This window comes from Coffea eugenioides, chromosome 11 (genome assembly GCF_003713205.1).
Source record: "Coffea eugenioides isolate CCC68of chromosome 11, Ceug_1.0, whole genome shotgun sequence".
Classification (NCBI taxonomy): Eukaryota; Viridiplantae; Streptophyta; class Magnoliopsida; order Gentianales; family Rubiaceae; genus Coffea; species Coffea eugenioides.
The window spans coordinates 38,458,946-38,600,035 of NC_040045.1; the positions used below are offsets into that span (position 1 = coordinate 38,458,946).

The 141,090-nt window shown below is 35.0% G+C and overlaps 16 protein-coding genes and 1 non-coding gene across 20 annotated transcripts; 13 read left to right on the forward strand and 4 right to left on the reverse strand.

The window, feature by feature from the left end:
* Positions 1 to 1,615: 1,615 nt before the first annotated feature.
* LOC113753035 (10 kDa chaperonin, mitochondrial-like) lies at positions 1,616 to 2,794 on the reverse strand. The gene is made up of 3 exons (XM_027297110.1): positions 2,547 to 2,794; positions 1,972 to 2,111; positions 1,616 to 1,857 (listed from the first exon to the last, which is right to left on the reverse strand). The coding sequence occupies exons 1-3, from the start codon at positions 2,649 to 2,651 to the stop codon at positions 1,809 to 1,811; spliced, it is 294 nt and encodes a 97-aa protein (XP_027152911.1). The 5' UTR covers positions 2,652 to 2,794; the 3' UTR covers positions 1,616 to 1,808.
* Positions 2,795 to 6,636: 3,842 nt separating this feature from the next.
* Positions 6,637 to 6,718, forward strand: TRNAS-AGA. The gene has a single exon. It is a non-coding gene; the product is annotated as a tRNA-Ser (tRNA).
* Positions 6,719 to 14,416: 7,698 nt separating this feature from the next.
* LOC113753467 (probable sulfate transporter 3.3) lies at positions 14,417 to 20,839 on the forward strand. Its single transcript, XM_027297625.1, has 13 exons — positions 14,417 to 14,732; positions 14,821 to 14,869; positions 14,986 to 15,193; positions 15,324 to 15,495; positions 16,158 to 16,223; positions 18,374 to 18,487; positions 18,569 to 18,685; positions 19,186 to 19,312; positions 19,419 to 19,705; positions 19,883 to 20,073; positions 20,184 to 20,272; positions 20,386 to 20,462; positions 20,562 to 20,839. Exons 1-13 carry the CDS (start codon positions 14,439 to 14,441, stop codon positions 20,718 to 20,720), a joined length of 1,950 nt encoding a protein of 649 aa, XP_027153426.1. The 5' UTR covers positions 14,417 to 14,438; the 3' UTR covers positions 20,721 to 20,839.
* Positions 20,840 to 22,357: 1,518 nt separating this feature from the next.
* On the forward strand, positions 22,358 to 27,088 carry LOC113754383 (SEC12-like protein 2). Its single transcript, XM_027298784.1, has 10 exons — positions 22,358 to 22,706; positions 22,902 to 22,996; positions 23,335 to 23,485; positions 24,192 to 24,283; positions 24,427 to 24,523; positions 25,386 to 25,461; positions 25,556 to 25,676; positions 26,140 to 26,256; positions 26,342 to 26,409; positions 26,648 to 27,088. Exons 1-10 carry the CDS (start codon positions 22,452 to 22,454, stop codon positions 26,755 to 26,757), a joined length of 1,182 nt encoding a protein of 393 aa, XP_027154585.1. The 5' UTR covers positions 22,358 to 22,451; the 3' UTR covers positions 26,758 to 27,088.
* A 1,554-nt stretch (positions 27,089 to 28,642) lies between these two features.
* LOC113752524 lies at positions 28,643 to 29,344 on the reverse strand. The gene has a single exon (XM_027296637.1). It carries the CDS (start codon positions 29,342 to 29,344, stop codon positions 28,643 to 28,645), a length of 702 nt encoding a protein of 233 aa, XP_027152438.1.
* Positions 29,345 to 31,973: 2,629 nt separating this feature from the next.
* LOC113753612 lies at positions 31,974 to 49,546 on the reverse strand. Its single transcript, XM_027297808.1, has 26 exons — positions 49,110 to 49,546; positions 48,605 to 48,717; positions 48,366 to 48,492; positions 47,494 to 47,592; positions 47,349 to 47,417; positions 47,055 to 47,189; positions 46,918 to 46,986; positions 46,134 to 46,189; positions 45,853 to 46,012; positions 44,762 to 44,926; positions 44,064 to 44,148; positions 41,404 to 41,637; positions 41,202 to 41,296; positions 41,038 to 41,080; positions 40,124 to 40,281; positions 39,020 to 39,130; positions 38,585 to 38,653; positions 38,323 to 38,466; positions 35,736 to 35,810; positions 35,481 to 35,657; positions 35,294 to 35,379; positions 34,523 to 34,577; positions 32,847 to 32,972; positions 32,620 to 32,724; positions 32,398 to 32,514; positions 31,974 to 32,305 (listed from the first exon to the last, which is right to left on the reverse strand). The coding sequence occupies exons 1-26, from the start codon at positions 49,224 to 49,226 to the stop codon at positions 32,240 to 32,242; spliced, it is 2,856 nt and encodes a 951-aa protein (XP_027153609.1). The 5' UTR covers positions 49,227 to 49,546; the 3' UTR covers positions 31,974 to 32,239.
* Positions 49,547 to 54,729: 5,183 nt separating this feature from the next.
* On the forward strand, positions 54,730 to 58,193 carry LOC113753472 (nudix hydrolase 25-like). The gene is made up of 6 exons (XM_027297632.1): positions 54,730 to 55,046; positions 56,321 to 56,371; positions 56,692 to 56,784; positions 57,255 to 57,352; positions 57,734 to 57,845; positions 57,939 to 58,193. Exons 1-6 carry the CDS (start codon positions 54,981 to 54,983, stop codon positions 58,041 to 58,043), a joined length of 525 nt encoding a protein of 174 aa, XP_027153433.1. The 5' UTR covers positions 54,730 to 54,980; the 3' UTR covers positions 58,044 to 58,193.
* A 3,576-nt stretch (positions 58,194 to 61,769) lies between these two features.
* LOC113753458 (RNA polymerase I termination factor-like) lies at positions 61,770 to 65,224 on the forward strand. Its single transcript, XM_027297612.1, has 2 exons — positions 61,770 to 61,864; positions 63,063 to 65,224. The coding sequence occupies exon 2, from the start codon at positions 63,125 to 63,127 to the stop codon at positions 65,024 to 65,026; it is 1,902 nt and encodes a 633-aa protein (XP_027153413.1). The 5' UTR covers positions 61,770 to 61,864; positions 63,063 to 63,124; the 3' UTR covers positions 65,027 to 65,224.
* A 1,408-nt stretch (positions 65,225 to 66,632) lies between these two features.
* On the forward strand, positions 66,633 to 72,590 carry LOC113751368 (trichohyalin-like). The gene is made up of 3 exons (XM_027295354.1): positions 66,633 to 66,953; positions 69,534 to 71,773; positions 72,267 to 72,590. Exons 1-2 carry the CDS (start codon positions 66,663 to 66,665, stop codon positions 71,751 to 71,753), a joined length of 2,511 nt encoding a protein of 836 aa, XP_027151155.1. The 5' UTR covers positions 66,633 to 66,662; the 3' UTR covers positions 71,754 to 71,773; positions 72,267 to 72,590.
* Positions 72,591 to 74,239: 1,649 nt separating this feature from the next.
* On the forward strand, positions 74,240 to 77,605 carry LOC113751126. The gene is made up of 2 exons (XM_027294998.1): positions 74,240 to 74,504; positions 75,201 to 77,605. Exons 1-2 carry the CDS (start codon positions 74,274 to 74,276, stop codon positions 77,376 to 77,378), a joined length of 2,409 nt encoding a protein of 802 aa, XP_027150799.1. The 5' UTR covers positions 74,240 to 74,273; the 3' UTR covers positions 77,379 to 77,605.
* A 4,865-nt stretch (positions 77,606 to 82,470) lies between these two features.
* LOC113753331 (mitogen-activated protein kinase 9) lies at positions 82,471 to 87,924 on the forward strand. Its single transcript, XM_027297456.1, has 11 exons — positions 82,471 to 82,726; positions 83,592 to 83,985; positions 84,075 to 84,202; positions 84,410 to 84,469; positions 84,916 to 85,065; positions 85,174 to 85,329; positions 85,437 to 85,574; positions 85,657 to 85,730; positions 86,809 to 86,910; positions 87,008 to 87,266; positions 87,682 to 87,924. Exons 1-11 carry the CDS (start codon positions 82,724 to 82,726, stop codon positions 87,751 to 87,753), a joined length of 1,536 nt encoding a protein of 511 aa, XP_027153257.1. The 5' UTR covers positions 82,471 to 82,723; the 3' UTR covers positions 87,754 to 87,924.
* A 283-nt stretch (positions 87,925 to 88,207) lies between these two features.
* LOC113753859 lies at positions 88,208 to 90,790 on the reverse strand. Its single transcript, XM_027298123.1, has 5 exons — positions 90,671 to 90,790; positions 90,356 to 90,512; positions 90,013 to 90,094; positions 89,797 to 89,913; positions 88,208 to 88,804 (listed from the first exon to the last, which is right to left on the reverse strand). The coding sequence occupies exons 2-5, from the start codon at positions 90,502 to 90,504 to the stop codon at positions 88,754 to 88,756; spliced, it is 399 nt and encodes a 132-aa protein (XP_027153924.1). The 5' UTR covers positions 90,505 to 90,512; positions 90,671 to 90,790; the 3' UTR covers positions 88,208 to 88,753.
* A 1,028-nt stretch (positions 90,791 to 91,818) lies between these two features.
* On the forward strand, positions 91,819 to 93,573 carry LOC113751625 (serine carboxypeptidase-like 50). The gene has a single exon (XM_027295695.1). It carries the CDS (start codon positions 91,916 to 91,918, stop codon positions 93,263 to 93,265), a length of 1,350 nt encoding a protein of 449 aa, XP_027151496.1. The 5' UTR covers positions 91,819 to 91,915; the 3' UTR covers positions 93,266 to 93,573.
* Positions 93,574 to 95,850: 2,277 nt separating this feature from the next.
* On the forward strand, positions 95,851 to 97,180 carry LOC113752525 (serine carboxypeptidase-like 50). Its single transcript, XM_027296638.1, has one exon. It carries the CDS (start codon positions 95,851 to 95,853, stop codon positions 97,165 to 97,167), a length of 1,317 nt encoding a protein of 438 aa, XP_027152439.1. The 3' UTR covers positions 97,168 to 97,180.
* An 8,373-nt stretch (positions 97,181 to 105,553) lies between these two features.
* Positions 105,554 to 107,437, forward strand: LOC113753578 (serine carboxypeptidase-like 50). Its single transcript, XM_027297766.1, has one exon. It carries the CDS (start codon positions 105,768 to 105,770, stop codon positions 107,082 to 107,084), a length of 1,317 nt encoding a protein of 438 aa, XP_027153567.1. The 5' UTR covers positions 105,554 to 105,767; the 3' UTR covers positions 107,085 to 107,437.
* Positions 107,438 to 109,032: 1,595 nt separating this feature from the next.
* LOC113753789 (ATP-dependent DNA helicase homolog RECG, chloroplastic) lies at positions 109,033 to 126,793 on the forward strand. Of its 4 annotated transcripts, none has more exons than XM_027298031.1 (18): positions 109,033 to 109,181; positions 110,523 to 110,615; positions 112,378 to 112,460; positions 112,543 to 112,678; positions 113,197 to 113,730; positions 113,830 to 113,942; positions 115,389 to 115,623; positions 116,715 to 116,878; positions 118,887 to 118,968; positions 119,637 to 119,726; positions 120,753 to 120,986; positions 121,607 to 121,678; positions 122,118 to 122,270; positions 122,353 to 122,496; positions 122,924 to 123,082; positions 124,132 to 124,215; positions 125,036 to 125,608; positions 126,310 to 126,793. In XM_027298031.1, the coding sequence occupies exons 2-18, from the start codon at positions 110,577 to 110,579 to the stop codon at positions 126,400 to 126,402; spliced, it is 2,988 nt and encodes a 995-aa protein (XP_027153832.1). In that variant the 5' UTR covers positions 109,033 to 109,181; positions 110,523 to 110,576; the 3' UTR covers positions 126,403 to 126,793. The 4 variants fall into 4 exon arrangements, with proteins under 4 accessions (XP_027153832.1, XP_027153835.1, XP_027153834.1 ...); XM_027298034.1 differs by having other exon boundaries at positions 110,564 to 110,615; XM_027298033.1 differs by having other exon boundaries at positions 109,167 to 109,241; positions 110,564 to 110,615.
* Positions 126,794 to 135,193: 8,400 nt separating this feature from the next.
* On the forward strand, positions 135,194 to 138,153 carry LOC113752527 (homeobox-leucine zipper protein HOX3). Its single transcript, XM_027296639.1, has 4 exons — positions 135,194 to 135,281; positions 135,733 to 135,926; positions 136,082 to 136,161; positions 137,814 to 138,153. Exons 1-4 carry the CDS (start codon positions 135,194 to 135,196, stop codon positions 138,151 to 138,153), a joined length of 702 nt encoding a protein of 233 aa, XP_027152440.1.
* Positions 138,154 to 141,090: the final 2,937 nt, after the last annotated feature.

Here is a 141,090-nt window from a genome sequence, read left to right on the forward strand (position 1 = left end):
ATGCGGATTATACAACAAGTGGTCAGACGTGTGCCCAGATCAACAAACAATTTCCATTTCCATTTCTTCTTACATACATTTCGCCTCATGTCACGCAGTGTCTAAATGCCCCCTTTAACAATCAGGAAGAAAATGGTTTGACATGTTAAACAAACCAACAAAGAAAATGGAGGAATCGTGCCAAACAGGCGGCAGAAATAGGTCTGTAAACAGGGAAATTATGGAGGCATTGACATTCTGGATCTAAACAGATTTCTGCCCCCCACTTGCCCCCAGAACTAGAAGGACAAAACATTTTCTCCCCAGAGTACCTACATTCAATCCAAACATGTTTTCTAATCTTTCAACCAAAACCCAAAGTGATATTTTTTCACAAAAATGGCCATCCAAGCACAACATAAAGTTAAACTAACAATCTTTACATTTTGCATCTTAAGATCCAACTGCAGTAGCCAAATCTGAGATGGCAGGACTCCCAAATTTTAAAATCAATCACCAAAGTGTGAAATTTTCAACAACAGAACTGATTCCAGTGTCACAAATTTATAGCAGGTTCTCAAATTCAGGAATAGTGCAAGATGGAGGAACTATTAGCTAACTACTGAGTTCCATAACCACAACCAAAACCTAATACTAGTGCAAGTAGAAGATATGCCCATGTACTTCATCAAGAAAACATAGTGGTAGAGAATGATCTTCCTCTGACTTTTTTTTTCCCATATTTTTACTCCACTGCTTTTTCTGGCAGTGGCAATTATCCATTTAAAGTCACTCAAGCTTCTCCATGTCACTAGCAATTGAGAAAATCATTACTTCTCCATGTCACTCCTCCACACATTCAAACCTGGTTTCACCAAATCAATTAGCAAGAAGAGAGGCAACATCACCCTTGACAAGATGTTCCAGGATTCATTTTCCCAACCCTCATGTCAACTTCACTACTCCTTGGCCTAATTTACATCCACTATAATTTGGTTTCAAGTTGTGCTGTTCCATATAACCATTAAAGAACACAAGTAAGGGCAAAAAAATGGGCAAGTACCATCTGTCCACAACGTTTAACTTTCACGGCTCAATTCATACACTAGAAGAGTTTGTAAGAGGGCGCATTTTTCTTTTTTTGATTGGTAAGGAGGAACTTTCTCTGCCATCCAAAATCATCCTATATTTCTCATATTGTTATTCTGTTGCTTCCTACAAAAAATGTTCTTCAGTGACGTTATTACTGGCCTATCAATCAACGCACAAGAGGAAACAGACGAATTACAAAACTCAATCTTCATTAATATGACCACGACCTTAGTTGCTCATCATAGGTCAAACATTAAATTTTGTCCCAGATACCACCCCTCCCGTTGTACTATTTTTTCAATAAAAGCTAAATAACAGCAAATTTTGTTTAGATATACCAGTTCAGTAAGAACAAACATTCTACAAAACAAGCCAAATATACACCTCTGACTTCAACCATTATCAAGTACTCAATCACTAGCATAATGTAAACAGCTAATGCGGAATCTTTCATTAATGCACCCAATATATAGCATAATGCACAAAAAAGAGAGACAAACTTTGATATAAACTTAAAAAAAAAAGTAAGCAAAGATCAAACTCATAAAGAAAAGCAAGCATAGAGCAGTGGAATCAAAGGTCCTCCAATTAATCACTGGATCAATGATCAAAGTAACATGGTAGTTTCCACCAATCACATGACTAGAGTTACACTTGAAAAAAGTAATCTCAGACACACAATCTTCTTAGCTCATTAAGTAACCTCAATCAATCCAGATTTATTAATCCTTCACTAATCAATCATGAAGTATCCCCAAGATATCCTCATCCCTATACAAATGATACCTGCACACACCACACAAAACCAGAAAAAAAAGATATATAAACAGGTGAACAAAACTCAAAATTTCTTTCATTCAAATGAAAGAAGAAAAAATAACACAAAAAAATGGGACTCACTCTTTTTCACCCAATTTGACCTGAGTGCCACCATATTCAGGCAAAAGCACTGTATCACCTTCTTTAACAGCTACTGGAATTGTATTTCCTGCCTTATCCTTCAACCCTGGCCCCACTGCCACCACTTTTCCTGAGTTAAGCTGTAACAAATTCCAAACACAACCCATCCAAAAAAAACCCGGAAAAATCAGCAATTTTCCCCGTACTGATAAAAAATAACAACAATATCTAAAATATGACCAAAAAATGCATACTGGAATGACAAGTCACCTTAACCAAAACCAGTTTAAGAAAAAGGAAAAAAATCAGCTGTTTGACAACAAAAGGGAAAGAATTACCACTGCATCGAACCCATCAAAAACCCAAACAGAATCATCAAAATATTGACAGAGAAACTACTCTACAATGAAAGCAAACGTTTTTTTTTGTAAAATTGAATACCCCTTATCAAAAAAAAATTTCAACAAACATTTAACAAAATAAACAACAAGCTTTCCATTGAAACCAAAAAAAAAAAAGAATCATCAAGCAAATGACAGAAAAAATCAAATTCATACGGTGCTGTTTTTGCTCACCTTGGCGGATTTTTCTGGGAGAAGAATACCAGCAGTGGTTTTGGAGGGTTGGACAAGCTTCTCAATCAGAACTCTGTTGAGAGTTGGGATTAAACGCCTGGCCATTTTTGGCTTACAAAAAAAAATGCTGCAGAAATTTTGGTTTTTGGATATATGGGAATGGGTAGAAGATCACAGAAGTGAGGAGGGCTTTGATAAAGAAACGGGTAGAAGGATTTCAGTGAGTAGTAGAAGGTTCTAGGCTTCTTGGAGAGGGGTTTAGGGTTTTATATGGGTTTATGGGTTTTTGCCATTGCAGCTGCTGTGAAGTACCGAATTATGAGTGCGGATGACTCTTGGTTGGTTGGGCTCATATACATTTGAGTTGGGCTTCACGACGATGGCCTTCATCCAAGAGTAGGTGAATATTTTGTTTAATTATTTCTTTGAGAAAACTTTATTATAATTCCTATGATGCTCTAATTATTGGGAATTTGATGAAACGTTGGCCATTAATGTATTTGTGATGTAGGGTTTTGGTAATTCTTTTGATGTTGGAAGGTTTTTGGAGTTTCATAGTGCTATTTTTGTTTGATTTTTCACAATTGTTGTATGTGTTATTTTTTTATTTGTATTTGTTGCATATTTGATGTATTTTCTACTATTAGTACAGATTTGTAGCGTGAAACTATTTTGTTGTAAAAAAAATGTACTATTTTGTTGTAAAAAAAATGTATATGTGTTGTGACATTCGTGAGAATTTATTTAATCAATAAATTACATGTTTTTCTGATTTTACTATTTACTACACCAATTGCTATTTTGCTGATATTTTTATTTTTTTTTGGCTTCTTGAAGAATTAAGAGAAATAAAACATTTCAAAGTAAACCAAGTTTAATAAAAACTTTTAAACTTTGGAAATGACAATACATCGTTGGGTTGGAGGAGGGATGGATTGAATGATTTGAAAGAAAGAAGTGTAAATAAGAGATATTGAATTCGAACCCTCCCACTTATACTTAAAAAAATACATCATTGGCATTGGATTGCTTTCTTAAACAAGTAGATCAGTTTAGTGAGGCGGTGTAGCCGTGTAGGTGACCTTTGTGGGCCAATTTTAGATTGTGAGAACACGAATCTTTGGGTCATTGGTAAACCCAAATGAAGCAACATAGTCCAAGAACTTATTTTTGCCAATCCTTTGCGAACTCTTCTATGTCAGTCGACTTCAGAGTTAATCTTCTTTTCTTAAATATTTTTTCCTTTTTTCGGAGCAAATTTTTTGCCCTTTTGATCTCTCTGTGGGACATTTCCATTTTTACAATCTTTTTGTTTGGAGCACAAAACTAATGAATTTGAGTGTGTATTTATGTATTAAATTGTGTACACTGCACGTGTGCCCTTCAAGCACTCTTTAGGAAAATCCTTGAAAATTTAGTATGCTAAGCACTTCTCTTAATGAAAATTAATCAAGTAGCATTATTTGATAGGAGTTTATTTAAAATATTATTTAGAATAATTATTATAGCATTTTTTGTGAAATAATGTATGTAAAATAAAAATGTGGCTGGAAAGATAAAAAATTAATTAAAAATCATGTTTCTCATACAAGCAAAATAATATTTGGGATAATTTTACTATCTAAACACACATGCTTCATTTATTACACTTTTTATTTTTACTTTGATGGTTAGGTGATGGCTAGTCAAGTTATGCGCACTAAAACTAATCATCCTCACGTACAATAATTATTCTACAACACCTTGCACTTTCTCCATAGTGAACAAAATACGTGTCTATCATATCAACATCCATTGTTTCTTTTTAAAAAAAATGAAGAAAATTAACTTCCATCAAACTATAAGCTGAATATGACTAGCATCCTTTGGAGTTTTGGCCATGAATCATTTGTCATTTCTAGCTAAGAAATCACATCATTTAATCAACACTTTATGGTTTTGTTGTTATTCTCTCAAGCCCACACACATATTTTCAATGTGTTTATTCGATGGTTGTGGTTTGTAAGTTGTTATGCATATTTGATGAGTATACTTTAAACACTTTGAAAGAGTAGCCGTTCATTTGTCACAAGAAAATTTGCACTTTAACAAAAGCAAGCAATAAGATAAGAAACTTTAAACTTTAGTTACTAGTCATTTTTATCAGATCAAAATTGACAACCACTTAAAACATTATCTTAACAACCACATTAACACTCTTAAGAAAAAGGGTGATTTAACACCAAGACATGGAGAGCCACAATATTTGACCTCCCACCACTTCCTTACAGATACTAGGGAAAAATGGTCTGATCAAATCCTATCTGCTTTTGAAATCTGGTTGACATTCTTTGGACCACTTGCTCATGCAATCATCTTTTTTGTCCTCAATTACCTCTTCATGCCATGCTACGAGCATATGGCTTGTATTTGAAAACCAAAGGTAGTTCAAGAAACGCAACTAAAAAGTTGGAAACTTGGACCGTCACAAGCATATTCTTAGAAGAATAGGGTGCAGAAAAACTTGGTGTCTTCTAAACGGACTTCCCAATTCTTGAGGTTGGCATAAATAGGAGATTGATGTATACCGAACAAAGAATTGTTCCATGACCTCGGCCAACTTTAATTTATGCGGAAAAAAGAGTAGTTCATCCGCATAAAATTTTGATGCAAATATTGGTCCAGAAAATGACTAAATTAAGAAACATGAATCATTAATTGATATTTTGATTCGTAAAAACAATCAAGGCATCAAAACCAATAACATTAAAGAAAGGTAATTTCGTCCTTCATTTCCATACGCAATGATTATTCTTTCACACAAGTTCTTGGGAAGATTCTAGTGCTCATGAACTACATACTTTTGCTAGTTATGAAGATGCCTGGATGTATCAGCATTTCCCTTAGTTCTAAATTGCATGAACGACATCTTTGGAGTGCAACTAAGTCAACTAGATGCCTTTCCCCGTCCAAGGAATTCATCATTCTGGTTTGAAATTTCAAGTAGCAAGTGAGTCCAATGCCTAGCTAGTGATGTCCGAACCCTAAGACTAAATCCGATTTGTGCCACATTTTTTGTCAGGCCACTAAAAGAAAGAAATATGGTAGCGATAATGCATGCATTTCATGTATTCTTCCTAACCATTGCAACCATGCACGTTATTCTTTTTCAATTCTAGAAGTTACTTGAGGAATTGGTTGACCATTTGATCAAACTTCTATCTGACTTCTCAAGTGTGAGAGATGACTGGTGATCCTATACTTTTAATAATAGGTTTAGGGTTTCAAAAGGTCGACCGTATCATGTGAGAACTAATTACAACAAACTCATCACCACAGATTATCGAACCCGACCCTTAAAACTGGATATGTATCATTTGCATGTAATTAAACTCCTAATCTATTGGAGGTTTTATAGAAGCTTGCAAATTTAGCATGTTCAACTCGAGACTATGATCCTTAATTTACCATGCACTAATTATCACCCCTACTAGCTTTTCCTGCTCTCTAATTTTGGTTTATTACTGCTAGGTTACTAGCACAAGCGATGCGCGCATGCATAGAACCCTTTTTTTTTTTTTCTTTTTTTTAATGAATACTTTTTCTACATTATTATGAGGGTGAAAAATACTAAAATTGTTGTTGTCATTAATTTTTTTTTTTTAAAAAAAGTTTCAGCCACTTGCAATAACATCCACCACCCCCAAAAAAAAAAAAAGTTTCCGGCCACTGAAATCTTTGTCCATCAGCTTGAGATAAGTACTGATCTACAAATTTAGAGGTCCTTTCATATTTTAGCTGATAAATGCACATGTGAAGTAATGTTCAACATTGCTTTACTGCCGTTAAATCAACATTGTCTTTTTTTAAAAAAAAAAAAAAAAAATCTTTTTAGCTTTATCTTCAACTTTAGTGCTCTCATATTTGTTGGTCAGATGTGACTAGAGTGGATGTGCAGATTCATCTCTTTTTTCTTTTGAAGATACGAAGATGCAAATAGATCCCTCCACTCTTGGCACTTGCCATAATTTATATTCTTATGGGCCCTTAGTGATCAAAATCGAGAGATATACCAGATAGGCAAGTTAGTTGAGAGCGAACAGTCATCCAAGTGGGCGTGCCGGAGTGGTTATCGGGCATGACTAGAAATCATGTGGGCTCTGCCCGCGCAGGTTCGAATCCTGCCGCCCACGGGTTAAAGGATTGCTGTTCTACATTTTAAGTGTTAATAGCTTTTTTGAAAGCTATAAATTCTAAAGAAAGTTTCTCTTATTTTTCTGATTTTGAACAAATTTTGTAGCAAATTACGGATATAAACATTTGAAGGAGAATCATTGCGAAAAGTTAAGGAGGGGCCGCAAAACCGTTTAAAATTACTCTGACATTTTTAATTGGAAGTAAGTGTTGCAATCATGCATTTTATTAGGAAAAAAAAAAAGATGATTGTTGCATGATTCTCTACTCTCAAGAGAATTGAAAGAAGGAGAGGGTTGGGTTGGATAACAAGGTGTGAGGGATTTTAAGTAATAGTAATGAATTAGGGTTGCCAATAAGTCGAGTCGAATCGAATTTTGACGTAATCGAATCAAGTTTCAACCCAATTTTATTGAGCTCGAACTCAAGCCTACTCGAATTTAAAAATTAAGAAATAAATATTTTTATTTAAAAATAAATAAAATAATAATTTTTCTTAATAAATAATAAAATATATAATTTCATTATTAAAATACTATATATATATATATATATATATATATATATATATAATTGAACAGTTCGTGAACTAACGAGTTGAGTTTCTCTGTGCTCGAGTTTGACTTGACTGGCTCGAGTTCAAGTTGAACTCGATGTTGACCGATTTCAAGTCGAGTTTTGATTGATATAAGCGTTAACAAGCAATTTGAATTCATGTCCTCTCACTTATAAAAAAAAAAAAATGCAAAGAAACCTTCAATTGAGTACCACTTGAATGTGTATTGAAATCAATATGCTCCTTTTTTTTTTCTTTTTTTTTTGTCGAAACGATAGGATTCCTATAACCTAAACTAGCCTATTCTAGGGGGGAGGGGGAGGGGACTCGATGTGAGTAGAAACTCCATCGAAGATGGCCAAAGAAGACCGTCACAAATTGTGACAAATTTTTGAGGGAGGCAGGGTTCGAACCCAGAACCTCTTTGCATCACCAAACCTTAGAAGGCTTGGGATGACCACTGAACCAAAGGCCCAATGGCGAAATCAATATGCTCCTTGACGGGGCATGATCAATAGAATGATGAATGAAACGCATTGATGATCATTAATGGCCTAGGCAAGCCACATGAGGGCTCTCCGAACGAGGATGGGCAGTGGCGATTGAGCAGGTAAGTTGGATCAGGGCCTCTCTAGTCTATCAACTTCTTGTGTAATTTGAAACTTTCGATGTAGGTGTAAATTTTGTCCACTCAAATAACTAGTTTACCGGTCACCACCACATCTAAGTCGTACAAATTTAAGTAGAAGCAGCAAGAATAACATTGAATTGGACAGAATCAATTGAAGAGGATCATAATCTAGGTAAGTTTATTTAATCTAAATAATGTGATTATTGTATTTTCTTCAAACTTTGATGTACGCTTACAGACATAGGCCTCGTTTGGAAGGTGAGTTTTTTGGGTGTTTATCTAAAATTTTACTGTAAATTACTGTAGAAGTTATAAGAAAAATTTTTAGGATGAAAAATTTTTTTCTTTCTTTTTCTTTCTTTCTTTCTTTCTTTCTTTTTTCTTTTCTTTCCTCTCTTCTTCTTCTCCCCCGGCACCTCTGCCTCGACTAGCAAAAACCAATAGCCATGGGAAAATTTTTTTTTCCCTTTTTCTCTCCCGCTCTTCTCCCTCTCCCTCTCCTCCCCTATCCCCGTCGCCCTCAGCAGCCATGAGAACTTGCAGCCATGGATTTTTTCTTTTGCCTTTTCTCTCCCCACTCTCCTCCACCTTTCCCGCCACCCTCCCCCTTCCCCTAGTTGCGATCTGGTGGCCCAGCAACTATGGAAAATTTTTTTTTTTCCTTTCTCTCCCCCTCTTCTCCCTCTCCCTCTCCCTCTCTCCCTCTCCTTACCCCTCCCCCTCGCACTCCGACACCAGAGTAATGGAAGCCATGGATTTTTATTATTATTTTTTTTTTTTCTCTCCCCTCTCCTCCCCTTCCCTGCCACCCTCCCCTCCAGAGTAATGGGAGGGGAGGAGAGGAGGAGAGGGGGTGAGGGAAAGGGAGAGAAAAAAAAAAGAGGAAAGCCGGTGCCGGAATAGGTGACCGGCACCGGGAGCGGTAGTGGAGGTAGTGGCTGGCGACGGAGGACGTGGTGGGTTGGGTGAGAGAGGAAAAAGAAGAAAAGTTGAAGGGAAATGTGTTGTGTATTAGATATTTTGAAGTGTGTAAATTAAAAACTTTGATAAGTTTTTTGGGATTTCCTGTAGCAAAAGTTGTTAAAAAACTAGTATCATACAAACTTGCAAAAAACCTGAGGTTCCAAATAGGCCCATAATTGTACTATATATATCTAATTAGTATACATAAACTAAATTTATGCATGCTATAACATGTTATTAATCTACACAACTCTTTCATAAAACATACAACAATCACGCTACTGTATCAAAACATCAACACTACATGCTCTAAATCCATTTGTTTCCCTTAGGGTTGTTGGTTCATGTATTTCATTTCTTGTAACAAGTGAAAATAGAAGCCCTTTTACTTGTTATGTACTGCCAGGGTGGGGGAAAACCCCTAGAAGCATTTTGGTCTTCACATCTATGGAGGTTGAATATCCAAAGGGTCCTTGCCTTGGAACCGAAAGCAAAAAATGCACCATCTAGCTGTGTGGTGAATGCACATAAGAACCAAGCTGGTGGGCCATTTTAAGAAGCTGAGTGGCTAGAATAGTGCAACTAGTTTTGAAGATATGCATTCTCAGAAATCAGAATCATAATCCTTTCTCTTCTTTTGCATTCTGCTTTTCTATCCCTTCTTTTTGTCTTACATTGGATTCTTTCTTCTTCTGAACTCGAACAAAGTAATCATTGTATTGGCTTTGATCTTCTTTGCTCCCTCTACTTTCCACGGTCCTTGACTTTTTCAACAGTTGTGTTCAATACCATGTCCTCAATATATAGACTTTTTAGGTTAATCAAAAATACTTTACAGGGAATTGAAGGTAATGTAAAGTACCAAGTGGAAAACCTTTTATCCACCTACTTTACGTAATAGTTAATCCTACATTAGAGAACCTTGTTCCCCTCTAGAACTACAAGAGATGGTTAATGTGCAAAAGTTTACTACTTGATCTCCAATAAGCCAACTACTATTGATGTTTTTTCCCCACCTTTTGGTTCAAGTAACTAAGTATCATTGATGAAAGTCCTTCTTGTTCTTCTTTTCTTTTTCTTTTTTTTTTTACTCTCTCTCTCTCTCTCAAAATGTTCAATTTTTTTTTCTTGAATGAAATACTCTGAAAATGTTCAGATGCAGCACTGCCTCTTGCAACTTTGAGAGATTTAAAAGACCCAACATTATATCATTTTTATGTGTTTGGATTAAAGGAGATAGGTTAAGAGGTTAAGATTTTTGTATGATTACATCAAGGAGGTAGGCTAGTCAAAGTCCGGATATGATAAAAAGAAATACTATTACCAACATTATTGGTAATCAAATTGTTTGGGAAAAGAATCTCATGAGAATGAGAGCTTAATTACCTAAATCCGTGTACTTTAAGCAACTCTTCACTTGTAAACATAGTCTCAATCTTCATGACCACCTTCTCTATACATTGGACATCTATCATTCGTAGGTGTTAACTGAGTCATTTCTCAGAAGGATTATCATGAATTGAGAAAGTAACACATTGGCAAGGAATATATGCGGACAACATACGACAATATGTGCTTGACCCCGTTACATCTATCATTAAAAATTAGAAAACCCAAATCATTTTTTTTTTCTTTCAGACAATTCCAGAAAAAGTAGGGATAGTTACAGGCTAACATATCAACTTTCCATCTGTTTCCGGCCAAAGCCATTAGCCGCAGACACATATTCATCATGCAGGAAACGGCAGAATTCATTCGGGAATTCATGCATAATTGTACGACTGCAATACTGCCAAATTTGGAAACAAATAAAATTTGGGGCACTCCAAATAATAACAGGACATCATGGGTCCAAGTCATGTGGTATTCTGGATTAAACTAGGCTTTTTTTTTTTTCTGCAGTACCCAGTTGGCCATTTTGCTCAATTATTTTTTCCTTAAAGGTTGAGGCACATTTAAGACATCATCTAGTTTTCTCTTAATATTACTTAGCGCCTCTAAAGTTTCTAATATCACCCCTAAAGTTCCTTATCAGCTTGACAAAACTAGATGTCTGTTTCAATGAAAACAGATAATCACGAGATGAAGTATACAAAAAGTAGGATATGTGTTGAAGGAGTATACATAAGTTGATCTCTTGAAAAATTCCTACACAATGAATTATGTATTTGCGTCTTCCTTTTTATTTGCTTGAAATGAGCTTTTCTCGATTCATATTTTTGTATGCTAAAATTTATTTCGAAGTATTTCTTTTACTTGGTTTATTTCAAGGAGAGTTGTTTTTTGAGGAAAACTTTTGGAACTAAATACGCTAGCTCTTCGAATTTTTTAGAGGCAATATACGTATTTGTTCATCTTTTAAGAAAACCTTTCTTCAATTACCTTTTGGAGTATATATTCAACAACAAGAACATATGGCAGATGGCATATACGGCTATACATCAAGTACAAAACTGCTGTCTAATGCATAGTTATGCACGCGTATATGTACCTATATATACACATAATTGTTTTTCTGGGGATACTTTGATTGTTGATAACTATCCGACAAAATATGCATATATCAAGATGCAAAATAGTTTCTCTTAAGAAGGAGTACAAGGTTTTTCACTACCTATTTATTTCTTAAAGTTATAAAGCAAAAGTATCTTTTCAATTTCTTAAAAATCTATTTGATGGACAATTTCAGTTAAGCGCCTATACAATAAAAAAAAAAAAAAGGTACATTGGCATATATACTTGAATTTAGGGCAGGTATATATATATATTTATATATATATTCTCAAATTGTATCAAGTACATAATTTTAATGCTATGTTTTACATTTACTTTGTGTTCAAAGTGATTTACATATTGAAAAAAAAAAAGAACAGTACATTTTGTATTTGAAACAATTAAACTGACAACCGTCTCAATAAATGAATATTTGTATCCTTTCAATTCTTAATTCTATAACCATATCCGTATGTTTGTATTTGCTTGAGTCTAAGGTTAGAATGAAATAATTTCTATATGTAGCTAGGCGTGTGGATATAGCATTACTTTTCAAGAAGGCTAAATTGGTCACTAGTGTTGGCACTTCGGTCGTTCGCGCGTATGGCGCCTAACATACCAACTATTAGTTTTCCATACAAACGGGATTAGGTAAATAGACATGATTTTTTTTCCCTTTTTTCCTGAAAGGCTGAAGCACATTTAAGACATCCCCTGAAGTTTTTCTTAATATCACTTAACACCCTCTAAAGTTTATAAAATCTCACTTACCTTCCTTATCGGCAGAGGTGTTAAAATGAGTGATTTGACCATATTTGGACGAGTTAAAATAGGTAATGGATATAAGTGAGTCAACTCATTTATACCCATTTAATTAGATAAGTATAAATAGGTAAGTCAAAAAATGAGTTGAATAACCGAATTACTCATTTACAATCCATTTATTCTAACTTTTTACAACTCATATAAATTCATTTTGTAAACTAAATTATCAATTTATACCACTCTTTGCAGTTTGCACCCATAATTAATTTTAAATATTTACTTATAATGCCTAATAAGTCGAATTATCATTTTTTTCTCATCCGTGCACTATATCGTAAAATTACACGCTATTTAATGATTGAATAATAAGAATATTTTTGCTGTGCAATAGGGAAAGGATTTGGAACCATGAAAAAGAGAGATTAAACAATGATTGACCAACTTATGAACTTGAAACTAAATACCAAGAAAATACAAATGAAAAAAAAGGATAGAAAAATCTCCAAGTGTATAGTCATTCTTTATCTTTAAGTTGAAAACTAGTTAACAAATTCTCCCATCTTTTCATTAGGTTCTCTACTATTTGATGCTACATTTGGTCAAAGGTAGCGAAGAAATTAGGATTGCTGAAGACAATTCTAAATAGATGTGATTGTGAAGACAATTATAAATGGATTAATTGAGTTTGGTAGGTTACCCAATAAAACTCATTTAGATAACCTATTTATACACACACACACACACATATATATATATATATATTTATATATATATATATATTTATTTATTTATATATATATAAACTTAAGATACCCACATCCAACTATTCATGGACCGATATGAGTAAATTTAACTAAATGAGTTTGTTTGACAGCTATACTTATCAACTTGGCAAACTAAATGTTTGTGTCAACAGTCATAAATTGATAACATTATCCTTGCATTCTTAATTATTATTAAACAAAAATTCTCAAACAAAAAAAGAATTTTTAACCCAAAAAAAACCAAATGGCCATCCAATAGTAGTCCATATTTGTATGAATCCATGTTGTGGTGGGGGTGGTAAAGGAGACGGTTAAGTTAAATTTAGTAGCATCAACCACTTAAAAAGATTTTGGTAAGTAATTTATACCTTAGAAAATTTTGCAGGACCAATTTAAGGAAGTCAAGCAATGTTTTTAGGAAATATGTTTTAATATATGATGTAATTCAAGTTTACTCAAAATTAAAATAATCTTTTTTATACGTGTGGTTTGCATGTAAAGCCTACTTATAATTTTTTTTTTTTATAAATAAGCCAATATTAAAAAGATTAATCAAAAAATGATCTCATGATAAAATATCAACAATTTGCCTATGTTTTTTTTTGTGTAAATAACATAGGCAATTTCTAGATATTTTCAACTTTACTTTTAGCCTTATTTTGATTTTTTATTATTGATGTAAGTTTGGTAAATAGGATAACATAAGGATAGTATTGGAAGTAAATTTTTATCTCTCTTGCTTTCCCCCCAATGGGGTTAAAATGTTGCAAAAATGTCAATTTAGGGGAAGTAAGTGAGATTTTAGAAACTTTAAGAGTGCAAAGTGGTGTTATAAGAAACCTTGAGGGAGGTTTCTCAAATTATCCCAATTCATGACCAGCATGGAGAAGTGAACCTATCCATCAATGAAGAAAGATTGAGAATGTATTCTTTATGCATTCTTTATCGAGTTTCTTAATATCTCTGCTGCTTGACTGTCACGTTGTTCCATTATTCATCTTTAACGAAAACTAAAAGATTGACAAAATTAGAGGAGTTCTACCCCAGTCATCTTTTATATTACATTCATTCAACTATTAAAACTTGTAAGGAAATTTTGCAGTCTAAAAAGTGGCATGGAAAAGAAAAAGACAACATTCTAATGAATTTTAGATATACAAATGTTGCATACAAGGGAAAGCAATTCAACCCACCTATGCAAAAATAATAATTCTCAAGAATTCGTGCACGCTTTGCATAAATTTACCAACTTCTTTATGGTACTGGCGCGTTGGATTACTACAAATAAACCTGTTTATCTTTCCAAGACTGTGTTCAGTTTACATACTGCCATGATATGGGCTATGCCTCATCCATATCTCCCTCTCCTTTACTCGAATGGTCGAGTGCTGATTTTTGTACAGAAGCAGTCTTTTTGAAAGTTGATTGACCATGGGTTCCACCCCCCAACCCCTCCTACCCACTGGACCTAAGTATATAGGGACATCTCCAGAGTCCATACAAGTCACAACTTACCACAGAAAACTAGCAGTTGCTTCCTTGCCCCAATGAGTAGTAACTTTGATTCTCGTCAAGAATGTTTGGAGATAGCTATGGAGGTACACCAAGTTGTTCCACCGCCTCACATGAGCACTTTCAATAAACTCAAGAATAGATTCAAAGAAACGTTCTTTCCTGATGACCCTTTACGCCAATTCAAGGGTAAATCCACCAAAACTAAATGGATTCTTGGAGCTCAGTACATTTTTCCCATACTTCAGTGGGGTCCTAATTATGATCTCAAGTTGCTCAAGTCTGATATTGTTTCTGGTCTCACCATTGCTAGTCTTGCCATTCCTCAGGTTCTGCTTTTCTCTTGTCTTCTACCAGAAATTGTCCCTTTTTCTGTTCTGTTAAATTGTAAATTAATATTTTGGTTTTGTTATTCAGGGCATTAGCTATGCTAAGTTGGCAAGCTTGCCACCAATTGTTGGACTATGTGAGTACACTATTCATATTGTTATTTGTTGCTTATGCAACTTCTGCAAATTTGAACTACCTCGGTTGGTTTTGCTGTCACCTTTCTCATACAACTTGAATTTATCAAAATTGTAGATTCAAGTTTTGTTCCACCACTCATATATGCTGTTCTTGGAAGCTCAAGAGATCTTGCAGTTGGTCCAGTTTCAATTGCTTCTCTCATTATGGGATCAATGCTGAGACAAGAAGTTTCTCCAGCCACAGACCCTCTCTTGTTTCTTCAGCTTGCCTTTTCTTCAACTTTCTTTGCTGGTCTTTTCCAAGCCTCTTTAGGCTTCCTAAGGTGTTTCTTCATAAATGCATGAGGCTTCATTTCTTGTCTTTTTGCCCTTTTTTCCATTTTTTCTTTTGGAGGAAATTTAATCTACCTTTTCAAGATAGAAAAACTATATGTATCTGTTTGGTATCTGCAGACTCGGTTTCATCATTGACTTTCTGTCAAAAGCAACACTGATTGGGTTCATGGCTGGAGCTGCAATCATAGTTTCTCTTCAACAACTTAAAAGCCTTCTTGGCATAACAAATTTCACCAACCAAATGGGCATAGTTCCTGTCTTGAGTTCTGTTTTCCACAGGACAAATGAGGTTAGTGTCACATTTACAACTAAAATTCAGAGAAACAAAATCTAGCTAGAGGTAAAAACTGACTTTTGCTATAAGGGATAATTTACAAAGGTAATGATGTATACAAACCTTCTTTGTTTTCTGAACCCTCCTATTATGTTTTCAGGCCAAATGACAAAAATCTACAATATAGACAAAATACATAAAATAACACGATGTGTAAAATTCTTTAACTTTTTGTAAATTATCTAATCAAAATATAATCTCCAATTTGTACCTTTTTTGTACTGTTCTAACAGCTCCGGATTCTAATTCAACTTATATTATTGTTAACTAGTCAATGGAGGTTAATTATTCTTGTGGAAATCAAGAATTTATATCCAGCAAACAGAATTTTGCATGTGGAGACATTTGGTCTTATGCAGAAATTATTCCGACATAATTGCTGAAGCAGATCATTGCTACACTTTTCTCACTTTTTGAAATTGTCCATTATAGAACAAAGTGACTTACTTCGGATTTTTTTTTTTTTAACCACTAAATAGAAAAGAACAAATATGAAATGCCACCAAACCAACAAAATAATAAAAAAAGAAAGAATATTTTTGTAATACTTCTTTATATAAAGTAATATAAAAAATATACTACTGTTGTGTTAATAAGCATTGTTTTCATTTGGGCAGTGGTCATGGCAAACAATACTAATGGGCTTCAGTTTCCTGGCGTTCCTTCTTCTCACACGACATATTGTACGTGATTCTCCTAATTCTTTTAAATTTTTATGTTTCTTCTTGAAATTGCTTTGTTTCTTCATTCGTTTTCACTGTAACATTTAGGGAGGACCAACTCTGTAATTACCACAACTCTGAAGGATACGCTGTGCTTTAACTGTTGTACCTTCGCTTCAAATCAAATCAATTACCCCACAAAAGAAGAAAAATTAGGAATTACTTCATCAAAATTTTTCCAAGTAATTCTTCAAGTAATGGCTAATAAGTATTAGGTGGGTTCATTTAAAAGTTTGCTTAGATAATAAGCCAAAAATAAAAATAGAAAAAAGGGTTATCGAGAGTTGAATTATAGACAAATAAGAGTAACTTTTCGTTTACAGTTGTGACGTGTTTATCGAAAAAAAAGTGCTTTTAACCATTAAAAATATTCATGGGGTGTTTGATAACAATTTCCCGTAATTTAAGTAGCCCGATTTTTTATAATTTAAAAATACTTTTATCAAATATACTTGTGTCAGAAATATTTTTTTATAAGCAATCACGACCCCAAACTGGGTCCATTGCGAAAATTGTTGGTATCTTACAACCTTCGACAAGCGTCCCACGGAATAGCAGATTTTGACAATTTGATTATGAAATTTATCTGTCGCAGGACGGACCAAAATGATTACTTTGATGGAAAAATCGGACCTATAGATTTTCTAGGACGTCCTGTCTTTGTTTCATCATTCTTTTTTGACCATATTTTTGGTGCCAACTTTTTGCCTAGAAACTAGAAAGTTCAGTATTATTTACTTCGTTAATTGAACTTATCTGTTTAAATACTAATACTTAATTAGAATATCTGTTCCTCTAGTTTAAAATGATTGGGTTTCATTACGTAATCATTATCGTGATTAAAGAAGTAAACTTGGTGGTTAGGCGATTTATGGGAGTATAATATTTGCCAATGGCCTTAAGATATTTAAGAAGTGTCATTAAAGAATATTGGTTAGTTCCAACTTTTAACAATCACGATGAGGGCCCCAAATAAGAGTTGATTTTGACAATTTGATTACGAGAATCTCCCTTCATCTTTTTATTTTTACCTATTTTCGGATGACAATCCTAAACTCTATGGCACACTCAAATATAAAAAAAGTATGAAGTGTAATCGGTTGATTATTTTAATTGATTATAAATTCTGATTTTGAATAATCAGTTTTTGTGATGTTCTCGACTGCTTTTGTATTCTGATTATAGATTTTTTAATGACAAAAAAAATTAAAATCTATAATTACCTAGAGAGTAGTTTTTACTGACTGTGATTATTCTCTATAATCAGTTTTTATAATCAAAATTTGTAAAATTTAAAACAACCGAGAACAAGGCCTTATTCTTTCTGCTTAAGTGGGACTTATAGTGTGTGATTAAAATAATGCAAGTTTGTAAAGGGGATAACTAGCTTTATAGATTAAATCTTGTCCAAGCAAAGATAGGAGATTCGAGCCTTTGGGATGATGTCCAAATTTGGTGAAATGGAAATGCTTTTTCCTTGTTCTCTCAAAGTAAAAGGAGAGGACCTTTCCCTTGCATTAGCAGGTCCATTTATTCCTTTTTGGATGAAACATTAGTAAGGTTGTTAAATTTACAAATGATTATGGCCGGACTTGAATTGTTTTGAAATTTGACCCCTATTCTAGATTTGCTTTATCTCCATTCCCAGTTCAAATATATGAATGGAAAGTTAGTCATGGTTAAGGTTAATTGGCTGGCCAACTTCATAGTTAAAAGTAGGAAGAAAATTAGTCAAACATGCTAATTTGCAAATTCCTAGATCAAAACAAATTAAGACCCTTCAATTTGTGATCTGGAAAAGAATAAAATTTGACATGTAAAATTCGACATTCAGTTTCAGGTTGTTTTTTTCTTGATCACTTGGGATGAGATGAAGAATTAAGGTTACAGTATCTTAAAGCTAATAGCCAGTGCGGTAACAGAAAATAAGAAAGTGAAGAGAGCCAAACGCTTGCAATGACTTCATTTACTAAGTAAGAGGGCTAAAATTTCACCAAGGAGATGTGGCTAGCTTAATCGACTTCCTGCAATGGAATGCTTATTTGGAGCATATAACCATTGTGTTCAAATTCAACAACTAAAAAGCTTTTCTGTGAATATGTGCTCTGCAGGGTATTAAAAAACCAAAGCTATTTTGGGTGTCAGCTGGAGCTCCTCTTGTCTCAGTAATTCTTGCAACTCTAGTGGTTTTTGCATCAAAAGCTCAACACCATGGCATCAGTGTAGTAAGTTTCTGCAATTCCTTGTTGTCTATACCTGTTCTGATTCCACATTTTACCTGATCCTTTTCATGGTTATTGTCTTAGATTGGGAAGTTACAAGAAGGATTAAATCCTCCTTCATGGAATATGTTGCATTTTCATGGAAGCCACTTGGGACTAGTAATGAAAACTGGACTCATCACCGGAATCATTTCGCTTACTGTAAGTTCTGCTTAATTATTACAGACTTTTCTTGGATATGCTGCTTTCTCAAAGATGAATGTGTATCAGATATACACGAAAATCCAGTATAAACTTGATCTGAGCATTAGTCCTTTTAGCGAAGTTCAGAGATCTTGCTATTCTTCATAAGATACACAGGCACTAGGTGAAAAGGACTAATTATGGCACAGTTAGTAAAGAATCAAGTAAAGAATGTAGCAGACGTCAATTAGATTGAATTCATCAAGTGCAATTGACTTCAATCTAGCTGAGGAATACCAATGATCAGTAGTATCAGTGGCTTAATTGCTAGCTTTGGATTTTGAAGGCTGCATTTTGGAGGCAATGCATAAGATGTCCTTTTACTCTGTCTATCTCACTAATTTAAGTAATTCAAAAGCTTCTTTTGTAGCAGTTCCTGGCCTACACAGCTCTCAGAAGCTACATTTGTAGACTTTTCTTTCATTCATCATATAGTTACAATAGTTTTGCTTAAACAGGAAGGAATTGCTGTTGGAAGGACTTTTGCAGCTCTAAAGAACTATCAGGTGGATGGGAACAAGGAGATGATTGCCATTGGAGTCATGAATATAGTTGGCTCATCCACTTCATGCTACGTTACAACTGGTACATTTGCCCTCCAAATTCTAAAACTAACATCTCCAGTCTTATCCCAACAAACAATTGAACCCTAGTCAGTAGAAATGCAACCGATTGCATCTTCCTATTGCAGGTGCTTTCTCTAGGTCAGCTGTGAATCATAATGCTGGATGCAAAACTGCAGCTTCAAACATTATAATGGCTGTAACTCTTATGGTCACACTCCTCTTCCTCATGCCACTCTTCCAATACACCCCAAATGTTATATTAGGAGCCATCATTGTCACAGCTGTTGTCGGCCTTATTGATATCCCTGCTGCTTATCAAACTTGGAAGGTTGACAAATTCGATTTCATCGTACTGCTTTGTGCCTTCTTGGGAGTTCTTTTCATCTCTGTGCAGGGCGGGCTTGCAATTGCAGTAAGTTAAACAATGTCAAAGCTTTCCTTCTGTTCATGTGCATATTTGAGGTCCAAAAGCTGACTTACCTCAGAGAATTGAAAGTTTCTGTAAAGTAAAATTTCTAGGAGTAAACTGCAGTCTTCCAGAATTTTTCTCTATCATTGCTATTGCTAAATTGCTTATGATTATTATCAGGTGGGAATATCCATTTTCAGGGTCCTCCTCCAAATTACCAGGCCAAAGACTGTGATGCTGGGAAATATACCAGGCACAGATATTTACCGCAATCTTCATCAATACAAAGATGCTGTCAGAATTCCTGGCTTTCTCATTCTAAGCATTGAAGCACCAATTAACTTCGCCAATACAACTTATCTCAAGGAACGGTTAGTCGCTGCTTCATAACTTGTAAAAGATGTGTACACTTGGGAGAATTCTGTGATCCTCTTCATATGTTCAGTAATAGCTAACCTGCTCTAGTTAATCACGTTAAAAGGATTACAAGATGGACAGAAGATTATGAAGGAGAAGTAGAGAAAACCAAGAAGCAATCTGGACTGAGATTTTTAGTCATTGATTTATCTGGTAAGCACCACTGAGATGTACTAGGAAATCAGAGAATCTGAGTACCAGTACTTGTACTGTATCATAAGATCTACGTATTCTGTTGATGATGACATGTTTGAATTGATGTGCAGCTGTTAGTGCCATTGATACAAGTGGAATCTCATTCTTCAAGGAATTGAGAATGGTACTAGAAAAGAAAGGCATAGAGGCAAGTCAACAACAGCTTCAATGCTAGCCCTTTTCAATCCCTTTTCAATCATGCAGCTACCTATTGATTCTAACAAGAAAAAAAAATTATATGTCTCAGCTGGTATTGGTTAATCCTCTTGGAGAAGTAATGGAGAAATTGCAACGAGCAGAAGATGGACATGAACTTGCAAAACCAGACAGCCTTTTCTTGACAGTCGGAGAAGCTGTAGCTTCGCTTTCATCAGCATTTAAGTGCCAATCATCAAATTATGTATGATGAGTGGTCTTTTGCCCTGCAATAAGTTTCAAGCTCATAGCAGAGAAAAGCGAAAAAAAAAATGTTGTATAAACTTGGTGAACCATCTCTTCTAATAGTTCAATACAAGCAATTTTGCTCAAGACAAATGAATCCATCGTCAGCATTTGCACTACACACTGCACATGCTTTTCGCAACCTTGCAGAGAAGCATTTTTTTTTTTTTTTTTTTTCCAGAAACGATAACTGTGGTATAACCTAATCTATCCTATATTAAAGGGAGGGGGCAGACTTAAGGAGGCCTAGGGGTAATCTAGAGGAGACTAAACCACTATGAGACCAAACGGATTCACCACGCACCGCCTGAATTTTTTTAAACAAAGCCACTTTTAACGTGACAATTGGTGAGAGGTAATGTTTGAACCCTTGCCTCTCACCCCACCAAAATCTTTGCCTCCCATCCCATCAAACTTGAATGTTTTCGTGGTAGTCACCAGCTCAAAGGCTGGTAATTTTGTAGAGAAGCATTCAATCAAGCTTATTTCCAACAATAATCTTAGGTCCCAAAGAAAAAATCTTCAATGATGGTGGAAAATGTATATACGAAAGGAAATCAAGGACAACATAGATTTCTGTGATTTATCAACCAAGAAAGCATCAAATGCATGAGTTGATGAACAATAGTTGCATCATGCATGCTTTTCCTTTGCCTGTGTCTTAAGCTTAAATAACTGAAACAATAAATAAACATGTCTCCAAAATTCAGCTCATAGAGACATTAATCGTGCAATTTGAATGTAGTCCGCAATGTCAAGCACAAAACATCATCAGAGAATAGCAAGAAATAAATGGAATTGTTTAAAAGAATTCAATAATCATTTAACTTAATATAGTTTTTGCTATTTGATGCTAAGGGCACCAATAAGTACATTAAAAAAAAAGAAAATGGATCGATTAGTAATGTTTTATCTTTTTGTCAAAAAATAACAGTTAACTTACTTCTTATTTGGGCGCCAAATAGACAAACTCATTGCTAATGTCTGAACACATTTTGACTACTATAAGAATCAAAGTTCTAATTTTAGCAAAATCTAAAAAAAATTAAATCTAGCCTATTTAAATTAGAATTCTCTTTTTTTTTTCGACACAGGGATGTCCGGGTCAATCCTTATTCAAGATTATTTTAAATCTCTACTCTCACTTAATTAGTACTTTCACACTTCTGTTTGGATTAGTTTTTTTTAGAGTGTTTTTGAAATATTCTACTATAAAAGTTTTTGAAAAATAGCACTCCATTTGAATTACCTATATGTAGGAGTGTTTTTGACATATTTTATTGTAGCAACGCAGGTGAAAAACTTTTACCGTAAATGAAGTTGTTTTTTAGGTTATTTTTTGTGTTTTTGATATTGTTTTTGATATTTTTGAATTCAAAAAATGATCAATCCAAACACTGATGATCAGATAAGATCTTTCACATTTTCCTTTTTCCTATTCTGCTAAAACTATTTTTGAGTTTTTTCAACATGGTTTTTTCCTTTTTCCCTTTTTTTGTTTAAAAAATAAAATTACAGATGGGTCTCTTTGCCAATGCTTTAAAATGCTTGGCGGCTACTAGCTATTTTACCAAACCTTAGGGGCTCCAAAAATGAAAATTACCCATAAATATTCTGCAACATGCCAACGCCACCAAGCTAAGATTAGCTGAAAAAAATTCGTTGACCAGAGATTCAGATCGGAAAAAAATTTCGAATGGGAGAAATTTCCAATTCCCAGAAGTATGGAGTTCCCCTTTATGGGGCCGGCTGGGTTCCACCGAGTGCTATTAGATCCATTTTCTCCAAAGAAGACGCCGACTCCGGCGACGACTCAAAGGCGCCTCCGCCTGCCGCCGAAGAAAACCATGTTGTCCTTGCCGGAGGAGGTGGAGAAGGAAGCAGCGGTATACCTAATGCTCTCCTAGTTGCAAAGTTCGATTTTGAAGCCAATTCTCTCTCCGATCGACCTGTAAGATCACTTAGTAGGATTTTAGTTTTTTCGTCAGTGTGAAATTTGTCCAATTTTATATATTTGGTGTAAATTTGGTAAATTTGATTAAAAAAAAAGTTTAATTATTTGTTCAATTTAGAGGTTTTAAAGTAAGAAGTCTTTTTTGATCAAATTCTTATGAGTTTTTATTTTTTAATGTTTTACTATTGATAGGTTGCGAGATTGTCAACTGGAGAAGATTTACCTTATAGGATTGCTGTTCACCCAGGAGGGGAAGGTGTGATATGTTCATTGCCCAAAAGTTGCAGGTAAATTTTACTATCATTTTGCATGTATTGGCTGAAATCGTTCCAGTGAAATTCACTGACTTGGCGATAATACACTGTAGCATGCTTATCCATGTTGGCCTTTGATTACTTATTCCTCAAACTTGCAAACTTGATATTCAGTTGTGGTGGAAAAGTCACTTTTGATGCAGCGGTGTAACAATGGAGTAAATTTTGTATTTAGTTTACTTTGTGGGATGAAAGTTGTACTTCTTCTTGGTGCATTCAGATTCTTATTTATAACTTTCAAATGATTGAATTATTATTGTGCTTTTGAGAATTTGCTTAAAGATTTTTTTTTTTTGTTGCTTTTAATATAGGTTGTATGAATGGGCTGCAGTTGAGAAGGCAGATGACTCTACTTTAGATCTTAGATCGTCTGAGAGAGCTCTTGAGCATTTGGAAGATGTTGGTCAACAATTATCTCTGGCATTTAATAATGAGGGTACATTACTCGCCACTGGTGGTGAGGTAGTTAGCATTTTTTGGACTCTTTTTGTGGAAAATTAATGGAAACGGATGATGCATTAGGAGAAAGAAAGTGCATTATATGTCGTATTTCATTGACACATGCTTTTAATGATGCATAGTCCAATGCTTGTTTAGTATTTTATGCTTTTGATAACCAACGGTTGTTCTTTTTAAACCAATTTCCAGTAGAATGAAATTGCATCTTAGGATAAGTAATCGATCTTTTAGTTGTCTTTGATCATCTTTTAGGAAAATATTCAGTCTTCAGTGGTAAACGTTCTGGCAAGTTGGAGGTCCAGAATTTTCCTCGATTAGAAAGTCTGGATTGGCATTAGCAATACTTGTTCTATTCCTCCAAGATTAACTGACAATGCATTGTCAGAAATGAAATTCTGGCAACTATTGAAGTACTAATCATGTTCTGGGCCCATAGCGATATGTCTCTTGTTTGATTGGGTATATCATGTATGGTTAGTCCTGTAAAGGAACATGATTTTCTTTTAAGCACATTTTACTCAAGTCTATTGAACTCTATTTCCTTCTGTACTCTCTGGCTTTTTAAAAAAAAAAAAAAAATGCTGAATGAGCTGTTGAGAGTAAGATGATGAGTTTGTTGAATTAGACAACTTGTGAAAGGACCGTACACTTTGTGCAGTAACAGAATTATTATTTTGCCTTTCTAATATCCAAATGGGATGCATTGCAGGATGGTAAATTACGCATTTTCCAGTGGCCAGCCATGGAACTTACACTCAACGAAGCCAACGCGCATGCTTCTGTAAAGGACTTACATTTCAGGTTCGTATCAATTGTTGCACCTTAGTTTCACCCATGTGTAATGAAAGCTTGCTAAAAATTAATTTTTTGGCATGAGCACGGGAGAAGGCTTTCATTAATTCATCAAAAGAACCTTGACAGATGTCTTGGTTACTTTTATGCAGCCCGGATGGGAAGCTTCTGGTATCTGTTGGAAGTGGACCTGCTAGGGTTTGGGATGTCACTAACTCAATTGCTATAGCCGCTTTACAAAAGGAAAATGTAAGATTAATCTATCTTTCCATTATTTTTCTTTTATGTAATTAAATTGCTCTATCCAAAGGAAAAGTTGGAAAAGGTTAAACAAATATCAGCTTAAGTTCTGCATGTGACTTCTTAATCATGTAAAGTACCATTCATAGTAAAAGCAAAGTTAACAAAATTGATTTCCCTAATAAATGTTTTAGTTGATTTGCCAAACATGAGACAAGCCTTCTTTATGGGCCCAAGGCCAAATTCGAAAATATATGAATCAGAATTTTAAGCCTCCTGATTTAAACTATTGTTCCTAGTCTGATTTGAAGAAGGAATGAAATATGTAAATGGGCCTTGTTGTACAATATGGTTACGATAGCCACTAGAATGAGTTGCTGGTAAACTGTGACCCCCAAAAAAAATTAAAAATAATAAATATGACAGGTGTGGGCCAAAAATTGAGGACCTCCCCATGCATTGAGATGGATGCACATAATTCATTTTTCAAAAGGGGTAAAGATATATTATTTGACTTTTTGTTGTGTCAATTTCTTGTAGTTATGTGTTTGTTGTCATCATTACTGTGGAATTTTTTTTCTTCTTTTTTTTTTTTGTACTCCCCACTCGTTGGTCCCCAATTGTAGGTGAAGTAGAACTATAGTTGGTGGATTATTTTCTTTAAGCTCTTTGACTGGGTGTTTAAAGTACGTGCTTTATTTAAAAGTGCGTTAGAGCAGAGAGGATGGACATCTTCACTTTTTAAAATACTGCATGTAGTGATCTGCATCCGATGGAGCTAAAACTTTCGAGTTTTCATTGGCCTAGGACCCTGTTATACCATTTCTACTAGCGGACTCTGTTTTGATGAGATCATTTCGTAACATTCCAGGATGAGCAGTTTTGCTTTTGCAAGTTTTCTCCAGGCAGAGATGGTAATCAAGTTTTATACATCATAGCAATGAAAGGTATTCCTTGATTTTTGTAATTGTGCTTTTAATTTCAACAAGGGTTCCAACAAAGCAAATGGATATCCATAATGCATTTTATTGAATTCTCCAGATCGGGGTGCTTGTATTTTGAAGTGGAACACTACTACATGGAGGAAGATGAGCTCAAAACGCATTGTCCGGGATGCAGTTTCTGCTTTCGATGTTTCCATTGATGGCAAACTCCTAGCAGTGTAAGCACTCTGTATTTGTTTTTACTGCTTGCTTAACCATAAAAATTTGTTCCAAACTCAAGATATGGTGATTTGTTTGGATGAAAAGATTTGCAGCTCATCTTGTGGTTTTATCACCTGAAATATCAACTGTGTCTTCAAATATAATAACTCACGAATTTCAATTTGAATGGGTAGATTTGCATCATCACTTCCTCCTCTTGTGATGATGGAAGGTAATAGTAGATGCTTCAGTATTACATTCTTATAATGATCAGTTTCCAGTCTACTCTTTAAGATGTCTGGCAATAAGAGTTACCTTTTCGCGATTAGGCAAGGCTTGCGATTACTTGCCCTTGATGCATAAGTTTACTTACTTCAGGACTTATTATGATGAAAGTAGTAGAAATTTAGTCATTTTCTTGTGTTCCTCCAAATGTAATTTCATTGTTTTACTTGTCTCTGACACAAATTCAATATTTAGAGGAACAATCGAAGGAAACATTTGGGTTCTAAGTTCCAACAGCATGAGTGTGCAAACTGTGGTAAAGAAGGCACATCTAGGCCTTGTAACAGCATTGAGGTTCTCAAAGGATTCAAGGTTGAATCTCTTATATATGTTATTCTTCTAGTGACATCCTTTACTCTTTTAACAAAAACAACTAATTTTTTTCTTTTTTGAACAGATATTTGCTCTCTGCATCCATGGATTCAAGTGCTAGGGTGACGCAAATAAAGGATGAGGAGAAAAATGGTATATATGCATGTATAAGTAACATTAGTGTGTGTGTACTCATCTGTGTATAGTGGAGGGCCAAGTCATCCCATCAACAGAATCATATCAGTGCTAGTCTCACATGAGAGTTCTGCTACCTAACATTTAAATAAAATGCTGTAATCTTCATGATCAATGTCATGTCTCTATGTCTATGTGCTAGCATGATGACTTCTTGGACTTTATCCTCATTTTCTTGTTTTTCTTTTCCTGGCAGGTTTGAGGTTGTGGATCATTTTGTTAATGATATTGCTTGCAATAGCGGCATATTTTGTTAAAAACAAAGAATTGCTGCCCCAGCAACTTGATTTTGTGAAGAGATTATGACTGTTGGTGTACTAGAGAGTTGAAGTCTGTACATGGATGAAATTTTGTATGACTAGATTACTGTTGGAAGGTAATGCTTACAGAGAGGGTATGAGATGTTACATTACCTATGATAGTCCGCAACGGCTTACTGTTAAACAGCGGCTTGCAACAGCCCTCGGCGGCTGGGATTGACTTTTGAAAGAATGTCTTGTGTACAAATTCAACCAACCTAAATTGAAATTGTTATTACGAAGTAATTAGTATATCTTTTTGATGTGGTTTATAGTTTGCTATGTAATACTGCCTTGTTTGGGAAAATAAAGTGAGGAATGATTATTTATTGATTCTATTTTTTTTTCCTGGTTGAGAATTCTCTCTTGGACTCTGCCTTTTTACTGTCTCAAGTTCCTCAAGTTAATCCTTTTAAGGAGAACTTTAAATCCATACAATCGCTTGGATTATCCATCAATTACAAATTCATCACAGCAGCTACTACTGATGCCTGAGAACAACAATGAGTTTTCTATTCCAAAACTGAAGAAAAGGAACAAAAACTTCAGTTATTCAATCAAAATGAATGAAAACAGAGACTAAATTAAATGATCAGACGACTAAAATTCCAGCAACTTCATGCCCATCTCATAAGCTAGAAAAGCTTCAACAGTTCTACCACATTTCACCTTATAACGGGAAAGAACATTATCCTCCCACACTTCCCTTGGCTCCCACCAACTCATGGAATCAGGCTTCTTCCATGGAAGATCTCCATCCAAAACCTGATCGGCAAACTCCATGACCTGGTACTCAGCAACTTCTTTTGGACTCGAAATCTTCAACTTCGGTTGATCCTCCAAGTTTTTGGCAACTGCCTCCATTCCAACACCAGCAACCACCTTTCGATTATGCCACAAAAGATCCCTCAAGGCCTTTGGGATACTCTTTGCAGGTCCATGCCAGCGTATATGGTACACTAAGCAGAAGTTGCCAACATAGAGCTGCAAGAGCTCAAAAGGGACTTTTCTTTTTCTTGGAGTCCCCATTGCGATAATGGTGGCCGGATTCAGCCACAAGCCCTATAAGTTTGGTTTTTGCTTGTAGAAAATACTTCTGATTTCGCTCACCCCATTACTTGACGATCAAGTGATCATCTTGCTCTGAACGTTGTACTGCTAACATTGTTTCGACAGGAACGGTGTCGTGAATTCTAACTGTGGAGATGATTTTGTCGTCTCTGCTGATTTGAATCCTGATCTCAGTCTCCATGGCTTTCTTGCTTAATTGCAACAAATTGTGGCAAAACCAAGGCTAAGAAAAAGGCTATAAGCTTGACTGGATCATGTGGAAGTAAAAGAGGGAAATGGAAGTGATTAGGAAACGTTTTCATGTAAATCTCAATCCTGATTTGACTGATCTTGCGCCTAGTTTACAGAATGCTATGCTGGAAATTTGATCAATCAGTACTAGGATTCCATGCAAGTCATAGGAATGATGTGTTGAAATTTGATTAGTATCTTATGGATCAATTCGAGATATTCAAGCATTGATTATTGCAAAGGAAATTAGTCTCTCTCTCTCTCATTTGGATAAAATAAAACTGCTCAAAACACAACTTAATTAAGCAAGAACTAAAAATTATAGAACTAACTTCTATGCTTTATCAAGAATACCAAAAAACATGGTAAAACTGCTGCCTATCCGCACACAAAAGAAGGAACTAACAACACAGACAGGGAGAGACTCATAGTCAGTTTTTACCTCTCACTGTATCCAGGAGATAGATTATATCACTACAATTATTGTATCAATCAACCAAGTGCAAAGAACGCGAAAATCAAATTTCCCAAAAAAATTTAAAAAAAAAAAAGAAAAGAACGAAAAGAGCTAACAGACTAAAAAAAAAAAACTATTTTTTGAGTAACTTCTTGCCCATCTCATAAGCCAGAAAAGCTTCAACTGTTCCATATTTGATCTTATCATCCGATAAACCACCAATTATTCCATCCTTCCACCAACTCATAGAACTAGGCTTCTTCCAATCTCCACCCAAAACCCTCTTCGCCAGCTTCTCCAAACTACACTTCTTGCCTGAAAACCCGGCCATTGTCCTCAATTCCCTCGGCTGCGAAATCTTCAACCCTAGTTGACTCTCGAGCTTCTTAGCAACTTCTTCCATGCCAACTCCGACAACAACAAAACGAGCGTCCGACAAAAGATCTTTCAAAGCCTTAGGCACGTCTTTTTTGGACAAGAAACTATGGTAGCTATCTACAGCTTCATATATAAGACATTGATTGCCAATACATAATTGCAGTATCTCGATGGGATGATCCTCTTTTTTAGGATAGTCGAAGGACTTATTGGTGCCATTCTTGTAATGTAGACTGCAATCTACTGAGAGTCCAATAATGTTGCATGCATCACCATTGTTCTTGATTTTACGTACCCATTGCTTGATTACCAAAACGTCATCCTCTCTTTGGCATTCCGAATCCACCGACGTAGTTTGGACGGTGATTATGGGGTTAGTTTTGTCATCGATTGTGATTGTGCTGAAGTTTTGGTCTTCTTGATTTCTTTCAATTTTGATATCTATTTGTGTTTCCATGAATGGCTGGAGAATAGAGAAACTCAACAGGAAGGCCGGAGGAAACCAATGAAACTCATCTGAGGGAAAGTTATTAAATAGTGTAGTGATTTAATTAGGTAGTACTTGCGATTCAGAATCATATTGAGATTAGGAAGTTACTTACCAACAACATTACAATCTCCTTCTCAAGTAATACTAAAGGAAATTATCAAAATATATTTCTATAATAGCAGAATAATATGGAGTATCAATTTTCTTTTTTTCTTTTTTTTTAAACTCTTCCATCTCTTCTCGTATCCTTTCGATCTCTCATTGTTGGACCGTAAACTTAACTTGGGAGTCTCAAGTGTGAACTGTGACGTATATAAAAGAACTTTTCTTTATTGATTATTTTATCTTAGAAAGATGTTTTCAATCGTCAAAATGAATAATAGTATTTTTTAACCCAAAAAATATTGAGTATTTTAGAGATTCATCTATATCGAATAGTAGACTAGTAATAGCTATTCTTTATTGATTATTTTGTCTTAGAAAGATGTTTTCAATAGTCAATATAGATTCTAGTATTTTTAACCCCAAAAAAATTTGAGTCTATTAGAGATTCATCCATATCAAATAGTAGACTAGGAAGAGCTCTTCTTTATTGATTGTTTTGTCTTATAAAGATGTTTTCAATACTCAATATAAATTCTAGTACTTTGAACCCTATTAGAGATTTATCTATATCATTCAATTATTAGACTACTAAGAGCTTTTCTTCATTGATTATTTTTGTCTTCGAAAGATGTTTTCACTAGTCAACATGAATTCCAATTTCCACCCAAAATCTTTCTTGCCAACCTCCGAATGATTACTTGCAATAGAATTCTTCCCTCATTAGAATTGAAAGATGAATTAAATTATTTGATACTCAAATCAAGTTCGACTTAGTAAAAGTTTATTTGTATTTGATTTGCTAACTAGTCAAACAATATTAAATAACATTTTATTTTTGATAACTTTCAAACTCGATAAAAACTCGTTCAGACTTGATTCGGCAAATAAACAAATTAACTTGTTTTAACAAATTTCAAATTTGTCCGTTCAGACTTTGATTCGACAAATAAATAAGTCAACTTGATTCAACAAATTTCAAATTCGTTAACGTAATCAAGCAAATTTGAACATTAGGGTATTCGACTTAATTAAATTTATTTACACCCCTACCCCCTATCGTCTCAAATCCCTTTAACCCTAGTTGGTTCTCATGCTTCTAAACAACTTTTTGCATGGGCAAAATATAACTTTCCGTCAATCAGAAATTTGAGTACTGCAAGGTAAACACCCCTATTTACATCAGCTAACACTAGCACGTACTATATATACATTCTATAACATAGCACCGCTACAAATTCAACCAAGCAATATCAATTCTATAATCAAAACTAGTCCAAACAAATATGATCAAAGCCCCATTCTAAAACCAGGTCCCAATTTTCTTTAGTTCTGGCGATTTTTGGCCAAGAAGCAACAATCAACTTAACAACATCAATAATACCAGCAACCACTTGCACTCTTGATGCACTAGCTTGCTAAAACATAACCTTGTTCCCTGCTTGCCATAAGTGATAAGACTCAAGCAGCAAGGGACAATCTTCTAAGTTATGACAAAAGGATGTGGATCTACAATGTCTACTCCACTATTGTATTTCGTCCTGCCATCTAGCTAAAACCACCTCTATATGACATAAGCATAGCTGCTGAATTTTACACCAAACACTGCAAGAAAATTTCCAACTGGAGAAAAGATGTTCCGATGTTTCATCACAGGCACCACACAAAACACACAAAGAAGAAATGCTTCCTAACCATTTATGCCATCCCAATTCCAGTTACGTCCAATCGAAAACCTGACAAAAGCTCTTTTAAAGCCCTAGGAACATTCTTTTTTGCTTCATCCCAACATGGTTCACAAAAAAATTCATTCATTCACGAAACAGTTGCAATCTTTTCTTTCGATAGCAGGATCTTTTGAGACGTCAAAGTACACATGATGCTGCTTTTATAGTGTTGTCTGCAATCTACTGAAAGCCCATTACATTGCATGCATCTCTCTTATTCTTGATTCTACGTACCAGTTGTCTAATTATCAAGGGCTGGCTCCTTACGGGTTCCTCTGGCATGGCCAAGGTGGTTTTGAATGGTGATTGTAGTGGGATGATTTTGTCATCTATAGTAACTATGCTGAAATTTTGGTTTTTTTTTTTGCCCTTTTTCGTATCTGTTGATCTCAATCTCTTTATTCATAGCTCCAAGCTAAGAGAAAATCATTAGGAACGAGAGAGATTTGACAAGTTATATTTGGTTATGGACGTGAGCTTAATTATGTTCCATTAACTGCCACAAAGATTGAAATTGTTTTTTTTTCCCCCAAAATTAAACGTGTTCAAACAATGATTTTTTTCCCTTTCCATAAAAGAACCACATTATTTCCTTGTTCTCCTTTGCATGTCTACACCTCCCTTACAAAACCAGATTATGAGGGGCATTCGGATCCTCTCTACAATCATAGAAGTAATTGTAGAGTGCAGTTGATGCTAGTGATTGTAAGGTGCAGTTGATGCTGACAAATGAGATATTATAAAATTAAATGGAGAAGATTAAATACAATACATAAAATTTAGTGTCTAAAAATTTATTGGGTTGTTTGTTAAAAATCTTTAAAAAAAAAAAACTGGATTTACAGATACAGATAAGGTAGTTTGCTAAACCATAATGAACTCAGTACCATCTGAATCAGTAAGCCAAAGGCTGTATCGCAGTTGCTGCCTCTTCAAATAATTTTCGAAAGTAGCCGGAGATTTTAGGAGTCTGTCAGTCTCGAAGTAGTTACTGTCAGAAAAGGCACTCTCTGTAATCAATTCGACAAGAGACCTACTGACGTTTCCTTTGGTAGAGGGAATAACCTACAAAAGCGGACAATAGAAATGTCCACAGCACCTGCAATAACATGATATTGAATACGTTAACAAACGGAGAAGGGATTTCTCTCATTCTTAAGAAATGAAAGTTCACTCATGATATGAATCTACAGTGTTGATTGTATGCCATCGTTCAAGTCTTCTGATCCTTGACTGCATATCTTCTATTACGCCTTCTAATGGAGAAACTTCTCTGCTTGGCGAAGACTCAGAAACTGAATTGCAACCCTATTTCATCCAGTACGAACGCGTAACATTATTAATTGCAAAGGAATTGTTAACTGAACCAGATTTGCATGGCAATACACGTTAGCCAACTTTTAAATGAAGCACCTGGGACTGTATAAATTCCAGAAGTTCTTGCAGCTTTGCCGCCTGCTGAGAGTGTATCCCACTTGAACCTCCCGGTAATCTTTCCAGAATTATTTCAAGATAACTCTGAGAAGGAACATAGAAGGATGATCATTACTGCAGACAGTGTGATGCATATGTTCTATATAATTCATATGTATAATGTTATTGAATCACACTAAGACGAGAGGGAAGTTGAAGAAGCAAACCTTTGTGGTATATGAACCATCCAGCTTTAGGGTAGAACCAGCAGCAGCAACAATATCTCTATTGACACCTTTTACTTGTATATAAGGACTCGGGACATCTTGTAGATGATCAACCTCAATAAGGATCTAGATAACAAATTGTTACTTTCAAAAGTTGTTCCACACCAACAAACTCAAAGGTAGGAAAACATCAATCCAAGACAGAAACAGAGAATACAGAATTAGATAGCAGATAGTTAACGAAAGATACAAAATGAAATCAGCATCAAATTTTGTTCAATTCCACTCAAATTCCTTAGTTTCAAAATAATGAGATTTGGAATATAGTTGCCGAAATACTGAAGATGTTAAGCATCGAAAACTCCATTAGAGCCTTTGCTCGTCATTAGCATTGGAAATGATCTCCCATACTGAGGTAAGTCAAGTTGCAGTACAGACCCCCCTCGATAGGAGCTACTCCTAGTTTCATCCTGTGTTTTACTTCCCACACGTGTTGCCTCTAAAGTTTTGGATACCTCATAATTCCATCGCCCAAGTTTAATTCAGAATTCCTCATGCTTGTCAATTCACATTATTTGAGGACATAAATCAGCAAATTAAAACTGAAAATCTTTAGATATAATACAAAATTAAATCATAAGGGAACAAAGTCTATTAAAAGTTGACGGCTATTTCAGCCTGCCATAGATTTTCCCAAGTACAGACTATCACCCAAATTCTGGACATTTCAGGCTTTAACCAAGTGATACAAATATCTATTACTGGGCAAAAGATTTCCTAGGTACAAACTGAACGCTATTGACAACTAACAACCACCATAAAAGTTCCTAATTGCATGCGAACCATACCATGTTAATTCTTTATTTCTATATTTAAACTCTATAGTTGGCGAATGACGAAAACCACCCACTAGTACAACCCAAGACTTCTACACTTAACAGCTCAAAGCACATTGACACATTCTAGTGGACCTTAATGGGATTCTTCCTCTGTCAAGTAGGAACTTAAAAATGAAGTGCTTGCTCACAATCCAACCTTGAAAAATAATCCTGGTAATAACTTCCAAGAAATTTGCGCTAGTTTAAAAATGTCCTTCCTTTCAACGTATAAGGAAGTCAGAAGTTTTGCCCAAGCTGAGCTCACTAGATCATCAACCATAGTATTCATCGGATTTCTTTTCGTGTTGATCTAGCCATCAATTGTGAGTATTTTAAAATTCATTCACATGCCTTTCTAACCATTTAGTGTGTCAGGATACCTAGCCTGGCCTGACCAAATGGGGAGAAGCTCACACCAATTAGTACTAGGGATTAATATCCAAGAGCTGCATCACTTTCTGTGCAGAATAAAATTGAAGTATAGACTATGAATTTTGCTTGTCATGTCTCACAAGACAAAGGAAGCAAAACCTCCTAGAAGTGACAATTAAGTCTTTATTCAGTAGGATAGGATGTAAACATCAATCTTATGATCAAGATATAGATCCTATGTAACAGCCCATGTCAAATAAAATTAATCTGCATGGCAGATAAGTAAAACCAGGGACACAAGGAAAAAAGTAACAGAAGATCTTCCATGCTTACTGAATATTTAATCAGAAACTTAAGTATTTTGAAATATTATCTAAACCTGAAATTAGGTTTGAGCTAAATAATGCTCTCAAGGGAGAGATATACCTTTCCATCTTGGTATATGTATGCAGTTGCTTCAATAAATGCAACAGCCTGATATCTGAATGAAATGGAATCAAACAGAAAATGACAATCAGAATAAACCAAATTTATGAGACAAGAAGTACAGAGAGCTATACTGACTGTTGATTTAAGGCCACAATTAAGTTGATCTTGAATTTTGTTATCATCACACAGATCTATATTGAGTTTAAACTCAAACTTAGAAAGTGGAGAAACAGCCAGGCTAGACCCCATGGAAGTGTTAATTTTATGCAGGCAACTACTTAGATCCAGTTGCCAAGATCACATATGGTATTGTACTACAGAATGACAACCCATCATATATTGCAAATAAATGACAAAAAAACATGAAGGTCATATAAGTATCTGCCCTTACAAGTCCATTAATGATCAAAATATTGTATCCAGTAAACGGAGAATCTTAAATTCACATGGATCTCAGCAGTCAGACAAATGATGAAGTTAATTATTAATATCCTAAAGCATCACCTATAACACCAAAATAGTGTTCAAAAGGTAATGATCCTTGTAGAAAGAACTACGGGCTTTTCCTTTTTTTCTTTTTTTTTTTTTTGCATCTTCATTAGACTATTGAACAAGTTTTGAAAAACTACCTAAAAGAGTACGTATCCACCTCTAATCATATAAATGAGTTCAGTAAACTGAAAGATCCAATATCTAATGAAACAATTAGAGTAATAGCACAATATACATCCAATTGTCTTTTGTGATAGTTGGGGAACAGTTACATACCCCAGGTTGAGAAGCCCAGCAACAGTACTAATGCTGATATCAAAGTCAACTTTTGGCTGTATGATAAAATTTCCTTCTCTTATGGGCTTGAGATGGAAAGAAAAAGTATTCAATCAGAACTGCCAATTCATGACGATTTTTCAGCAAAAGGAAGGATAAGAAAGACAAATGCACGCAAATGACAAACCTCTCGTATCAGCAGAGCAAATCTTCCTTCACATATTCTAACTCGTATACAATCACTTTCTTTTAGATGGCCATTAGCAGGTAATCCAGGAAGCCTTATATATATATCTATAAAACTTTGAACAGAACTGCATAATTTGCTAGGATCAAGAATCTTCAGAATATCTTGATAAGCAACCTACCAAATTAAACAGAAATCCATCAAACAAGAACTAACTTTTAAAGGTCTAAAAAGCATCAGAATGATTTATCTTACTTGCTTATTAGTTTTCAATACAAACAGCGAGCTCTCAGGGGAAAGCACTGGATCGAAGTCATTTCGAATTTTAAGCTGCAAGAATATATATAAAAAAATCAGATACAAAATTCAAAGCACTTGTAAGCAAATAAAAACAGGTTTATGCTGTTTCCAAGCAATTGTTGATGCAAGCAAAGTCATGCATTAAGCCTATCCCCTTTTCAGGAAAAGTTGTAGCCTACAATAAGAATAAGAATATTTGTTAAGTCACCATGATAATGGGGAAATTTCAGAATTTCAATCAATGCTGTTTAGGAAAGTGCTGCAGGAATACGGCATCATTTTAGGCCACAAAATACTTTCTACAATCAGAGTCTTCTGAAAAGTTAAAAATCTATATGAATCAAACTTTTTTTTTTTATACTTTCCTTATCTACGTCAATTTGAAGATGAAGAAGTTTGTTGCATATTTCAATTCACATATAACTACATACATACAAGTTAAACTAGTATCTCCATTACGTTGAATGGAACAAAAATTGAAACGCTTCTAAGTTGTGTCCCTTTAATCTACTGCTGAAATAGTCACTCCTCTTGATTTTTGAAATTTCTTGAAGAATCTTACACTGACATATCATGTAGTCTCATGCTTAATAGTTTGATACCTAAATATTCTCAAAGCTTTCTCATCCACAATCAATTCATGCATATTGCATGATTGCTTTTTCTGATTACCACTTTGTTGATAATGCAGCAACGCGTTTGGTAAGAGGGTATCGGATTCGGGGAATGGAATGAACCCCATAAATGGTGTTTGGTTCACTGGAATGGGAATTGAAATCTTGGAATGATTTCTAAAAATTTGGTGTTTCTCCATTCCCAAGTATTTTGGTGGGTTTTGTCCGATTCCCAAGTTTGATTCCAAGAAACAAATCCAATTACATATTATAATTATACAATGATATAATTAATATTTATATATATTATATTATTATATATTATAATATATACATATATATAATATATTATAATTATAATATTAGTACATTATATAAATATATATTATAATTATTTAGTTAAATATAATTATATTCATATAATATATATTATAAATTTATTAATATTATATAATAATATATTTATAATATATATGTATATTTATAAATGCATATTATATGTGCATATGATTATAATATACACATGTATATAATATTAATAAATTATATAATTATAATTATAATTATATTTATTATTTTAAATACAATAATATATAATAATTACTATATCTAATATTAATATGCATTATACTTATATAAAATATGAGTACAATTAATATTTATATATTATATAATTATAATTATGTATTTATTTTATAGCGTTTGTATAATTATAATTAATTATATATATAATATTTAATTTAATTAGTTACAAACTTATAATAATGATGTTATTGTATTATATAATTATATATTATAATTATTTAGTTAAATATAATTATACTTATATAATATATATTATAAATTTATTAATATTATATAATATTATATTTATAATATATATGTATATTTATAAATGTATATTACATGTGCATATAATTATAATATATACATGTATGTAATATTAATAAGTTATATAATTATAATAATTATTATTTTAAATATAATAATATATAATAATAACTATATTTAATATGTAATATATATTATATTTATATAAAATATTATTATAATTAATATTTGTATATATTATATAATTATATAATTATATATTTATATTATAACATTTGTATATTTATATTTAATTATATATATAATATTTAATTTAATTAGTTACAAACTTATAATAATATTATTATTATTTATATGTATTATATAATGTATATTAATTTATGTAATATAATTAATATTATCCATTATACTAATAATTATACATGTTTACTAATAGAAATTATTAATTAGTTAGACTAAATTTACTAATACATTTATACTAATATATTTAATTAGTGAAGATTTCTTATATCCCATTTACAAAGAGCCAATAACTATCATTTACGATGGAGTTTATAATATATTTATTATATTCCATTCCGAAAGAGTCGACAAACCAAACATCAACTATAGTAATGATACACATTCTAGGTACTTGAACCAAACAAATGTATTGGAATGAATGACCTCATTCCAAACTCAAGATATCCGATTCCGAATCCGAATCCAATACCGATGTGCGAACCAAACGCCACCTAAGATCATTCACTTAACTAACACTGAAAAGAACCACAGAGCAAATTTCCTTCATCAAGTAGCAAGCATATGCAAAGAAGACACAATGTGAATAGACTTTATTTTTTAATATTAAACTATTTATGACATCATGATAAACTTGGGAGATAATTTATAATGAATTTTAAGAAGATTTTCTAAACCCAAAACCTAGAGTTCATGGTATTGTGGCTGGAATATAAAGATCTGAGTCTTTGCTCAGTCTAAATATTCCTACATTGCTGAGAAAATGATGCGACTCAAAGCACACTCATTTATGAGACAAAACAACAGGGGAAAAAAAAGAAAAGAAGAAATTTCTTAATTGCTTTAAATGAACTTACATGGGCATGAACAAGATGTGGCTCAATATGCTGCTGGAAGATTGGAAACACTGTTGTCATAATTTCATTATGAGACATAAAGCAGCCCACTTTACTTTTGTCTCTTTGGACTCGGGAAATAAGATGGGAATGAACACCACCAACCTATTTCCAACTAAGCAGTTACTTCCCAGCTTGTAAAATAAGGAAGTGGCATTGAGCTGAGAATCAAGCAAATTAACAATACAAACAAATAGAAAATGATGTGCCAAATTATACTCACAACAGCAATCCACAAGTCCAGTGATCTCCGGATATCTGGGTGCAAAGCATAAACACCTTCAAAGATAACCTAGCCAAATGAAGCAGCAGGACTCACATAAGTCCGGCCACGTAGAAAAGTCTTGAAATCAAACAAACTACCTTACTTTTGACAGTTCTTCTATATTAACATCCAATTTACTAAACAAAAAGAAAGGACAAATTTTCCGTACTTCTGTCCCTTCAACATGCAAGGTTAGCAAGCATACATGAAATTCTCCCACATGTAAACAAATATACCACCTGTTTTCTTTAGAATTTTTTACCCCTTCAATTTTCCTATACATCATATTTAGCTCTAATACTTCTGAATATTTGTAAAATAAACCATTCACACCAACCACCAGTGGAAGCAAGCTAGCCCCCTATGTCAGAATAAAGACATTCCTTGACATACCACTCCACAATCTTCAGAAACCTCAAGTTCCCTAAAGCCTGTTCGAGCACCACTCTCAAGGTCAAACATCGGAACTTTTGTTCTTCGTCGACTTCTTATGTCATCAATATTCTGCAAAAGCAGAGAAATGAAAGGGGGGAAAAAAGAGATGAAAATGCTCTTCAGAAGATAAGCAAATATTCGACAATGACATTTTGCAATACTCTTAAAGGCTTTTTATTGTGTTTCATAAGAAGGCTAACCATGCATTAGTTGTAGAAATAACACAGTATTAAACGAAGCAAAAACGCTGAGAAATGACAATAATGAGCTTCTATGATGCCATTTACTGCCTTCAAGGGCCAGCCACTTATATAACTAATTGGACTGCATGCCATCTTGCTTTGAAGCAACAGTTTTTGACATTCACAATAATACTTCTAAATGCACGTATAATTCATTCGAAATATGGAATATAAGCAACAGTCTCAGGTTACAGCCAAAGATTTTAATAGTGCACTCAAATAGCAATTTAATTTCTCAAAGCAGAAGCGGAGAAATTGTTGAAAAATGATCTCAAAGCCAGATGGAATGTAGTTTGGGTAGGTTACATATTGCTAATATGCAAACAGAGATGACTCTCTGGGTTTTGCTGTAAACTAACACCGAATAGAATACACTAAAAAGGCTAAGAAACTGACAATAATGAGCTTCTGTAATGCGTCTTACTGCTTTCAGGGGAGGCAAACATACAAAATTAAGCAGAATACATGAGCTGCATGCACTCATAGCAATCAATTTTTCAAGCAGAAAAGGAGAAATTGTAGAAAATTGATCTAGAAAAAGATGGCATGTAGTTCAACTGGCTTACATGATGCCAAAAGCAATCTGGGATGACCATGCAGGTGAAGGCTATAATTCTTTCTTTCCAAGATTATATGCAGCTATTACAAAAGAATATTTGGGGCTTATGCGCCCCAAATTCATCTTGTAAAGCAATTATCACATCTTGGTTGTTCCAAAAACTTTCATCCACCAGTTTCTAGACAATTTAACTACTAGTACATTAAACAAAGACAAGAAATAAAGCGCAAGCACCAGATAAACAAACCAAAATGCCCATACCTTAGAAAGCAGAGCTAGATCAACAGAGCAAAAATCATCATACTTGAAATCCTTTACGTGTTCAGATTTGTAATAGCTTTCAAGGGAAACCACTTCACAACCAACAATATTAGCCATCTTACGAGCCAAACTTGTTTTTCCAGATCCACTTGGACCTCCTACAAGATCAAGAACAAGCCAAAAAGAGCATATAAGCAACAAGTTTTCATCCTCAACATAAATAAAGCAATTGCAGAGAGACCGACTAGATATTAATATCCTCTATTGTATTCTATAAAAATTAAAGTAATTTCTCCATGTAATAAAGTCATACAAACACATTCTCCATATGTATACATATTAAAGTCACTAAAATCCATAAGAGGTCCTATGCTAACTTAGAATACCTCAAGTCCTCGACTATTCATCACCCGCATACTTTCAAGATAAACCTTGGTTGACCCTATATCTAGAAAAAATCAAGTGGCCCAATGGCAATAAACTATAACTGTCTGGCAGATTACCAATATAGAGGAATAATCTCTGCCTCATATAATGTTATTGTCAGTCCCCTCTTATCCAAGAAAGTGAGAAGAATTATGGAGTACTAGACTTATAAAATCCATGTAGCAGGGATCGATCTTTAGCCAAGCAAAAGAATACAAAAAGACTGCAGATGGAAGGAACTTTACAATCAAGAGTTCTTGGCCAGTTGAAATGGAAGAAAAGCAGCTTATGCAGATGTGAAAACATACAAGCAAGTTAAAAACCCAGTTTGGCAGCCTTATTTGTGACAAAAAGATCTATCTTGTTTAAGCATCCAATTTAATTACTCCACATCAAGAAGAATAATGTTATAATGCAACGTAAATTCCTTGAATACCCATTCTAATTATGCATCTCATGTGTAAAATGGGCAGAGTCAGATACAATACCAATTCCAACTATAACTGGGAGGCCATTGTTCTCCAGTAAAGCCTGCAGTAAGATTAAATATTGTATATAACTATATTTGCCAAAACTAATAAAATACAAAGTTGAAGAGCTCAGCATGCTATGAGCTAATAAATATTCTGTCACAGAACGTATCAGTACTAACTTGAATCGCTTGAACAGCAAGAAGCAATCCTCTATCCAAGTCAAATATATCAGGGATCGGAGCAAGCTGTACAGGTGCCCTGGAAGAAGAAGGATCTGTGGTTGTTTCATGAAAGGAGTCGGATAATGAAGCTTTGCAAATGCCAAAATTACTAATTGGACGACACAATGGCAAATTCTTTCAAGATTTAAAAGCAGTGTACCAACAATTGCGCCCTCAGCAAGTGGAGTTTCCCGTGGGATGAAATGCCACGTTGCTGTAACAGGTTCCATTTTGGACTTCGTTGGGGATCGAGTCCATGGCTGAGATAAGTCCTCAAGCCGGTTAATCAGGTTGGGAGTGATACGAACAGGCTTTGGAGCTGTAATCAACCTCACTTGAGAACTATCCAATGGTGCACTAGATAAAGGAGGAGGTGTGTTCAGACGGGGAACCCCTGCAAGTGAAATTATAGAGTCAAAACAAAATGGCTATAGTTGAGGTGAGGCACCAACATATGCATCTATTAGACAGGTAAAGCTTGAAGATCATCTAGTAGAGGGATCTCGAAATTGTATATTGTCGTTTGGTAACAATTCCCCATCCTTTTCATATCCCAAAGCCAAATGTTTCAGAGTTTTGTTACAGGAAAGAAAGGAACAATTCTGTAGTTCTCCTTTACATCACTTTGGAGTAGAGATTCTAACCCTTAAACCAAGCTTTACTGTTCTGACAACTCGTCACCAATCTTTTACAGTGACTTGTATTACTTGCTAAATATGTCACCATGTACACGTTTAAAATTAAAATATAAAAAATAAAAAGGAGAGCAGCCACTTGAGACCACCCAATCCAATTCCAACATGGGCATATACTTGAAAACTTATGCTCAATTACAAGTTGAGCCAGGTCAGGAGCTTCCACCAGAAATTTTGAGTTGTGATATTGACTTTGACAGAAAAAAACTTTCTTGATTTTATTCTGGTTCCCTTGTCTAATTAATTGAGGTATCATGCAGATCTAACAACTTTGGCTGTTTCTATGTATTATCCTGCAGTATATGTATCCAATTTTTACTTATGGCAGGATGGAGTAATGCGTCTAGGGATCGCAACAGGGTGCATTGGGGTGGGGGAGCCCTCCCGTCCCCCGCCCCACATTACAAAATCCCCCCCCCCTTTCCCAACCCTGCCCTGCCCCACTATCACCTTTATTTTTTATTTGACCTTTTTGTTGTCTATATGTATAACACAAATAGCTTTACTAAATGTTCTTTTGAATTTTTAGCCAAAAATTGAACATGAAATAAAGTTTAAAAACCACTGTGATGTTTTGAACTCAATTCTCTATTTTGATACCACATCGAATCAAACCAGTTGCCATTTTCTTTATAAACAACACGCAATAGGTGAAAAAAAATTAACTAACAGAACAAAATAATCATTTTACCAAAATAAATTGACTTTAAAAATTACACCATTTCAGAACAACAAAATACCAAATTATTTATTTCAAGTTATATTCCCCACCCCCATTGCCATCCCTAAATTTATGAGTCAGCTGTGTGAAGGTACAAAACCATAAATCAGCCAACTTATATCCATATCTCATCTCCTACTGACGGACAGAAGATGGAAAGATGAGAATTCCTATTAATGAGCAATCACTGCAATTACTACAACTATAGCATGGTGCCATGCACTTTAATGGCAAGAACTAAGAATCAAAGTCGTGGAATTAATTTTGGAAGACGGTGTACAGTATTCATTGTTGCAGCAAATGGTCAAGGAGTACAGCAGCATTGATGAGTTATTTTGACAGCAACAGCATAAATCATTTTTTAAGCATTTGAAGCTTCTTTTCAAGTAGTCCCATGCCAGTTGAGTTGGTATTTCCCACTCACCAAAGGCATGATACCACAGTATCTTAGCCTTACTCTGATCAAACTGCAGGAGATATTGTCCTCCTTTTAGTGAATAAAACCTACATCTTTCAACAAAATTGCTCCCAATAATCTTGAAATCAAAAAGAGTACCTGAAGTTACTTTTCCCGCTAGAAAAAAAAAAGTCCTGTTTCTTCTTTAAAACTGTTATCCTTGCCTTATCCGTATCAAATTACAGCTCATATTGTCCTCTTTCACCAAATAAAACCTGTAATTGTCCAAAGATCTGTTGCTTATATTATTGAAGTACAAATCCTTCCTTAAGTTACTCTTTGTTTCTTTAACACTGTTATCTTTGACTTATGCCTACCAAATTACAGCTAGTATTGTCCTCTTTCAGTAAATAAAACATATAACAATCAACAGATTTGTTCCTTATATTCTTAAAGTACAAATCCTGCCTTAAGTTACTGTTGAAAGCACACAAGGAGTCCTGTTATTTCTTTCCTGGGATTACATGTAAGTGTTCCCAGCATCAGACTAGTGCAGAAACTATTAAGGTGATACAATCAAAATTCATACATTGATGGAGAGTCTGGCATAGCTGATCCAAGTGTCATAGCAAGTAATTGCGTCTACAAAATTTTACAATCTATGTGCCTTCTACCAAAAGCAATTGGTGGATGACAAATAACTTGTTTTGCTTAACAGAGCAATCAATGGTTCAGGGATCCAAATGCCCCTTTATAGGCCTAATTTGATTATGCACAATTATCTGGCTTTCCCAGATCAAAAAGGCCTGGATAATGCACAGGCTTAACAGGTTAGCGGTTCAACATATTGAGTTGGACAGGGCTTGACAAATACAAGTTTTATGATAGGTAGTGGTATTATTTCTACCCACAAGCATGTAAGAGATTAAAGAGTTATAACAAGAAAACTGATGTTCTTCCTCGTAAACATTAATTGTTTAGTTAATTGAAGCAAAAACCAAACCAACCTTTTCTCTCAAGCATCATTTCCAGATAAGATTTAGTGATCCATGGCCCACTGACACCCATCCTTGCAGCTTCATCTCCAACCATCTATAACATTTCATTCTAGCCAAAGTAAGTAATGGTCAACAACTGTCCAATTGAATGAGACTTTACGACTACAACAAATTTCTCCAAAACACCATAGATACCAAGACAAATTTATTTACAACCAAGAATAGTGGTTTGAAACAGGGATGCAAAAGAAAGAGATCTAGATAACTTATAAGTCTACACAAAATGAAAGTAAAAGAGAGGTAACAGGTATTAGTTCTTATTTAAACAATTAACTCAAGAAATATAAGTCGAGTACAGGAGCACTGTTATTCAGCAAGACATCAACAACCAAACAACACTGAGACTGAGACTGATAAACAAGACCAAATAGCTATAGCACTATTCCTTATTATTAATGATAGAGTAGAAATTTGATTGCATACAATTCAAATATGATTAACAAGAAACCTTGGTCCTGTTCTCCAAATCAAACATACTCAATTATTGATAAACTATGGAATTGAATTTCATACAACTCAAATTTCATCAAAAATCATCTTGGCCAGATTTCCTATCCAAACATACTTCTAGAGCATAATAACAATTCAACCTCCCAGCTTGTAAATAACAAAAACATAGAGGAAATTGAACCAAGATGAATCCATACTTTCCTATTTGTGCCTCTCAGCACCATATAAGTCTCCCCAAGGGTATCAATTGTTTCAAGAGAAACTGAAAGGTTGCCCTCAAAGACCGAGGTCGATGCTCGTTTATAACTTGCTACAACAGTATAACCGAGGGCCAGAAGTCCACCCAGGGTCATCCTTCCAACCTATTATGATTGACAAAAAGAAAAACAGTTGTCAAATATCATTATCGTACCAATAATCAAAAACTCCAAACTGAAATGATGTGTATAATCGAAAAAACAATCTTTAACCGCAATTTTGCATATCAATTTCATCCAACCTTTAAGGTTAGATAAGGTGAGTTTCTTTAGAAACAAAATTTGCAGACAATATGCTACATGCGAATCTAATCAACTAAAAAATTTAAGGGTTATAGAAATGGTTAACCTTTTCTACTTTGATTCAGGAACTGTGTTGCCAAAATCTTAGCTTTTCCTACATGGGAGTTTTTCTTCTCTGTAAATTTTCTGAAACTGCCAGCTCTATGGTCAAAAATTTTATTACCTGAACTATAAATTCATAAGCTAATACCTTGAAGACGTCAATGACCAATTAGAACATTTTGAATTTTTCATGTTACTCAGAGCTCAAAAGTCACAAGAAGACTGATTTTTTTGGCATACGTTAGTACCCACAAACATAGTCTAAACTTCTGCAGTCATTCACAGGCATTGCAGATTTTCTAAAGAAATTTTAGAGTGACATAATAGCTCCCCACTGCTTCAACAACATGAAAGTATATCTTTTCACAACTCAAAGGCTTATGGTAAGCTGTCAATGCTGGTAGATAAGAAACACCTTTTTCTCAAAGGTAATCAGTATAGTATTAAGGAACTAAAATGATAAAATTATTCAATTTTCCATGATGAAACTACCAGAAATCAAGTCAAAGAGGTTTATCTTTAACATAAAAGCTTCAGGTACAAAGACTGCTATTAGATAATATGTTAAACCAATAAACCAAGAGCTGCCAGAAATATTTTCCCTTGAAGATGCCAGGGAATAACACTCTGGAAATAATGCTCTTGACCACTTATACCAAATGAACCCAAAAAAAAAAAAAACCAACCTCAAATTCAGCTTTTGGCCGGATAATGTAATATTTGTCAACAATCCTTTGGTCGCCTAGTGAGAGATAGTACTTGATACCCGATTGCCGCACCTTAATCCAATCAATTATTCGTGCTTCTTCACTGGCAGATGGAGGTCTCAGATACATCTCAATAAAACTAAGAGCAAAGTTCCACAAAGAAGAGAATCAGAACTGAAAGAAAAACTAACCTGAGATAATTGATTAATTCTGCACAAATTCAATTTTTAGAGAAGGGAAAATGGTTTTCTAGAACTTACTTATCCAGTATTTTCTCCTTTCCATGAAAAAAGTAATCTTCATGTCCGTTTTGAGACTGAAATTCAAAATTAGTGTATTGGTGAAGAAGGGTGAAGTAAATGTGGTAACAAGTACAAGGAAAGAAAGTCCTTTGGCATTGCACTATTGCACTGGAAACAGGAGATAAAGGTAAATACAAGAAGAGTGTGGAAAAAACTCAAACCTCAAGAGCACCTGTGAAAGACATTTAAGAAGTTATCAACCACTAATTTTTACATTATTTATCCATTACCAGAGAAAAACAAAAAGATATCTGCAATAAACTGCTAGAACACAGAAAACTGTGGCAAGCATCAGGGCAATCTGAGGAAATTTGTAAATGACATCACTAAAATCTGCCGAAAAAAAAAAGTATATGACATCACTAAAGCTGCCACCCAAGAACAAATCAATGAAACCCAACACTTTAGTGAAGTGCAAATATAATTCCACTTAACTGTATATGAGACTCCTCCCCTTGTTTTGCCTTTTTTTTTTTCTTTATCTCTTTCCTTTTCTTTCTTTTGAAGGAAGATTAGGGCAAGGGCCAGGTCTTAGGTAAACAGATGCACCCTTTTTGAGCTAGGTCCCAAAAAGCACTAATCAACAGCCTGAAATTCTATATTGAGGGAGTAAAATGACCATTTGACGCTAAAACTTGCAACATAATCTTGTACAGACAGACAAATCCCCCATGCAAAACCAGTTTTACCAATATCAAATTTTTTATCAGTGACTACTTGTCTTTAAATTGTAGTTCATTACCTCACTTTTGCACTTGAGTTTGTAAATTGGCTCCCTAAATGATGAGACGAAACTGTTGTTAATTCTGATCTGCAGAATCATCGAGCAAGTCAAGAATAAGCTGATAATGCTGAGCTTAAGGACACAAAGAAACAAACCTGTGCATGATGAAGATCTGGCTCAATGTGTTTTCTGAACTGTGGAAATATGCTGTCAATGAGGTAGTCTAGTGAACAAGACTCCCCAATATCATATTGGACCTTTGAAAGAAGACTAAAGTGGACACCACCAACCTAATTAAAGAATGTGAAGCAGATGAGTTCACATCAAAACTGATCAAACTATATCTTCAACAAGGCATAAATAAAAAAAATAAAAAGAAGAGGCACAAGTTGCAATAGTATGTCACGATTAACAAGAAAATATGAATTTTGAAGCATCATGAGTTTTACCACTGCAACTCTTATGTCCAGCAAAGAGCGCAATCTTGAATGTAGTGCATAAGTACCATCAACTATCACCTGCAACGAACACAAGTATAAGGACAGAATGCTCTGTTTAATCCTTTACGCGGGAAGATAGTACAAAGATACTCACAACTCCTGAGGAAATACTTTTTATCTTTTCAGAACCAATTCGTTTCCTTCCTTGGAAATCAAACAATGGAATTGATGTATCTCGCCCACTTATCAAATCCTATTTGAAAAAGGCAAGTATGGAGTGTTGGAAGCAAATTGAAACTAATTGTATTTAACAAGTTTAAATATCTTAATCATTCATGAGCTGCTCAGGAGATCAACGTAAAATCTAAATCTGCATTATCATGATACAAGGGAACATCCACTGCCTGAACTTGTCATAAGAACATAGTAAAGACCACAGAGTCAAAACATTTCATTAGAGATACCTTGCTCTCATACTTGAGAAGAGTCAAGCGTTTTAACACGATACATTTAAAACAAGCATATAATCTATCCAGTTGTGTTCTAAAGGTATTTGCAAACACATAGCTGATTTATCCTGAAAAAACATTATCATGATATCAGTCAGCAAACAGTTTGTCCAGACAAAACTTTGAGGAAACACATCTGGATGAATGGAACAGCCCTAAGATCTGGTATTATTCCCATAAAGCTCACTACTTCTATTCAGTTATATTCTTTCTTAAAAAGAAATATCTTCCTGATTTATATTAAGTAGCTTTTATAGAAATGAACATTATCTGGGTTACAGAGTAAACGATGGTTATAACCATAAATAAGGAGCAAAGGATGGTTGAATATGCAGCAGACAATATTTCTTAGACACTTCAAAATACGAACATCAGTTCTGATGTCTGTGAATATTTTGTTTTCAAGAAGGAAAATGAACTCAGGTAAACACAACCAAACAAGTTCAGTACATGTGTGTGAGTGAGTGAGTGAGTGAGTGAGTGAGAGACAGAGAAAGAGAGAGAGAGGAAAGCATACCTCAAGATTCTGAACGAGAAGATCAAAATCTATGAAATCCAAATCATTTCCATCATCTAATCCAGTGCGATAGTTCTCCATTGATATAATGGTGCAACCAATCACAGATACCACTTTATCAGCTAAGCTTCAAAAACCATCAGATTCACATGTTCAACAGAAGAAAACTTTAAACCCTGCTAAGAACTACTTTCCGTGAAGCAAATTGAGCACTGCTAGATGAAAGTACAAGAAAGTACCTTGTTTTACCAGAGCCACTAGGACCACCAATACCAACAGTTACCAGGCCATCTTTCTTTGATCTAAGCTCTTGAATGGACTTTACTAGCAAGTAGTACCCATGATCAAATGACTACAAATAATTCAAAACCAACCAACCTTAGACCGCTGAACAATGCACCCATCCAATTCGCAGTTCCAATTCCAACATCAAATTCAAAAGGATCCAAAAGCTAAAATTAATTCAGTTCATCAATCACAGGCTTTCCAAGCACTCTAACTTGTAATGTACCAACAAAAAGCAAAAAAAAACCTAAACGGGTTCACTAAAAACATGATCATTCATCGATTTTTAACATGCATGAACTTAGATAACATAAATTACCATGCCAGCCTAAAATGTATCAGTTCAAGAAATCTATAACACAAAAAAAAAAGTTAATGCATTCGCAAAACCCACAAAGGAAAAACACGAAACAAAAACAAAAAACCAGAGTAGCGTAGCAATTCTGGAAGAATGCATACCACATGAAGAGGGAGAGATTGAAGAATGGAAGAAGAAGAAGATGAAGTAGACGGTGCCTGCTGATAATAATCCCTTCCACCTTCTTGAAAAACTCTCAGCATCACCTCATCATCCATTGTTTCTCTAAACACTAAATTTAACCAAAACAGCTAAAACCCTTCAATGGTTACAATTGTTTCTTCAAGTCTATAACTTGCTTTTATTCTGGGGTATGCCAAAAATTCGATCTTTAAAAGAAAGAAACATAAAAAAGAAAGGGAAAGGACAAGGCGATGAAGGAGGAATCTTCTCCACCTACTTTCTGAAATTTTTTTCAATTGTTATTTTACATAGGATATTAGGGAAGAATTGTACAAGGCATCTTGCATCTGTCACAAAATGGGGTTTAACTAGATTAAAGATGCTGTCTTTTGTCAATCTTTGTGCTAGTGCTGATGTTGCTTGTCTGGGTGAGCTTTCTGTTTTTCAGGAAATGGGAGAAACTTGCTGAGAAGAAAATACTAGGACTTGAAACTACCTCTATTTTACATTTGTACTATAATTCAAGGAACCACCCCTTAATTCTTTTTAATTGAAATACCTGCTCTCAAATTTTCCTTTATTTTGAAATTTCGCTCAATTGGCTCTGAAAGTTGAAAGGTTAAACCATTCTTGTTAAGAAGGGTTTAAGACAAAAAGTTATCTTAGAGGTGCATCATTAACATTGAAGAATGGGATAGAATTACTTCAAGCTTCTATAATTATACTAAGGGGCAAAAAATATGCCTCGATTTTACCATCAGAATGGTCCTTAATCCTATATTCTAGGAATCAAAAATGAAAAACGACAACCCTTAGTTATAAAATCTATCTTTATTTATAGTAAGAGAAGTTTTAGGATATCATAAATTGTGTTTGGATAGGAGATTTTTTGGGATAATTTTTTGAAAAAAATACTATAGCACCTTTTTTCATGTGATGTATGTGAAATAAAAAAAAGTGATTGAAAAATATATTTATGATACAAGCAAATAAAATTGTATAAATAATAAAGTATCCAAATATTTAATATAGGCCATCAAATATTTATATTTAACTTTGATTTTTTTTGTTTATTTTAACATTTTTTAATAAAATATCATAATTTCATTAAAATGTACACTAATGGCAGAAGTTACATCATCAAACATATACATCAAATGTGAGAACCCGTAAATTTTCTCATTTTCTAGGTTTTATTCTATTTAAGTGCATGCTTTTCTACATTGTCTTTATTAGGAAAATTTTCTAGATAATTTTTATGAGTAAATATAGTTTTTAAATGATTTTTCTAGTATCGGTTAGTTTTTGAGAAATTAAGAGCGTATACCGGACGTGAGACCCGCTAGTGCGGAAAGTTCGGTAAAATTCGGTCAATTAGATTAAGTTGTGTATACCGAGTTTAATTTATCAAGTGTTAAGAGATAATTAGAAGTTACCTAAATGGATTATCATTGGAGAGACAAAAGGATAGAGTTGCATTAAATAAGGGTGACAAGTGTCACCTTGTGATTAATTCTTGACTTTGACATCTTACTTACCTTTACTAATTAACCAAAAATTGACCAAAAAATCATCTTATTTCTCCCTCTCTTGGCCGACTTTCTTGGAGGAAAAAGAAGAGAAAACTTCCAACTTCTTTCTTCAATTTCTTGCCTTGATCTCACAAACCAACCGTTAAAACTTTGATTTGCTCCATAAAAACCTTTCCCTTGGTAGGATTAAGGTGAGTGATGAAGTGGTTTGAGGAGCAAAGGTGCTAAGTTGCTTCCTTTCTTGAGTTTACAAGGTGAGTGGTTAAGGAATCTTTCCTTTGATCTTGATAATGTTCAATTAGTGATTGATAGTAGTTGAATAAGTGATTTTGTGGAAGAATTCTTGACTTTTGGTAGAGATTGGTGAATTTTATATTTATTCTTGATTTTTTCTGTTTTTATATGTTCAGTATGGTGTGGCTATGGATGATGGCTCGGGATAGTCTAGAATGAAGTCATAGTGCGTAAATTGTAGTTAATTGCGGAAAATGTTTGCCAGATTAGGGTTTTAATTTCCCCTGCTCTGCCCGGTACTACTTCTCCTAGTTAGAGGCCAAATTGGCCTTAGTGTAAAACATGAAAGTTGTAGAGAATGATGTTTTATAGTTGCCTGCAAAATTTCAACCCAATCGGAGCAACATAACCTGTGAAAAGACCAAAATACCCTGCTGCCCTGTTTCTGTCCGAAACTGATAATCAGCTTCTGTAATTGGTTAGTTTGACCGAGAATACTACTGATTTGGTTGTCGATGTCTTCTTAAGAATTATAGCCTTGTATCTTAGCTTTCAGATGGCTTTGAAATCACTGGAATTGGAGTCGTATGTGATGAGATATGATTGAATGAATCAGGACTGCTAGTTGAATTTCACAGTAAACTTCGAACTGAAAAATCTGGGATTGTTTTGGTAAATTTGACCTAGATACATTGTAAACTGGACTGAGTAACCTTCATCAAAGTTGTAACCCTCTGTCTTAGCTTCGAAGCGATATAAATTACACATCCATCCGATAATCGTAGCGCCGGTTGTGTCCAATACGCTAAACGACGTCAAAACTATTTTTGGGTTTTAGGGTTTAACTTTCATTTCCGGACTTTCCCTAACTTACTTTGGTACTTATACGTTCTAATGGAGCCTTATTTTAGTAGTATGTGGATTCGGTTTATGACTCGTATTCGAGTCTCATTGTGCTTGTTTGAATGTTTTAGGGCGTGACGGTGATTCAATACGCTCCTTGGGCGGAAGTGTATGAAATTTCATTTGCTTGCTTGGTGAGTGTACCACTCACTTGCTTGTTACTATGTGGCTTTGTTACACTTGAAATTGATGCCTTGAATGCTTATTTGCACCGTTGAAATTGGTTCAAGCGAGGGTGTACTTGATCACTCTCACCCTTTATGTCTTACATATGACTGTTTATTGTGTTACTTGAATGGTATATGAATATATTGGAATTGGTGTCGGTTGGACGAGTATCCAACAGTCATTACTGTTATCACTGAGTTCAACCCCATTGGTGTCAACTGAATTCAGCCAACAAGGGCTTGGTCGTGAAAATTGACGAGCCATGGGGACTGTTATATGGAATCTTGTAATATGAGACTCTCGATTCCGGTATATTCGAATATTGCCAATTTTCCACTGTTTGGAGTTCGAGTCCGGTAGGAGTATGTGAGGTGGATGAAAAATGGAGAAAATGGAGTCTACGGTATTGGTTATTTCTTTAAGCGTTGACGGAAGGTCAACGGGGTGAGATCAAGTACAGCAAGCAAGGATAAGGGCTCTTGAGAGCCGTCCGTATCCTTTTATTGAATTTAAATGTTTGGATTACTTGTTGAACGTTTGGATTGAGCAACTATGTGCATATGTGAATTTTACTGATCTGCATGAGTGTACCTCACTGGGCGTAAGGTCACTCCATTAAATTTTGTTTTCCTTACAGGGAACCACTTTTGGGGACTATGATATTTTGAAACACGAGTTGAGTTGGTTTTAATATATTTTTTAAAACTCCTCGATAGTTGGAAAAATCCTAAATGTATTTTGATCTAATTATCTTCCTTTTGTTTTGTAAATGACAAACGTATGTATATAACACTGTTTAACCCTGTTTATGTGTCCTATTTTGTTTGGAAATATTTTTTCGAGTTATATGACATGGCACCCACTATTCATCGACGGTTTTGGATTTTCATTTGGCTATTTTGGGATTTTGACTTGTCTGAACGCGTTTTTATTTCCCGGAACGTTTTAGATAGTGTTTAACTGCACCGTTAGTCCTGGCGAGAGTTGGGCAGGCAGTCCGCTAACCTCTTTGGTTCGCTTTAGGGGAATGTGGGGCTGTCACATCAAAAAACAGAAAAAATATACACATAAGTAAATCTATCATATTTGATTACTTCCTCATCTACATAACAAAAAAGAAGAAAGCATCAATTACTATTCTTTTAAGATTGCAACTCACACAACTATTGCATTTTAATCGTGCGCAAATTGTATGTGTAATATCGTAATATTTCGATTGATTAAAACTTTATATGAAGTGTCACTTGAATAAATCCTCATTCGCAGCAGTCAGAAAAAATTACACATCTCATTATATCGTATATGTATGATATATCAATGCAAAGAAAACATACTAATCGAACATCAATTAAGTGAAAAAAAACAAAGAAAAAGGCAAAAATTTGGTGAGGCCATCACTATTTTGATCTCATCTAATCAAATTTGAGCCTTTTTCTCCCATTTTTTTTTTCATTTTATTATGATCCAACCATAAAGCAAACTAGTTTTCCAAGTCAAAATGTCTGATTTCATTCTGAGTAACACCTTATCTTCTGTACCTAATTGAACGAAACATTAAACATGTGCCCTAATAACTTTTTAACCTAAGTAACACGAAATAAGTACAGCGTAAGTGGCTAATGCGTTATGTGGCATGCCATATGTGCCCACCGTCCATGAGCTATTAGCGGATACAGGAACTGAAATTACCGGTTCATTTCCACTTAATCTACAAATTGCAAGCATAGCATTCTACGTCATTTAATGGAAAAGACTTTGCATTCACAAATTTTAGATAAAACTGAAGTCTAAAACTGAAATCGAAAATCTGAATTTGTTAAATTATTGAATTGTTAAGTATTAAATCTGACACATTTTCACATTAAGTGATAAGAGAATAGTTCATCACACATTTTTTAGAGCAAATTTTGTTTAGAAAATTCAGCATCATTTAATTAATTTAATTGTTTTATTTTTTGGTTATCAAATGTGTCTGAACATTTTAAAATCAGATTTGAATCCATTAAATTTAAATGTTAAATTGAGTTATCAACCAGGATCTTAATCTTAAGAGTTAAGACAACCATTCTAACCACATTGGACGTATTAGATTAAGCTTTAACTTTGTCAACTCTTTTACATAAGGACTTTGTAAGCTCACTTGGCTGCTGATCATCTACCTTTTCTGTTTTCATTTAATAGTTTTTATTCAAAATCTAGCGCTCCAAAGTCCAACCATACATAGGAACACCACCTCTGTATAGTTAACTGTGAATGTGAAAAATGAAAAGTCAATATCAAGATAATTTTTTAAAAAAATTATGCATATGTACCTATCATCTAAATTATACTAAATTTACTATGTGAGTGTGTACATTGATAATTAGTATCGAAGTGCATTTACACACTCTTCCACGTTAATTATACATTTTACTTCTCTCAAATCTCAAATTCAGACTTCTCTTAACAAGGAATGGACATCCCTTGGTCAAACCCTTGCAAGAAAAGGAGAAAGAATAGGGGTAAAAAAGGAGGCTCGCAAATCATACTGGTCTTAAGTCTCTCCAGAAATCACTCCGTTGAATTCAACAAGCTTTTACTAAACTAAAGCTGAATTCAGGCCCCAATTGAGAGCTAAACAAAAAATGGAAATTGGGATCACATGCAATGCTGAATTTCAACTCCTCCCAACCCACTCAGAACTCAGAAGTCATCCCTCCACATAATAAAAACTCCATCCCCCACCACTGCCACTACGCTCCAACATCATCATCATCATCATCACATACACACAAAATATAGTACTGCAAACATTAATTTAATCAAATAATGGGTTGACTTTCAGTTAGTGGTATAATGATAGTGATCCCGTCATCAAACACTAGACTTGTCCTTATATGCTTCTTCTCTCTCTCTCTCTTCCTTTCCTGCTTGTTCTCAACTCTTTCAAAGTCTTAACCTTTCTTTTGTTTCAGTTCTGTCTGACCTTTTTTCCTCAGCTGAACTCAGGATAGAGAGGAAAATAGAATAGAAATGGAGGGCCTGCCCTCTGGCTATCGCCCCAACGTTGGAGTTTGTCTCATCAATGATGATAATTTGGTACTGTTTCTTTTTCTTTTTTACTGGTAAATTTTTCTAACTCTGATTGTTGAAAAATCCAGATGGGTGTTTTTCTGTTTAAGTGATTACGATTTTGTTTTTCCTTAATGGGGTTTTTCATGTTTCTGGTTGACTTGCTCTCTTTTTTCTGTTTCCATTGATTTTTGCTGGTAATGGAAAGGGAAGTGTAAAGGGTCACCAGTTTCTTGCTTTGCTTGATCAGTAGATGATGACGATGTTTTGTTGTGAATTTGACCCGGCAAAGAGTTTGTTTTAAGCTAATTAAGATAAGAATATTGATGATGGATTGGGGTGTTATATGGTAGTAGTACCTAGTTTACGAAAATTTTTTGACCTGGTACTGTTCATGAGAGTTTTGGCAAGGAAATTAGTGAAGGAAAAATTCTTGATTCCTGGATAACAGTTAGTATGTTCTTAAAAGTTTATTCCTTTTTGTGAATTATTTTTCCAGTCTTGTTAGCTGCTTTGCTCATATATGTTTCTCTGAACTGTAGTGGATAGATCTGTAGAAAGATCAAGATGCCATGGATTTGGCATTCAGAACAACTTTCATGCTCAGAACTTTGTTAATTCTTGTGATTGAACGTAGCTGAGGTGGAAAACAAGCAAAAAATGATTTCCTGTAGGCAGATGGAAAGTAGGTTCTTGTAATTGCTGAGGTTTTTCTAGTCTGAAATCTAGGTGTCTTTCAAAATTGACATGTAAAGTATGTAGGCATCTCTACTCATTGAGTTCTGTCATATTCTCCTCCTGAGCGAAGATATACTATGTACGGCTAGGTTGTCTAGTGCTAAAAATAAAGTTCCTTATAGAGTGTAGAAGCCACCCTTGTTCTGGATATCATTCTTACCATATCTACATGGAACGTAACAGGAATTCTACATGGAAAAGTTGCGCATCTACAAATAATATGTGCAGTGCTTACGGACCATCCAGTTTTTTGGGAGTTTATTCGTGATGTGGTAGCAGCTTTCTAGCCTATTGGATTCTTATTAGTGAATTTGAATCCATAGAAAAGAAAAGGAAAAAGATGTTCCATTTTTCCTTAGGTTGATATGGATTAGGGATAAAACGAAGTGCAGAAGTTTATGTATAAACACTCCTTATTCAATGGTCTTCCACTCAAAAAGTTTATGCATAAACACTTCTTTCACAAGACTCCTTTTCACCAGTATTAGAGTATTCCTCATCCTAGTATGATAGATCTGAGTGTACAGATTTTGAATCATGGATCTGATACTACTGGTTTGCAGGTATTTGTAGCTTCCAGATTAAATGTTCCAGGAGCTTGGCAAATGCCGCAGGTAATGCAATCTACTTTTCTTGCTTAATGCTATAGTTACAATGAAGTTATGACCAGGTTGCTGTTTGATTCTTTTTAATGACTGAAGGAAGAGTTCATTATCAGCTTTATCCTACATCTCTTTTTATCATTCCCTTGAATTTGTTTGTGTATTATATGCTCAACAATATATGGCAAGAGAAAGATTTCCACTAATTTTTTTTTCTAATGGATACATTCCCTACATGATCATTGTGTTTCATTGGGATTTAATCCATTGCATGAGGTGATGCAACTGCTTCAGCATCCTTATCTGAATCATGCCTGATTTATTACAATTAGGGGGGAATTGAAGATGGGGAGGATCCTAGGTCTGCAGCGACTAGAGAATTGCGAGAAGAAACTGGAATTGTCTCTGCTGAAATAATTGATGAGGTTTGTCTAAACTGAATCTCAACTATGCTTCAAGCCTCTTGCTTATAATGCAAACGGGTATGCTTTATGTTCCTCCTAAGTATCCTTAAATTTTAGGTATTCTAGCACTTATGTACATATATTCTTTTGTTTTTTAGGTTGATGTACGTATGTTCTGGAGAATGCTTTAGAAAATAGGTCTTAACATCTAAGAACCTTTTGACTTTCTGAAACATTGGAAACCTTTTAAACGTGATTCATCTGGTGTGCACAATCGTGACAAATAAGTTGGTGAAAATACTATAATTACGTAACTGCTGACAAAATTATGTAGCAGATTGATTTCAAATGGTGATTCCGGTTATGACTTGCACATTTTTCCATAAGAAATTGCTTTAGGAGAAATAATCTAATACTTCAGTGTATGTTCTAGTGTTTCAGGAGAAAATGGGAAACTTAGTAGTTTGCTAAATGTTGTTGTCCTTTATCAGGTTCCTCAATGGTTGACCTATGATTTTCCTCCTGCTGTTAAGGCAAAAGTGAATCGCCTTTGGGGAGGAGGAGAATGGCATGGTCAGGCACAAAAGTGGTGAGTAGTGTCTGTACATTTTCAGTATCCCTATTTGGTGTTTTTGAAGCCTATTGGAGTTTATAGATGAATGAAACGTGCAATTCATACATGTGTAGAAGATGTACCTTTGTATCTACTCCACAGTGTTGTCAAAGGTTAATTCCATCGTTATTGTTTTCTGGTGCTTTCAACTAATCCTTGTTTCTTGACTTCTGGTTCTTCCCCTTCTGCTGTCTCCTCCACTCTTTCTATAGTTCTAATCTTCCTTTAACTGGCTTCTCTACCCTTCATCAATTCCTCCTCAGCCAACATGTTACTTGTTCTTTCTCCCTAGTTCTCCCCCTTAGAGTTCCTACTTACGAATCAATTGCACGATAATTTAACTTTTGTTCTCAACAGGTTTCTCATGAGATTGACAAAAGATGAAAGTGAGATCAATTTAGCAAACGGTGAAGTTGAGCCAGAATTTGCTGATTGGAAATGGGCTAGACCTGAAGAAGTCATCGAACAGGTACTGTTCTCTATGCCTTCCCAGCTAAGGTTCTCAGTGCTTTTTGTCTTCATGGTAGCTTACCAGGGCAAGTTATAATGTGACTGATAACAGGCAGTGGACTACAAGAGGCCTACCTATGAGGAAGTTATGAGAACCTTCGGCCCCTACCTTAATGATAATGGAAAGGCTGCCAAATGCCAATCGACAAAGTGGTGAAAATAAGTGCAAATATGCAGTTTTTTCTTTCTTTCTCTGGCTGAGTTTGCAGTATTTAGATTCTAAAGAGCTCTCTGTAAATGAATATGGCAATCTGAAACCTTAGCTAGCTATCACGTTTTTATGGTATATGTTTCTTTAAGGTTTTAACGGGCTTGCATGATTTGTGCTGGAAGGGTACGCTGATGCATTGATGCTATAAAACGGGTAATGATCTTCTCCACAATTCTGGAATATAATGCAAGATTCTTTGATAAAATCTCCAACTTTTAACTCTGGTTAATGAGCAAGAGGGGAGCAATTAGCTGCACGATGAATGTTTAAATTTTGGATGTTTACAGTCTGGTCAACACACATTTTTCCAGGTTTATGTGTATTGCCCTTCTTGAACTTATTCATTTTTCCAAATTAACTTTTATAAAAATTAAGGGAAAAGTCATTCAGAGTCACTTACATTTCGTCAAATGAATTTTTCGTCATTCACTTTTAATATGTTAACTTTTCATCTATTACAAATTTATGTTAGTAGGATTTGATCCCAACATAAATTTTTGACCACTTTTTAGCGTGCAATCACCACGTGATCACATGCAATAACTTTTTATGCACAAAAAAGGTCAAATATCACTTTTTTAGGGAAAAGATGAATATAGTTAAGGTCAGATTCTACCATTTTAGGGATAAAAATGAATATGAATCGAATTATTTATTTAATTATAAATAGGATTTAACCTTTTAGCCTCCCAAAAAATAACCATATGTAGGTCACATGATGGATTCAGAGTAAAAAATGGTCGAAAATTTATTTTGCAATCAAATTTTACCGATTTAATTTTATAAAGGATATAAAATTACCATTTTAAAAGTGAAGAACGAAAAAATTCATTTGACGAAATATATTGCGCGTTTTAAACAATTTTCTCAAAATTAAGACCAGAGCTCGTTTAACTAGTAGTATCTGTTGGCACTAGTTAGCTACCAACCTGAATTTCTTCCTGAAGTTAATGAAATTGAAGATGTATCAGAATGTGATTCACAAAGAGGTTGCAGTCCCAAAGAAGAAAGTTAGCTTAATGCAAATAGAAAGCTGCGAGGGGCCAAAAGTAATAAGAGAGTTGATGAAATCTTCTAGTTTAGTAAATAGTTTACTGCATCAAGAGAAAACACACAGGATGAAAAGTAATTGCATTAAAATGGTGCAAGTAGTCTAGGATTTTGTCTACAGAGTGGAATACCCAATCAGATTAAGTTTCCACTCATAGTTTACCGTAAAAATATACCCTTTTGGCTGAAAATGTTGTAAAACGAATAAAATAAACTACTAAAATTGGGATTAGAATATTAGAGAAAGAAGTAAAGAGAATAAAGAAGCATTTTCTTATTATATTCAACTGATAAAAAGTTGTTACAAGAGAGAGGTTAGAATACCTCTATATATAGGTAATACAAGATAAAGGTACATGAATTCTATTAAACATTTATTCATGAATTTAGTGCTTCAAGTACATCAATTGAATAGTTTCATAAATGAACTAACGAATACCGAAGTACGCGCGAGCGTGTAAGTTCTTAATTTAATTATTCATTTTCTTTCTCTTAGGGGGCGTTTGGTAAAAGGGTATCGGATTCGGGGAATGGAATGAACCCCATAAATGGTGTTTGGTTTACTGGAATGGGAATTGAAATCTTGGAATGATTTCTAAAAATTTGGTGTTTCTCCATTCCCAAGTATTTTGGTGGGTTTTGTCCGATTCCCAAGTTTGATTCCAAGAAACAAATCCAATTACATATTATAATTATACAATGATATAATTAATATTAATATTTATTATATATTATAATATATACATATATATAATATATTATAATTATAATATTAGTACATTATATAAATATATATTATAATTATTTAGTTAAATATAATTATATTCATATAATATATATTATAAATTTATTAATATTATATAATAATATATTTATAATATATATGTATATTTATAAATGCATATTATATGTGCATATGATTATAATATACACATGTATATAATATTAATAAATTATATAATTATATTTATATTTATATTTATTATTTTAAATACAATAATATATAATAATTACTATATCTACTATTAAAATGCATTATACTTATATAAAATATGAGTACAATTAATATTTATATATTATATAATTATAATTATGTATTTATTTTATAGCGTTTGTATAATTATAATTAATTATATATATAATATTTAATTTAATTAGTTACAAACTTATAATAATGATGTTATTGTATTATATAATTATATATTATAATTATTTAGTTAAATATAATTATACTTATATAATATATATTATAAATTTATTAATATTATATAATATTATATTTATAATATATATGTATATTTATAAATGTATATTATATGTGCATATAATTATAATATATACATGTATGTAATATTAATAAGTTATATAATTATAATTATTATTATTTTAAATATAATAATATATAATAATAACTATATTTAATATGTAATATATATTATATTTATATAAAATATTATTATAATTAATATTTGTATATATTATATAATTATATATTTATATTATAACATTTGTATATTTATATTTAATTATATATATAATATTTAATTTAATTAGTTACAAACTTATAATAATAATATTATTATTTATATGTATTATATAATGTATATTAATTTATGTAATATAATTAATATTATCCATTATACTAATAATTATACATGTTTACTAATAGAAATTATTAATTAGTTAGACTAAATTTACTAATACATTTATACTAATATATTTAATTAGTGAAGATTTCTTATATCCCATTTACAAAGAGCCAATAACTATCATTTACGATGGGGTTTATAATATATTTATTATATTCCATTTCGAAAGAGTCGACGAATCAAACATCAACTATAGTAATGATACACATTCCAGGTGCTTGAACCAAACAAATGTATTGGAATGAATGACCTCATTCCAAACCCAAGATATCCGATTCTGAATCCGAATCCAATACCGATGTGCGAACCAAACGCCACCTTAGTTGTCATGTTAGGTGGATACTGGATACTTGAATTTTATCCATATTCATATCCAACTCCATCTAACCAATTCCCCTCATAATTTCTCTCTCTTTTAAAATTTAATCGTTTTTAATAAATTTAAATTATATTTAGTTATGATTTTCCTCTCTCTTCTAGCAAACTTTATTTTTATTTATAAATTCACTTAATTATTCTAGCTACGTGTATTAACCTTATTTAGTTTTGTTTTAATTGTAACTTCATTAAAGTTTTTGGAAACTAAATATCGGTTCTTGAAGAAAAAAAATATGTTTTTATATCTTTTGTATTTAATTGAATACAGACATATAGTTTTAGGTTTTTAATCATATAAAAATTTAATAATTGATTCAAAGATTAATATGGTATCTCAACGCCTTTTATATTAATTTGCTAAAATAAATATTCATGAATACGTACGAATATTATTTTTTTGAATTATTTATGTTTGCGTAAATTCACAGCTAATCATGTATTAAATGGAAATCGCGTTAATCCACGGATTAAAATACTTGTAAAAGGATCTAAGAGTTTCAAAACCGGGTTTTTTTTTTTTTTTTTTTAAATTTTTGGACGCTTGACTTGCCTAAGTTATGTTTGACCGACCAGACCTATTCCTGATCTTGCCCTTCGCCACCACCCCACTGCCCTTCCTCCTCACCGAATTCGCCTCCTGTCTCCTCAGAGACATGACAGTACAGACGCCGGCGGCTTCATCTATCTAAGGTAAGTTTGTTTCTCGCAAGTATAAATATGTTAATTGGCATGTGCTTTGCTCTTGGGAGATTGGCTGTGAAAGGGACGGCAAATTGATGTTTGACTGAACACTTCGATGTGTGGAATGATTTCACAGCAGCATAGGCCTACTGTTTGAAAGATAGTACCGGTAGTAGTTAAAAATGTGCATTAATATAAGAAGCAGAATAGTAATAATTGATGCTGCTATTTGGGAATCAAGTTTTGTATTAGTGTTTTTTCATATTTGGCATTCGTGTTCTAGATTAAGCTTCGCGTGTAAGAAGTAAGAACATGCCGGAGATTATATTCTGCAATAATTTATGACATATGGATCGTAAGAAAAAGAACTAAAATGTATATATTGGGCCTAGAAAATTTTTGAATAACTCAATGTATAGAAACTTAATATTTCAATGCCTAAATAAATACTGTGATATGTTTTCAACTAAGCAAAACTTAGTATACTTCAATTTGTTTTGCATTTTTTCTTTCAGATGATGTTGCCGCGTCAAGGTTTTAGATTGAAACAAGTTATTACAGTATTTCAACTTGAGGGAGTTGATGAATGTACATAAATAGGTGTACTTTTCATTTATATCTTTTCATTGTCTTAAGATTTTAAGATGTATTAGATTTCTATTTAGTTTAGTTTGATAGTTTGGATGGATTTGGAGGTTGTTATTCTTCATTTGTGAAGTTGTTGGTTGGATTGTATGTGTTTTGAGTTTTCAAAGTTGGTTTTACTTTGTGCGTATGATATGTGGGAAATGTGTAGGAAGAAGGAAAACACCAACGTGTATGTACTTTTTGTGGTATTTCAGGTTTTATATATATATATATATTTAATATGTATTTATGACATCATGATGATGTCACCCAGTTCTTAACCGTTCCAACCCCGATCGAACCCTGAAATTCATCTCTTGTTAGCTCTATTCTGTGCTTTCTCCCCCCCCCCCTTCCCCCCTTTTCTGGGTTTAATTGTGTACTGTAAGTTAGGATTTCAGGAGATTAGATTCTTGAGTTTCACCAGAATAGAATTTTGGACTACAGCGGAATAAGATTTACTTAATGGGAACTGTAATTTCTACAAACTTAATTAATTTTGACGAAAATGTTACTTATGAAAAATTGATGATTTACTCTCCCTAAATTGATAGATTTGTTTGAAATTTCTTGTTTACAGGAATTAATTGTTGTGACTTGTGAGAGAGTTGCGAAGGATAGGAATAGGTATTTTGAATACGAATGGGTGCGGAAGAAGAGGGGACTGTGGAGGTTAGGAAGAAAGACAAGAAGGAGTCTAAGAAAGGGAAGAAGAATGAGGTTGCTGATATCCATATTTGCAAGGGTGATGGTGGAGGCAAAGATTCGGGTAAAAGTGCTGAAAAAGACATGAAAAAGTCTAAGAAAGGGAAGAAAAATGAGGTTAGGGATAACGAAATTTATGAGGGTAATGGTGGAGGTAAAGATAAGGTAATTGAGAGTTGTAAAAGTGCTGATAAAGAATGTGGCAAAGGTGGAAATTTTGAGAAGAAGAAAAAAGAGGAGGAGAAATATGAAGTTAGTGAAAGCAGTAATGAAGGTAATGGTAGGAGGGAGAGAGGAAATGATACGAAGAAAGATTTTGAGCATAGTAGGGGAAGGAACGATGGTGTGGATGTACTGAAGAAGGTCGAAAAGAAGAAGAGAAAGAGAGAGAAGGATAAGAGAATTGGCTCTGACGACCAATTGAAACAGGAAGAACTTGAGGATGCTAAGCATGGAAGTCAGTTGAGCATGAATGGGACATGCTCTGAAGCAATACGAGGGGCTAGAGAGGGGGATGGTGTGGTGAAGGTTGAAAAGAAGAAAAAGAAGAAATTAATTAGTGTTCATTCTGGTGGTTTGCAGCAGGGAAACACTAGTTCGAACGAAACTGAAGCTCAGGAGAACAAGGATCAAAGTGGAGAAGAAGCTAAACTTGAAGCAATTGATGAAGACTGTGAAACGGAAAACGTTGAGGAGCAAAAGAAGAAGAAGAAGAAGAAGAAGAAGAAGAGAGAGAAAATGAAAGAAAATGATGTTGCAGGTGCTAGTGGGCTAGGTATTCTGGCTGAAGAGTCCATGAATGACAATGCTAATTCAACCTTGAATGAGAAATCTGACAAAGATTTGCAAAATGGAGGTAAAAGGAAGAGGGAAAAGGCCAAATCAGTGAAAAATGGTTCCAAAGATCCTAAAGCTGAGAAAAGCAAGAAAAAAGTAAGGTTTTCAGGCACTACGGAGGTTTTTCCTCCATCTGATGATAACTTAGTTCGGGGTAAACGTTTCTCTAGCGAAGAGGATGAGATCGTGAAACAGGCTGTCTTTGACTATATAGAGGCACATTGTTTAGGTGAAGAAGGTTTGAACATGGTCTTGAACTGCAGGTCACACCCTGAAGTTAAGAATTGCTGGAAGGAAATAACAACTTGCTTACCACATCGGCCTCATAGTGCCATCTATTATCGTGCTCAGGTTCTGTTTCGAAGGGATAAAAAGCGTAAATGGACTGAAGAAGAGATTGAAATGCTCCGTGAGTCCCACAAGATGCGCGGGAACCAATGGAAGGAATTGGCTGACGAACTTGGCAAACATAGGTTTCATGTAAAGGACACTTGGCGCAGAATAAGACATGAAAATATGAGAAAAGGACGTTGGTCTCAGGAGGAGTACCAGATTCTATTTGATTTAGTGAACACAGATCTGAGAATGAAGTATTGTGAAGAGAAGAAATCCAAGCATGGCATGTTACGAGATAATATTCCTTGGGCTGCAATTAGTGATAAATTGTCCACACGACCTGAAGCTAACTGCTGTCTAAAATGGTACAACCAGTTAACATCATCTATGGTGACTGAAGGTTTATGGGCTGATGCTGATGATTATCGCCTAATTGATGCACTTTTTCAGTTGGATGCCAGCTGCACTGAAGATGTGGATTGGGACAATCTTCTTGAGCACAGGTCTGGAGATGTGTGTCGAAAACGTTGGAGGCAAATGGTTCTTCACATTGGCGACTGTCGAAGCAATTCATTTGCTGATCAAGTTGAAGTACTGGCAAAGCGATATTGTCCAGATCTACTCGAAGCTAGGGAGATCTGGGATAGCAAGCCTATTGTCCCATAGCCTGCTTATTACTTTTCATGTGATACAGCTGTTGTAATCCATGAATACCGAGTAATTTTGATGGTTGGGAATTGATATGTTGTATGTATGAGCTTAGCGGAGCAGCAGTTGTGAATTTGCATATGTCGAATTGAAAATTTTCAGCTGAAATTTTGCGAGCATCCATTCTGGTGCAATCCTTGGTTTCTCATTCAGTTATTCTCTTCTTTTTCAGTTTACATTTTTGCACTTCCGTATCCTGTAACTGTGCTAAAAAGTGTAAACCATCAGGCCAAAGCTAAAACAGTTTTGCTTAGTTGCAGAAAACCCCACCTAGAATAAATTAACTAAGTTTCGTGCGTGAAATCTCATCATACAACTCTTTTTTAATGCTAATTTTTAGTCAAATGGGTAATTGCTACAAGTACATTCAATCTTACATGATATTTTGGCAGTAAAAGCTACTCACCATAAGGTATAAAGAAATGATGCAAAAATCCAGCCAGAGATTTTATGCTTCTTTGAGGTTTCGATGTCGAGTGCTCAACTAATATCTCGTTCTCCATGATTTTGTTGTTAATTCTTATTCCAGTGACATTTATTACAATATTAGTGCTGTATTGTCTTCTAAAATCTTAACCAACATTATTCCAGGATCCCATACAAGTCCTCCAATTATTAAACTTGCGTCTGAAAAAGGGAAAAAATTCCAAGATATATTGTACTGCATAACTAATAGAGTTATAGGGTCGGGTTTGTTTGGCTAGCCAATTTTTTTCCCAAAAAAAAATTGTTGGCATTGTAAATACACATTTTTTAATTACTCTTTTTTTTTTTTAATCTTTCTAACTATCTTTTTAATCTTAAATATATCACATTATAAAAAAATACTACAATAATTATTCTTTTTTTAAAAAATAATCTCCTATCTATATATTCATTAACTATTTTTCAGGGATCTGTTTCAAATATAATCCTTATTTGATCAAATGATATAATATAAAACTAGTCCTCCTGGCCCTCTCGGAAAATCCAAAGTCTCTTTACATGGTATTAGTTTCTTGTACTTCGGTCACTGTCATAAATAGGGGTGCAAACGAGTCGAACTTAATCGAGTAACTCGCCAGCTTGATCAGTCAAAACTCGAGTTGGAACTCGCATGGACCGAGTTCGAGCGGTTCAAACTACTTTATGAGTTGAGTTTAAGTTTAATATATGAAGTTTGAAAGTTTATCGAATTTAATGAATCGACCTTCACACACACACGTACGTGTGCACACACACATATTAATTTTTTTATTTATTAGTATAAAATGTCTATTTCATCTCTTGATTAAAATTATATAAAATATAACTTTATATTTCTTAAACTCAATTAGATTTGATTGGGTTCGATAAGCGGGAGATTGAACAATGTAAAATATTATCGAGCTCGATCTTAACTTTCAAGAACTGTGTAACTCGAATTCGAATCCAAGTTTTTTTTAGCTCAAGTCAAGTAATACATTACACGAATTCGACTAGACTCAGTTTCGATTGTACCTACCTACTCCTAAATCCAACACAAAAGTCCCACAAACTATCTCACCCTTTTCTGTTTTTCACTCGTCAGTCAACACAATAAAGACCTCAACTTCCCCTCCTCCTTACCCAAAAAATGGACGATCAAGAACCACCATTTTCTCCTGATATCCCACCTGAAACTGAAAACCCACTACCCAAGACCCAGGAATTCAGCAATGAAAATAGTTTCCCTTTCGATAATGGCCAAAAACACAGCCATGCAACTGGTACTAAAATGGAAAACTTCAAAGCTTTTTTGTTGAGATATGTTGTATCCTCTTCTCCAACCAAGTCTTTATCCCCCCTGCAAAGGTCCATGATTGAACAGCGCCTTCATGACTTCTTCCCTGATTTTCACACTCCTGATCATCCCCCTTATGCTGCTGTAAGTCTGCATTATTCCCTTTTCCCTTTTCTCCTTTTCTTTTTCTTTTACCATTTTTTTTTATAATTTTCCGTAATACAATTTTTTTGGCACTTTTAATGCTGTAATCTGCCCTGCGTATAAACATGCAAGCTTGTGATTGGTTTATTCTCAAAAGGGTTGTTGGATTTACAAGCATTTGTAATAGAAATGCTGATTGATGATCAAATTGAGTAATGCTGCAGTATTTGGAGCTTTATTCTTGAAAAAGATCAGCTTTTTAAGCATAAATAGTAAATGTGACTCACCCAAAAAATATGTAATAACAAATGTGGCTGTTAAGATGGTCGATTTCCTAGAATTCGACTTCTCTTTTTATGTTTAGCTTTATTTGGTAAAGTCAAATTTTAACCGAATGCAAAGTCTATTTTCTCAAAGATTGACTTTATAAAAATCCACTTCACCTTTTTTTTTTTTTTAAGTTTTATTTGGCGAAGTCGACTTCTGAATATTACTTTGTCAAGTCGATTATGCAATCGAATCGAGTCGAGTCAAGTATGAGTAGTGGTGCACTACTCGAGCTGAACTCCATGCCTAAAGGGAGGAATTTAAGAAATTTTTACACTTTTGAAAAATAATCCCAAAGGCTGGTTGCTTTTTCTGTGTGTTTAAGCGAGAGGACGGTCAGATTTAATAAATTCATTGTTTGAAATAATTGTGAAAATCCAATCTTGTCAGTGTCCAAATTTGTAGGTTATCCTCAAAACAACTAGCAGCATTTTATTAATTTTCAGTAACTATATTGGGATGATGCGTTCAAGAAAAGTTTCGTTTACAGCAGGGCATTCGGTTAGATGCTTTAGGGAGAGGTGTAAATAGCTTCAGCTCACTTCTCAAAGCTTAGCACATACACATTAACTCCACTTCACTCTTTTGCTCTCCGGAGAAATCTGCCTCTTGGATAGAGATGGCAATATGTACCAAGTCCCAATGGGTTATCCATGTCCAAAGAAGGGACTTTGGACGGGATGGGTATTCTAATTTTGAGCTTAGACTTGAGATGGGACTAATCCCATTTATACCCATCAATTGATGGAAATTGTTGAGAAATATTTGGATACCCATTGGGGCCCAAACATCTCATCAAAAATTTAATTAATCCTAAAGCTCCTCCCTCCCTAACGAATAAACTTTGTTGTTGTTGCTGAAGATATGGGGAATAAAGCAGGGTCATGTGGTTAGAAATTCTTTTGTTTTCAAATCCTGTTCTCCTTTCTCTTCTATATTGCAAGGGAAAGATTAAAATAGTAATTATAAATTGAGTTTTAATTTAAACCATCTAGTTATCTAGATTAAATGATTCTGAAAAATTGTTGGCCGTTAAATAAAAATATAAAATATAGGAAGCTGTGTTATTTTTTAGTTGTTCAGGCTAAAGCATTCAGGTTGATGTGCCTCTGGTGCATATGTGAAGGGTTTTAATGCTACTAAACTTTCATCCTTGTAGCTTATTGTTGGGCTACAACTAATTTCACTAGCTGTACAGGTTGCAATAGCATAAATACAAGTCCATACAATGGCATTTCTTTATATTCATAAATAAATGTCTTTTTAAGTTTTGTAGGACTTATTTTTTTCCTCAACTAAAATTTAGCAACATTGGAAATCAAAGATTAAAAAATATATATATACATAGAAAATAAATAAAGGAAAATTTGAGGAAACAAAGAATTTAGGAAAATATAAATTCCCAATAAGACCAAAAGAAATTTAATAAATAAAAAATATTAAAGTTATACAAAAAAATAAAGGAAAAAAGAATACAGGAAATAGATTTGGGTATTGGGCGGGATAAATCTAAACCCATCCCAAAGTAATCCAGTCCAAATTAGTCCCAAAACACATATGAATAAGGTTGTGCCTAAACCCATATTACACGGTCCCATCTCAAACCCAAGTAGATCCTGCACATTTTGCCACCACTACTCTTGGATGACCATGTTGGGGTAAGAGGGTTTTTCTGTGAGATCACACCTTATTGGGTGCTTCTTGCTTAAATTGTATTTTGGTCATCATCAAGTGCTCATTGTTCCAAAATGGATTTGGACAGATTCCGTCCATGTATTTCGATTGTAGTACTGGCTTCTAGGTACCACTTCCTGAACACAAAATTCTTAAAGTTTCAACATGATGTTGAAATTCTAGCTCAGTTCACAACCCTTTTTTTTTTTTTTTTTCCAAAAGCACACTCTAGTGGGTATTTCGTGTAGCCTAATGTGAATTGAGATCTTTCGTTTTATATATGCGAAGTGAATGTGTAAACATGTGACTGTGTTTAGGAAGAAGTGCTACAACTATGATGAGTTAACTTCTGTGCTAAACATGTGTTCCTCAAATAAGGTTGGTAATTGGGAAGTGTAAGTTAAATTTGAATTTGGTAGAAATTTTGATTATTTGTTGACTGATTGAGAGCGCCACATAAATCTGCAAATGAATCTTATTACTATAATTTCAAGATAGTACATCCAACCAAATTCTTAAATTGCATGGAATAAATTTCAGCTACGTTCTTAGTTCTATTGTCTCATGCACTTTGCACAGATGATTGAACATGCAATTGAAAAATTGAATGAGGAAGGTGGATCTACTGAGGAGGCAATATCACTGTTTATTAGGAAAGAGTATCCTGATTTGCCAAGGGCTCATGATAGTTTATTCAAGTACCATTTGAAAAACCTCTGTGAGGATGGAGCTCTTGTAAAAGCTGGTAACAGGTTCTATATGACTGGAGATGAACATAGTCCTGACAGTCTCTATAATCTTAGTCATATAGTCACTCACAGTAATATTTACAGTCCAACCTCTCATGATGGTGTTGAGTCCAGTCCTAGTAGCCCCAGCTGGTGCTCAAGCACTTCCTGCAGCAGCTTTTCTAGCCCAAGGAGTAACCGTCCATATGCTCGAAGGCAGAAAAGAGGGGAAAAAAGGGGAAGACAGCGCAAGAGAACTACTCAACGAAAGAGAGTACAGATTAAGCGTAAAGGAAAGAGAGTCGAGAGACGTGGTAGACCACGTAAGAAGAATGTAGAAGATCAAGTATATTCTGACAAGCTGATGTTAGAAGAGGAAGTCAAAGAATTAGAAGAGCAAAATGTCAGAAAGAAAGAACAAAATGAGGTGCTTGAGGGCTGTGATCAAGTTAGAAGGAAAAGAAGAAAGATAAAGGAGTGTGGTCAAAGACAAGAAACCAGGGCACTGAGAGACACTGACTTTGACCAATTTGAAGTGGCAACTAAGGAGGAATGGCGGAAAAAACAATTACAAGAAAAATCAGTTAGCAGGGACAACAGTCAAGCAGAGGAGCTTGAAAAACAAAGGGAGGACCAGGCTCATTATATTGAAGGAAAAGAAGAAGAGGATCAGCCACTGCAAAATCACAGTGAAGTAAATCTTGTATGCATGCTGCAGCAAGAAGCAGAGGTTGAAGTGGTGGGGCAAGAAGATTACTTGAAGGATGGACTTAGAGAAACAACTGCACAATTGGATATTGCAAAAGAAGAGAATCAGGTGATTCAGGTGATTGCAAGAGAGAGTTGTATGGAAGATACAGTGCTTGTAGTGACTGGAGAACCTAGTTTACTTGAAGAACATGACATTCAGACTGTGAGGGAGTCAACGGAGGAGCAAAGAAAAAGGGCTCAACCTTGTAAAAGAACTGTGAGAGGAAGAAAAGCTCATAAGAAGAGTGTACCGATACCTGGGAGGCGTAGGGGTAGGCCAAAGAAGGATTTGTTGGTAGAAGCAAGCCAAACTAATGCTGAAGAAATGGAGGCTAATGAAACTCAAGAAGTGATGTTAGAAGAGAAAACTGAAGTGATTAAGGAACAAAATGAAGTAAAAGAAGGGGCTTTGGGGATTGAAGGGACAAACCGAGTACATGGACATGGACAAGAAAGTTTTGGATGCAGTCTAACAGAGGAAACCGTGACAGAAACTGAAATTGGAAAACCTGGTGTTATTGCAGAAGAAATTGTATCAGGAGAACAGCATAATATGGTGATCAAGCAAGAGTCACAATTAATTGGAGGCACTGAAAGATGTGACAAACAACAGGAACATGAAAACATTGACCAGGAGTGTTATCTATCTGGAAAAGCCAAAAATGAAGCTTTCGAAGAGCAAAATAAGCCACATAGGCAACAGAACCTAGAGCAGAATCAGCTGGTAGAAAAGAATATTGAATCTAGTACTGCACAGGAAGTTGAAATGCATGATATGCACAATCAGAACCCAAAAATTCAACAGAAATTCCATCTTGAGGGAGAACATGAGGATGCTGAAAAGTTAATTACTAGTAAAGCAACTACTTTGCCAACAGAAACATCCAGTCCAGTTTGTGAAGAGGAGGTGGAAGTTTCAAATATGGACATGGACTGGCAGAATGAGATTCCTGGAGAAGAGGAAGATACCAAAATCTATGGCAAACATGCATGTGCGCAGCCTGACTTCCCTACTTCAGAGTTGTCCTCGAAATTGAAATCAGTTGAAATATCATCTCTATCACAATTACTTCAGCTTCCAGGTCCAATGTCTGAAGAAGAAAAGGAGGGGCCATCAATGAAAAACAAGGAGCCACAAGTGGGGAGTCCTGTACAAGCAGGAGATGTTGAGATCACTGACAAGCCAGAGTTGTTTAGCTCAGAGTCGTCCTTAAAGCTGAAATCAGAAGAAGCGTCAATTCAACCAGGATCTCTGGAGCAACCTCAACAGGGACAGGAGAAGCCACAGCGATTATGGCGGTGGCTTTTAAATTTTTTATGAATGGCGTGCTTTAGTTTCTGGTATGTTGACTAAAACCATGGTCCAAAACTTTCAGAATGACTCCCACTCCCTTGTTTATACATAGGAGAGATAAAGAAAATAGAGAGCATTTAAAAAGTTTAAAATTAAGTTGGCTCTGGGCAGTCTTCAGAGCTATCACCTGACCATCTTCAAATAGATCTTCAAAAGTGTTTCTTTTTCCGGGCTGCTGAATCTAGAAAGACTCTCTCTTGTCCGTATAATTTCTCTATCAAGCAGTGAATTTGACCTACTGGTAGTTATTGTTACATTTGCCTTCTTCCTTCCTCCATCTCTGTGAATGTTCTCAAATTCCTGCAGTACATATGCATTTTGTTTAGCACAGTTTTCAGCCATCTAATGTTGATTTTCTACCACATAGATCCACATTAATTTTTTTTTTGTGTGATTACAGATTTCTTTTACTCATTTTTTTATGCCGCATTGAAGAATTCATGCAGGTACACTAACGTAAAACTTTTTTTGGTTTTACAGCAACAGTTGATTGAAAATTCACCTTGACCTTCAAAGGGAATCCAGCAACTTACAGGTTTTGTGGTGTATATGTTGGTTTGTAGCTTAATGTAGCAAGTCATGCAAGACCAAAATCTGATGATCGGACGATCTAATTTTGCACAGTATATCCTAGAGTAGCATTGCATGCATAAGGCATCTTTAGTTTAACTTATCAGATGTAAACTTGTTGTATTGGATCTTTACATATCTTTTTGTCCTGTTTATGACATAAAAGTTGCTAGAGATATTACCTAACATCGTTGCTGTTTACAACCGCTTGGAACTAATGTGAACTGTAATTTATTATCCTTGTATCCTTGTGTAATGTCTAATTTCACATTGGGTCTGCTAGTCTAACAGATACCCATTGGATATTTTTTTGTTAAGATGTACTTCAGACGTTAGATTTTTGGAATGATAAGATTAATTAGGTAAAATGTATAAATGTAAGGAAGAAGTAATTATTAATGTATATATATACGGAAGATTGAGTGAAATTTATGTGCGTCTCGTCCCGTTGAAAAATCCCTTTCACATTTATGAGAACCACCACCTTACACTATGCAACAAAAACTCGAAATCCTAAACAAAATGAAGAAGAGACATAGAGAAATCTCAAAAATCTTGCCCTTTTTCTTGTTTTGGTAAGAGTGTATTGCATATGGAAGTTTGTCTCAGGAAGTCCATATTTTTTGAATCAAATTTCCTTCTACAACCTGTTTAAATGTCAATGTCAACTAGTTATGTATGGTTCGTAGATGTGGACTGACCTATATATGCATTGCAATTAAGCCCGGATGGACCGGCCCTAATTTCAACCAGCAAACTAGCCACTAGACCGAGTTGACATCCTTCCTTCAATTATTAAGTCCTCCTATTTTTTTACCTTAAACCTTGGATCTTACCTACATATTACAACAGTTGACCGTCAAATTACACAAAATGCTTAATCCAACGCATGAGCCACATTTCATACAATTTACTTTATAGACTATTCATTTAGTATTAAAGTACTAGCTTTATTTTCTTAGGTAGATTTCCTTTTTTTTTTCCTCCTTTCTTTTTCATGTGATGGGTACTCCGAGATAGAACGAGAAATATTGGAATTAATTAACTCAACTTATAAGATTTTGCAGCAATTAAGAAATTTTAGTATTCAATTTGAACCACAAAGGACTATTATTGAAGTTCAAGAAAAGGGTTTTCCAACAAGTTTTATAGGGAGGTCTAGGAACTCTAAATAATTGTCTAAATAACGAGTTACATTTACATACAATTAGTGCCATTATTGGCATGTTGGATCCCTATAAGAGAAAAAACTAATTAATTGTTCTAGTGTATGCATTATTTTTTTATTTCAAAAATAAATTAAGAAATGCTAAGGATAACAACAATTCAAGCTATCAAAATGTGAAATTATTGTTCGTGAATGGGAATGAGCGGTATAAGAAAGAATTCAAAATTAAAATACTAGTGCCGTGCTTTGAATTCTTCTTAGATACACGTATTTAATTTGCGCGTTACATACACCTCATCTCGCGTCTTTTTTGTCAGAAACTATTTTTTAAAAAAAAAAAACCCTAGAAGGTTTTGAAACTTATTCATTAGTTGTGACTGACAATTTAGTGATACAAATTAGAGTGTAAACTCATTTTTTTAAATTAAAGTTCAAGACAATAGTAGTTGTAAAACTGTTTAAGCAACATCTGTGTTCAAAAGTCCAATGGCTATAGTGTGGAAATGTTTAATATTCTCTCAAAAAGGTACCAAGTAAGTATTGAGAAAATAATCCGAAACAGACCGTTGGTTAATAAGGGAACCAAGTACTGAGTTCTACAACAGCACGAAGACTTCTCATATTTATTTTCAGCAAAGTATTGATCGAAATATATATACCCAATAATTGGGTAAAAAACCAAGTGTAATTTGCTGTACCAAGGAGGATTGATTCCGCATGCAAGTCTTGTAACAGACCACCCAAAAAGCATGGCCTCCCCAATCCCTCAAATTCACTTCCAAAAACCTCAAAACCCTTCTGAAAACAGCGCACAGACGAAACAAGCAGCCAATATGGAGAAACTGAAAGGAGCGGTGATGAAACTTTTGAACAATCAAGCAAACACGCCTTTATCAGAAACTCACAAAGCCCGTGTCGAAGAACGCTTAACTCAATTCTTGTCCCCTCTTCACTCACCTGATCATCCGCCTTATGCGTGGGTATGATAATCACATTCCTTTTTTTCTTCGTTTTTATGACGATTTTCTTTGATGGGTTTGTCTGTTTAAAAATTTGATCTTGTTGTTGGACGATTGATGTTCTTGGTAATTAGGATTATTTCATTAACGGGTTTCTTAAAATTTGCTTCTTTTACGTTTGTTTGTTGCAGTTTTTGGAATTTGTTGACCGTTCTGGTTAATGGGATTGTTCAAAGCGTTAATCTTGGGATTGGCTTGTTAATCTTGTGGTTGGGATGGTTTTGATTGCATTTGGGAATGCTAGTTGCTGTTTGTTTAATTTTGATTTTGTTTAAATCTTCGAAATTTATACTGCCTGCGATTGCTGATTGTGGAGGTACGCATGTTGGACTGTGAAGAAAATTGAAGTAATGGAGAATTCTCTCTCTTTATTTGTTTGTTTATAGTTGTTACAAGGTTAATATCTTTCTCTTGACAAATGAACAAAATGCAGTAACGATTTGCCATTGATTTGTGATTTGAGTTGAGATATATTATAGAGTTTATGGTAAAATGCTGCAACGAATTCTTGATTATGAACTTCTGCAACAAGACGTGTGATTTTTCTTGGTGGAAATCCTTTGGACTTAATTCAGAGGCCAGTGTCCGTTCTTTTCTTTTTTGGCCTATTTTGGTTTTGAATTAAATTTTATCTGATAATAAGTTTTTCTGGTGTAGATGATAGAGAGGGCGCTTCAAGAATTAAATGAAAGAGGAGGCTCTACAGAGGAATCGGTATCAAAGTTTATTAGAAAGGAATATGATGATTTACCATGGGCTCATCATACAATGCTGAAACATCATCTTGTACAGCTTTGTGAAAGTGGCTGTATAGTTCTAACTCAAGACAAGCGATACTTGCTTGCTAGTGGAAATTTAGATCTGAAAGTAAAAAGAAAAAGCAGGAGGAAGTGGATGAAGAGAAAACGTGGGTGGAATTGGGAGAAGAAGCGAAGCAAGCGGAGTAAAAAAGTAACTGGGAAGGCTAATGGTGTTGAATATCTTTGTGACCAACAAAAAGATCGGGGAACTCCAATTGAAGTGAATGAGGAAGAGAAGCCTGTGGATGAAGGAATTAAAGAGCAGGAACCCAGAGGTGATGTTGACAAGTTGCTTTTAAGCCAACGAGAAGATCAAGTAATATCAAAGGAAGTAGTAGAGCAAGTACTCATGGTTGAAAGAGTTGAACAGCAGAATTCAAATGGCAATGACATTGACTTGCTCTTTTGCCAACCAAAAGATCAAGGAACTTCAAATCAACTACATGAAGGGAGAGATTGCATGATGCAGGGAATTGGACAGCAGAAGCTAGAAGCTCAGTTTAGTAAAGATGCAGAGAAATTATGTGTTGCTGAAGAAAAAGGTATTGATTGTAACTCAGATGCTCCTCCCACTGTGACTCCTAGCTTTCCGATTACAGATGGAAAGGAGAGCCCCGAATTAATCACTGTCCAGCAACAGAGTAGTGAACCTATGTTGGGAATAACTGACATTTGTAGCCAGAATGCACAGCTGGAGATAGGGGGGAAACATCTTGAAGATAATTATACAGAACTCTCATCTCCAGAGAGGCCACCCGGTTTTGAGTATGTGATTTTGGAGGAAGTATCCCCTGTTCAGCCTTGGACCACAGTTTCTTCTGAATTAACAATTCACCAAGAGCAGCTCAACCAACATGATGAACATGATATTTTGGGTAATGTGGAAGCATCAGGGCCTGACTCAGCTGTTGTTGAAGAGTCAATTCCAACTGAGCGGATGGAAAGGCAGAAGAAGCGTTGGAGCAAAAGGCTAGCTGGAGAAAAAGCTTCCTTGATATCAGATATCTTGCCTCATCCAAATTTACTGGATAAATGCCCTCCAAAATCAGAACTTGCTCGTCAGGATAAGGCGCATGGAAAACAGATGAAGTGCTATAGCAGAAGGCTATCTGGAGATAAAGCTTCTTCGATGCCAGATATCTTACCTTTTCCAGAGTTGCAGGATGACAATCCTCCAAAGTTGCAACTTTCTGATCATTGTAGTGCTTATGGAAAACATCACACATCATTGGAGTCAACTCTGACTACAGAGGTGCAACGAAAGCAATGTAGTCAGCTGCAAAAAGCTGCCAATGATTCATCAAAAATTTTGCAGCAGCCGGATTCAGAAACATTGAGCAAGCTCCCATGTTTAGGTGACTATCCTGCTGAACCGAAATGCCAGGCAGAACCTTCAAAGCACAAGAGAAAGAATCAAGTTGTGCAAGGAACTGAAATACCTAGAGTTCTGCGGCCTCGGCCTCTTAAACCTGAACCTCAATTATCTAATGTCATAACTGAAGACAGTTTCTCATCACAGCTTGATCAGCAGGAAAGGCAAACACCAGAATCTCAATGCCCTAGTACGAAAGTCACAAATGAGTTGACAATGTCAGTTGATCAGGATGAACAAGACCTGTTTCCAGCAGGAGCCAAATGTGAACCATCTCAAGGTGCAAAGCAAGAAAAGTTGTCGCCAAAGCATCATTGCAAAATCAAGCAGCAAATAGGACTTCGACGTCGAGGGCGACCTCCAAAATCTAGGTGTGGTGCAAAAGCTAAATCTGGTACGTTGGTTCCAGAGGACGTGACACCTGATGATGATCAAAACCAGCAGCACAATGAGCATCTCACACAGCCGCCAACAGAAAAGTTAGATCTGGCTATAGATCCTCATTTGGAGCAGCAATTGGAGAAACCAAGATATAGAGGTCGTGGAAGGCCTCCTAAATGCAAACGAGGTGCTAGTTCCGTCAAGAAATCCGACTTGCAACAGCGCAAAACAACCAAATACCTAGGTCGTGGAAGACCTAGGAAGACAGATTTATTAGAATGAAAGCAACTGACAACTAAAATAATTAAATTATTCAGGTAGGATATATCCTGGCTTGTGCATTGGAGGATTATTGATGCTAGATGTCTTTGTTTGCGTTCTTGGTTTTGCATGTTATTAACTTGATATTAATAGTAATAGGTTGTGTTAGTGGTATATTCATCCCAAACTTTGGTTTTCCTCTTTGATTTTAGTGAAAAACAGGAGGCGAAGGATCATCTTTAGTCTTATTTTTTTCCTTTATTCTTTCTACCGTTCTTTCCTCTTCATGCTGTCCTCTTCTCCTGCCCCACCTGCTATCATGAAATCCTCCCCCTTCCCCCCCGCCCCCCAAAAAAAAAAGGTCCTCAATTACAAAAAGAAAGAAGAAGAAAAAAGAGATATGCTTTGTGGAGAGCATAAATGGTACCAGTATCATGCTAGTATTGATTCCCTGCCTCAAGTTCTTTCCCATTTGTGTGATTATAGAATAATTTGGTTCTAAAGGTGAGAATTGTTTGAAAGCTGAGCACATCAAGAAGGTGCTAGTGGTTGTGAAATGTGTAATTGACCCCATGAGACGATTCCGATTTGTGGGAAATGATCAGCAACGAGTCAGCATTATCTGACTTCTCCCTTGGGGATTAAAGAAAATTCTTGACAGAATCAAATACTATATAGGTGGATGGGAGCGACACCTTCCATTGGCTGCACGCTGAGAATATTGGAAGAATGGAATCTACAAGATTGTGAAATGACCTTCTGATATTTACCAGCTCTTTCATTCCTCCCCGGCCAAAGAAAAGGCAAATTACACCTTACAAATGATGGAAATTACAACTCAAAAAGGCTACAAACTCACTCAGATAAAGTGGGATAGAAGAACCAATACATAGTTTTGGAGGGCAAATACTGGTGATGCAGCAGATGTTTGAGTGCTAATTGTTTGACGACAAAAAAAAAAAAAAAAAGTGCAGCCCAAAATTGACCCCAACTGTAGCTGGGATCCATGTACGCGGACAATTCATCTGCAAGTTGAAATTTTACTAGGGGATTCTAAAGAGTTCATAAAAGTCAACAAAGGCACCACACCACAGCTGCCCACCAACCACTTGAGCTAACTTTTTATATGGACTGGACGGTAATTAGGTTTTTATGGTGGATGTGAGAATATGTATCATTATAATATGACTTGAACATGATTTCTTTAAAATTTTCTTTTCATCCTAGTCCAAAAATTACACAAATTTGAGGGAACACAGAAATCTTTTGTGGGATATATACAACATGCAATTTGGATAGTGTTGAAAAATTCTCCAATCACAAGTTGATTTCAGCTTCAAAATGTCTCTTAATGGGAACTTGTTCCACACATGTATCAAAAAAAAAAAAAAAAGAGTCTGTGTCAATTCATCCTCATGGGACTGCATATGCTTTTACCCCTCCATGCACGTTCCAGCCACTTGGACAATTTTATTATGCACCACTATTTGTGTCCTTTCTATGGACTGAAACGTCAAGTCACCAAGCCAAAGCGATTATGATTCCCACTCATTTAGCCATGCTGTTGGTGCGAAGTTTCGTTTAATTTAAGCACAATAATACATTTTTCCAAAGAAGGGAATTAATACCACTAATTCTTTACATACATATCGCTTCTTGATGATATGAACCCGTGATTCATTATTTATAGATAAAACGTCTTATTATCAAAATTGTACTTCGTTGTTGTCTGGGGCAAATAAATCCTTAAACTTTGTATTTCGTAATAAAAATTCAAAAGATTATACACCCCTCTAATTTAGAGGAGCTAAGGCATCCTCTTATTATATAATTCAGTTGAATTTCTTGTTCTTGATAAAGATAGGCCATATGCTGTAGTTTGTTAAAAAACAAAAGTTTCTTTTTTTTTCTGAAAAGAGGTACCTCCTCCTGTGTCACCACCAATGGCAATGGCAATGAAAGTTCAAAGAATCCATAAAATGATCCAACCCCAAAGCAGCCTCCCCCAAATGAAGACAAAAGTATATGACAATTAAATAAGGTCACCAAAACTGCGACCTCCTACCGGTGGAGACTAATGACCTCCTACCGGTGGAGACTAATGACTAATGAGGGACAAGATAAGGCTCGCCTTCCGAGACACAGCCTTCATTCATGCGTTGATTTCACCATAAAAAAATATGACAAAAAAATTTGATTGTGCTCCGAATAGTAGTTGTTTATCCACAAATATTGTCAACCCAAAATGAAGGGGGCAATGTTAAAAAAAAAAGAGAGCATATATTCAATAAATTTTTATGACCTTTTCTTCTCTTGTCAATTCTCTTCCTTCTTAGTCATTTCTTAGTTATTCCTAGATTCGTGAATGTTGTACGAAATGGGAAGACGAAAACAAAAAGTAAACGGAATTATTTATTCAATAACTATACTTTAATTTGAAATGACGTGTGTTAATGATAAAGGATTAAGAAAAAAATGTTGTCATTAGTCTGTGGACATAATTTGGTAATGGTCACTAAGATGCTAAGCAATCACTAGGAAAAAAATTTGAAGTGTCTGAACTTCATAAATCCTTTTGATATGGTGGGATGCTTAGAAAAGAAAATGAAAGTCAACTCCTATTGCCGTGGACCAAAATGTTTATTATATGCATAAGGTCTAATTGTGGTTCCTTGTGTAAACAAGCCAACAATTAGGTATAATTTCAATTTCATGTGATGTGACGCATCAAAGATTTCAATTTCGATTATAATTTTTTGAAAGTTTTTTTTTTTTTTTTGTAGAAAATCGTATTTGAATCTGTAAATATGTCGAGGTGTTATTAGAAAAACTTGTTTCTCTTTCATATCATAGCATAATGATAAAATTATTGCAAATATATGTAATTAAAGAGTAGTATACCTACTAATGACACAAATTTCATGTTAAACTCAGAAAACAATAACGTTTGAAATTCATTTGCAATAGATACAAGCAACGTTCGTGGTTAGAACCTGTGATGTATCTACTTCTATCAACATGTAAACTTGAAATATTAAACATCATTAGATCAAACATCCATGAAAAACACGGTAAAATGTCTCTTTTTTATCTATGTAGATAGAAAACACATGGTAAAACATGCCATGTTGAGAGAAAATATGGTAGTAAAACATTTTCGAATGAAGCTGATATACGTCAAAGTTAACAATTAAAGATGGAACTTATGCTAAATCCAGATAATATGTACCACTGTTATAAAAGCAAAAGCTTGTACTGTCATTAAAAAGAAACTACTTAAATTAGGAGAATTGAAATTTCTTTTTTTTTTTTCTCTTAAAAATTTAAAAAAGTACAGCTTTTAATTCGCATTCACATTGGTCAATAACCACCCCACAGGCCACAATAATAAAGAATGCAGCCTTTTTTAGACCCCACAAAAATAAATAATAAACGTGGTCTACCTTTTCCGGCCCCTCCAATAACTCAGATGTGGCAATGACGGTCCTGGCTGGTAGATCTTCTGCACCTACCCGTAATTAGCCGCGGAATCATTATGATATGGACTGATCTGACATATTCAATTCTTTTTTTTTTCGGCTCGTGAGGTCCACACGCCCTTTAAATTTAAAAGCAAGTGTGGAGATGTATTACTATTGAATAGTGATACCTAGGGCTAGGATAGTTGTGTTTTCTCCTAGTTGTTGTATTTGTTAGAATATTTGTTGTACAATAGTATTAAATTATTGTATTTTATATGTTAGTGATATATCTTTTATATGTTAAATATTTTTTTCTCATACATAATTTTTTTTACCAATATAACAAAATTATGTTTTTGTACAACAATAGTACAAAATAGAATAAAAGCATAATTATATTGAGCCAAACTTGGAGTAACTTGAAAAAGGCCTTGCTTGGATTGCTGTTTTCCGTAGAAAAATTTCGTCATTTTTCGTGAACACATTTCTCTATTACCTTTTTTACTCACATACATCAAATCATTACAGTAATTTTTCCATGAAAAATGACGGAAAATGCAATCCAAACGGGATCTTATATTGCAATACCTTTATGGAAAAGGTGCAGGTGAGATAAAAGTGGATTGAAAGTATATGTTAAAAAATGCGTAAGTCTTATGTACATTAACAGTAATGTATACACGTTGGATTCATGACATAAAATTCAATTTTTACATAATTATTATTCATCTAATACTGACTGTGTATATGTTATCGGTATCGAAAAGGTTAATCCGAAAATTTTAAAATAACTTTTTAATTTTTGCCAAAAAATGCTGTCCAATGATATGAATTAGTCTTTCAGGGCAAACTTGCGTCATATTTGTAGAAATGAATTAGACTTTTCAACCCAATTTCTTCGTACAAGTTGGACAAGCGAACACGATCCATTAGAGGGCAGGCAAACTAGTGAGGCACGTATGGAAATAGTAACCAGTTAATTACGATCTTACCCTTGATCAATCCTCATCAAAAAAACTGATGGCATAATTTTAGAAACCTTCTCGGAGGTTTGTAACAATTGTGATCACCTCTCTTGTCGTTGTGAAAATTATGCTAACCTCCCTTAGTATTATAGGAAAACACGTAAAAATTAGTTTAAGAGGTAAAAAACTAAATGATTTCTTGCTAATATTTCTTTGTTTGAAAGGTCTAATCTCATCCACATTATATTCCATTCCCAATTTTTTTTTAAATAAAATGTGATTTAGATTTTCTTAAAAAGAACTATCTTAAAATTGCTCAAAAAATAAACTACCTTAAAATTTTTACCTAATAGACAATGATGATATTTGACTTCTTTTGGCCTTTGATATGTTTTAGAAATCAAATAGTGACAATATAAATTCACTGGACTTTTCGATCTAACATCACCAAGTTTTGGTGCTTACCAAGACATACTTTTTCAGAGAGATTTCTTTATTTTTCAAATTTTAGGGAAGGTGATTGCAATTGTCAGAAGTTTCGAGGGAGTTTTTTTGAAATTATCCCAAAGAATAAAAAACAAAATAGATTTTCCATGATTATTTTATTTTCCGAAAATTCAGGGTACAACTTTATATCAAGCTGGCGTATGGCGTCCGAAAATTCAGGGTACAGATTTACATCAAGCTTTCGCATGGCAACCGTTCAGACTACTTTTTGAAGTGGTCATTGGCTAGTCTGTATTTCGCGTACTTTGATGGAATTATATAAAACATTTCTTCCTCTTTCTTTACCTCGTCATCTCTCTTCATATAATATATATCAGCCTTCTCCCCGGCTACTTGGGGGAGGATTATCTCAGAACCCTTTATGCTTCCAGGCTTGAATTCTTGTAGGAGAAAGAAGTAAAGGGTTCTCTGCCTTCCCCAAATTGACGTAGAAATGGTAAGATTCTTGAATTTAACTTTCTTTGGTCCAATTTTCTGGGTTCATATTAAATTTGTAGAAACATTATGAACATGAGTCTGAATTTGGCTTTCTTCTATTCTGCTAAGAGGGTTCTCAAATTTGTTAAGAATATAATAATTCAAGGTAGATTTGTTTCTTTTATCCTTGTTTGTTTTATATATATATATATATATATATATATATATTTTAATTTCATTTCTGGCACTGTTTCTATCTGCTTCGTCTTGAGATGCCCGTTTGGGAGCTCGCCTATACTACATCTTTTCTTAAAAATTGTGTTTTGTACTACATCTCAAGTTACTGAGGTTATTTAAAATTCTCGACTGGTTTGTTACATCATCATGGCCTGCAATAATTTAGCTCAAAAGTATCCAAGTTTAGTTTTTTATATGAGATCTAATAATTCTTTACTTGATTTGATATTGCTATTATTTCTGGGGCTTCTCTCCAAGCTCTTGGTTATGTGTAATTTTCAGATTATTCTGCTTCTGAGCAATGCCGACTGTCGATCTAAGATTGTTTTCTTGCAACATAACTAGCCTAGTATCTTATTCTTAGCTTGAATTTTGTAGAAGATTAGCTTCGCTTTTGAGGTTGAAGCAAGTAGGCAACTAGTTATCAGTAGATCTAGTGTTGTTTTAGGTGGAGAGGCATACATGTATTAAAGCACGGCATGTTCATGCTAGATACTCATCATATCTAAAATCTTTTACTACGTAAGAAAGGGTTAAACTGAGAAACAAAACATAGTTTATTTTTTTTTTTGCGGTTCTTATTTATTTTGCTCATAAATGCATGATTCTGATACTAATTTGTTACTTTACGGCATACTCCTTTTAAGGAATTCTTCACTGAATATGGTGAAGCAAACCAATATGAAATTCAAGAGGTGGTTGGCAAGGGAAGTTATGGTGTTGTTGCAGCTGCAGTTGATACTCACACTGGGGAGAAGGTAGCGATAAAAAAGATAACTGATGTTTTTGAGCATGTTTCTGAGGCTACCCGAATCCTTAGGGAAATCAAGCTCCTTAGGCTGCTTCGTCACCCAGATATTGTAGAAATTAAGCATATAATGTTGCCTCCTTGTCGAAGGGAGTTCAAGGATATATTTGTGGTTTTCGAGCTGATGGAAACTGACCTCCATCATGTTATTAAGACGAATGATGATCTCACTCCTGGACACTTTCAGTTCTTTTTGTATCAGCTACTTAGAGCATTAAAGTATATTCATTCAGGTTGGCTATTGTCCTGTCTTATACTGGTGCTTAACGTACTTTTGCTCTATATCTCTGTGCCACTTCCTAACTCACCGTTCTTTTTGCAGCAAATGTGTTCCATCGAGATTTGAAGCCTAAAAACATCCTTGCCAATGCAGACTGCAAGTTGAAGATCTGCGATTTTGGCCTTGCTCGTGCATCATTTGGTGATACTCCATCAGCAGTATTTTGGACTGTAAGTATTTAAGTAGTGCAGCCTTCTGCTAATTTAAAATCATTATTTTGCTTTGTTTCATACCAAAATTCTACAAGCGATGTCCTTCTAAAATGAGGATAGAGCTTTACAATTGGAACATTGGAAATGCATATTATTACTACTTACTGAGTTTGAGAATTTAAATTTCTTGTTAGTAATTTCTTACTTATATGCTGATTATTGAAGGATTATGTAGCAACTCGATGGTATCGTGCTCCTGAACTCTGTGGGTCCTTCTTCTCCAAAGTAAGTAATTACATTTTGTTGGTAAGATTGTACAGACACATCTTATGGTCACTCTCCTGATATGACAGTTTGGTCTTGTTTTCTTCTTTAAGTTGATAGATTGTTGATTATTCTTATTGGAAAGTCGATTGTTGTTTCACAATTTATAGTTCTTTTGCAGTTCCAGTTGTGTAAAATGTTACTTTCTGCAGTATACCCCTGTACTGATGTCTGGAGCATAGGATGCATATTTGCTGAAAATCAATTATCGTTTCACAATTTATAGGTGTTTTGCAGTTTCAATTCATCTATCATAGTGTAGCACATAATGTTTTGCAGAATACCCTGCTATTGACATCTGGAGTATAGGACGCATATTTGCTGAAAAATCAACTATTGTTTCACAATTTATAGGTCTTTTGTGGTTTCAATTTGTCTATCATTGTCTGACATGTAAATTTTTGCAGTATACCCCCGCTATTGATATCTGGAGTATAGGATGCATATATGCTGAAATGCTTTTGGGAAAACCACTGTTTCCTGGAAAGAATGTGGTTCACCAGTTGGATCTCATAACTGATCTGCTTGGTACTCCTGCTGCTGAATCCATTGCAAGGGTTTGTTCTCTGTCAATTATTTTAGTTGGCATTGGCTGTAATTTTTACTTTAATACAATTATGAATACTTTTTGTTTGCGAATAATTTTTTGTTGATGATGTTTTCAGATAAAAAATGATAAGGCCAGAAGATATTTAAGTAGCATGAGGAAAAAAACACCAGTGCCCCTCTCACAGAAAATCCCAAATGCTGATCCACTGGCTCTTAAATTATTGGAGCGATTGATTGCATTTGATCCCAGAGACCGTATATCTGCTGAAGAGGTAAGCTTTAGTAAAAGCAAATTTCTAATGTTAAATTTGTCAATTAGTCAGGTAGTGTTATGTTCATTAGAATGGTATACCGATATCTATGTGCTATATTCCTGCAGGCCTTGGCAGATCCATATTTTTATGGCTTGGCGAATGTTGAAGAGGAACCATCCACTCATCCCATTTCAAAATTTGAATTTGCTTTTGAAAGGAGAAAACTGTCAAAGGATGATGTGAGAGAGCTAATATACAGAGAGGTGCGAGCATTGCAATAGATCTTATTTAATGTATTCTTTATCTGTTACCAGTACTTACTCTGATCAAATTTAAGGAAAACAGATCTTGGAGTATCATCCCCAGATGCTCCAGGAGTATCTTCTTGGCGTGGATCAAACTAGCTTTATGTATCCCAGGTTGGGCCTTTCAAAATAGTTTCCACTGACTATACATCTATTTATTTACTTGCATAATTTTGTTTTCTTATAGAGCTATGTCAACATTCTTTTGTTCTTGTTACTTCCACGCACTCTTTTATTTTTCTTACAAATAAGTACCCCACTGTCTTGGAACCTTCTTCAAGTGATTCTATGTATTTAGTAAATCTTCTTTTTCAAAAAAGAAATAATTTAGGAGCTGGATTCTGTTATCCACTGGATCCTCAAGCGTTGAATGCTAGGATTTAGTAGTAAAATGTAAAAATAGGAGTTGCATACTGTGGCTTCAGGTTTTGTGAACAGAAAACTACACCTGCCTGACCCCTCTTGATTCTGCTGGTATATTATGGTTCCTGTTGATTCTGCTCGTATATTATGGTTCAGGATGAATTGAAAATGGGAACCATTGTGTCTTAAGCCTGGTGAATTGCATGCATTCCATTGTGCGTGGGGCAAGCTTGGTTGCATCTTCCTTCTGAACAGCTTCTATTTGGAAGGTTTAGTCACATTGATACCAATAGGATGTCCGAAAGTACTTTTAACTTTGCTGGGCTGTCTTGACACAAACATTGATATCACCACCAAAGATTTACTATCATTTAAGCCAAGTAACACAATCATTCAGACGATTTTCATATGACAATGAATTAGTTTTCTTTCTCAGTAGTTGAACCTGGACATGTACATTTTTGATATCTTTCGAAATGGAAGGAGTAACCATAATACTGGATCTTCTCATACATATGAACTACATGTTCCCATTTTTAGGTGTTGTCTCAAAATTTGCATATTTAAGCTTTTCTTTTCCTTTGTGAATTACTTTCTGGGATAGAGTTAAGATAACATTGCTGACTACCATGCAGTTTTAATATGACCCCTAAAAATGGATGTAGGCTGATGGTGATTAAGTTGCATAGGGTTATATTATGTCACTTCACAGTATGCTGTTGCATGTTTTGTAGGTCTTTTATTAACTATGCTTGTGCTGCTTTCTCCTTGTAACGTGCGCTGGGAATTCATTTTTCATGGAATGTTAGTTGACATCTCTGTTTTTCAGTGGGATTGATCAATTTAAGCGGCAATTTGACCATCTTGAGGGGCACTTTGGTAAAGGAATGAGAAGGCTTCCACTACTGAGGCGGTATGCTTCTTTGCCCAGGTGAGGTGTTCTGCATGTGACTAAATGTAATGTAGAAGAATCTGAATTCTACAAGAAGGTCCCCTTTTTCATGACCAGCCTTTTCTTCTATCAACAGGGAGAGGGTTTGTGCACCTATAGACGAGGATCCAGACCAGAAAGAAGAACTCGAAAAACATGCAATGGATGCTGTTGCACGTACTTGCCTCCAGAGCCCTCCAAGATCAGAGGAGAAGAAAGAATCAGAATCTGCTAATTCTAGTATGGTTGCTTTGCCCAATTGCCGTAGTAGACCATGCTATAGTGCACGTTGTATATTAAGAAGTTCTAGTATTAGTGCTTCCAAGTGCATTGAAGTTAAAAGTGGCGGTTGTGAGGTAAGTGTCCTATACCCTATGATGTATGGCCTTGTCAGCAGTAACTAAACGAATACAAAAAAGGGGATCAAGCAAATAGACTTGAAAAAAACTTGGTGTGCTAGTGTAGTGGTGCTTCAGTAAGCATGAGCGAGAAAGAGGAAAACACCAATCTTCACTACAAGAAGCCTAATAATATACCCAATTGAATTTTTTTTTTCCAATTTTCTCCAATCGGTAAGGGTTGGAGGTCTTCTCCTTTTTCCCTATTTTCCTCCTCCATCCGTTCAAGGGGTGGGGAACCACATTACTGTTGAGTTTATTCTTCTTATTCTTCTAGTTTAAATTCAAAGTTATGCGACAGGGATTCAAATGCGAGCATGAAAAGAATGATAGTTCTAAATTTTGCTTTCTTTTCTATCTGCATTGCCCCCAGGATGCACTTTCCAAGCAACGCATGAATGGGATTGGTGGATTGTCAGAGAAGGTGCCAGCTTTGTATGCTTGATAGGTTTAGTTTGGCTAATTAAGATTTGTTGCTAATGTCTCAAGTGTGATTCTGTAGTTGCTGATGTATGCTACCAACTTTACCACTTTCATTGTTGTTAAACTGTCAACAATCATTCTGGCGTAACTCAATAGGAATCACGTTACAGATTTTCTTTTCTGACTTGTGAAATCTTTGTGCTGTGTCCTTGTTCTGGTCAATGTATCAAGTGCTGGCACACCATGCACACTACACCTTTGCGCAAATCAGTAGAAGGTAGAAAGAATTCCGCAAATTTGTGGCTAAAACCTGAAAAGAATGTATCGTTTCAAATTGACATAATCATTCGTTTCAAATCGGCATAATCATTGCTTGGAAGAAATCAACAATGAAGTCAATGCCTGATCTAGATTAGCCTCAACCAGATTAGGTTTTTAATTCTTGTTTAGCTCTACATATGCTGTTCTTTTGTGCTGAAAACAGAACAAAGAAACTGTTCTGGAAGGATAAACCATATCCTCCATCAGTACATCTCTGCTTCCCCACAAGCCAGCAAATGTGACTAGACGGATTTTTATGAAAGAATAAACTATATACTCCATCAGAGCATTCTGCATCCCCACAAACCTTAAAAAATATTGTGGAAGGATAAACCATATCCTCAATCACTGCTTAGCCGTCAAATGTAACTACAAGCAGATTGTTCTGAAAGGATAGACGATATACTCCATCGGTGGATTTCTGCCCTCGAGGGGAAGCTCTAGGAAGTAAATGATACTGCTACTTGCACCTCTAGGGAAGCTACAATCAAGTAATAGAAGGCGCACAAACTTCAGCTTTACGTGCACATTTTGCTGAGTTGTGGATAATTTGTTCATGCAACTAAAAAGTATACAACATACTTCTCTGTGAATCAGATTGCACTTTGAAGTCATTAATCAAGAGCATGTGTTGCTTCTTTCACTTTGGTCGCATGTCCCCCGTAACATATTATTACTGCTGAGTGTTGGCATCTTTGGGGCTAACCACTTCCATCAACTTGTCCATGGGAGGCAAGGTGTGCCATGTATTGCTGCAGCAGTGAAAGATTGTTTCAGAATATTAGTTAGATTAAAGTGTGCAAAACCATCCACAACTACTACTTTACCAGAGGGAACAAACACAATAAAGTTTGCAGCCTCATATAAATTTTTTCCTTGAAAAAAAAGGAAGAAGAAGAAGCTTTATTGGATAAGACACTTGTGTATTTTCAGAATAAGCATTATATGTAAAAGAATCAGCAGTTCCAAAAACATGTAGTATTCTACAATTCGGATTCTATCAGACCACATGGAGATGCACATACATATTTTACTAGTTGATGAGACATGCGTAATTATACTTGTCCGCGATCTGACAGTTGACTTTTTGAGAAGATTAACAAGAAATTTTGAAAGTTTTTCTAAGGATATATCAGATTTGCAGCAACATCAATTAGGCCAAAGTTTCCTTTTCTTCAGGCATTCATGTCATGTGGGGTTTCTTCCATTACCGGCTTCAGACTAGAAATCTCTACACCTAGTGGAGCAAGTTCAGTGCAGTTGGTTCTAGAAACTCATGAAAGATATTGAACCTTTACTGGGGTGGATCAAAGGCCTCGGCAAGAATCTAAAGTCAGCTTACTAACTGGCCTAAACTGAGATGCAAAAGAACAAGCACCACAGAATACCGCCTCAAATTATCACTACCTCAAATTTTATCTTAATTTCTCAGTATGACATGTCATCTATATTCATTTAAGAAGATGTTCTCATCTAAAGAAGACATAACTATAAGCCTTTAATTCAACATCTAAGATCATCAGGACACCACTATGGAGTACGGAATTAATCACAATGTTGTAAACTAGCACCAATTTTTCCCCAACAACCAACCATTGTTACAAGCAACATAGAGCTATTCAAACAAAGATCGTTAGGCTGTAAAACAGAATAGAGACATCTTTTCAGAAGTGCAAACTCAATAACTATCATTATATATGCATATGGTGAAAAAAGGCAGATAGTGATCAAACTTTTGACTTACTGCATGATATGCATATGGAGATTTCCCTTGGCGTTCAAAATGTTTAGCCAAAACCAACCATTCAATAGGTCCCCACTCTTCCTCTTCAAAACAATTACCAAGTGCCGCTTTGTATAACTATCGAAAACCAAATATTCATCACTACAATCAACAAATACTTCTCAAAACAACAATAATTAGCATAAAATACATAACATTCCCAATCATACAACATACCTTGGCAGTGTCAGTTAAGAGCTCAGTGCCAGCCGGATAAGATGCATAGAATTGGTCACCCCGAGAGTACCCAGCCCTTGTTCTGCAATACCAGATTAACAACACAAATATGATTAAGCATGCATTTCACTTTTTTTTCCTATCCTTTTCCGTTCTCTATTTTTTCCCCTCTGAAATGATAAGTTTCAGGATTTAAATGGTCCAAAGCAAGCCATATTCACCAAAATATAAAAACCCAGCTCTAAATTTTTCGATAACTTAAAATCCCAGAAAGTTCTTGCACGTAAATTTCTCCATTTTTGTAAGTAATCCAAAATTTTCTGTAAGAAGGGATTGAACTTACGTGTTGCTGGTGTAGGCATAGCTGATGAGGGCAGTGAAACAATAAAATCCAGTGTAACCTACTATTCTCCTGAACTTCTGAATTTTCAAAATTTCCTTCCACCCATCATACAGCCTCATATTCATGTTCAGTAACCACCAGAGGGCCATCTAATCTCCTACAAGCAAAGCTTCAGTCAGACATTTTGTCAAACAGTTCATCTTCATGGTATGCTATTTGCATATAAATGCAACTTGTTTTTCTTTTTACACGTAAAAACATGCAAGTTCCTGTGAATTTATGTGTGTGAACGATGGAGACTGGAGACAAAGTTACTTGTGAGAAGCTAAAGTAGCAGGTGAAACGAGAGCGGAGTTTCCAGCAGAACTCTGGGGACGACAATGGACTGAATCAGCAGGTAAAACGACGCCGCAATAGGCGATTAGTAGCTAGTACTTCATGACATGTTACTGCTGTAGATGTGGGGTGGATGGGACACGTTCATAACGTAGTCTTCAAATTTCTCTAATTTATATATTCGTCCCTCATATTTAAAAAACAATCAATTTGAACTTCGATCACATTTTTAATTATCATTCTAGCATTAAAAGTTTGTAATGGGATGCACTATACTATTCATTAAAATCAAATTAAAATCCAAATCGAGATGAAATGATGTAAATTCAGTTGCTTGGTTTTTTTATTTGACTTAATTGAAAATCAATTGCTTTATCTAGCCTTGATCCAATTTGTATGACTTTCGATTTTGCCACAAATGTATTACCAACCGAATATTCGAACGCTAAAAGATATGAATACAGTAATATAATGTACTATATAAATGTAGTGTATTGAATAAAATTAAATAGAAATGCCCTTTATATCAAGATACCATAACTTGCCCCTTTGTCAATCTTTTTCCAAGAAATACAAATATTTTGATTTTCTTAGTGACAATTGAGTCCAATGCCAAAATTTATGTAATCCAACACCAAATTGACTTGTAATGTGTTGGAACTTGATTTCGACCTATAAATTTCCGATGCCTGAAAGTTCCTAAAGAGGTCTTTATTACCATATTGGTTGTTCTTTCCTACTCGATAAAGCTCATGCTCAAGTCCTCAATACAAAATATCAAAATCTTGGACGCAATAAAGAAATCTCAAATCTGATCTGCAAGAAGACATGAAATGGGACGACATAACTCGTGCCCATGACTTTATAAGCTAAAAAAATATGATTAGATGAAATTGGATCATTGACCAATTTGGTGAAGAATCATTGGTCCAAATGCTATATTCCAAAGATGCGGCAGTACTGAATTGAAGACTTCAGTTTAGGGCTATTTTTATTTGCAATTTCCCCGTTGTCACTATCCAGCAATTACACAAATTTCTTTGGTAAATCTTCTCACCATCTGCCAGTATTTCATTGGGACCAGAACCTCTGAATTGTCGGACTTTGACAACTTTACAGTTTTATATCCTGGCTTTCAATCAACTCAGTGCAAATGCCATCCAAGCACCGCTGTTGTACTGGTATAGTCCTACTCAGTAGTCAGTACTCCGCTCTCCGGCTGAAATGAAAGATTCATTTCTTCCCCATCTCCTCCTCTTCCTCGCCGCCTTTCTTCTCCACCTACCACCTCAAATCTCATCCTCTACACCATCCCCTCTCCCCAAGGAAGCCCTGCCAACAAAATCTGGCTACCTGACTATCAACTCTACTTCAGGATCAGCCATATTATACACCTTTTATGAAGCACAAAAGCCCACCACACCCCTCTCTGAAACCCCACTTCTCATCTGGCTCCAAGGTGGCCCTGGCTGCTCCTCCATGCTTGGAAACTTCTATGAACTCGGCCCCTGGCGGGTTTCGTCTAACGTGTCAGTTGAGCCTAATCCAGGGCCTTGGAATAGGATTTTTGGGCTGCTTTTTATTGATAATCCTATTGGAGTTGGATTTAGCATTGCTGCTTCACCTGAAGAAATCCCAAGAAATCAACATGATGTCGCGAAACATCTTTTCATTGCGATCAAGAAGTTTTTGATGTTGGATGATTCGTTCAAGACGAGGCCTGTCTATGTAACTGGAGAGAGTTATGCTGGAAAATATGTTCCGGGATTTGGATACTATGCATTGAAACAGAATGCTAAGTTGCCAGTTTCTGAGAGGCTGAATTTGCAGGGAGTTGCAATAGGGAATGGACTGACTGATCCTATTACACAAGTGGCTACTCATGCTTTGAATGCTTATTATTCTGGATTCGTGAACGATAAGCAGAAGAAGGTGTTGGAGGATCTTCAGAAGGAGGCTGTTGAATTAACTCAAAATCGCAACTGGAGCGAGGCTACAAATGCAAGAAGCAGGGTGTTAGACGAATTACAGCAGATGACTGGCTTGGCTACTTTGTATGATTTCAGAAGGCTAATTCCTTATCAAGAACAATTAGTAGCCGAGTTCTTGGCTAATGTGGAGGTCAGAAAGGCGCTAGGGGCGAAGGAAAGCATTGTTTTTGAAGTATGTAGTGATGCTGTGGGCGAGTTATTGCATGCAGATGTGATGAAGAGTGTGAGATACATGGTTGACTATTTGGTTAAGAATACAAAGGTTTTGTTGTATCAGGGACACTGCGATTTGAGAGACGGCGTGGTGTCAACTGAGGCGTGGGTGAAGAAATTGAAGTGGGAGAAAATTGGAGAGTTTTTGGAAGCAACAAGGAAGGTGTGGAAGGTGGATGGGAAATTAGCTGGTTATGTGCAGAAGCTGGGGAGTTTAAGCCATGTGGTAGTGTTGGGTGCTGGACATCTTGTGCCTACTGATCAGGCAGTTAATTCTCAGGCAATGATAGAAGATTGGGTTCTGGAGAAGGGATTGTTTGCTGATCAGCAGATTAACAAATTGCACGCCAATGTTAGTGGCTCGCTTTAATTTTAGCTGTAGTGTGCTGCATTATTTGTTGTAATAGTAATTCAGCTCCAAGCATAAGAATGTCTGACCGAAGTGAGCTGTTAATTTCAGAAACCAGAACTTAACTACACTCTTCTCTGTAGAAGCAGCCTCTAAATTAGTCACACTTGTGTGTCATCTGGTTTTGGGAACCATTGATCTATAGTTTACTCAGAATCCGATTCTGCCACTACTACGTTTTTTTTGTTATGTTACAAAGCCTATACAGGACTTCAGCTTAAAAAATTTGCAGACATTTCTGCAAGTTCCCGTGGTAGAGCTGCTGATAATCGTCTGTCTTCACAATTCCTGTACCCCAGCTCCCTTTTTTGCAAGAACATAAAGATTCAGCAGTATACTTCTGAAAACTTCTTTACTGGCTTAGACACGGCGATTATGTAAACATAGAAAATCCTGCACGTACGGTATATAATTTCCCGAGTAATAAACTGAATTCCGAAGAAGAAATTAATCAGCTTGTTGGAGTAGGCTGAGGTAATTACTGTAACAAAAGCAACTATATCAAGACTGATGTTCATGTAAGCTCTTGGAGACATTTTACCGAACAGCTCCTATTCAAAGACAAATAGGACGTCAAGCAATCTGCCGACTGAACGACGACGTCGTTTGCAATCAACCAGTTGAGCTCTTAAACTTTTTATGAAGCTAATTGAAATTTACTCCCCAAAAACTTTTATTCTTATTTTTTTTATCGTAACGATAACATTTGTATAACCTACTTTAACTTAATCTAAAGAAAGGAGGAGCCGAAGGGATTTCCCGTCATAGAAAGCCACAATTAAGTGGCAAGATGAAAGCAAGACATTAATGATACCAAAGTTCTTGACCAAGACATGGTACCAACACCCAAGAGGTTGTTGGGTGAATTCCAGCCACCAAGCACCGTTCATTTTCTGTTTTCTACCATAGCCCATCATACGTAGCAGCTCAACAATGTCACTAAGGTTATTTGGGGTCTCCCCTGCGAAAGTGTGCCTCTAATCACTTCATTTATCGAAGAAAATGAAATTTATTTGTCTAGAGGTTTGTTGCTGCGTAATTGTTGTTATATGTAGTCATGCTACTGCTACTATTAATGCTGCGTACGTATTCTGGCTCTACAGGGAAATTATTTTAATGTTTGGTGGTAAAGAATCGATTTTTATTTTATTACTGGTTCGTTTGTAGATTCTTGCTCCTTCCAAGGATGATTTGATTTGAGAAAACATTTTATTGTAGTGAAGAAAAATAAACAATTGGCATAAAAGTGTAGATATCAATAGATTATTTACATTTTCTTTTGCAAGATTCGGCCATAAGATCTTGCACTGTCTAGGCGTGCGGTGTCCTTATAGAATTTCAAGATAGTTAGGGATATAAATGAGTCGAGTTAAGTCGACCTTTCGCTTAATCGAGATGAGTTTCGATTCAATTTTATCAAAGTCGAACTCGAACTCGAGTTCAACCTCAAATTAGCGTCAAATCGAGCTTAAACTCGAGCCTAAAAAAATAATTATTTTACTTTTAAAAAATGAATAAAATAGTAATTTTTTCTTAACAAATAATAAAATATACATATGCAATTTTACTATATATATTTGGGAAGTTATGATTTTTTTTTTTTCAAATCTATGGTGTTTGTTTTCGATCTCTTTTGCGAGGTGGGTCATAAGCTCTTGCTCTCTCTCTTGCTCTCTCTCTTGCGTGCCCTTAGAGAATTACAAAATAATAATCTTGATTGCGCCAAACTTATCAATTCGGCAATAGAAAAGCCTTGAAGTACTCAAAATATATTATCCAATATTGATATTTTTATTTAGTAAATAAAGATCCTTAATGCATAACAACTCTTAATGCATTATTAAGAGCAGTTGAATAAAGTTACAAGTTCAAATCCAAAGCCTTTTATTCCAAATCAATTGGTTATGCAGTAGCAACCCAACGGCGAACCAGGAGCAGGCTGTTCACAAATGCCTCCCTCTGGGAATTTTCTGTCAATGCAGGTTTGGTTACAATCTTTAAAACTCAGAGCAAGGACCTTGGTATACCAACGTTCTTTCACCTGTCACAACAACAACATCTGTACACCAAAAATAACATATTATCAGTGGCATAAAACCAAAATTTTGACATACTAGCATGCCATTATTAACAAGAAAGCATGTATGTGTCATGTTTTCAAAGGCTGTTTAGATTTCTAGAAGCAAATTGCGTGTCACGTTTGAAGACATGGATTATTTAATCTAAGGAGTCAATGTGAAATATTTATATAATTAGAATGATCTAAGACTCCAATTTCAAATCTAATGAACAGTTTTCAAATTGAGCTTCTATACACCAAGGTAAGGCAGATTCTCTCAAGATGTTTTGTTCTGACTGATGAGATGATGTGAAGTGGAGGCTTGGTGATGGCTTTGCTGTTTTTACATTGACTCCTTTCCCTTCTTACCAACTATAAATCATCATCCATCTCATTGCTGAAAATCCATTCAAGCTCTTGCCTTACCCAATATTCTGGAAAAAAAAAAAAAAAACTACCCTTTACGTAGTCACTATTCTCAACTCAAATGGAGTTCATAATTCCTCTGCACTGTCGCAACCTCCTCAAACTCCTCCTCTTCCTCACCATCGTCCACCGTGTACCACACTCAACCACCTCTCTCGATCTCCTTCCCAAAGAAGCGCTGCCGACCAATTCTGGATACCTGGAAGTCAACTCAACAACTGGTTCAGCCCTTTTCTACACATACTACGAGGCACAAGAGCCGGCCACACCCCTATCTCAAACCCCCCTTCTCATCTGGCTCCAAGGTGGCCCTGGCTGCTCCTCCATGCTTGGAAACTTCTATGAACTTGGTCCGTGGCTGGTTACGTCTAATGTTTCAGTTAAGCCTAATCCAGGGGCATGGAACAGGATATTTGGGGTCCTTTTTATTGATAATCCAATTGGAACTGGATTCAGCATTGCTGCTTCGCCTCAAGAAATCCCAAGAAATCAGCATGACGTTGCGAAGCATCTTCTCATCGCTATCAAGAAGTTTATTAAGCTGGATGATATGTTTAAAACGAGGCCAATTTATGTTACTGGGGAGAGTTATGCTGGAAAGTATGTTCCGGCACTTGGCTACTACATATTGAAAAAGAATGCTATTTTGCCAGTTTCCAGTAGGGTCAATTTAGCCGGTGTAGCTATTGGAAACGGACTAACAGATCCGGCCACACAAACGGCCACTTATGCTGTGAATGCTTACTATTCTGGATTCATTAACGATAAGCAGAAGAAAATCTTAGAGAATCTTCAGAAGAAGGCTGTTGAATTGACACAAATTGGGAATTGGACTCAGGCTTCTAATGCAAGAGATACAGTGGTGCAAACATTGGTAGACATGACTGGCTTCGCAAGTGTATATGATTTTAGAAGGTTAGTTCCATATCAAGATTATTTAGTGGCGGAGTTTCTAACAAATATGGAGGTAAAAAAGGCGTTAGGTGCTAAGGAAAATATTGTGTTTGAAGGATGTAGTGATGTTGTGGAAGATGCACTAACCGAGGATATCATGAAGAGTGTGAGGTATATGGTTGACTATTTAGTTATGGAAACTAAGGTTTTATTGTACCAGGGACAGTGTGATATGCTTCTTAATGTGGTGTCGAATGAGGCTTGGATAAAGAAACTGAAGTGGGAGAGACTAAGAGAGTTCATGGAAGCAGATAGGAAAGTTTGGAGAGTGAATGAGACTTTAGCTGGCTCTGTGCAGAAGTTTGAGAAATTGAGTCATGTTGTGGTGTTGAATGCGGGACACCCTGTGCCTACTGATCAGCCGTTGAATTCTCAAGCTATGATAGAAGACTGGGTTTTGGACAGGGGACTCTTTGCAAATTAGCAGTAGAACAACATGCAAACCAAATTTTACTGTGTCAAATTTGATTTACTTTATGTTGTGTGCTGTTATATTTGTTACTCCAATTGATAATTTGTATTATTTGATTTACCTAGTAATTTAGCTCCAATTGTTACTCTTAAGCCAAGAACTTAATCATCTTGGCCATCTTGGCTGATGAACAAGCAGCTTCAATAGCCATTATAGATTTGATGTGGGCGTAGCCTGAATTCTATCGATACGTTCAAATAAAATGTTCTGCTTCCCGGAAAAAAAAAGGATCAAATAGGAATCAGTTCAACTGTCACGCTCCAAATCCGGGTCCTTGGACCGAATTTGCAACGTGGCACATCGTATCTATGAGACCTTACTCCCATAAATACAAGGTATCATGATCATAACTTATAAAATTTCACTAAAATTTAGAACTTACAAATACTAATGAAATACATACATCTTACTAAATTGCATCTACAAAATGCTTTACTCTAACTTCCTAAAATTTAAACATCTATCTATTTACCTCTCTCACTTATCTTCTAAATGTACACGAGTTGACTTCCTTGATGATCTGCAAGAAAGATAAAGAGACGTGGATTGAGCGATGTACGCCCAGTAGATAGTACTTACTCCCCAGTCGGATCATGTAACTATATACATATTATATACATTTGCAAATTCGGTCACTCCATACCACATGCATACTACATCAATTAAAAACATTTGTCATCCTATTTCAAATATTATATAAACATACTTCATTGAAAGCTAGTGGTATGTACATAATTGGCCTCCGTCCGACGTGGCACTTAGTCTCGCAGGTTTTAGAGGTGACTTCCGTCGAACGTAGCGTAGAAATACACGTAACATGACATGATCGTATTCATTAAACATACTTGCAAATTATAAAACATATCAATCACGTCATCTCATTTCATAAATATAGCTCATAAACAAGTACACTCAATATTCGGCTTCTGAGTATTCCGCCTAGATATTGAACCTCTTCTAGGAGGGCGGTAGATTAAGCATTGTCCTTGATCTTCACTTAATCTACCCATATAATGACTATTTATAACCGATCAAGCATTTTCCCTAATATTCACTTGATCGTCACACTGATATGACTATATCCCATATCGTTTATTTCATGATCGTTTAGAGCTTTTGGATAACTTAAAATCATTTTACATGTCACATGCATAATTCTTTTAAATTCATAAAAGTATGCCACTCATTTTATTTAATATAGCATAACTACAAATAAATTTCAAATAGGCATACATGATCCAATTTGCATATATCAAAATAAAACATTCACTTGAGAAAAATTCATATATAACATTTCAGAAAACCCAAAGGGGTAAGCACCACCTACCTCGAACTGCTAACATGCCTTAAACGTGCTTCAAACCTATTGTCAATAACATGTATACCATAATTAGTTCTCATGTCTTGTTCTTAAAGAACTTATTTCTTTCTCAAGTAATTCTATAAAACATATATGGATTTTCAATAAAACGTACTTGAATAGTTTCCGAAGAATAGAATGGTTCCCCTTCCTAGAAAATACTTATAAAGTTTCAATTTTTTTTCCAGAAGGTTCCTCGATTTCAAAACTTTTCTTACTTATAAATCTGGAGTTTATTTATATGATAGTTGTCCCTGTATTAACTTGGTCAATCACAATTTAGTCATTGCCTAAGCATTTCTAAAGGCACCAGCTTAACAATGCCAACACGAGGCTTTTTTTTTTTTTTTTTTTTTACACAATTGGTCAATGACCAACATTTGAGATCTAATTACTAAAACATATCGACTAGTTGAATTGAACCATTTTGTAGTCCAACTAAAATAGTGCTTTAGACCAAGTAATGTTGATCCGAACTTTAGTAAAAATTGCTCACAGATGAAAGGTCCATTTCATGATTCACAAATCAACTTGAAAACCCAGACATAATTCAAACTTTGAAGATCAGTTACCCAATTTGTAGCCAACTTCAAATTTAACCAATATGGCTTGCATGCCACGGTATTATTTCTCCCTAGTAAACAATCAATATATAAGTGACTTTTATGCAAAGATTCCCCTTGATTACAGCCAACATACATACGATTAAGTAGGTAAGTCACAATTGACTAACTCAAAACCTGAAACACACGTTTTTCTGGAGTCATAGAAGAAAAACTAGTCATAGAAGAAAGTAGTTTTTCTTCATCTCTTTCTCACATTCTAAATTCTTGATAATCCTAATTATTAATTTTGTCTATTTAAAATTATATTTGACATTTGAGTAACAATTGGATAAAAAAAGGGGGTTTCACATCAACAGTGTTGCAATGAGACGCAGAGTTATCAACAGGGTTTGCAGTAGAATCTTTCAAATCCTTCACAAAAAATGCAATTACTTTTTCTTGAATTTTCTTCTCCAAGCGCTTTCTACATGTAAATCAGTTCATGTCCAAACAAATGTATGATAAGAGCTGGTTGCCTCGAGAAGAAATTGGTTTTATTTGTCCATAATTGCCTAAACAGTCGGTCAATCGTCCATTGATATTTATGATTTCAACCAAACAAATTCCCCAGGTCTCAGAAGTTAATCTTCATCATAATCTCATACAGAAAACAGTACACAGATTCTGTTAGTCTTATTTAGACCAGATATAATGTAGATTTCAAGAGATGTAATGACATTTGGAGGCAAGCCTGTGATGAAGAAGACCAAGTGAGCAATGATGCGAGGAAAATAAAATAAATTGGCCCAAAAAAGAGACCGAAAGAATTACTATTAACTTCTACCGGATCAGATGCCAACTTGAAGCAAACAAACCCGTACTATGATTGCCATTACTGTTGTTCGTATAGGGCATGGAATTGCAGGGCAAGCTGCAGGTATTTCAGAGCCATAAAGATTAGTACAAGAACTCTCCCCATATTTGCGTCCAGCCGTTTATTGTATTCTTCAGATATGCTTGCTTGCAATTTTTGTTCGTCTAAAATGATGAACTGGAGAAAAGAAGGAAAAGGTAGAAGCAGAAGAAGAAGGCAACGTACGTGACACAGTAGAAGAGCTGCAACCTGTAAATGTCTATGTTTTGCTTGCAGGGTTTCCAGTCCTCCTCTAGAATGGAATACTGGAATATTTTTTTATTTGTCTACACAGTGAATTATTTGTTAAAAAAAAAAAAAAATTTGTTTGTTTGTTGCATAATAAATACTTTTTTAACACTTTTTTTGTCGAAAAATTTTATTTACTTTTTTATTTCACATAAATTACAACACAAAAAATGTTGCAGATTTATTCTAAAAAATTCTTTTCAAATAATCTTCCACGTCATTTGATTGAATTATAATTGTAAAGCAGCCAAGCAGGGGTTGGATCAAGCTATCATTAATGGATTATATGCATTTGGGAGTTACATCATTGTCAATACTGATCAGTAATGGATCTTATCTTAAAGACATCACTAATTAATGATCACAACATAACCTAGTTGAAATCATCGTCGGGTCCTCTCCTATGTACACCAATTGATCAACAATCATCATGATATAAAATTGGTAAAGAAGCACAAGATTCTAATTTATGAGAAAATTTTATGGTCCCTCTAGAGAGCTATTTCCTCAATTTATATTTTAAAAAAATGATAGTGATTTATTTTTTAAACGATTTAAATTGTTACAATCTAATAGTCAAAATCTTTTATTTTGCCATCCAACGATAAATCTCTAACGTATATTGTAGATTTAGCCCATTCCTTAATGTTTTTGGACATGTTTCATATTACTGGACATATATTATATTGGGATAGTCTAAATTCACACCCCTAATGCATTAATGACTTGTATCATGAGAATTGATAATTTGTACTATTAGCATTAATAGTTATACCATATGTAGATTTAGACCGTAGGTAGGGGTGTGGATTTAGCATCATTCACAATAATAATAAAAGGGGACACTATGGCAAAGAGCCTATTGCCTCCAAGCAAAGGCGAAAGAAGGAAAAACAAAAAAATTGGAATAAGGCATTTACCCAAGAAAAGGCCCCCGGTCTTTGCCCAAGAAAATCTCATTGGTACAATCTTCTTATCGGTAGCTGATATGTTTACCAAAAGAAGCAGTATGTAGTGCTTTATTAGAATATATGGTAACCGAAGCTAGAAAGCTATCAATTACCAGCGATTTGAGCAACACAGAAAGATAGTATATTACCATCAGGGCAAGAACTTGCTCAGGACATCCTATGGGAAAACTCATTACGCAAAAAAGTTTTTTTTAAGCGCTAGACTCATTATGCAAAATTATTCTGCATGAAGCCCATTTACATCACAAATGAAAATAGTTTTCTTCCCGTGATGACTAGAAAGTATGAAGTCTCAAGTGAAACGAGTCGGCACACCTGTCTTGACTAGAGCCAGCCAGAGAGGAGAAACGAATCCGGACACCCCTCTCTCTTCCGCTGCCACCAGCAACTTTATCCCTGTGCCTTTTCGTTTTTTGGGGTGGGGATACGTGTCTTTTAGTCTTCACTGAACTTTTTGCCATTTCTATGTAATATCAGCGAAATCTGAACTCATCTTTAATCCTGTCTTGAAACGAGTCCGGACACCTGTCTAGACTAGAGCTAGCCAGAGAGGAGAAGTTGTCAGTCATGTGACTGGACGCAGTTGGGAGGGACGTAGCATTAGAAACTTTTCTTACCCTCTTACCAGATTCCGGATGCCACGTCTTTGATTGATTGACCCCTTTTTTGACATCCTACGGAACTTTTCTCCAATTTATTAGGGATAATTTTAGAAACCACCCCTGAGGTTCTTGCTAGTATTTAGATAAACTCTCGTCAAGGGCTCTTGTGGGCATCATCACAAATTTAGTGGTCTAGCACTCTTCAATTAAAGCAATCATCCCTTGAATTCAAAAACAGAATAGAGACACTTAGCGAAAGGAGAACCTCAAAAACTTGGCATGCAAGATCACAAAATTAGAAAAGGGCAGAAACTAGTGATGAATAATTGATGAATATTCTTATCCTACAACCCAACAAGTGAGGAATCCAAATTATCCAAGACGCAGCTAGCTTTGTCGAGCAGAACTGTTTTTGACTTTCTCAAACTCAAATGGAGACAGTGATTCCATTGCACGGTCACAACCTCCTCAAACTCCTCCTCTTCCTCACCACCCTCCACCATCTACAGCGGTCAGCCACCTCTCTGGATCAGCCTTTGAATTCTCAAGCAATGATAGAAGACTGGGATTTGGACAGGGGATTGTTTGCCAATTAGCAAACCAAATGCAAACCAAATATCACTTCGTTGTGTCATATTTTCTTTACTTTGTTGTGTGCTGTAACATCTGTCCTAGTAATTCAGCTCCAGTATTTACTCTTGAAGCCAAGAACTTTATCATCTGGGGTGATGAATTAGCAGTTTCAATAGCCATTACAAATTAGTTATTACTATCTTTGTTCTTAGGCACAGCCTAATGAATCGATACTCATTAAGTTACTAGTCAGTTCAAATGAATATATGCTGCTTTTTGGAAGCAACCAATGGCAATAGGAGCCAGTTCAACTCTGTTCAAAGGGGACACAAAGTTGTCAACATGGCGTGCTGTAGAATAGTGCTGAGCTTGGAGCTTTCAACTCCTTCAAAAATATGCAATTGTTTTTCTTGAATTTTCTTCTCCATGACTGGTTCAACTACTTTCTGCATCATGTCCAATGAATTGCCTCAGCTCACCAAAAAGTACGCACCATCTGCCGGTTTCTTGAGAAGCAATTGGTTTCATTTGTCAATACACTGCCCAAACGGTCAATCATCCATTATATGACTTCCATCCAACAATTTCCCCAAAGTCTCACAAGTTAATCTTGAAAATAAACTTACACAGCAAAAACAACACCAAACAATGTTAGTCTTATCAAATTTTCTTGTTCCAAACTTGAATATAATTTCTAAATCAGAAAAATAAACAATAAAAGAGAATGGATCTAAGAAATGTAATGGCATTTGGAGGCATGCTTGTGATAAAAAAGACCAAGTGTGCAATTCTTTGGTCCCTCTAAAGAACCATTCCCTCAATTTATATTTTTCTTTAAAAATGATAGTAATGTATATTTTAAATTATTTAAATTGTTACAATTAATAGTCAAAATCTCTGATTTTTACCATCCAACGATAAATCTCTAACGTACCTTGTGAATTAATATATGTCCACTAATATGAAACATGTCCCAAAAACATTCATAGTAAAAGGGGATACTATGGCAAAGAACCTATTGTCCCCAAGAAAAGCCGGAAAGAAGGAAAAATAAAAAGCCCTCTGTATTTGCCCAAGAAAATACTGCTAATCTCATTCGTACAATAGTCTTACCAGTAGTTGATTTGTTCACCAAAAGAAATTCTCTTTGGAGGGCATCACAATTTCCAGTGGTCTGGCACTCTTCCAATTTAGACTTCAATTAAAGCAATCATCCTTTGAACAACATTTGAGCAATTAAAACAGAATTATCAGTTCGTAAAACAGAATAGAGACACTTACCGAAAGGAAAACGTCAACAACTTCAGCATGCAAGATCATTGCCACTCCAAAAACTTTTTTTTTTTAAAAAAAACATAAAATACTGATGAATAATTGCATATTCTTATCCTACGACCCCACAAGTGAGAACAACTTTAACATATAGAAATCCAACCATATTTCAGTAAATTATCCGAAACACAGCTATTTTGTTGGACAGTTTGTCTTCGAAGAGAAGTGGAAAGAAGCCATAGTTTGTCCTATGGTTGCATGCGAGTCGAATCGCTCGCGAGCAAGTTGAGTCAAAACTTGATTCGAGTTCGAACTAATCAAATCAGGCTCGAACTTGAATTTGAATTCAAAAATACTCAACTCGTTAGCTCTTGAGCCGATTCGATTATATATATATATTATTTTAATAGTAAAATTACATATATATATCTATAATATTTTATTATTTATTAAAAAATTACTATTTTATTCATTTTTTAAAAATATAAAATAAATTATTTTTTTATCCTTTTAAACTGGAGCGCGAACTCGACTTGACTCGAATTTCAGGTCGAGTTCAAGTTTTACAATGAGAACTCGTCGAGTTCGAATTCGAATTTTCTAAAATTAAGTCTAGATTTGACTCGACCAAAACAAAACTCGATTTGACTCGATTCATTTGCAGTTCTAATTTATTCTCCTACTGATAATTCCATTGGTTGAGAGGATGTTCTTCAAGCATTTCCATATGGAGTGCTTTTATCGAGCGGGTGTTGCCACTCTTTGTTGACTTCTCCAAATCTAGTAGGTCCAAAAATGGTTTAAAGTCTTTTCAAATTCTCAATGACTAGGAATGGCAACGGGCGGGCTTGGGGCGGGGGAGGCCTTATCTAGCGGGTGTTGCCACTCTTTGTTGGCTTCTCCAAATCCAGTGGGTCCAGAAATGGTTTAGTCTTTTCAGATTCTCAATGACTAGGAATGGCAACGGGGCGAGTTTGGGGCGGAGGACCCCTTCCCCACCCCCTGCCTCGCTGCCTACTACTTCCTCCCGCCCCGCCCCGCTTCCCCCGTGGTAGTCAAATTTTAACAAACAATTAATTACTAAAATATCAACACATCACCAAATTATTATGCATTGTAATTTCACAATTAAAACACATAAAAATAATCAAACAAAAATTATTTGAATACAATCTAACATGATGAAACAAATACAACTAAAGTAGTCAAGTTTTCACTTTTGAATAAATACAATCACTAAGTCATTATTATATGTTTTTTGAGAAAAAAAGTGTTATTGTGTTAAGTGTAATTAGGAATTTAGTATAAATATATAGTAAATTTAGTATAACTAATTAATAAATTTTATTAGTAGACATGTATAATTATTAGTATAATTGATAATATCAATTATATTAAATATACTAATATGCATTATATTAGACTTATAACTAATAATATCATTATTATAAGTTTGTAACTAATTAAATTAAATATTATAAATAAACACATAAATATATGTATATATATATTTAAAAGGGCCGACAGGGCGGGAAAAATTCCCCTCGCCCCGGCCCGGCCCCATTAGTCCCCCGAGGACATCCGCCCCAATTGCTATCCCTATCAATGATCCTGTTGAATAGGTATAAATTACTGACATTTGATGTAAAAAAAATTTGTGAAGTGTTTTATCTTGTGCTTGATATTAAACCCCACCAATGCTTCATTTGTGCTTGTTTGGATAGTGGATAATTGCAGAAACTTATTTATTTATATTATTAACACATTTTTCAACTATATTTTAATCTCTCGTATATCACATGAAAAAAAGTGTTATGATATTTTTTCAAAACATTTTCCAAAATAATCTAGTATCTCCTCATTCATATGCTCCTCCCTCATCCCACTGTATTCGACTTCCAGCCTTTTTGCCAATTGGCAGCCAGATTTGACAGTATACAACCCTGAATTGTTTGCACGCCAGTTGAACTTGTCTGGACCTTCAGGAGGCTAAGTGGAATCTGTTGGCTCTGTTTGCTCTATCAAAATCCATTCAAGCTCTTAGCTCTGTCACTTTTCTCAACTCAAATGGAGTCAGTAATTCAATTGCACAGTCACAACCTCCTCAAACTCCTCCTCTTCCTCACCATCCTCCACCATCTACAACACTCAACCACCTCTCTCGATCTCCTTCCCAAAGAAGCACTGCCGACCAATTCTGGATACCTCGAAGTCAACTCAACAACTGGTTCAGCCCTTTTCTACACATATTACGAGGCACAAGAGCCCGCCACACCCCTCTGTCAAACCCCACTTCTCATCTGGCTCCAAGGTGGGCCTGGATGCTCCTCCATGCTTGGAAACTTCTATGAACTAGGCCCCTGGCTGGTTTCGTCTAATGTTTCAGTTAAGCCTAATCCAGGGGCCTGGAACAGGATATTTGGTCTCCTTTTTATTGATAATCCAATTGGAACAGGATTCAGCATTGCCGCTTCGCCTCAAGAAATCCCAAGAAATCAGCATGATGTCGCGAAACATCTTTTCATTGCAATCAAGAAGTTTATTAAGCTAGATGATTTGTTTAAAACGAGGCCAATTTATGTTGCTGGGGAAAGTTATGCTGGAAAATACGTTCCAGCACTTGGCCACTACATATTGACAAAGAATGCTATGTTGCCAGTTTCTAGTAGGGTCAATTTAGCTGGTGTAGCTATAGGGAATGGACTAACTGATCCTGCAACACAAACGACCACACATGCTTTGAATGCTTACTATTCTGGATTCATTAATGATAAGCAGAAGGAAGTCTTGGAGAATCTTCAAAAGGAGGCTGTTGAATTGGTACAAATTGGGAACTGGACTGGTGCTGCTGATGCGAGGCATATAGTGTTCAAAACATTGCTAGACATGACTGGCCTCGCAACTATGTATGATTTTAGAAGGTTAGTTCCATATCAAGATTATTTAGTGGCTGAGTTTTTAACAAATTCAGAGGTAAAAAAGGCGTTAGGGGCTAAGGAAGATATTGTGTTCAAAGATTGTAGCGAAGTTGTGGCAGAGGCACTGAATGAAGATCACATGAAGAGTGTGAGGTATATGGTTGACTACTTAGTTCAGGAAACTAAGGTTTTACTGTACCAGGGCCAGTGTGATATGCTGGATAATGTGGTGTCGAATGAGGCTTGGGTGAAGAAATTGAAGTGGGAAAAAATGAGAGAGTTCTTGGAAGCAGAAAAGAAAGTTTGGAGAGTGAATGAGACTTTAGCAGGTTCTGTGCAGAAGTATGAGAATTTGAGTCATGTTGTGGTGTTGAATGCTGGACACCTTGTGCCTGCTGATCAGCCTTTGAATTCTCAAGCAATGATAGAAGACTGGGTTTTGGACAGGGGATTGTTTGCCAATTAGCAAACAAAATGCAAACCAAATATCACTTTGTTGTGTCATATTTTATTTACTTTGTTGTGTGCTGTAACATCTGTCCTAGTAATTCAGCTCCAGTATTTACTCTTGAAGCCAATAACTTTATCATCTGGGCTGATGCATTGGCAGTTTCAATAGCCATTAAAAATTAGTTATTACTATCTTTGTTCTTAGGCACAGCCTAATGAATCGATACTCATTAAGTTACTAATGAGTTCAAATGAATATATACCAATAGCAATAGGAGCCAGTTCAACTCTGTTCAATTGTTTGCTGTAGAATCTTGCTGAGCTTGGAGCTTTCAACTCCTTCAAAAATATGCAATTGCTTTTCTTGAATTTTCTTCTCCATGACTGATTCAACTACTTTCTGCATGTAAATTTGTCTCATGCCCAATGAATTGCCTCGGCTCACCAAGAAACACACACTATCAGCTGCTTTCTTGAGAAGCAATTGGTTTCATTTGTCAATACATTGCCGAAACGGTCAATCAGAAGTTAACCTTGAAAATAAACTTACAACACAAAAACAACACAAATAACGTTAGTCTTATTAAATTTTCTTGTTCCAAACTTGAATATAATTTCTAAATCAGAAAAATAAACAATAAAAGAGAATGGATCTAAGAAATGTAATGGCATTTGGAGGCAGGCTTGTGATAAAAAGGACCAAGTGAGGAACGATGAGAAGAAAGTAAAATAAATTTGGCCCAAAAAGAGACCAAAAGAATTACTACTAACTTCTAACAGATGCCCACTTGAAGCAAACAAACCCGTACTATGATGCCATAATAGTTTGTTGTATAGGGCATGGAGTTGCAGGGCAACCTGCAGAGTACCTGCAGGTATTTCAGAGCCATAGGTATTAGTACAAGAGCTCTCCCCTTATGTGCATCCAGCCCTTTATTGCATGATCAATTGGAGAAAAGAAGAAAAAGGCAAAATTGGGCGGAGAAGGAAAGGAGAGGCGATGGTAGTGGAAGAGCTGCAAATTCTAAAGGTCTCTATTTTGCTTCTAGGGTTTCCTGGCTTCCTTTAGGAAGAGGTGACTGCCTCTGGCCTTCTGAAACTGGGTATATATAATATAGGTCCTGTAAAGCCCAAACAGGAAAGATGTTAGATGAAAATGCCACGAAATACTTTGCACGTGGCGTTCCATGAGAATAATTCAATACTAAACATACGACTTAAGTGATACGGAGTACATACAAATTAAAAAAAAAAATTCAACAATTCTTTTGTTTATATCTTTCAAATAAGAATGTAGTGATTTTTATCATTTTGTATAGGTGGACCGGTTCCATAATAATTCACTTTTAACCTTGCAGAAGCAAAATTTTTGTCATATGATTGAATTGTGATTGTAAAGGAGGGAAATAATCAAACTGTTATCTTCGTTAACGGTTAATTCTATTTTAATGTTATTGATTGATTTTGGTTTAATCGATAAAAAACTTATGTAACGTGATAAAAGATATCTTCTTTAATGAACATATTTATGTAACTTTTCTTTTTTTTTTTTTATCTTAGATTGTTTAATTATATGTATTTCGGTTTTAAATAAATTACTAGCTAATACTCACAACATAATTTTAGTTAAAATTGAAATTCGAGTTTATCACATCCTCACATTAAACATCAACTGATTAACAATCATGATATAAATTGACGAATAAGAAGATTCTATTTTTCATGTAGTGTTGACAATTAAATTAATTTATGTACCAAAAAAATTTATAATTAGGGAAATTCGCTGGTACATTGTGCAAAGATAAGAAAAGCCAACCAGAAAAAAAAAGCAAAAGAAAATAAACTGAAAAAACGTATTTTGCCCAGGAAAAGCCCTCTCTAACCCCAAAAAAAAAAAAAAAAAAGGAGCAAGATGGAAGAAAAAAAAAAGACAAAGGTATTTAAGTGAGGACTGAAGAGGGATTTTGGAGTTTGCAAATTGCACCTTTGGATTCCCCAGTAAACAATCCTTAAACCCTGACAAGAAAAGAGGGGATAAAAGGACGTGTCCGATGTAGACAGCTATATGTAACAGAAATAGCTTCTTCTGCTCCAAATTATCAAACAGTCCAGGGTGAGTTCACTCACAGGCACATTTCTGCTATTACCTGCGGTAGTTAATTTAATATAAAAGGTACGAGTAGCGTCTTCTTATCTGCTAGCTGTTCAGAATTCAAAGCTTTAACTCTGAAGAGTCCATTATGTGCTTCATGGGTGAAAAATTCCTTATTTTGGGTTGCTTTTGTGCTTTGAATGTGAAAGATAGTTTCTTTTATCATGATGAATTGAACCCTTTTGGCTTTTGGATATATAGTCTCTGTTGTCTGAGTTCTTTGAACGTGAGTATATTTTTGCTTAATGTCTAGGAGGTTCCAGTTTTGGATGAAATATTCAGCTTAAATTTGAGAATTATGTGGAGTTTAGAGCTTAAGATTTGATTCGGTATCTTCAATTGGAATGAGATTCCTTTCACCATTCTTGTTTGCCCTTTTACAAGGAAAAAAGAATTGACCGTTTTGCAAATTCGTAAATAGTAAGGACCCTGCTCTAGAACTGAATAACTGGCGGCTCAATTACAGTAAGCTGGTTGATCAATTGCCCAAGATATACTTAGTTTCCGTGTGGGCTATATATTGGCGAATTCCCCTTGAGGAAGGCATTAAGTTCTTGTAAATATGCTGATATTATTGGCCAAAATCTCAGCATTTGCCTGATTGCTTAGATAATAGGCTGATACTGCAATGGTGTCTATAATTGTTGGAATTGCTGCATGTTCAGGTCCTTACAGTTTTAATTTTATGTAGAACGCTGCCAAAAGACCAGCAAATATGGGGTCCATCAGTGGGGAAGGTGATTTAAATTATCTGAATATTGGAACCTCAATGCCACAATTTTAATCAATAAAGGGTGGCAAAAGATTTAGCTTTCCACATCGCTTGTTATGCTCTATATTGGCTTGTTGACACAAAGTTTGGTTGGGTTTGCTAAACAGTTGCACGGCTTGAGGGTTGGAGTACACAATGAGCTAAGCATTAGGATAATTCGATTTATGATTGGGTCAGAAACAAACCTTCAATGAGATTAGTTCGCTTTGGTTTTGGTTTGGCTAGCAAGGATTCCTGTTATATTCTCAGTATTGACCTATTTACTCTAGATGCCTTTCTTGACTTGGTCACCTCTGAGTTGAGATGTTGCCTTTGATACACAAGTGCTAACTTTTGTTCCCTTTAAAGCAAAATAAAAGATAAGGTTGTGCGCCACTAGGATCTAATTGCAAAAGAAAAAGTGCTCTATCTTTGGTCCTTTTCTTCTTGTGCTGATTTATTATTTTTTTCAAGTCTTTCTACTGTCATTTAGCATTTTTATGTTTAGTTCATTCATAATAATATTTTCTTCACACCTTTTCATTTTTCAGGTTTAATATCTGTATCGTTGTTGTTCCACTTATTTGTGCAGGAGACATGTGCACATGGCAGTATCAGGATTGGTTGGGCAAGGTTGCTGTCAGGTAAAAGATACTATCACATTGTAGCCTTTATTCGCTGGTTCTCTGTTTTTCAATTTATTTACTCAAAAACATCAGAATAGTTTGTAACCCTGATGGACATAACATGAAAAAAGGTTCCTCTATCTCTTATTTAGCAAAGATAAAAGATAGATAAGGAATAATAGGAAAAAGATAGAATTGAATATCTGTACAAGCATCTTTTTAAATTGCATGAGAAATAATAGAAGTGATTTTAAATGATTGATGATGGATAATGTAGATAATAAAGAAATACAGTGCAATTGAAACGGAAAAATTTTTTAGACATGAAATTGCACTGGTAGGGAGTGATTCCAAATGGGTCATTGACATGAAATTTGAATAAAGTAACGCAACTGTTCTGTTTTTCATTGATGTAATACTAAGGCAACTTTTCCATTTGTCAGTGATGTAATACTTGGTAAATGGGCCTGTACATGTGTTTCAACATAGTAACACTATTAATGAAACTATCTGTGCATTTATTTTGGGAATTGTGTTCTTGAAACCACTGCTTTTGTTTAGTGTGAAAAGGCTTCGCAAAGATGCATCCTTATAGGGTATTAATCCTCGACCAGGGCAGTAAACCTCTTTGAACAGTGAGCTGGTGGCCAGATATACTCCAAATAAGTTTGTTTATTATTTATTTATTTAATCTTGTTTTTCAGTTCTCTTCACTCTCATATTATGCCTACTCCTGTTTCTGATTCACAGCTTTCATTAGTATTCTTTTTTGATTGGGAGTTCACCAATTTAAGTTAGAATTTTATATGGCTTTTTAGGCAACTCTTGTGCCCCTGAGAGGTACTATTTTGTGAGAACAAGTTGGTCATGCTACAGTCTCCTAAATTAACGGCATCAAATTGGCCAAAAAAAAAAAATCATGGGCTTGGTCGTCCCAAATCCGTCCCTTTTCAGTAATATAAATAATCATTTAACTCTTCTTTGATTAATTTGAAAGCTCCCTCATAGAATTTATGACTACTAAAATGTCTGAATTCCATGCTATAAATGGAAGAAGTTTATAAACCATGTCTATGTCACAAGCTTGGGGCCAACACTTTTAACTAGAATTAAGTCAAAGAACACACAAAATGAATGCCTAACAGGACATTTTCAGACTGGCTCAGCAATATCATCTCCTGACTTAGCTCAGTTACGGGTTATTTCTAATTTGAGAGGGATGGAATGCTGTATATTTTTGTTCAACATAAGATGGCATAGCTTTCTTCCCTAGTTCCATTCTGGTTAAAGTTTTCATTCTTTTGCCCTCGGAGTGCAAAAGCTTTGACTTGAATGACCTTAAAAGACTCTTCTTTCCTCTATTCTGGTGGTGCTTGTAGTAACAAATTTCTGGTACATTCTGCATTGTGGCTTATTCTGCTGTCACTTTGCCCTTTGGCTTATATGTTTTATAGAGGTATTATTTTGTCTTGTCTTGTTCCCTTTTGTGAATGACAGCACCAGTGCCTTTCTGTGGCTCGTGCAACCAATCGTGGATTCCTATTTTTTTTATGAACTTAAGGACTATCCTAGTTGCTATAAATTATACACTAGAACGTAAAAGTTCATTTGAACTTTGTAATTTTAACATTTCTACAACATGCACAGAAATGTTTGTCTATTGTGTTTAAGTTTGTTTTAATTTTTTTAAAAATTATGAAAATACTATTTCAAATGCTTTCTTTCCTGTTTTATTACCATGCATGGATGAGTTGGATTGAAGTTGAGTTCTATCCTGCAGTGTTTAGCTAAACAGTTCTCGAGATTGCCAGTTACTTTGGAAGTTGGGAGAGGTTTTAGGAATGTTTTGGTTGGAAATATGAGGTAAAATTGGTAATACTATATTCAACTGAATATAGTTTTTTGTAACCATTTGTTAATCAGGGCCTCTTGCAATGATAAGCAGGTTCAGTAATTTTTTCTTTCCAAAGATTTCAAACTTGTATTTTCGGTCGAAGCATAAGTCATCTGGAAACTTTCTGGAGAAAGTTGATGCACAGAGGAAGGCTAAATATCCTGATCGTTCAAAGTTGCTTAAAAAGGTGTGTGCGCATTGGCTACCTGTCCACAACTGTTGCTCCTGCATTTTAGCACTTTGCATACATCTTCACTTTCATCCTTTATGTCAGGCATGTGCCTTGTTAGTTTGCAAGGCATGCCCTTAGATCTTTTATGTCTATTTGAAAATGATATTACTTTCATGTAATGGAAACTGGATTTTTTATGATCAAATACAAAAAGATTGCTGAAAAATTCAAGAAAGGGAAGACAAACTATCAGTATTTAGTAATATAGATTATTGACAAGATCATTTAGTTCATGTACCCAATTCTGAGTTCTAATCCTTCTGGAGCTAGTCCAACTAAGCTAATACTCATTGTATATCAGTAATAATATTGAGAAATCAGAGTCTTTGTGATATTTGTTAGCTTGAAGGTTGCTTAGTTTTTCACATGATTACTACATTTACAGTTTCCCTTCCGATTTTAAAGTTAGTGGTATCTGATTTTTGCCATCTAAAGGGGATTTTTTTTATTATCTCAATCTGATTTACCTTTAGGTAACTGTCCTTCTTGGTTATGATGGCATTGATGACTCGATAGACAATGAACTATGTGAGAAGTGTAATGGTGGAAAAGATGATTTTGATGTCTCATTGGCTTGTAAACGTTTCCCATCCATATCATTGGGTTTCTTTCCACCGGTGGAATTGTATGATGAAGCAACATGCAGCTCCATGGATGAAGGCCTTTTAGCATCTCAGCTTTATCAACAATTTCTAGCCAATTCTAGTGAGCCTAAGTTGGTTGAACCTGATTCTCTATATGAGACATGGACATCTTTATGTCCGGGAAGAGAAGATGGGAACTCATCTTCTTTAACGGAACATATGCATTCAGGGTCACCAACTTTGAAGCCAAAGGCAGGAAGCAACTTAGAATTCCATCTTGACGAACCTGTCAGTGCTACCACTATGCTTGAGACACAAAATACTGCTGCACCAATGCAAGATATTCTTGATAGATCCATAAATTGCATTCCTGGACTCACTAAAAGGCAGTATAGTCAGCTGGAAAACTGCGGCTTCCACACGGTGGGCATTGTTTTAGATTATAGCTTTGACATTTGTGATTTCAACCTGCAACTAATTGTTGTTGTTCTTGATATATTTTTTTTAACATTTTGGTTGTAGCTGCGGAAATTGCTGTACCATTATCCTCGAACATATGCCAATCTACAAAATGCAGAAGTCAGCATTGATGATGGGCAGTATTTGATTTTTGTCGGGAAAATATTATCTTCAAGGTCCTGCCTAGATTTGTAACTGATTATGTATTCATCTGGCTTGGAATGATTAATGACCATTCTAGAAATTTTCCTATGCATTGAAATATATACATAATAAAGGCTTGTCAGTAACTAAGATTGAGCTTCCTGCTTTTTGAAATTTTACTTGGAGTTTGTAATCCAGTTTCTTAAATATAATTGGATCAGGAAAATTTTTGAAGAGAATATTCAACCCCTGTCCTGTTTTATATCTGTCCAAATATGAGTATTTGAAAGATGAATGCATTCCAACCACAAACCCAATAAACTTAGAAACCTTGGCTGAGTAATAAATCTGCTAAATGTTTTTGTTCTTCTTCATCTTGTTCTGACCCTGTTTTTCTTAGAAAGTCCTCTCCCTGATGTTAAGGAACAGAAAGTTCTTATTCAGCATGAATATGCTACTTGCTATTCTAGATTTCTTTTAGTAAAACTCATGCATGTATTTTACATTTCTATATCTTTTTTCCTGGACTTAAGCTTAAAAATCCTCGATCTTTAGCACCTGAAAACCCTCACTCCTGCTTTCTCTTAGGATATGGAATTGCGCAATTGCGTTTATTTTACTCTTCAATGCTGTCAATACATAAAAGCGCCAATTCATGTTTGAGGTTTTAAATATCTATTTAGACCATTCTTGACTTTGCATAATCAGAGTTTAAAATACCCAGCAGAATGGGTCTATTTTCCTTGACTCAACTCCGTTCTGCAACAAAAATGAGATTTTTTATGCCGTTTACATCACACTTCTTTTAGCTGAAGATAAAGATTATAAAAGTGGTTAACTGAATTTTCACCATATTGATTGGGATAAAAGTTAAGGTTAACGAATATGGGACATCAGTGCTGCTGAAATTTCATGTAGACAGGATAATATCACTGGAAATATCAATGATCTTATTGGCAAACCACCTTGTCTAAATAATTTCAGTTAAAAAGGTAGAAAATTGAATTTTTAATTTATAATAAGGTCTACCTGCTAAATAATCTACTCGGTGATTTTTTTCAAGCACTAATATGTTTTACTTTCAATTAATCTGAGTTAGATAATTTAAGTCAAGCTTCAAGCCTAATAACAAAGGGTGCAACTTGTAGACTTAAAATTCTACTTCTGATCTAGACATATTCTTTCTGCATTGATTAATCTTTTCAGGTTGAGAACCCTCGTTTCTCTGCAATTCTTATGTATGAGGATTTCCTTTGAACATTTTGGTTTTGATTTCACAGTGCATTTAGGCATAACACGTAACTTAGAAGTGTTTGATACAAAATACATACAATGCAATAGGAATGATTAAGTTAGTGAGTATTGTATATTTATCCTTTCACTTGTTACTTAGGAGTTTTGTTTTGCTTTGCATCTGTAGAATCAAGTAGCAGGACTCGAACTGTTTTAATAGTTTGAAAACTGTGTTTCTCTTGCAGGGGTATTAGAGCTGGTTATTCATTTTCATTTCTTGAGGTTGTTGTTGCTTGTGAAGTTATGCAAAATGGGTCAACCTCTGAATGCATTGTAGATGAAACTGAAAGCAGGAAATTGAGAACAATACATTTACATTTGAAAAAATTTTTCCGTGGTACTCGCTTCACATACCAACCTTTTCTAAGAAGTCTTGAGTCAAAGCACAAGGAGGGAGATGTTGTATGCGTTAGTGGTAAGGTGAGGTTGTTAAACCTAATGTTTTGCGCTATTCTTGTTCTTTCTCAATATTATTGACATGAATACTGCTTTTATTTTTGAGATTATTTCCTTGGAATAGTCAAAAGAGGCATGACTGTGACTCCATAAATTGGATTGCATGCAGTGACTTTCTTGCTTTTGTGTTGAGAGTAACCATAGTAGTTGTTTCAGTGATGCGTTCTTGCAGTCTTTGAATTTTCATTTGGTACTCAAAAACTTCTTTTTTCCTAATTAATGGTAAAGCTTGACTATGCCTTGTCTGTGTAAGTTCACTTCAAGCTTGTCGCCCAACCCGAAGTTGTGAATTCTGATGCAATAAGTGTTGCTTGGTGGATAATAAGATTCCTGTTGCTAAAAGATGTTTGTCATGGCCACGTTCTGTAGCATAAATTTGAAAAAAACGGGTAATTTTGTTACCAACAAGTAACTTCATTCGTTGAGTCTTTCTGTTTTACAAATATGCATAGTTGTAAACTTCCTTAACTCATAATCGTTACTTGTTTTCCTCTGGGGTAAAAATAATTATAACGAGAGACACATCCAGTTGGATCAGACATTTTCCTGATTAAATTCTATCTCATATTTTGCCTGCATTTGTCTCAATTTAGGTTTTGAATTCTGTTGTATATTATTCTAGAGGAAACAGAATTTCATTTTTCCAGTAGCACGGGAGTTCCTACTTTGGCAAGCATCCAACTGAATCAGACATTTCAGTGATTAAATCCGTCTCTTATTTGCCCGTACCAACTTCAATCTGGATTTGAATGTTGTTGTAATACTAATCTAGAGGAAATGGAATTTCAATCATTGATGGTACAGGCATTCCCAGACTTTCAACCAGCCACCTTCTTGGTCGTCCTGCTCATAAGATGTGACAAGGAAGAAGCATAGTAGCTTAACAATGATAGAACATGACAAACCATTTGGCTGGTGGTTGGATGGACTTAGAGGCCACTATACATACTTTGTAGTGGTTGTCATTGTTTGCTGGTCTCCTGCATCTTTTAGAGTATGTCCTGTTGCTTGTGATTTTGTATTCAAAAGCTTGAATTTAACGGCTTGTTTTGCAGGTGCGCACAATGCGTACAAAAGATCACTATGAAATGAGGGAGTACACTTTGGATACACTTCAGGATGAAGAAGATTCATCCACCTGTGGCAAAGAGACTCTTTACCCTATATATCCCTCGAAAGGAGGATTAAAACCAAACTTTCTTAAAGATATTATCTCAAGGTTTGCATACTTAGTTCTTGTCATGCTGAAAAAAAATTTCCTGGTATGAGAAGATGGATTCAAAATTTATTCTGTCAGAGCCTCTTTGTGTTCTTAATTTATCTGGAACTTCTGGGTTGGAAGACCTTGGATCTGGCGAATTTTTCTTTCTTTGCTGCTTTCTTATTCTTTGTTCTCCTTATGTTGGGGCTAATTTCTTTGTTAGCATCTAGCATAGAAAAGAGATTGTATCTGATGAAAGATATCTAAGCTATTCTGTCTGCATAACTGTTTCTTGAATTTTGAAGTTTTCCTTTTATTTTATCTATAAGGAGATAAAACATTATATAGATGTTAAGTAGTGATAGCTATGTTTCTTTCTTCTGTTTTGCTTTGCTTCCCTCATTCTGGTCCTTTTTGTGCTTATTTATTATTATTTTCTAATCCATCATATTCTCTTCATGCCATTTTGTACGAGTATTTGTACTTTCGTTAAATCTGAAAGTGTTTACAATCTTAAATTTTAATTTTACCTTTTTGTCAGTCTTTTTTCCTTTCACCTGTTTCATTCCTCCTCTAGCTTGCTAACTATCAGCGTTGTTCTTAGTAAATTACAAACTCTTTGAGACACCTTTTGAATAAATCCAGTAATACTTGATCCTTTATATTGTTCTTATATTTCTTCTACACTACATTTGCCAAACTGCAATTCAGGACCTTATTTCCTTTTTCTGTTGACACCCGTCTGGTGGTGCTAACCCATGACTTTTTGTCAATACTTCTAGTTGCCGCTACAAATTTGCAGTTATAATGCTTTGGGGTTCATAGGCTTGAAAGGGAAAAGACTTGGTGATTTAGATTTTTGTAGTGATCTAAGTTAGGATCTTACTGGATCCACAACTGTTGAAGTTTGTTTGAATTTATGTTCCCTGATCAGGTCTATGAGTTGTAATGGTCCATTTGGGTTGCTAGAGTTTGCTGTATCTAATTTGCTGGAGGACAAAGCTGCTGGGCTTAATGTTGCTATGGACTTTTTGCAAATTGTTCAGAGATCATTTAGAGTTATCTCATATAATCAGATCAAGTTTAATGCTATAGTGGCACGTATGAAAGTTCATCATCTGTAAATCTTGCTTCTTAGGATGATAGCCTTTTAGAAGTCTGGCTATAGTCTGCTTAATTGGTTTGTAGCTCAAAACTGTTTGATGAGCTGTTCTAATGATTTTGGATGGAACTCCTGTTGCTATCCAGGTTGTGAGGATTCGGATCAAAAAGGTGTTAATGGTCCTATATTATAATGTAAGGATAGGCATGGGTTATTAGGTTCTACCTGTGAGAAGACAGCTTTTGGTTAAAGGTGAATTATTGTTGTAGTTTTCCTAATGATGGCTGTTATTTCAAATGCTTGCTTTTGATGTTTCTAAAGGGCTCAAATTAGGTGCTTTGCTATTGCCTTGGTAGTAGTTGATGCTCATCATAAATTGCTGATGCTTATGAGCAATAGCTGCTAATTCAGCGAAATGGTCATAGTCCTAATGTAGGGAATTTGAGGATGAGATTTGGCATCTGTAGCTAGCAAATGTGCTGATATCTTAACTTAGAAAATGCTTTGTTTTTATCAAATCCTATAAGGAATCCCAGGTTTGAGATTTATATCTTAAAGATGATAAGTTTTAAATGCGTCTTACAGGTTACAAGATGAATTTGTGGCAATACAGGTATTTTTAAGAAATGAAACAGTAGAACTATAAATAATTGTGTTGCATTACAGTACCCCATCATTTAGTTCAATGTACAGAAAGAGTTGTGAGCAATTTATCTAGAGCTGCTAATGATGTCTGTTTGAGTTACGCATGAAGTCGTCCAACTTTTTGTTGGGGAGATTGTCTAGTCAACCATAGAAGACTTCTTGTTTGAGGATAAATGCTCCTTTTGTGATATATTTTTCTTCTTCTCAGTTGAATGTGAAATTCCGATTGCTGATTTACTTATATTATCCACTAAGTATTATTTGTTTAATCTCTTTCAGAGGGTTACTAATATTGCCTCCCAATATTGATCCTATTCCTGAAGTTATACGAGAGGATTTTAAACTTATATGCCTTCGTGATGTAAGCAGCTACTTGTCTTTCTGATCAGTATCATTTTTGATCGATGGTTTATCTGTGTTTCTGTGATTTTTTTCCATTGGGTGTGTTACCAGTTCTTATGATATTGAAAACAACAATCTGAGTGACTGAAAATAACTTTTACATAAACCAAAAGGCTTAGTTGGAACTTTACGTGAAAGTCTGATATAGTTATGGTTGATTGGCTGGAAGGGCAACCATGTTGAAAGTAGGCTGAAATATTATTATTTAATTCACAAATCATGGCTGTGATAATTCTTAGTGATTGACAATTGACTTGTCAGATCAAGAAAACTAGTCATGTGACATTTTCTAACCTGTTCCTTGTCAGGTTGATTTTATTGTCCGTTGAAGTAGGTTTTATTCTTTTTAAGAATTTAGATAAGGATGCTGCCATTTATTAAGCATGCATGATGTATGCAGGCACAGACTTCTACTGTTGACCGAGTCCTTGAGACTGACTATCTTTTCCATTATTTGTCATTTCTCTAAATGCAACTGGTTCTCTCACCATGTTGTTTTAATGACAGAATTGAGACTCACAATCTACTTCATACAGATAACTAATAAAGGAAGTGTAGCGTGGAATGTACAGGATAATTCTACTTGATCAGTGTAGTCTCAGGATTAAAGTTGTATTGATGTTGTAGGCATATACTGGAATTCACCAGCCAAAGAATCTAGCTGAGGCCGATTCAGCTCGAAGGAGGCTTATATTTGATGAGTTTTTTTATCTTCAGGTAAGGTCACTTACCGTCTGTCTCATACTGAAATCATATTATACTTAGCAAGAAATAATAGTTTTTCAGTTTTATTGATTTCTTGGACCAGTAACCTGAATCCTCTACTATTTCTTAGAAAATTTTGATTGTATAACTCTACTTTCTCTTGTTAGAGCTGCAGACAACTAGCCACATTTACAATCCCCATTTTCAATTTGACCTGACTTGTTTAGATTACCCACTTTTTTCCTTCATTTTTTTCTGTTTTTTTTTTTTTTCAACGGGTGTACAAGATTAAGACCTGCTGTATTGGCTCTATTGAGCTTTATAAAATTTGGCCTTGTTTCAGGTAAAGTCATAATTCAAGATTGAACGTGACTTAGCAGATTCCATCTTTGCATGTAATTGAGTCTGGGATTGTTCTTAATTATTTTGTTTCTAAGCTGAGTGTATTTCCCTGTAAGCTTGCAGTAACTCTTGAAATTCAAGTCAATATGCACATTTCATCTGACAAGTACATAAATTATTTTTAGTAACCATTGTTGGAATTGTTAAACAAAAGATGAATACTATAGATCTGCCTGACAGTTCTTGCCTAGGAAGGACTTCCAATTTGAATTTGTTGAACATACTTGATTTGTTTAAATACCATAGACGGGGTTTTAGTAGATAACTTGAATTTCCTTCATCAAGAACTTTGTTGCATCAGCTTGAAATTTGAGATAATTAAAGAGAATGAGGTGCTGAGTTGATCAACGTTTCATGTTGATCCTTTGCCCTAAAAACCCTTCTTCTGATAGGGAAAATATGTTTCTTAAAGATTCTTCTAGCTGAAAATTTTCCTACACAATTGAAGATTCACTTACGTGAAACTTTTTAGTCATTGTTTATATTGGCCTTTTTGTGGCTCATGTTTCATTAAAGAATTTCTGCTGGGTCTATGGTTGATAGTGTAGTCTTTGCTGGTATAAGATTACCTTCCAGGCATAGGGGTATGTTGACTCAAATATTTCTAAATTCTGTCCCTGAATTTTATTCTTTTAGTTGGGACGGCTGTATCAAATGCTAGAAGGTCTCGGTACCAAACTAGAAAAAGATGGCTTACTGGATAAATACAGGAAACCTGAACTTAATGCTGTACTTGTAGAAGACTGGTCTACTCTGACCAAGGAGTTTTTTAAGGCTTTGCCATATTCCCTGACACCCAGTCAGCTAAGCTCCGTGTCTCAAATTATTTGGGATCTAAAGCGACCTGTCCCAATGAATCGACTACTGCAGGTCTGCTCCTCTTCCCCCCCCCCCTCCCCCTTCTCTCTCTTTGTTCTGTTGTCATGTTTTCTCATGCGAATGCCCCTGATGCTTGTGGAAGTAATCATTATATAAAAGTAATTGAAACTCAGTGTCAGTTTTCAAAGTGGCAATGAAACTAAATCTGAATTTTTTCTAAAGGACTACTTTTCCATTGACTGATCATTTATGTGGATAATTGTGGGATGTAAATATGCTTTACCAAGATGGCATTGCTAATATCAGCTGGTGCATTTTGTGGGTTAATTCTGCATGAGAAGCATGAAGGATTTGAATGGATGCTTCTCCTACATCAGTATTCCAGGATTTTTCTTAAACAATTTATCATCTAGCAATGGTAGTGTATAATATAATTCATGTTCTTTGTGGCCATTTAATAATAGTTGATTGTTAAATTGATTGAGCATCAAGAATATTTATGCTTAGTTTATTTACTGCTTTGCTAGTGGTCGCATTATCTGTTTCAGATAAAAGCTTTATTAGTACAAACTTGTACATTAACAAAGTTGATACCTATGTGAGGTTTCAGTAATTGTCACTTCACTGAATCTTTTTATACGGTTGACAGTTTGAAACTTCTTTCTTATCAGGGAGATGTTGGATGTGGGAAAACCATAGTAGCCTTTTTGGCATGTATGGAGGTTATTGGCTCAGGGTATCAGGTATGCGTTTGTGAGATTTTGCACTTTTTTATTACATCCCAGATCGAGTATTTCCCTAGGGCGCATTGTATACCTCAAGTATGCAAAAAAAAGTTTTGAGGTTACCCTTTATTAAATGGATCATGAGTTGAAAATATTTTAGTAGATGGTTAACGCTTTCATGCTAAGATCGAAGTTGGTCCTCCGTATTTGATACAGTTATTTATTTAACTTGAAATAGCATGGAAAAAGGATCCTATATTCACAGAAATGACACTTAACTCTGGACAACTCAAAGTGGAAAGAGAAATCTCCATGTTGGATACATTTTTGGTGTTGACTAACATTATTATTTGAGTGGAAGTTTGGTATCTTTTATTCTGCCCAAGCAATTTGCAAAACTTTGTTCCATGAATTCGATGCGAAAAATAATGATTGGACAGCTATTTTCCATTTATAGGCAGCTTTTATGGTTCCAACTGAGTTGCTTGCTGTTCAGCATTATGAGCATCTTCTTAAATTGCTAGAGAATATGGAGAACCGCCAAATGGCACCATCTGTTGTTCTGTTGACAGGCTCAACCTCGTCAAGGCAGTCAAATATCATTCGTGAGGCAAGATTTGAAGATACCACTCATCTTTCTTTATTTATTATTTCAGTTTCTAACGGGTTATGTTCCCTTAATTGGTTTCCAGGGTCTCAAAAATGGAGATATCTCTTTGGTCATTGGTACCCACAGTCTAATAGCTGATAAAGTAGAATTTTCATCATTACGCATTGCTGTTATAGATGAGCAACACCGGTTTGGTGTTATTCAGAGAGGACTGTTTAACAGCAAGGTAGTCTTTGCAGAGAAAAGTGTTTTACCTATCAATAATGAGATAAGTTCTTCACACTTGGCATGCATTTGAAGCTCTGAGCTTGCAAAATTGTGGCAAGGAGTTAGTATAGAGGTGCTAGAGGGTTAATATGGATAATGTGGGAATAATTGGATGAGTTTCATAGTTAATCTGATCAGAAGAAACATAAGAAAAATTGAAAGACAGTAACAACTAGAATATCACTGTTTGACGATGGTTAAAGGCATCGGAAGTATAGCAAAGTGGAAAGTTTCTTCAGTGGTCATTTCTAGTCCTTACAGAAACTAGAAACTTAAAACAATGAGATTCCCACCTAGATATTGGTTTTTATATGCTTTAGCAAATTGCTTGGAATGTTTCCTTTTGATGTGTGTTGATTATATGATTGGGGCTTATAATGTTTCAGTTATACTTCAACCCTGCAAGTTTAAAGCTGGAATCAGCTAAGTCAGATGACTCCTCGAAAGGGGACAACATTATGGCTCCGCATGTTCTTGCTATGTCAGCTACTCCTATTCCAAGGACTCTTGCTCTGGCTTTATATGGAGACATGTCCCTTACACAAGTATGTGGAATTATATATTTTTCTTTCCAAATTTTATACCATCAGATTCAATGCCACATCAGATGCCGCTAAATTTATTCCATGTATCTTCTTTTTTAGTTTTTCTACATGTTTGCAAAAGGAAAATCGGTGTAAAACCAGCATCTGCGGCTTTCATGTTTCAATACCATCAGGAATAGTGCAGTTTTGGAAGCGATACAAAACTCTATGCAGAAAATGAAGTCTCTGTTCATGAACACCTGATTTCTGTGGGTAGACGAGTGCCAAATAGAAACCAGTGCTCATTTTTAATTATATGGATAAAAAGGCAGGTAGAAGACATAACTGATATCTTGTTTGCTGTCAGGCCTTGATTGACTTCTAAAACCTCTTGATTGTCCCGATTCCAATATACATTGCATTGTTAGGTGATTTATCTTAATTTGTATTGTGTGCTGTGCTTTTGTTGCCTGCTTGGATCTGGTCTTCATCTGCCTTCACCCCCCGCCCCCAGGAAAAAGAGACAAAAAATCAAAATTATTCATAAGCTGACAGTTGGAGAGGCATAATGTATGTTCCAGTGTCTTCCACTCAAGCATTTTTATGTTAGTCGGTGAGGAGACTCAAGTTTAGTCTGGATGATATTGGATTCAGTTTTTTGATCCTGAACCTTAACGTGGACCACCATGTGTGTAAAGTGGACAAGAAGGAAAAGCTTTAAACATTTTATGCCTTGTTTCCAAATTTTTGGTTCCAGATAACCTGTTCTAGTGTAGAAGTTCATTTTCTGGGACAACACTTTGACCTATCCACCTTAAACCAATTTGTCCGCTGGTTAAAGTGGAAAGAAACATAAAAAACAAAGGATCAAGAATGATGAGTAGAGTCACATTAAGCGTCTCAGTTCGAGCAGATTCAAATACTAAATTCTGAATGCTTGTTTTCTTTTAGCTTGAAAATCTTCAAGATGAAGTTGATAACTTATACATTAGTTAGTTACTGTTCTTTGTTTTTCTTTGTTGCCCACTAATCCACCTCTTCCAAAACATGAAAACAAATTCATATGACAGATCACAGATCTACCTCCAGGAAGGATACCTATTGAGACGTACATTATTGAAGGGAATGAAGATGGCTTTGAGATCGTCTATAAGGTAAAGATCCTTCTTTGGCAAATTGATAGCATCTTTTAAGCATAGGAATCAACTTATCCTGGACAAGAGTTTTAAAGTGACCCTCTCGTGATCTGTTGGTATAAAAATTCTGGAAATGTACTACAAGGTTTCTTTTATTGGTTCTGTGTTCTGGAAAAAGCAGAGATAAAGAGAAAATGGAGGTAATCTAGGAGTCCCATGGGAAAGTATGTTGTCGTCTAGAATCTAATAGCTTACATTGTTGAAGTTAATCTTGTGCTATCTCTGCCAAAGCTGACATTGAAATTGAAATTTAAAATATCCTAATGCAGAAATATAGATCTTTGTTTGATGGCAGAGCTGCTCAAAGTCCAAGGATAAGAACTTTGTTGGAGGGGGCACTTCCTTGAGAACTAAGATGTTGGGCATCTTGCCCTGCGCTTACTTCCAGGATAGCCTTAAGAATGGGTCCAATACCACTTTGTTTTGCTCTTCTTCTCTACTGTTGTTTGAATGACTATGCATCCATAGGATTACTGATACTGAAGAACATTTTTTAACAGTCTATCTGTAAACTTAGGCTCCAATGCATTTAGGTCTTGCAGAGAGGAAATAGTTTGCAGGCTATGCAACTAGGAAGAACAGTTCATTTTAATCAGTTCTTCTTTCTTAAAACATACCATGGGCTCTGAAGGGAATAGTTTGCAGGCTATATGACTAGGAAGAACTGTTCAGTTTAATCATCACTTCTTTCTTAAAAGAAATACCATGGGTTCTGATTTTGGTGCTCAACATTCCGCTAGGACTTGTTTACCTAATTCTGTATTGTAAATTGCAACAGATGATGCTGGATGAATTGGAAGCAGGTGGAAAAGTATATCTTGTATATCCAGTAATAGAGCAATCTGAGCAACTGCCGCAGCTTCGTGCTGCTTCAGCTGACCTTAAAACCATATCCAGTAGATTTGCGGGCTATAATTGCGGGTTATTACATGGAAAAATGAAAAGTGACATGAAAGATGAAGCACTAAGACGATTTAGATCTGGAGAAACAAATATTCTACTTTCAACGCAAGTGATTGAGATTGGTGTTGATGTTCCAGATGCATCTATGATGGTTGTAATGAATGCTGAGAGATTTGGGATAGCTCAGCTTCACCAACTTAGAGGGCGAGTTGGACGTGGTGATAGGAAATCTAAATGTATTTTAGTAGCATCCACCCCAAGTAGCTTGAATCGTTTGAAGGTGTTGGAAAAATCATCTGATGGTTTTCAGCTTGCAAGCATGGACCTCGTCCTTCGAGGACCTGGGGACTTACTTGGTAAAAAGCAATCAGGACATCTTCCAGAGTTTCCTATTGCTAGATTAGAGATAGATGGAAACATCCTACAAGAAGCACATCTTGCTGCACTGGTGAGTAATTTTTAACTTCCCTTTTCTATATCTAGTTGGTATGATATTTTCCTATATGAACCGATTCCACAAGTATGCATCTGCTTATGGTAGCGAGCAATATTATTTGTCAGTTTAAGTTTTGTGTCAAAATGAACACGAAATTTAGAGCTTATTCACGGTGCAGTAATGGGGTTCAAATGATACATGGAGTGCAACCCTCAAAAGTTTTCTAAGTATGATTTGGTTTCTCTAGAAATAGAACGAGGGTCAACTGTTGTTCTATTCATAAAAGTTCAGTGTGTTGGGATGAGCAAATTCGCAAGTCTTGCACTGGCATCGTTTAGAAAGCATCTTGGATTTGACCTTATAAGTAGCTATTTAATTCAATTCAAAAGAAGCACCGTTACAGCTAATGCACCTGTTTGTAAAGTGCAATTCAGAGTGATTGGGTTCTCAAAATGACACACTCATTTGTACATCAGGGGAACATCTACCTCGTAAAGAACCTATAACTATATGAAACTCACCCATGAGCTAAACGCATTTATTTTGGGGGTTGGGAATCTATCACTGAAAGGTTTCTTCGCATGTAAAACTTTCTAACTATTCGGGTGAGATTATGGAATGGCTAGCACATGTGACTTGCATGCGAAGAGTATCTGATGCACTTAAATTTAACCTAGCGTTTACAGCCTCTGATTGCTTTGCTGTTTATGCAGAAAATCTTGGGAGAATCTCACGATCTGGGGAGCTTCCCTAGTCTTAAAGCTGAGCTTAGCATGCGACAGCCCCTTTCTCCTCTTGGTGATTAACCAACGTGCATCTGCCACTGTGTATATCATCGACATGTAATGCAATACAGGCCTACAAGGACAAAAGGGCCTTGAGAGTGTGGTATGCTTCGCCTGGTTACCTTATGCAGATCTACTGTTAGTATACATCTTGCATGAACACATTCTTGCTTGCACATGTCTGTGTATATATGTTTGGGAATAGACAAAGTTTGCAAGTTAAAAGAGTTTTGCAGCAACATACAACTGGGCTCTAATATGACTTTGTACATTTTTGTGTATTATATGGTGAACAATCACTTCACTTTTTATTTGTCCTAGGACAATTGATCCATGACGGGAAGTAGAAGAAAATTATGAACAGAAAGGTTCTACTTGAAATAAATAGCAGGTGTAGTTTGCATTTAGCTGATGATCAGCTTTTGTAATCGAGGAAAGTAACCAAAAGATGTACAGGAACACATTTCTAGACTGCTGCTTAGCTCTGTTAAATTTCATAGGTATTTCTACAAGCACCATCAAACTTGGCCATCACGGTAATTAACCACTGCCATGAAAAAGTAAGAGTTAAAAAGATTATCTTCTAATTTACGGTAATTGGTGAGGGCCTTGAAAAAAAAAAAGGTTTAATAGATGAATTTCTTGGCTGAGCGTATGCATCTGTTTGATTATCTTTCTAACGGTTTTCATTAAATGTTTTCTGTAAAAACATGTTGCTCTTTTCTCCCTTTTTTTTTTTGGGGTCTCCTTACATAAAAGATAATTGTTTTTTGTTTGATAATTTTTTGTAATTAAAAGGGTTCTGGTCCGAAATATTATTATTAGCAATAATTTGGAAAGAAAAAGAAGAAACGAAAAAAATTCACGGCAGGGAAGAGGTAGGATGTAAGAAGCGGGAAGGAGAGGGGAATTTAAAGGATCAAAAGATGAATATTATGTTCTTTTGTCGTATTTTTCAAACACAATGAAAATCTTAACGAATTTGTTAGCAGATCCTATTCATGAACTAAACTTAAGTAGGTCGGCTTATTTATTTATTTATTGTAAGAAATTTTGCTAGCATAAAAGTAGCTAAATGCAATATAGGTGCAGCTTTTCTTAGTTCAGTGTCCAGTATGGTGTGCCTTCCTCTGCAAAAACATACAAATACATATCAAAATTTAAGTTGCAAATTGCTGAAAATAAAATTTTGCAATTCTATGAATTCTTATATATATATTTATTTATTTCAGAAGAAAATACTAAAAACATCAAGTGCACTAATAACTTTGATGACTTCTTCCAACGTAAACTGAAATTCTCCCTTACAAATCAAAATTATCATAATCTGTTTACTAAACTTTTTCTGCTAAAAATACAGCATTCGATCAGAAAAAACTTTAGGCTAGGCATGCATCGCCCTACACTAACACTTCGTTTCTTAAAAGAAAGTTTTTTTCCCTATTAGATTCGGAGTCAGATGTATAATGAGAAGTGTCCAACATAGATTTACTCGAGCATATAACAAGAAGGCAACAAGCTGAGTTCAGACAAAAAAATATAGAAAGGATCACCAGTTGCAGTGGTTCCTACAGGCTTATGGCCATGATTCTAATTTGCCCATCATCTGATTCTTGAAAGATACTTTCGCTATCGAGATACACTGACATGCATGGTTGTATTTGGATGGGCATGTTTGCCGCAGACATGTTTTGAAAGCTTTCAGACATGGTTCTATTTGGATGGGCGTCAACTATTTGACACTCGAATGAAACTCAGTTAGGTAAGAGTTGTTTAAGATTTGATCCGTTAATTATTGAAGTCGAACATAGTGTCTTTAAAGCTTGTAGACGTTGTTAGGTAACTACATTTTTATCCTTCTTGAAGGATGAATCAAACTATTTGATAATAAAATAGAGGTTGATTTAATAAGAACTGTTTAAAATTTGCTCATAACGGCATGATTGTATATGAAAAGAAAATGAAAAGGTTATAGTTCAATTATTCAAAGAAACTTCATATTTGTGACTTCACAAAACATACATACGTAGCTCCTTGGCAAAACAAATTTTCCTTGCCACTAATGATACCATATTGTACATGAACATTATGGTATTGACATCCCAACCAAAGCATTCTATTGAGTGATTGAAGAAAATATATTGGGCCATAGCTACTGCATAAACACGACTATTCCCTACTTTTTTGTTAATATAAAAAATTTAATTGAGTTCGACTTTGATCAGCGTCATCAAATAAATCGTATTTTCAAGATAATAGATCCTTTACGGGAATATCAATCAATCTCTATATGTAGAGATGCTAGACATTATACTATTATTATGCAACCGCTGCTTGCAATTATTACACCCCAAATCCGGCAAGAAGTCGGCAAGAGAGGAAAATTAAGCAGTTCATATGATTTTGTCATTCTGATTCAATTGGACATATCACGCATAGGGGGAAGAAATTTAGATGCAGCAAAACAATTTGTAAATAATAATATATTTGGTGGTATGATGGACCTACATGTAATCCACTGATGCCACACATCACGATTCACGATGCAGGAAAAATGGTGCAATGCCACAAAGGTGCAATCAAAAATCAAAAAGATCAGACGGCAGGGACGACATCCAAGAAGACAGTTGGGTCCCCATTGTCCCCTACCCAATCATCATTTCGGGACCCAGGCCCTTGCATGTTCTCTCTTCGTCTGTTGCGGCCTATCCAAACCTAATCATCAAAAGAAGGCTGATTCCACGATCTCTTTCTTGTCGGTATTTATTTATCTCTTTCCTACTTTTCAAATGATAACATGATGAGTTCTACCATATCAAATTTGACAATATGTTGAATATCAATTATAACTCGGTTTCTTGAATAATTTATTACCATCGAATACTAATTTCACACTTTTGGAGTACCCATTTTGTATTTCTAGATTCTGTTTCTTAACTGAATTCGACACGTAAATTTAATGGATTTAGATGTTAACATGTTCATACTCATTTAATAATAAAAAAATAGAACATGTAAATTGAATTGATTAAGTAAAATTGAATTTTCTAGACAAAATTTATTCCAAAAATAAACGATAAATTATTCTCTTATCACTAAATTCGATATGCAATCAAATGTATCAGATTTAATATTTTAACAATTCGGCAACTTAACAGATTCATATTTCAAATTTATTCGTTAACATTTGAATACCATTCGATAACAATGCTGAAAACGCACTACTAGACGACTTAAAACTTACCTAACTCATCACTAACATACTCATCGTGTAACGTGTGTGTGCAAAATTTTCTCCATTGAAACGTAAAACTTGTAGCGTGAATTCGTTCATGTGCGTTCGCACGTTGGATGGCATGATGATGGTCTAGAATAAAAAGTACTCCAATAAAAACAAGAAGAAAGATTTATAGAAAACTAGTACCTTTTGTGGCATGAACTACTTGGCTTCTTTCTTAATTGTACATGGTGATTAGATTCTGAATTGACATATACTTAACTCTTCCTTTTGTTCGACAAATCCTACAATGATTTGGTAAAGAATCAGATTTGGAAAGTAGAATCTTGTAACGTTGTTGTGTAGATAAATATTCTGTAGAATATTCTATAAAAAATAGTAAAGAAAAAAATAGTCTATAGAATATATACACGACTTTGGTCAAGATGGAATACGTACACATTGTGGCGGATAGGATTCTGATAAAAGAGAACAATAACAACGTTAGGGAAAAAAAGAAGAAGGTATCTTCTCTGTTCCCAAATTAAAGATTTCCAATAACTTAAGCACCTTAGACCATTCAATTGATGTTTGTTAGTATTTAGTTTGGAACCAGTATGGTTTCCATCATTCTTATAAGTTTTAAATTGTATGGTACTGAAATTCTCTAACAAATGGAGGTATATTTCTTCAAGAAAATCTAAACCATTCTACGTTTACTTGGAGCCAATAAAATATACAAGTAAGACAAAGAAACTCAAGTATGTACGAGGCTGTATATAAGAATATGACTCTTCTTTTACGATTCAAAGTCAGCAAAACTTCCGTCCGGCAGCCGGCTTGCCGCCCCTCTTCCTCCTCCTGCAATTGTGTGTGCCCGTTGCAATAATATTTACCCAAATATATAGAAGGGATATATAATAAGTTGTAACTTTTGGTTAGATGGTACAGTCAAGATTGGCTACCAATACAATTTTTTGAGAACGTGGGTTTGTATTTTGTTTGGGAATAAAGAATCGAGCTGAGGCATGAAGGACAAAGCAAAATACATGAATGAGGTGAAAAGGGTTTTTTTTTTTATTGCGATTGATCGTCCTAAATCCGGTCCAAGATGAGACTTGAATTATATTTCCAAAGAGAATTCCAAAGCAAAGGGGTGACACCCAACTCTTCGTTCTTTTTTTTTTTCTTTTTTTTTGGGGGTGGGTATGGCATTGGCTAGTTTATGCATGCTATAACATTTTCTCTCTTTTGCTTAGAATAATTGCATGATCTTATCATGCTCACGATTAAAATTCACTGAACCTCAAGGGGAACAATTGAATATCTTTGGCATTAGGGAACGAAAAACTACTTTATATGCTTAGAAATGTCATCTGTTTTTTGTAGGGCTTGTGTTAGTCTACAAGACAGAATTTAGTTTACGAGAACTAGAATTTTATACTTATACCTGCCCAAGGGGTAACATAATAAATACTATTAGTGCTGCTAATCTTACTCTTAGCTAGCTAATTGCAAATTATATCATTAAGTGTTTGAAGTGAAATTAATTACAAGGGTATGCCTTGTATGGTTGTTTCAGAGCTATCATTGGATTGGCCTAAGATAAATGTGGGTAATAGCCCATTTCACAGAATAAAAGAAAAGTTCATATTAATTTGAGACATCAACACGCACTATAATTTCCACCAAAAATGAAAAAAATATATATATATAATTGATCTGACCGAATTAGTTTGGCTAATTTGAATCTTTCTTTGTGAATTTAATTGGAATTTTATTGTGGACTTCACAGCCTCCTTGTTTGGGTTTTATTTGATCTAACCAATGAAAAACCGAATAAAACAGACTTAAACTTTTTCTCTTATTTAGTGCTATCTAAGTACGGTTTCTCATCCAAACATTGAAGCTGTCTCCAAAGATGACAATATGAACAGCACAATAAATTATGAGACATTAAACTGTATGATATACGTTCATTGTACGTAGCTAATTAAAGAGGAGTTTAAGGTTTAAACCCATGTTTGTCAAAAGTAACAATGCCACTTCATCAAGTAATTGGCAGTGATTACAATTAAAACACTTTTAAGACTTCGTCAAAGTACCTCTCAAATAGAAAACATAATTAGATCAGTCGTTTCATACTTTGGTCAAGAATAGTTGTTTCTCGAAGGCAGTCGAGTTATTCGTGAGATGATTTTCGTCTTAATTAATGTCATTTTTGCTAGTTCATGGTCCAATGGCAAAGAAGGTGAATTAGCAAGGTCAAGGATAGTTGTTTCCCGAAGGCAAAGTTCGAGATGATTTTTGTCTTAATTTATGTCATTTTGCTTGTTCATGGGATCCAATGGCAGTAGCTTTCCCTTTCTCCTTGATCTCTATCCCTGTCCTACCAGGCATGCACTATACTAAGTAGTTAACTTGAGTAGGTTATATGGACAATGGAGTTAGCCTGTAACTAATAAACCTATGCATGGATTTTAGAGGACACAGATAATATTTGTCTTGGGACAAAAACATACGAAAAAAATAACACATGAAGCTTTTTTTTTTTTGAAATTTCTTGTCTACAAGTTAATTGCTTGTGTTTAATTATCTCTGATTTTCAAAGAAACAGATCATTAGGATGTTGACAGATCCTCAATAAAGTAAAATTAAGCCTGATTCTTACCAAAAAGTTGTCACTTTGCGTATGTAACATTTCCACAAGCAGATGATTTGACAGCCTTTTTATTCCCCCTCCCCTTGTTTTTTTTTTCTAGTCCCCCTCCCCTTGTTACCTATCACGTTTTTTGTTTTATTTTCTTAAGTTATATCATAAATCTAATTCTCAAATTGCCAACACAAGTTGACTCAATTGATAAAAACGTGTCACTTCTTCACAAAAGATCATACGTTCGATATGAGACTCTGTAAATACAAGAATTTTTACAAACAATCTATGGTTCTGGAGTATTGCCCTGATCGGTGACAACGGTGAGAGTCGAACCTATTCAAACTTTAAAAAAAAAAAAAAAGGTTCTCAAGCCATGGAGCCAACAACGGAATTTGCGGCAGAAAGGCTGTCAATTGACGGAGATGTTTTGTCTTTCTTCTTTTTGTTTTAGAAGAAAAAGAAAAACCCACCATCAGTTACTTCTATTAAGAGACTGATGAAGTCATGAAGGCTTTATTCAATTCCAGTTTGATAAAATATCGAAATTCCATTTATTAGAAATAGAAGAGTAAAGGCTCCATTATTATGCATGAAAGTCCATTAAATATTACACGTATTGAAGTACTCAAAGAAGTTACCACTCGCAGAGAGTCATTATGAATGTATTCAGCAATTGCAATTACAAGAAAAGAAACATTAAATTAGCCACATAAAGTAATTTGGTGGTACGCTGTTATGTCAAAATAGCAAATCACGTACTACTTGAGTTTTATATTGTATGTTCCATGAAATTCATCTCTCATTAATTATTATTACTCGCAAAAAAATATGTTGAAACCTCAAGAATTAGCCTTAGGCCCTATTTGATAATCCAATTCAACACTTAAAATTAATGAATTCATATCTTAACATATTCAAATCGTTTGATAACGAAAAATTGAATATCTGAATTAATTAAGTAGCACTGAATTTTCTAGATAAAACTTACTTCTAAAATTAAGTGATAATCTATTCACTTATTATTGAATGTGATATGCACTCAAATATATTAAATTTAATACTTAACAATTCAATAAATTAATGGATTCAGACTTTAAATTTCAATTTTATCAAACACACCCTTAGTAAAGAATCTGAAGAGGTAGTTACTTAGTAAGTGCAACTTTATAGATGAGAGTAAGATCAAAGGTTATTATGTCAAACTTCAGAAGGAAAGGGCAATTCACTAAACAAAATGCTCTAATAAACTTGTTCAATTTCATAACCTCAAAAAAGGAGGGGAGGGGTACCATGTGTGTGTGTGTGTTTCTGTGTTTTTCTTTCTTTTTAACTCCCTACTGGCGACATTAATGTGAAAGAAGCGTTACAAAATACTTCCCATCTGTAGTCTGATCAAACCTGCAAGGAGGTAAAGGGCCATAAATGCCTCATTATCTCCAAAGCTCATAACAGATGACATTGACAATGCACCACACCAATATATAATTCCCACCAGAGCTACAGTTCCCTTGCACATTAATCCATTGAATCACATGTTTCCCAACTGATCACTTGATCACCCATCTCACTCAATGATGTCAATCATCATCAGCAAATACTGCTGCACATATATGATATATATGAATATTCATATGATTTTATAATTCAGGATTGACCAAGAATTACATACATGCTGTGTCAGGTTGGTGCGTGTCTTTGACCGTGTAACACTATGTGTTTTTCTTGTACAAATATCTATGCATGTGTGGGTTCAATTTCATACATCTCTAATGCGTAGGACCATTTATAGTGCTGAATTTAAGTTTTGCGAGATCAGAATCTTGACCATTTACTTCTAGCGTTACATCCAAGTAGATTTTATGGTTGAATATCATATTGGAAAGAAAATTATACATACTTTGTCCTATTATATTTTTCTTTTCCTTTTTGAGATCTTACGTGTTTTTGCTACAACACTAAAACATTTTTTGTCAGGACAATCATTTACTATATCACTTTCTATACGTGTAAAATATTTCAATTAGAATTTATTTCACAGATATCTATACAATATATAAAGTCAGAAGGGTGACAGTTGGTGTAAATTTTTTTAATCATTTTTTCAACTTTCAATTATATTCTTATAAAATCTAATTTTTATTTCAATTACATGATCACGTTTTACTAATATAACTACCTTAAAAATTATAATTACCAAATTAATATAGCCATATAAATCAAAGTTCTCTAATTAATTTATATAAATTGTATTTATGTGTAAAATAAAATTCATATAATATTAATTATTTTTAAATTCATACATATTGGATGTGCCCTTAATGCCAATTTAAATAAATCTTGAAGGGAATAAATCAAAGAGAGAAAGAGATAAGGGGGCATTAATTCAAGTTTGAGGCTCAATGTCCACTGCCAATCATTTCAGCAGCTGACCTCTGAACCGACAGCCCAGACAACGCCCATTTAGTTGAAACAAAAGAATAAGAGCACCCTGCTGGCTATTCACCCACAATTTGAACCCAATGTATTTTTCCCAATGGTGAAGTGAAGGACACGTGTCTTCCATCAGAAGGGTTAGACTCTTTGACTTGACGACCATAGTCAAGATTCCTATTACCCTAAGGCTAAGCTAGCCATCTCCCTTCTTCCAAAAAACCATTAGGACTACTACTCTTAAGTCTTAACTACATAACTAGTAGCATTAGTATTAAAGTTTTCTTTCCAACAACTCTTGTTACGAACTCTTCTCCCTTGTTCATTTTGACCATTTTTTGGTTGTTTCTTCACTTTTCTCCATTATTTTCTTTCATTCCTGTCCCCCCCATCCTTTTTACTTTTTGCCCTCTCCAAACACCACAAAAGTGTGTGTGTGTGTGTAGATATATAGTGCTTGTTGAGGCGGTCCTCTTGTGTTTTCATTTGCAGGCTGCATCACCATCACCATGGCGATTCTTCCTAATACTTCTACTTGTTTGGAGCTAACTATGTCGATCCCAGGCTTACCTTCATCTTTGTCTATCCCTTCTTCAGGTATGAAACTATAATCAATCTTTTTCCAGTTTGATTTTATCCTTGTTTGTTTTTGCTTTTGTGCGTCTCCAATTTAACTGTTCAGTTACACCCTCTTTCTTTTGATTCTACGAATTTGGTGGATTCTAGTAACCCTCTTTTGATCCTGATTTCTTGTTTCTGAAATGATAAACGAATTTCTTGAGGTGCAAAACTTAACACTGATATCTTATAACAAGATCTTTTAGGGCTTCCTGCATGGAGGTTTGTTTATCTGATCGAACACATATACATGGACTACGCTTTCTCATCTCGTATTTTTTGGATGAACTTTTCATCATATGAAAAGATACACATATGATCATCTGATGTTCTTAGTCTCATGTTGAAAAAGTTATTTTTCAAGTTATTAATTTCTGACTTTCTAGTAAATCACCTGGTCAAATGTAAACATTAATAATAATTAATGCAGGGGAAGGTGGTGGAGTTTCAATGAAAGATTTGGACATAAATCAAATCCCATCAGGAGGTGAAGAAGAATGCATGGAAGATGAAGATGAGAGCCCAAATGGATTTGGAGGCCCTCCAAGGAAGAAACTCCGTTTAACAAAGGAACAATCTCGTCTTCTCGAAGAAAGTTTCCGGCAAAACCACACCTTGAACCCTGTGAGCACCTCTAGTGTGTGTTTGTGTGTGTGCTTCTTGATTATCATCTACTTATTTTCTCAGGGGAAATAAAAAAGGTATTAATTGTGATTTATTTTTAACCAAATGGCAAAATTCACACATCAATTGAATCAGTTATGTATTAATTGTTGTAGAAACAAAAAGAAGTTTTGGCCATGCAATTAAGGCTCAAGCCGAGACAAGTGGAGGTTTGGTTTCAGAACCGTAGAGCAAGGTACTACTTATTACTAGTACAATTTACGGGTGAAATGGACCTTATTATTATGGGTCGACTGAACTCAATTTATTTTGTTCCTCAAAAACACAACTTAGACGGGTCCGAGCCTTGACCATTCTTGGCAATACCTTAAAGAGTAGAGAAAATAGATGGTCATCGTTTTGCTTTGGTACCACATTCTTTACCATCTTGATGTAAAAAATTTTTTTTTTTGGGTATCTTGTGTTGGGGTTTCATTCTTGAATGCCGGTTGGAAGTCAATACAGCATTTAAGTCTAGAAGTGTTGGAATATTGTTAAGTCTACGGCACGAGGCTGACGCCCAATGCATTAAATTTCAAGACTAAAAACTATTTACCTCATTTTCTGAGAACGTTACTTGCTTCAAAGTCTACATAGACCGTTGAAATAATTGATTCCTTGGAAAAGGGGTATTAAGTAACGGGAACAAACAAAATTGTTCAAAAGAATGAATCTTCAAAATTTTGACACATGGTGCGACTAATTCATTGATTTCCAAGATAGCTATATTAATACGATTCCTACATATATATGTGCATATGTACCATTGAGAGAATAAATTTCAAGTATTTTTTTAACCCTCCCACCTCTCTTTATACCCTTTCCACCCTCAACCGTTAATAAATTTCAAGTATTTGTATGTGCACGTAAGATTTTTTTTTTTTTTTTTTTGATATTTTGTTCATGTGAGAGTGGTGCTTGCACGACGCACAATTTTATACACCTTCTTATACTGTTCGTAAACGAAATCTTTCCAATGTGTATGATAATCATGAGTGCTTAAAGTGTTTGTAGTTTCTTCACGTAGCTCGAGTTTGAGTTTTGGGGGAAAAAAAAAGGTTGATTGTATACCCTCTTTTGGGGACAAGAAACATCCAAGACTCATGTTTGCATAATTCTAGGTGATTTGTCATTGTTTATACCCATAACAACGAAGAATATATTATAGGTCATTAATCCTGGAGTTTTGGGACCATAAAAATGACTCATGGGAGTGAGAATAGCGTGAATTATGTGCCTTCATTTCTTGTAGGAAGGGAACATATTGATGGTTTGTGCACTCAGCTAATAATAGCAGACAACTTTGAAAGTACCATTCACAAACTACTTTTAAGAGGTTTTCTATACAGATGTTGCAGGAATCACCTGAAAACCACGAGTCTCTAAAGGTCGTCAGAACTTATCCTTTGGTAGTATAATTGTCTTAGACAAAAAATCAGACAAATGCATGTTTTAGTGATTCATCCTGTACATAGATATGTTACTTTTATTTATTTTTATTTAATTTTACAAAATTCAATGAGTTCGAAATATGTCAATTAGTGTAAGATTCATTATCTCGTATCCACAAGTTCACATATTCAAGGATTATACTTTCTGTTCTTAGCTAGAATTCCTCAAACTTTAACAATTTATATTTAAATTTTACGTGGTTAACATTATATCATCCCTTCTAGACATGTAAGCTAGTGTGAAATTAGATTTTACTTGTCAATGTGGCCTGCAAAATAAACTGATAACATTTCCTCGTTTCACATGAATATTTTTTTTGTCCGTGTGTCATTTTCTCTATTCGCTGGTAATGGAGATTTCTATATCAATTTCTCATGCATGATTTGCTCTAAACAGGAGCAAGCTGAAGCAAACAGAAATGGAGTGCGAGTACCTAAAAAGGTGGTTTGGATCATTAACAGAACAAAACAGGAGGCTGCAGAAGGAGGTGGAAGAGCTGAGAGCAATGAAAGTTGGTCCACCAACCGTGCTATCCCCGCACAATTGTGAGCCTCTTCCAGCATCCACCTTGACCATGTGTCCTAGGTGCGAGCGTGTCACAGCCACCATTGCTGTCCAGCAAGACAGGGCCGGCCCTACCACCACCACCGCCACCGGCACCACCACTTCGGCCAACCCCACGTTGTCGGCTAAAGTGGGCTTTGTTCGGCCCCGACATCCTTCCGCAGCTTGCTAGTCAAGAAAGCTTCTCATTATGTTGCAATGAGCAAGGGAAGAAAGGAAAAAAGATGGTAGAAGATTGTTGAAGATTTGTTCATAGTAGTATTAATAGTTTTTGCTTTTCTCTTTTTGTTAGGAATTCAATAGTAATGGCTGTAGGGCGTACAATGTAGTGGGAACTTGGTATTCAAAGCACTAACTTGGCATCTATATATTACTACTAAGCTAACCAACTCAATTTGGTATCCTCCAGTTTTAGTCCATATGCATTTTTCTGTATTCCCTCAATATATTCACATCTGACTCAAAAAAATGTATATGGATTTAGTCAATTCTATATGAAATTTAATAAAAATAATGAAATATATTATAAATAATGTTGATTTTTGAAAATAATTTTTATTAGAGCGCAACAGAGAGTTTTCTCCAATATAGGCCATGTTTGGCAAGTGAGTTTTTTGGGTATTTGTCTAAAATTTTACTGTATCTTACTGTAAAGGTTGTAAAATTTTTGGATATTTTGAAATGTATAATTTAAAAATTTTGAGAAATTTTTTAAGGTTACTGTATCTAAAGTTATTTAAAAAATTGTAGCAAACAAACTTGACTAAAAACTTGCTTACCAAACAAGGCCATAATGTAATGTAGGAAGAAAGAGATATCCACTTCAAATTGGCTACAAGATATGATAATAATCAAAAGTTACTGAGTATTAAGGTCATGTGTGGTTGGCGTTCCAATTATTGTATATGTTGATTGGAAATCCAAGTGTTCAATTCTCACATGAAATGTCGTTGGTCTTAGACCTTGAAGTACTTACCGTCAAACATTTTTTTGCTCCCCAAACTTTAGACAATGTCCAAGATTTCACAACATTTCTTCTTCTTTTCACCAAAATTTGCCTTTTGCTTTCGAGCTTCCATCCACTATCCCATGAATGGGACTATGGCAAAATTAGCTGAGTACGGTATCTACGTGCACGTGTCATTCTAGACAACCCCTTGTGAAAAATTTTGAAGATGTAAATGTGGAAAAAAAATCATCTCAATTATTGATCATAAACCTAACTCTATAAGTAGTCAACCTGCGTATTGAATTGCTGACAAAAGCGAAACTTACAAAGTAAAAAAGCACATACGTTTCTAAGGTTGAAAAGTTGTAAAAGTATCATCAGTTTTCTTGAAAGATTTTTCAAACATTTGATATTCCAGAATCTGACATTTTCTATCCTGTAACAGAAACCTTGAAGCTTTCAACAACTTGAAGTCCAATGCGCAAGGAGCTAGACTTTAAAATTACATTTAACGTGCCCTAAATAACAGATCCTTTTTTTTTTTTTTTTTTTGTAATCAGCTAAAGTTGGTTTTCTGAATTTATGTATAGTGAAGGAAAGAAAAAAGAAATCCAAAAAATTTAAGTTGGTTTTATGTCAAAGCAATTTAAAATACATGGCACATCATGAATATTATTTTTTCATGAACAGAAAAAACTTAAGTTATAGTAGTAGTATTAATATTTAAGTGAACCAAGAATGTAAAAGACTAAAAGGTGACGGAATTAACCAATATAAATCAAATATTGGATTCAAATTGTCTGGTTTTTGTATCTATGAAAAATGAATTTTCTTGCAATTTAGCAATGTTGTATGATATGGTAGGAAAACATATTATTCGTTGTGAACGTGGCATGTTTAGCATGGTCTATCAAAAGTCAAAGTTGAAAGAAATAACATCTGGGGTATTATTTCAATGCGCATCTCATACAAGACCATTAACAGTTGAAGGTTTCTCATTTTTTCAAAGAATCCAGTTGTGGACTTTTGTGACGAAGCAAGAATGACTACCACAGAACTGTAGTTTCTTGATAAAAAAGAAAAATTTAACACCAGGAACTTAGTCATAGATCGTAAAATTCTATTTGGTGGAAATTCTCCGATTATATACAGATCAAAGTCTTAGTTTGGATGGGTTCAATTTTGATTAGCACCACGGGTCAAAACATGCCCCTGATTAGAGTCTTAGTTTGGGTAGTTTTAATTCCGATCAGCACCACAGATTAAAACACACCCTTGGACCGTAAGTTACTTATAGGGGTTCTAACAATTCCCTTACTAACATAACCCCCATATCGACAGCGAAATAGAATATACGATCTTTTGTGAGAAAGTGGTTCATCGTTATCAATTAAACTAACTTGTATTGACGATACTTATCAAACTCATTAAACTTAATTTGATTTTTTTTTTTTATCGATTTTGAAGCTGGAAATCGGTTCCCCTTTTGGGCCTGTGTAGGACACAATTTAGCCTCATGTATGAACCGAAACTTGTCCTACAAGTTCTATGCGTGAACTGGAATTTTTCTTCTGTTGGCCCGGATCAAACCAAAGCCCAAGCTTTGACTAAACAGATGGATACAACAGCTCATTATATTCTTCGAGCCCATAAGTCAAATTTAAGAAAAAAAAAAATTAGGGAAAATAACAATTTCAGTCCTTCAAATTTTCACTAAAATGGATACGGTCCCTAACCTATTCATTTTCCGCCAGTTTCATCCTTACATTATTATTGGACTAATGTGTTTTTCAGGTGAAAGCCATTGAAGCAATGCTTACAAACTTCAAAATTTCAGCGAAACCATACAAAATTTTGTCAAAATGCATGAATTTTAGCTGCAATTCCTATTGATGGTTTGTAGGAAGAATCTAATTTGTTCTAGTAGCTATGAATCAGAAGGATTTCCGAGCTTGAATGTTCTTATGTCAAGATGGTTTACCTCTTCCCCAAAACTCAGTACTTAATGTTTAGACATTATTAATGTTCGATTATAGTTCTTTTGACTTCGATATTCCTCATAATTTTCTCTTCTTTTTGGGTATCTTAAAAAACTCTCTTGGACTCCATTGAACTTTATTTTAATAGGTGCAGTTTAGTGTGTTTAAGCTATTTTTTCAT

Excerpts from the sequence above, each read along its gene's own strand:
- LOC113753035 (XM_027297110.1), bottom strand. The coding sequence starts at position 2,651 with ATGGCCAGGCGTTTAATCCCAACTCTCAACAGAGTTCTGATTGAGAAG. Across the intron at positions 2,112-2,546 it reads TCCCAGAAAAATCCGCCAAG|CTTAACTCAGGAAAAGTGGT; the intron begins GTGAGCAAAAAC and ends AATTTGTTACAG. Across the intron at positions 1,858-1,971 it reads GTCAAATTGGGTGAAAAAGA|GTATCATTTGTATAGGGATG; the intron begins GTGAGTCCCATT and ends TGGTGTGTGCAG.
- LOC113753467 (XM_027297625.1), top strand. The coding sequence starts at position 14,439 with ATGAGTAGTAACTTTGATTCTCGTCAAGAATGTTTGGAGATAGCTATG. Across the intron at positions 14,870-14,985 it reads GCCACCAATTGTTGGACTAT|ATTCAAGTTTTGTTCCACCA; the intron begins GTGAGTACACTA and ends TCAAAATTGTAG. Across the intron at positions 15,496-16,157 it reads TTTTCCACAGGACAAATGAG|TGGTCATGGCAAACAATACT; the intron begins GTTAGTGTCACA and ends TCATTTGGGCAG.
- LOC113754383 (XM_027298784.1), top strand. The coding sequence starts at position 22,452 with ATGGGAGAAATTTCCAATTCCCAGAAGTATGGAGTTCCCCTTTATGGG. Across the intron at positions 25,677-26,139 it reads GATGGCAAACTCCTAGCAGT|AGGAACAATCGAAGGAAACA; the intron begins GTAAGCACTCTG and ends TTCAATATTTAG. Across the intron at positions 26,257-26,341 it reads AGGTTCTCAAAGGATTCAAG|ATATTTGCTCTCTGCATCCA; the intron begins GTTGAATCTCTT and ends TTTTTTGAACAG.
- LOC113752524 (XM_027296637.1), bottom strand. The coding sequence starts at position 29,344 with ATGGAAACACAAATAGATATCAAAATTGAAAGAAATCAAGAAGACCAA.
- LOC113753612 (XM_027297808.1), bottom strand. The coding sequence starts at position 49,226 with ATGGATGATGAGGTGATGCTGAGAGTTTTTCAAGAAGGTGGAAGGGAT. Across the intron at positions 48,493-48,604 it reads AGTGGCTCTGGTAAAACAAG|CTTAGCTGATAAAGTGGTAT; the intron begins GTACTTTCTTGT and ends TGGTTTTTGAAG. Across the intron at positions 32,515-32,619 it reads TGGAATTTATACAGTCCCAG|GGTTGCAATTCAGTTTCTGA; the intron begins GTGCTTCATTTA and ends TGGATGAAATAG.
- LOC113753472 (XM_027297632.1), top strand. The coding sequence starts at position 54,981 with ATGGAGGGCCTGCCCTCTGGCTATCGCCCCAACGTTGGAGTTTGTCTC. Across the intron at positions 55,047-56,320 it reads TCATCAATGATGATAATTTG|GTATTTGTAGCTTCCAGATT; the intron begins GTACTGTTTCTT and ends ACTGGTTTGCAG. Across the intron at positions 57,353-57,733 it reads CATGGTCAGGCACAAAAGTG|GTTTCTCATGAGATTGACAA; the intron begins GTGAGTAGTGTC and ends TGTTCTCAACAG.
- LOC113753458 (XM_027297612.1), top strand. The coding sequence starts at position 63,125 with ATGGGTGCGGAAGAAGAGGGGACTGTGGAGGTTAGGAAGAAAGACAAG.
- LOC113751368 (XM_027295354.1), top strand. The coding sequence starts at position 66,663 with ATGGACGATCAAGAACCACCATTTTCTCCTGATATCCCACCTGAAACT. Across the intron at positions 66,954-69,533 it reads ATCATCCCCCTTATGCTGCT|ATGATTGAACATGCAATTGA; the intron begins GTAAGTCTGCAT and ends CACTTTGCACAG.
- LOC113751126 (XM_027294998.1), top strand. The coding sequence starts at position 74,274 with ATGGCCTCCCCAATCCCTCAAATTCACTTCCAAAAACCTCAAAACCCT. Across the intron at positions 74,505-75,200 it reads ATCATCCGCCTTATGCGTGG|ATGATAGAGAGGGCGCTTCA; the intron begins GTATGATAATCA and ends TTTCTGGTGTAG.
- LOC113753331 (XM_027297456.1), top strand. Across the intron at positions 84,470-84,915 it reads GTGGGTCCTTCTTCTCCAAA|TATACCCCCGCTATTGATAT; the intron begins GTAAGTAATTAC and ends AAATTTTTGCAG. Across the intron at positions 85,066-85,173 it reads CTGCTGAATCCATTGCAAGG|ATAAAAAATGATAAGGCCAG; the intron begins GTTTGTTCTCTG and ends TGATGTTTTCAG.
- LOC113753859 (XM_027298123.1), bottom strand. The coding sequence starts at position 90,504 with ATGGCCCTCTGGTGGTTACTGAACATGAATATGAGGCTGTATGATGGG. Across the intron at positions 90,095-90,355 it reads TATGCCTACACCAGCAACAC|AACAAGGGCTGGGTACTCTC; the intron begins GTAAGTTCAATC and ends CTGGTATTGCAG. Across the intron at positions 88,805-89,796 it reads CTCCATATGCATATCATGCA|CAATACATGGCACACCTTGC; the intron begins GTAAGTCAAAAG and ends TCACTGCTGCAG.
- LOC113751625 (XM_027295695.1), top strand. The coding sequence starts at position 91,916 with ATGAAAGATTCATTTCTTCCCCATCTCCTCCTCTTCCTCGCCGCCTTT.
- LOC113752525 (XM_027296638.1), top strand. The coding sequence starts at position 95,851 with ATGGAGTTCATAATTCCTCTGCACTGTCGCAACCTCCTCAAACTCCTC.
- LOC113753578 (XM_027297766.1), top strand. The coding sequence starts at position 105,768 with ATGGAGTCAGTAATTCAATTGCACAGTCACAACCTCCTCAAACTCCTC.
- LOC113753789 (XM_027298031.1), top strand. The coding sequence starts at position 110,577 with ATGGCAGTATCAGGATTGGTTGGGCAAGGTTGCTGTCAG. Across the intron at positions 112,679-113,196 it reads GTTCAAAGTTGCTTAAAAAG|GTAACTGTCCTTCTTGGTTA; the intron begins GTGTGTGCGCAT and ends ATTTACCTTTAG. Across the intron at positions 116,879-118,886 it reads CTTAAAGATATTATCTCAAG|AGGGTTACTAATATTGCCTC; the intron begins GTTTGCATACTT and ends AATCTCTTTCAG.
- LOC113752527 (XM_027296639.1), top strand. The coding sequence starts at position 135,194 with ATGGCGATTCTTCCTAATACTTCTACTTGTTTGGAGCTAACTATGTCG. Across the intron at positions 135,927-136,081 it reads AAAACCACACCTTGAACCCT|AAACAAAAAGAAGTTTTGGC; the intron begins GTGAGCACCTCT and ends TAATTGTTGTAG. Across the intron at positions 136,162-137,813 it reads TTTCAGAACCGTAGAGCAAG|GAGCAAGCTGAAGCAAACAG; the intron begins GTACTACTTATT and ends TGCTCTAAACAG.